Raw genomic sequence first — 121,683 nt, forward strand, 5'->3', positions numbered from 1 at the left:
AAAGCATACTGTAAATTCATTTGTATAGGAATTTCATGTCCTTCATGTTAAAGGTAGTTTATAATTCAAATTACAAAAATAGAGTTGAAAGTTTCAATTTTTTTTTATTACGATTAAAGACAGAAATATTAAAAATTTTAGTATTTATAGAGTAACTTATATCTATGGTCAATATGACGGAACTATAAATAACTGAAATACTAGGTTCAACTTGTAAAAACAACAGCAAGAACTCATCATGATTATCTTGTACCAAGTCATCAATGTAACAGTTGTTAACATTCTCTTTCTTGAGATTTTGAGGTGAGCATTTGATTTTTCTTTTCTTGAATTTACATAGGATTTTATATGCTTTCTTATACTTTTTTCATATTTCATTAGATTATGTTATAGACTAAGTAAAGCATAATGTTAACAATTTATGGTATCAATCATTGACATCATTTGTAAAAGTTTGCCAAAAAGTTTGAACAACTTTGAATTAATTGTTATAGTAAACTTTTTGTGTTTCGAGGTATCAGCATTGTCTCATTTATCCAGAACATTGTTTTTTTCCAACAAAATGTTCTCTTAAAATAACATCAAAAGTTTCGTATACCACATGTACTTCTAAATATTTTCTTTAATTATTGATGTTTTGTTAAACTGAAATATGTCAATTGAAATTGGTTTCCAATTGCTGCTAAAGAAAATTAACTACATTTGGGTGTTGACTAAGTTATCTTCAAAAATATATATCTTTATGTGATAAACAGATTTATCCAATTTTGTCTAAGGCTTGGTCCATTTCTCTGTGTGTTGCATTTTAATGTTGTGTTGTTGTTCTCCTCTTGTGTTTAATGTGTTTCCCTAGGTTTTAGTTTGTTACCCCGATTTTGTTTTTTATCCATGGATTTACGAGTTTGGAACAGCGGTATACTACTGTTACCTTTGTTTACGTTTTATAATATGAAATGGCTATATTAACATAATTCATTTTTGTTTAAACTGAAAAAAACACTTTCCAATATCAGCCCTCTTTTGAAATGCATAGAAACGAACTTGCAAAAAGAGTTATTTCTCTTCAAAGTATGGTTTTTAAATTTAAAAAAAAATCGTTACTTTTTCAAATTGATCTAATAAAAGGTATAAATAATTTTATTTCAGGCGCAAACCCAAAAAAAGAACCAAGAAAAGTTAAAGGTAATACCACATCGATCTTTGAAACGTTTATTATCTTTATCAAATGTTTCATTTTATGCATTTCACTGACAAAGTATAATTTAATATCTATTTTTCATTAATTTGCATGAAAAGTTTGGGATGTATTTGAAGACGACTATGCAAATTTGAATGAACTTGAGTGAACTTCGAGCTTGTTTATCAGATCAGTGTTTGCATGAACAATTTTCTTATACAATGTAGACCACACACAATTTGATTAACAAAATATCAAAGAACTCATGTTCATCAATTGGATGGGAAAAATTATCAAATTGGATTGAAAAAAAGCTTTTTCAGTGCAACACAGTTACAAAGGGGTTCAAATATGACTCCGTTTCCATGTTTCTTCATTGACATTGAATTCTATTCAAAGAAGATCCTACATATTTGCTTATTAAACAAAACAATATTTGGTACGAGTTTAACTGATAAGCTTCTGTAAATTAATGTGCTTTTAGTGAATTAGAAGGTCAACATATTTTAATATCAAAACACAATACAAACTTTTAAGACATATTACAACCAAAGACACAAAATGAAAATCGAACAAGGAATCAAAGTTTTGTTGGGCAGAAATACAATATTAACTACTTTATTTGTCTACTGTATAATTTTTTAAATGTCCATACTTTGGTGTCAGTACTCGAGAATACTGGGTAGTGGGTTGATGCTTTGAAATAGCTATTTCAATCGCACAATCACTGCCGGTTTTAAGACAACATATGACGAAACATCATGGATTTATTCATTTCTGTCTTTTTGATTTTGCGTTTCAATTCATATAAATAAGCAATATGCATATATTTTAAAAAGCAATAATTCATGTGTACATTGCTGTTTTTTATCGTTCCAGTTAATACATCTATACTTAGACCGTCAGTCTTATATCCTGTACATGGAATGCTAGTTAAATGCGGGTTTTAATAGTATATGTTGATAAGCCGTAAATAAAAAAGAAAAATAGGATTTTGACTTTGATAAACTTAGCACACCTATGATCGTTAGCTATATTCTTTACAAAAAAATGTTATGAACATGATGAAGGTGAGCACAATTCTCTGGTCAAATGGAAGTAAATAATTGGAAAAATTTCAGACGTGTTAGGCATTTCTTTTCAACAAACATGTGATGTGTGACTTTACTTCACTTAAAAGGTTTCTTGTGTAATTCAGTTGAAACATTATGGTATTTATTAGCAGCTTTAAGTGTAGACATCTACCACACCTCGTTTTACTACTGTTGCTTTAAAAGTAAATTCTGTACCCTAAAATATGGACATGATCGATTTTGTGTTTTTTTTTAGTTTGCTCCAAACATCGGCCTTTTGATATCAGATACACAGATGCAACAAAACCCTGACCTGGAAGATTAATTTCTTTTGGTCTATGCGTATTAAAACCATCAACAAAATTTATCTATAATATGAACTATTTTATAAGTTTAGTTGTGATTTACTCGTTTTTGATACGATAATAAGACTATCATTATTGATTTTCAGGTAGGCCAATATAATGAATTACTCTTTTTATTTAAATCCAACATATCTTTCAGAAAAAAGTAAAACTGCCTGTTATAAAAAGAGGATGATTTTGAGGTGTAGAGGCAGAAGGCGTATTAAAATCTTGAGTGCATTTTATGGTCGAGCTGACAAAGATACATGCAATGACGGAAGTGCTCAAACAACAGGTTGTTCCAAAAAAGACGCCGAGGCAATTGTCCAGAAGAAGTGTGATGGGAGGAAACGATGTAGACTACAAGCAAACAAAGCATTTTTTGGTGATCCATGTCCAAATACATCTAAGTATCTTGCGGTCGAATATACATGTGGTAAGTATTTTGTTAAGTTCTTGTAGATATTATTACAGAAATATATTAAAATAATGTATTTATATTAATGTATTTTGATAATATGACTATCTATAAGTCTGTCTTATAAATCTTTCTTAAGCATTTGGTTTTGTCAGATGTAATGGTCTTTTCAATTTTTAATTTATTTTTTTTAAGTTCTGTATTTTGTTTATCCCTCTTTAAAGAACTTTCCTTTCTTTGGAAAAATATGATTGAATTTACACATTGGAAATGGTAATGGTTTCATTCCTGTGAATGATATGTTTGGTACTTTATTGTAAACACTCCACAGAGGCAACCGTTTTCTTCCTTGTGGAAGTTTATTTATTGAACTTAGGTGATGTGTTTGACTCTTTTCTAATACTTTTTTAATTAAGATAAAAATATACAAATAACACAGCATCCATTGTTTAACTATTTTAGATAAATGACATTCTGCCAACTGAGCTCCCAATAAATGATTATTTTCCTATGCTTTTTAAAACCGATTTTTTTCGTAGTCATGATTTTGTAAGCATTGATATATTTTAGTTGGAGAGAACGGGAAAGATCGAAAGAGAAGATTAAGTGGTTCAGGTAAGAAATATAAATTGCTAGAAATTATAAAAAATATGCCTGGATTAATTTGTTTTTTATTTCAATTAGCGAATGACCCGTCTTCAAATACCCGGATATTGCTACCTTCTACCCTAGAGACTATATAGGACTTCATATGCTTTATCCATATAAGGTGCATTCAAATATGTAATCCACTAACGATATTTTCTATAAAAAGGATCTTTAATCATAGTAAAGCCATAACTTGGCTATCCCGTTACTGACCTAAATATGCAACTGACTCATGTTAACGTTATTCGAACGTCAACGTAATGATCACGACATTGAGCCAAACTCGATTTGTTCTGGTTTCTCTACTTCAGCATTAAATTGATATAAGAAAATGTAATATAAATACCAATGGGACAGGTTCCAACATAGAAAGACACACTATTAAATATCAATTGAAATGACTTACTCAAACAAAGACATATTTACACAAGTTAACATACACTAAACGAAAACAAATTTGATCTATGACACATTCGAAATACAAAAATCATTAAAAATAAGGGCTGAATTAATAAAGGCAACAGTAGAATGCCGCTGTGAGATCTTAAAACATGTAAGCGGTCAACTATAATGGGGTTACCTTAAACAGAATACCGCCAAAGAGAATAAATTTTACAGATAAATTAAAATAATTTTGTTGCAAGGTATACATTATAAATAATGTTGGTGTGCATAGTACGAGAACAGAAATAAATATGTTTAAACACTTATCAAACCTGATATTTATATAAAAAAAAAATTAAAAAAGAAAATGTTGCCGTTTTGGATAAAGAATGGAGATAAATTCGTTATCGTCTGCTTCAAGGTGTACTTGGGTACTTAGGATTGTTGAAAGATACATACAGAATGATATAACTTATAATGTTATTATCCTAGATATTCTCTATCATATTGTTACAAGTAAATAAAATGTTTAACATCAAAAAATAAACAATAATGAAAAAATTTGTCATGACTTTGAAATTTGGCTATATATTTTTTGTTTTGAATTTTCTTCAGAGTTTGGTATTTTTTTTTCCTTTTCTTATGCTCATATATAAAGTTATGCATATTTTTTTTTAATATATTCTGTTTGTTTCATCCTTTTATCCCTCATCAGAACCGCTCACACCTACCAAATTGACATATAAACACCTAAATATATGAAGAGCTATTTAATTGTTACAATAGGATATTATAGCAAAGCCAAGTCCGTCTTTGTTCAGCTTGGAATGAGGATGTTCCTAAATGATTTCTATAGTTAGCGACGATAACTGAAGATATATCACATAACTCAAGTGCTAAATAATAAGCTGAATACACCAAATGTGAGATTTTCAACAACAACTACCTTTTTTTTATGATATCATTGACACTGTCAGATGTTTTACAGAGGAATAAATACCTGAAATATATCTGATATAACATCAATATCTTACATTTTCAAGATAGAGTTGTTCCACTTTCATACAAATAACTGTACTATTATTATCGACAGAAGATGCGATATGCCTGTTCCAAGTCGAGAATATGACCGTTGCTTTCCGTTCGTTTGATGTGTTTGAGCTTTCGGTTTTGTCATTTTAGAAAGGACTTTCTATTTTGATATTCCCATGGAGATCAGTATGTTTGTTGTTTTACCTTTTTGTTCCCTAATTGTATTGATTGTCCTTTTTTTACGCTGTTAGTCCTTTAGTCCTATCTTAGGGTCTTTGTATTCTGGCTTGCTCGTTATGCCCGTATCTGTAGTTACATTATAGACTTAATAAATTCAGTTTTGATTCAGAAATTAAGAACGATTTCGAGCTTGTCAACTTTAATTTGAACAAAACATCTGTCATTTCCTTAAGACTAACCTGTAGTTGTCTTGTCTTGTTAGCTGTGTGTGTCATTCAATTAATTGGGACTTTGATAAGATTAGATTGTATGTCAGGTAATAGCAACTAGACGGTATGCTAGAATTTTTATTGTGTTTCACAATTCTATTGTAGGTTGTCGATGTACTGGATCTGGTGATGTCCATTATTACGATTTCATTAACATCAAATCGGATATCCAAGGAATATGTAAATACACGTTTTCTAGGTCCACGGAGGAATTTCCATACGAAAAGTGTAAATGGAACGTTGAAGTCAAAAATGAACGAAGAGGAACAAAAACCTCGGTTTCCTACACAAAAATGGCGGATGTTACAATATGTGGTGAAAAAATTAGAATCATGAAAGATGGTGTCTTCATGGTTGGTATTTATTATCAATAACTTCTTTTGGCTTTGGTATATTCTTTACCTAAATGTACAAGAAGATTTCGTTTGTAGTTTAGTAGTTTAGTCTAGATTCCATCCTATTGTATAAAAATTATATTTTTGTATATCGAATCAGTAACTAAATCGGTCACCATTGTTTAACTATCCTTTTAAAGCAGTACAGGCCTAGAACATACACAACTTATCTGGTTAAGTGAATTATTTATTGACTTGCAAGTCAATAATACACAAGCGACTTACTTTTTCAAGTCAATAATACACAAGCGAAGTACTTGAGCTTATTTTTTTTCTTCGTCAATCGCTAAATATTGCTACTTTTGTAGTCATTTATCAACTACTAAATCAAGTGATAACTCTTAAAAAAAAGTCAAAGTATTTTACCCCCTAAACAGTTTTCATTGGTACATCAAATAGCAACTTATTTTACACAGTGATAATTACATTATATAAATTCATAGAAATCCGGAACTCTGATTTGAAGAAAACTATTTTGATGCGTCTTAACATTAAATTGTTTTGTCTTTATTAAATTTAATATGCATGACTGCACGTAATATCATTCACCAAAATTCATGTAGGATATTCAAACTTGTGTCAAAACGTGAATAAAGAAAATGTTTATCTTACGATGCCTTTAAAGGAGTCCTTTCCAAAATAAAAAATCTTTATAAATGATATGTAAATCAGGGTTTAAGAGTACAATCAGGCTAAACTTTAATGGCGTTTCTAAGATAAATTGTATAGACTGAGGGATCAAAGGAAACCGTGCATAAAAACCAGTAACCAATCAAAAGCGAAAGTTCTATTCAATACTTATGTTGGCAGGAGTGCAATAATTGAATTTTAAAAGTTTCAATATTAACTTTGATAATACATTGTGCTATAGTTTTTAAATTTCCAAAGTTTTAACTGATGATGTTATGCATCGTATGTGGCTGTGCTCCCTATTACAAACATCATTAAGAAAGAGAGAGAATTTCTTGGTGATATTTATAATACCCGAAAGCAAACAGAAACTATCTCGTTTCTCTTGTCTATTCATATTTTGTGTTTAAAAATCATTGTTTTACGTTAGTAGGTGTTCTTTAATTAATTGTTTTACAATATAGATGAAATGTCTCTTTAGGTTTTAATAGATTTTTTTTTTTTACAAATTCAATCTATTTAGGTAAATAACTTGGAAGTTTCATCATTAGCATACAACATCGAAAATTGTGGAATAAACATTCGAAAAGAAACTAGAGAACTAGAAATACATTCAGAAGAATGTGACATACGTGTTTTATGGGATGGGAAGTCAAGAATAGAACTAGATGTCCCTAAGAACTACTCACAGTACGCAGAAGGCATATGTGGTGATTGTACAGACGGTAACCGGTTTATGCTAAGAAACGGAACTGACATTTCAACTGTACCTAAAAGACAAAGAGATGTTCTATGGGGACAAGAATGGGAAGTGATTGATGATTCCGGAGAAGAACTTGAAGAGTAAGCAAATGTTGTGCTATTTTTGTAGGATATTCATATTTTGTAAAGCTTGTGTTTCCTGTAAGAGAATGAAATATTCCTCAACTGACAAGTGATTATAGTTCCTTAGTTTTCTTGGTAGTGTTATGTCTGAAATACCATAAGCACATTTCCTTCTTTAAAAGTGCTAACTTTTAATTGATATCAATAACGTTTTACTTTGAGAAGTCGAAGAATGTGCCTACACTTTCCAACATTTAAAATACTAAGAGTTGAACAATCGATTGAATGAACTAAATTTAACAACTGATGATGGGCTCATATATATTTACTTTATCTAAATGACATGCGAAAAATGAAAGTTATAAGATTGAAAAATTAATTTGCTCTGTGAGAATCTTGCATTGAAAAATAAGATATTGTCTTCAGACCACCATTTTAATATCACGTAAAAACTAGTTCAGAAAGTTATGAACTGCAAAAATGATCAACAGGACAAATTCTTGTCGAAATTGTTGGATTTCCCCTATTGGAGCTATTGATTTTAAAGAACGATTTTTATCTATTTTATAGTGCTTTTCATCTTGGTAAAAAAACACATGAAATATAAAAAAATTATCACTAAGACAAGATCTACAAATAAATTGACTGTTCAAAATCGTCAGTTGACTCCTTACTGCCATTCTTGCTCCTTGAATGACAATTTTCGCCATTTATAATTTTGCGTTTTTGCCTGTCATCTTGAAAATTATAAAAGATGGATGGACAATGTATATAGAAAAATGAGCGACCCGGACTTTCTATAGTTGAGAGCTTCTAGTTAAAGTATTCGGGTCTGTGATTCATGATAAACCTCACTGTATATATCTGATAAGTTGGAAACAAAGTACAATGCAAGAAGGGAACAAAGAAACTTGCGAAGAAAATTAATACGTAACAAAAACTTGGCTCTTCTTTTGGAAGAGAGTTTTCCGTGTGAAACTGAATTATTCGAATCTTAGGAATGGACAATAATTGATGTTACTATTATATATGAAGTGAGTTCCTTATTTTGTATTCATTAGTATAATTATTATTTGTTTAATAATTTTTAAAGGAAACATCTTGTCAATTTATCAAAAATTATTATAAATGTCTTTTTCTTATTTATTGAACTTAGAATAGATATGTAGTAGGATAAGATAGTCTTCAATTTATAAATGACTTTTTGGTTGTTAAAGTATTGTCATTTCAAGCATTATGAGAGTTTTAAGGCAATCTTTCTATGTAAACTTCTATGTTATTTCGTCTCTGTTATAGAGTTTTTACATTGACAATTATACCACGTGTTCTATTTCTATACTTTTAAGATGTCCTGTATCACTGCCTGTCAAAGAATGTACTGAAGAACAGAACAAAATTTTAGCAAGTGATACATATTGTGGAAAAATAAATCCAGATCGACAAGAAGGGGTGACACCATTTGCTGATTGTTTAAAAAGCGATGCAAAAATGGCAAAGGAGATGTTTGATGCTTGCATTGTAGATGTTTGCATGAACTTAGGAGGTCCATATGAAAAGGAGGCACTTTGTCTTGCCATAGATGCAGTGGCACAGAATTGTAGGAAAAATGACTTTGAATATGATGAGTGGCGAAAACCAGACTTTTGTCGTAAGTTCTACTATAATTTCAATAATAAAATCCTTTAAAAATACAGTGTAAATGTTGACAAAAGTTTCTACGTATAAGATATACAAAATGGCTAGGTTATTTGGTTGTATATTTGGATCTGTCAACGATTTGTCAAAATAAAGATAAAGATAATTAAAGCACTCACACTACAATTGTTGACTTCTTTTCTCCAAATGTGATCTACCATATAAGACTAATCACTGGGTCTGTACTAATATGAGCAAAACACGTCCAGACGAGTTCCAAGTGTGCAGCAGGATATGAATATTCACAAAACCAAACAGAAGGATTGAAGAACTTTTTGAGATAATGCCGTTTTCCTGTTTATTTTTTTCTTAATAAAATATTCAATGCATAATAACCATTTATCATTGATATATCTATTTTATATGATTAAATATTTGTAGCAATGACGTGTGATGAACATTCAACATATAAGTTCAGCTCAAAGTGTCCAGCAACATGTGAAAACAAAAACCCAACTGATGAAGATTGTGATTTACCAGCTGTTGAAGGCTGCGTATGTGACGAAGGTTATTATCTAGATGACAAGAAATGTGTCCTCGAAAGTCAGTGTGGATGTATTGCTGATGATAATGAGTACTATAAGGTAGTTATATATGGTTATCTGACGAACATCTCATATTCACCAGACGGTAACGTTTTATATGAGTGTAAACAATGAAAATAACTTATTATAAATTTCATTCGTCCCAAGCACTTTTCGGCATTCCCATTTATCAATAACGCTATTTGCCGAACATGTGAATGTCAAAAATGTTTACGAACCGAAACAGTTGAAAAGCTATATGTTCAACTTTGCCTGAGGATGTTGAAACCTAAGCATATGTCAGAATTAGGGAACAAATCTAGAACGTATTTTTTCCCTCGAATACACCATCTATTTATCTGTAAAACATTCTCGTTTATTTCATAATATGCCGAATCGTAAGAAATTTGTTTTTATATATATTAAACGAGCCCTTTTAACGAATAAGTATTTGACCAAGATAAGCATCCCACTACTTTATAATTTACATAAATATGCAATATGGAGGTGATCATAATTATGTATTTCAGAAGTGAAAGCCTATCATGATATGGTAATGTAAAATCATACATTTATGATATGGTAATGTAAAATCATACATTTATCCGATGCAATCAGTCGGAAACCCGGTTGAAATAGAACAAAAGAATCGAAGCTCTTTGTTAGAGAAGGCTATAAATGCTTACTTTAATGTTTACTATTGTGACAAAAAATTTAAAAGTTGATAGAAACAAATGAAATTACAATTTTCTTCTCAATTACGAAGTGTTTTATTTTAAAAACACCATTTGCATAAGTTTTCAATTTATCTAGTACATAGTTGAGCAAAACAATTAGATATCAAGTCGTCGACATGGGTATCTTTCAAGTTGGATGTAGAAAATGCATAACCTCCGATTTTTTTCTTCAAATTTACCACTGACGGAAAACATATCAATCTATTAGTTCAGTAATTTTCGTGTCTGCCCTTCCATTATGTGACTCAAGAAAAAAATCCAAAAAAATGGGTAACAATTGTATCGAAAAGAGAGAATCGAGTGCAGCTTTTTATGTTAGGGCGTGTTTGAGTTGAATATTTTGTCTTGATATCGTACAAAGCAAGAATATTTCATACATCGTTTCGCTTCAGATTCTATCATTTTTATATATCAAAGCTACAGGTTGACTTTATAACATAAAAAAATCACAGTACTATAAGATGAAATATATGGGTCAAGTGAAATACCTATCTAATGAATCACAAAAACAGAGTAGGTGTGATCGAATAGCTATTTTTTTTTACTGAAAGTACTTGACGACAGTCTTTCAAGTTGTATGATGAAAATGCATATCATCGAAAAATTGTATTTTTTTGTGTGTGATAACCAGGGTTTATAGTCGTCAACCACTAAAAAAATCTAGTGTGCCCTTCCACGAAATATTTAATTCGAATTTTTTTTAAATGTTTATGAATTTTCGAAAACTCCACCTGACAACCGATCAGACAATAGTTTAAAGTTGAATCAATGCAGACAAGATCATTAACTGATGCTCATTAGCTAGTTGATACATTTGTCTTTTAAAATGCAACTGACATATAAGGATCGTAATGGTGCAATGTGGATAAATTTATCGGTTTCAGAGAGCAAAATTGTCAGCGCGTCATCCCTACAATGGCTTTCATTTCTACAATTGTGAAAATGAACTGGCGTAATTGGGAGCTAATTTTGACGAATTAGAATCCTGACTGCAATGCCTATCTTATTTGATAATTGTAATTGTATTCCAAACTATATAAATTATCATGTTTACGTAATGAAATTATATCAGTATTGAGCGTTAACAATTGAAAATTCCTCCAGATATTCATTTGTATTGTTACAATAGCTACAATATTATGTGTATAATCTCTACCGCAATAGAAACATATGTTTACATAGATGTGCTTAGCTGCTTTTATTTTATTTGCATATGATATATGAAAAATTTCTTTCAAACTGAAACGGCATCTTAAACATGTGTAAATCAAGAACACAACTGTTATTAACATAGCTATTAGTTTTAATTTGTTTGAAATGCCGTGAGGATCCTTGCATTTATTAAACTTTGAATGATAATATCAAATGAAATGTCAGTTCTCATCATAAAAAGAATTTAGTATTTTCTAAAATGTTAGTTTTGAAAGTTCAACCTAATCATCAAGAATATAAAATTTCACGATTGAAATATTTTTGATAAAAAAATGATATCAGAATCAACTTGATCATACTAATGATTGAACTTTAAATAATAAAATTGTTAACGTAGATTAATTCTATAAGATGGAGAGATGACGGGAAGCAGGTCTACAGAATTAATATTTAAAAATGTTACTGTGTCAAGTACTAAGGCTCGGTCCAGTTTTCCGCCCGCAGCTTGTTTTCCAATTTTGTCTTCATCTCTAAATGGTGATTCAAACATTCTGAATAAAGAGGGTTGATGCTATCTTAAAATAATTTTTCGTTTATAATTTTTTTCTATTTTTGGTACTGTAGATTGGTGCTATAAGACGTGAAAACGACTGCACACTTGAAGAGCAATGTATGCCAGGTGGTGAGATGAAAGAAAATTGGAAAAATGAAGGGTGTCATAAAAATGGATGGTGTGTTGTCAAAAAGGGCAATTATGAATGTGAATGCAAAGCTAATTATCGTGGAGATGGTCGGGAAAAGTGTGATGGTAAATATCATTTAGATGATGCTTATATGTTTTATTTTTTCCTTTTTATTACAAGATTGATCGTTTATATAAATATACAGTGTTAATTTCCATTGTTTAACGCGAGCGTACAATTTAGATGAATAAATTGAATGAAAACTACGGTTCCTTATTTGTGCATTGTGATTAAAAAATCGTATGCATAATTACTTTCATTTGTTTCCAACTCTGTCGTGTATTGTTCTGGTCGTACTATTGCAAATATTCAATTTCATACTGCATCATGTGTTTCTATCAGTTTACCATAGTACTATCACATGTATAGGTTAGAAATTAATGGTTAGCCCTAGTTTGAAGTGTTTTGATGTCTAATTTTACCGTTTTAATTTATTGACAAAACTGCAAGACCCGATTTTCAATTAACAGTGATAAGATAATCGTTGCAAAGAATCATCTGCATAAACTTTTGTGAAAGACGGTTTTAACTTTGTAGTGTTGCGTTTTTATGTTCTATGCTGAAGGCATTTGTAGTGACCTGCAATAAAAGTACCGTTGAATTGAGTTTAGTTATGTATAAAATTGAGAATGGAAATGGAAAATGTGTGAAAGAGACAACAATCCGACCATAGAGCAGACAACAGCAAAAGGTCACCAAAAGGTCTTCAATGCACCCGGAGGCGTCCTTCAGCTGGCATCTAAACAAATATATATACTAGTATGTCTTCTGTTTCTGTCCCAGAACCATGTTTTCTGTATTTGGCATTCTGTATTTGGCATGTGTAGTGCATCATGACATAAGCCATTGTTACGTGTACCATGATGAACATTCGTGCAGGGTTGCTTTGTGTATTTTTGACACGGAACTTTTGATCAGACTGACTTTTTGACTCTTGACCTACGCACTTTGGATGTGTCATCATGATACAGTGTGTTCCTTGGTATATTACCCTGAACTAAAAGTATAATTTTAAATTGACCTTGCTTCTGAATATTTGGCATGAAGATGTATTGTCATAAGATGGTGAGTTGTGGCACGAGAAACTACATATGAGCTTAACATTTGCCCTTAATGTACAACTTGTATATTTTGTTTGAATTATATGGAGAATTGTCTGATTACACTCAAACCACATCTTATCTATATTAGATATGTAGATATATTTGTTAGTTTTGTGTACCACGATGACCCTTTCCTCAAAATCTGCTTTGTGTTGGGTTTTTTTTTGTCATGGAACCCTTGACCAGTCTATGACTTTTTGACTCTTGACCTATATGCATATTGGGTGTGCCTTTAGGTATGATTACCTTGGCAAAGTCAGGAGTCTCTGGTTTTTGTAAGTCTTGTATGTTTTTAATTGCAAGTTCAATTTTATGTTTTGAACTAGTACACATTTTGTTAAGGGGCCATCTGAAGTCCAACGCCGGGCGAGGAATTGTCTCGTTTTAATGAAGACCCATTGTATTTTATTGGTGGCCTTCGACTGCTTTTTGCTGATTTGTCATGATACTGTTTCTTTTACACATTCCACATTTCCATTCTCAATTTTTGAATTGAAAAATGTTTTGATCAAATGAAAACTAAATCCTTTTATTGCCGTGAAAAATTAGAGAGAACATTTACTGCTTCAGTAGCACCATGTCTTGCCAGTTGGGATAGATAATTCAAAATGTTTCAATCATTTTACCTTGGATTTCATTTCATGGACATGCAGATATGGATAGTCTGTTTTTACATCTTAAAAAATCACACAGAAGGTATACGCATATATCAATAAACTGAACTCAGTGCAAAGAACTTTTAAAGTACTCTTAGACATAGAGCTCAATTTAATGAAATACTTCGTTATGCTGGCCTCTGTCTGTTACCAAACTGCACCGCTATCATGAAAAAAATACGCAAGTTAATTCTATTAGAAGTAGAATTCAAAGGAAGTAAATAAACTGACTGAAATAAATGTACAATATATCTATGAGCCACATATGCCCCTGCTTGTGACAAAACAATCACAAGTAAACTTCCACATATAGATGCAGGATTCACGTAATTTTGACTGTTTTATGAATATAAGCATTGTGTATAAGTTTCAATACATTTGGTTGAGGCAAACTAAAGTTTAAGAACAGAAAGAACAGATTTAGCATTTTTCCTATCTTCAGGCATGTGTTGATATTTGTATCATTGGTACTCGTACAACACCTTCTTATATCTAATAACTCATGAACACCACCCAATTTAGAACTTGATAGATCTGTGTTATGGGTAATAACCATTACGTATAAGGTTTATAACATTTGATTCAGTCAAACTTATTAAAGAGAACGAAAACAAAAAAAATCAGCATTTTCTATGTTTATAAACGAACATGATAACTCATGAACGGTAACAGTAAAGCTACCAAATTGGGGAGATTGTGGAGACCCCGCTAACATGTTCAACCCCGCCCTATTCAGTATGCATGTGCCTGTTGCAAGTCAGAAGCCTATAATTCAGTGGTTCTCGTTTGTTCATGTGTTACATATTTGTTTTTCGTTCATTTTTTATACATAAATTTGTCCGTTTCTTTTCTCGTTTGAATTTTGTTTTATCGCGTTTTTCTATGTTGTGATGTTATACTATTGTTTCAGAAAAAATGAGAAAGTTTGGTACCATTAAAACGTTTAATCCTGCTGCAAATGTTTGCACCTGTCCTAAGTCAGGAATCTGATGTACAGTAGTTGTCGTTTGTTTATGTAATTTATACGTGTTTCTCGTTTCTCTTTTTTTATATAGATTAGACCGTTGTTTTTCCTGTTTGAATGGTTTTACACTTGTAATTTTTGGGCCCTTTATATCTTGTTGTTCGGTGTGAGCCAAAGCTCATTGTTGAAGGCCGTACATTGACTTATAATAATTTACTTTTATAAATTGCTATTTGGACGGAGAGTTGTCTCATTGACACTCATACAACATCTTCCTATATCTATTTGCTCACTGTTAAAGGTCGTATGGTGACATTTAGTTGTTAATTTCTGTGTCAGCTGGTCTCGTGTGGAGAGTTCTTCTTCGGAACTCATGCCACATCAGCTGGAGGGTGGGGATTTCGCTAGCATGTTTAACCCGCCTCATTCTGTATGTATGTTCCTGTCCCAAGTCAGGAGACTGTAATTCATTAATTGTCGTTTGTTTATGTGTTACATATTTGTTTTTGTTAATTTTTGGTACATAAATTAGTCTGTTTCTTTTCTCGTTTGAATTGTTTTACATTGTCATTTCGATGCCTTTTATAGCTGACTATCCGGTATGGACTTTGCTCATTGTTGAAGGCCGTAGGGTAACGTATAGCTGTTAATTTCTGTGTCATCTAGTCTTTTGTGGAGAGTTCTCACTGGCGCTCATGTCACATTTTCCTTTTTATTTTGTGTAAACGTTTTGTAGTATTTGGTTAAGGCAACTAAAGTTAAGAGAACGGAACCCTTTTTTTGGACGTTCGGGACGGATTGACCTTCACTATGCCCCTTTACTATGGCACCAACACAGAAGTTCTGACTATTGTGCTGGTGATACTCATCCCACTAGCACTGTCATTAACACATACACAATTGTATTATAAAAATATTCAATCTTAATTTTGATTTGATTATTTTGGGCCTAATGATTATATGCATGCCGATCACAAGGAGTATCAAATTTGACAAGTTCATTGTACATATACACATTTGTAATATTTGATAACTTATTTTTCATTTAAATAAAGCTAAAAAACTTAAATTGATCATCATTTTCTATATATCTTTTAGCATTCCGTTGTGAACAAAACGATTTGTTACATATACTTCACACGTATTTCTATCAAATCTGACATTATTACAAAACCTATTAAATAAAATTCAGTCGAACTTGAAAATAAATGTGCAATCAAATATATATATGCAAGTCGTCAGCTGGTCAATTAAGTGGCTAGATGCAGATATCGTTGACCAACTGACCGACAGGTCCTAAATATGTTGCTTTAAAAATTCTAGAAATAATAACGGAAATAAGGAATGAGTAAATGAAAATAAATTAAAACAGAACGACTGAATAAAATAAATTGATGTTCGATATCATGTATATTTCGTTTTATTTTTAAAATCTATACGACGCTTTATTTTTATCTAGTTTCCTAATCAAAATTATTAGAATGAGAAGATAAATACCTTACAGCTTCTTTTACCGTCGATCCTGAAATGTTCAATGTTATAAAACAATTTTAGCGTCTTTGACCTACTTTATCTTTTTATTCGGATACTTGTGGTTATCTTCTCCAAGTTCAACGGGAACATTAGAATAATCTAGAATAGAACCCAGATGGAACCAAGAAGTCGGGTTGCTATAACCAAACAACCCGGATGTTGAACCAGTTACCATAGTTTTGAACCAAAAAACCCGGATAGAACCAAGGTTCAGAACAAAACAACCCAGATGGAACCAAGGTTTAGAACCAGAGTGCCCGGATAAAACCTTATTGCATTCGGAATTCTCATGACTTTTTATACCTTCAACGTATTTTCCAAATCATTTATTTATTTAGTATATTTATACATAATTATATATAATAATTTAATTTATGAAAGTGAATATGAGAAGAACATGCATATCTGATCTTCTTATTTTGACACTACATCAGATACCTAATGTTTAAAACCAACTAATTATTCTAAAGAAAAAATGTATTGAAATTTAATATCATTACAAAATTTAAAATACACTATTCTTTTAGGAGTCGCTTTAAAAACAAATTTAGTCTGCAAATACGAGGATCTTTTTCAGAAAACGCTAAAGTTTTAACATGTTTCGGCAAACAGGTTGCAACTCCTTGTAGTTGTGAAAATTATAAACTACCTTTTTGATGTGCTTCTTTGAAAGAACGCAGCAGTAAAGATTAGTTGTCATCTGAAAACAAAAGTATAAAAACAATAAGTTAAATCCACAAAACGAGTGGATTTTTCATCCTTGTTTCACTTTTTTTTGAATTTCTGAACTTGCTACTTCTGTGATACCTGATCCTTTTAAAGAAAAATGTCATGTGCATATTATTTATAAATGTTTTCTGGATGAACTAATATAATAATTTTTTGGGGTTTTTTTTTTTTTTGTGCACAAAAGCAAGTTTGATCATTGTTGATTTCCTCTCAATCTAATATAAAATGTTTGTATAACTTTCTGGTAAAATGACTTATCTATGTTATATTTGTAATTCTAATCGGATTTTGTCAAATGTATTAACATTTTTTCTATTATATTCATGTGTTATGGTAAAGAAAATTAATCACCGCCTTCATTTATAAGACTTGATTTTGTTCAACGTAATCTGTACGATGCTTTACGTTTGAAGTTAGAGTCAAAACAAACCGGATATAGCTTTTTAATATAGTTAATTGCTACCTAAATTTTCTATTGATAAGTATTGCAATGTGCATTGTTATTAAATGTAATATCAGTATTAAGTTCAAATATAATCTTAAATCAATCCTAATTCTATCTTATTTTTGAGATATAGTTTTAGTCATTCAAATATGACGTCATTTTTATGCCCCACCTACGATAGTAGAAGGGCATTATGTTTTCTGGTCTGTGCGTCCGTTCGTCTGTTCGTTCGTCCGTTCGTTCGTCCGTTCGTTCGTCCGTCCGTTCGTTCGTCCGTCCGTTCGTTCGTCCGTCTGTCCCGCTTCAGGTTAAAGTTTTTGGTCAAGGTAGTTTTTGATGAAGTTGAAGTCCAATCGACTTCAAACTTTGTAAAACTGTTCCCTATGATATGATCTTTTTAATTTTAATGCCAAATTAGATGGTTTACCCCAATTTCACGGTCTACTGAACATAGAAAATGATAGTGCGAGTGGGGCATTCGTGTACTGGGGACACATTCTTGTTTGTGCTGTTTCAGAATTTCAAATGTGACGTAATTTTGTGTCTTTTCACCACTTCGTATACGTATGTGACGTCACTTTTTTTCACTCTTTGCGTTGAGGCCTTGACTAAATTGGAGGTGTCTATTTTTTGTGTTCGTCTATGTAATGTATCCGGGTTTTGTTTTCTGTAATTAGCTAATACTTCAGTTTTATTATGTATATCTTTTATAGATCACCCCTAGTTTTTTGGTGGGGTCATGTTGTTTATTCTTTAGTTTTCTATATTGTGTCGTGTGTGCTGTTGTTTGTTTGTCTTTTTCATTTTTAGCCATGGCGTTGTCAGTTTGTTTAAGATTTATGAGTTTGACTGTCCCTTTGGTATCTTTTGTCCCTCTTTTATATTCATTTGATACAATTAACTGTTTCAAATAGCATAAATTGTTCTAAATAATAAGGATGTTCTTATCCTAAGCAGAAAATCCTAGCCGTATTTGGCACAACCGTTTTGAACTTTTGATCGTTGGTGCTGTACAACTTTGTACTTGTTTTGACTTTCGAACTTTTATATCTGGGCGTCACTTTTGAGTCTTGTGTGGCCAAGGCGCGTTTCTGGCGTATTGAATTTTAAACCTGATGCCTTTTGTTAGCTATTATTTATTTGTTTCTTTGTCTAATATGTTTTCCTATTAATTTGTATTGTAGTCCTGTAACATTATGGTGTCATTTAAATATTATATTTAACATTGCCATTAAAGTGCGAGATTTGGCATGCCACAAAACCAGGTTCAACCCACCATTTTGTTTCTTAAAAAATGTCCTGTACCAAGTCAGGAATATTGCCATTGTTATACTATAGTCCGTTTATGTGTGTGTTACATTTTAACGTTGTGTTTCCGTTGTGTCGTTCGTTTTCTCTTATATTTGAGTGTGAATTCACATTACTATAAGACGTGTCACGGTACCTTTCTATCCCAAATTCATGTATTTGGTTTTGATGTTATGTTTGTTATTCTCATCGGATTTTGTCTAATGCTTAGTCCGTTTTTGTGTGTGTTACATTTTAATGTTGTTGTTCTCCTCTTATATTTAATGCGTTTCCCACAGTTTTAGTTTGTTACCCCGATTGTTTTTTTGTACATGAATTGACGAGTTTTGAACAGCGGTATACTACTGTTGCCTTTAGTTACCCGTACCAAAGTTTCAGGAATGTAGCAGTTGTTTTCAAGCAGTCCGTTTCTTTGTATGTTGTATGTTGGCGTTTGATTTTGTTGCAGTTCGGTGTTTCTGTTTCTCTGTTGTTTTCCTCTTAAAGTTGATGTGTTTCCTTTGGTTTTAATTGTGTAGCCCGGATTTGTTTTGTCTTAACCGATTAATGATTATTAAACAGCTTTATACGACTTTTGCCTTTATCATAATGCCTGGAAACTAAGTGTCCGTTATTGACAGCAGTAGTTTTGTCTAAAAATTAACTAAAGAATTTAACTAGCCTAAATAGTCATTGTTTAATAAATTTTTTCATCGACTTCTGTCATTAATAGTTGATTGATGAAATTTTAGATTATGGATTATTTTTGGAAACCAAAAAGGCGTTAATGTCAAAGTTTCATGTTTGACTTGCTAAAATAGTTTGAAACTTAATAATAACGTGTTCTTACATTTTATAGAAATCCCAGCTGCGTGTGTAAAGAATGAGAAAGTTAATCCTAGATCAAGGCGCTGTAAACGTCATAGAAAGAACAAAAGGGTTTTAGTATGTACAATTAAGAGTGCTGAAAAAATTATGAATGTTGAAGTAATTTCATCTGTAAAAAGTAGAAAGAAAAAGGCAAATAAAAGAAACAAGAAAGGAAAAGGAAAGAAAAACAAAAAAGAAAGTAAAAAAAGCAAAAGAGCAAAGCAGAGAAGAAGAAGAAGAAATCGCCGTAACAAATGTAGAGTTGTCGGCAAATTAAGAAGCAACAAGTTTTTAACCAGAGGAAACTGTAGAAGAGCAATATTTCAAGTCTCATATTTATCAAGAGGTAGGAATTAATAATCGTGTTTACCATCGTAAATACATATAAGAAGTTGATTGCAACAATTATACAGGGTATCCTTGTCAAACGGAGATAAACTAATCTACTTTTTGTATAAGGATTTTTTTTCATTTTCGAAAGAAATATTTCATTGGATTTTACATCTGCAGCTACACGTTTTCTCTTTGCTAAGCACAATGCGATTTTGTATTCGTTTTGAAAACTCATGGCAACGCTTTGCAATATTTTTAAATTGAACACACTTTAGTCAAAATTATGACTTGTCTGTTGTATCATTACCGTTTTTAGTTTTAAGTACAAAGTAATAATGTATGCAATGTGTTCTTTTACTTTCTTGTACTGATAGTTTACTTGTACATACTCTTCTTATCATTATAAACATATATATTTCTTGTAGCCGGAAACTGTGAAAATGATTGCGGGGAAAATGCCGTTCTCAGAAAAGGAAAATGTAGATGTCCAAAAGGCTATACAGGAGATCCAAAGAAAAAATGCTCAAGTACGTAAATTTATAACAGTTTTATCCTTTTACATAAACATTCCGGAAACAGTTACGATGTATAATTTATGAGACACATACACATACGTTTTGCACATTTGAGGCATGGTATGCAATGTAATTATATTCTGATGTCAGTATCATGAATCAATGAACAACAATTGTGTAAAAATACATAACACACATACAAAACAACTGACTTAAAAATGAAACAAATATACAAATAAAATATTTTGTGGTTGATAGTATTCATGGTATTGTACATGTAATGCGATATACACTTTTACGTTGACATACGTTGAAAACAAAGGTAAAATAAATGAAAAAGACCCCTTTAAAAACTTAATGTGTCCAACTAATACCATTTTGAAATTACAGGTTTTTATAAAACTGAAAGCAAACAGATGATGACGAAACATCAAGTATTTGTTTGTTCCACTTATATTTATCGGTTTAGTTCTTGAAGATTTGATACAGCCACGTTAATTACAGCACATGAAGACATGATTTCGTTAGTCAATATCTACTAAGCTATTTACCTCCCCATTAAGGTAGCACACTACAAAGATTTTTTTTACTTCCAATCACTAACCTTTAAAATGCTGTATCTTTCTTATGAATGCATAACAAATAATAAAAGAGGTATATATAGATAAATAAAAGATTAATCTTTTATATGAATGCAATATTTCTATTATGCAATCATCATGTAATCAATTATTATGTAATTAGTGGCAAAATCTCGGTCAGTTCACTTGAATGAATTTAGCTCTATCATCTCTTTAACTATACAGAAAATTTTAACAGGAACTTTATATTCCACAAATATTCACTCTATAAGTGTTTTGTTATACCGAAAAAATCAACTGACACAAGGTAAGATAAGGACTGAACGACACAGCTGACCGACATTCATTTTTAGCTCACCTGGCCCGAAGGGCCAAGTGAGCTTTTCCCATCACTTTGCGTCCGGCGTCCGTCGTCCGTCGTCCGTCGTCGTCCGTCGTCGTCCGTCGTCGTCGTCCGTCGTCGTTAACTTTTACAAAAATCTTCTCCTCTGAAACTACTGGGCCAAATTAAACCAAACTTGGCCACAATCATCATTGGGGTATCTAGTTTAAAAAATGTGTGGCGTGACCCGGCCAACCAACCAAGATGGCCGCCATGGCTAAAAATAGAACATAGGGGTAAAATGGAGTTTTTGGCTTATAACTCAAAAACCAAAGCATTTAGAGCAAATCTGACATGGGGTAAAATTGTTTATCAGGTCAAGATCTATCTGCCCTGAAATTTTCAGATGAATCGGACAACCCCTTGTTGGGTTGCTGCCCCTGAATTGATAATTTTAAGGAAATTTTGCTGTTTTTGGTTATTATCTTGAATATTATTATAGATAGAGATAAACTGTAAACAGCAATAATGTTCAGCAAAGTAAGATTTACAAATAAGTCAACGTGACCAAAATGGTCAGTTGACCCCTTTAGGAGTTATTGCCCTTTTTAGTCCATTTTTAACCATTTTTCGTAAATCTTAGTTATCTTTTACAAAAATCTTCTCCTCTGAAACTACTGGGACAAATTAATCCAAACTTGGCCACAATCATCATTGGGGTATCTAGTTTAAAAAATGTGTGGCGTGATCCGGCCAACCAACCAAGATGGCCGCCATGGCTAAAAATAGAACATAGGGGTAAAATGGAGTTTTTGGCTTATAACTCAAAAATCAAAGCATTTAGAGCAAATCCGACGCGGTAAAATTGTTAATCAGGTCAAGATCTATCTGCCCTGAAATTTTCAGATGAATCGAACAACCCGTTGTTGGGTTGCTGCCCCTGAATTGATAATTTTAAGGAAATTTTGCTGTTTTTGGTTATTATCTTGAATATTATTATAGATAGAGATAAACTGTAAACAGAAATAATGTTCAGTAAAGTAAGATCTACAAATAAGTCAACATGACCAAAATGGTCAGTTGACCACTTTAGGAGTTATTGCCCTTTATAGTCAAGTTTTAACCATTTTTCGTAAATCTTAGTAATCTTTTAGAAAAATCTTCTTCTCTGAAACTACTGGGCCAAATTTAACCAAACTTGGCCATAATCATCATTGGGGTATGTAGTTTAAAAAATGTGTCCGGTGACCCTGCCAACCAACCGAGATGGCCGCCATGACTAAAAATAGAACATAGGGGTAAAATGCAGTTTTTGGCTTATAACTCAAAAACCAAAGCATTTAGAGCAAATCTGACAGGAAGTAAAATTGTTGATCAGGTCACGATCTATCTGCCCTGGAATTTTCAGATGAATCGGATAATTGGTTGTTAGGTTGCTGCCCCTGAATTGGTAATTTTGAGGAAATTTTGCTGTTTTTTTTGTTATCTTGAATATTATTATAGATAGAGATAAACTGTAAACAGCAATAATGTACAGCAAAGTAAGAACTAAAAATAAGTCACTATGACCAAAATAGTCAATTGACCCCCTAAGGAGTTATTGCCCTTCATAGTCAATTTTTAACAATTTTCTTAAAATTTGAAGATTTTCAATAACATTTTCCACAGAAAGTACTGTTATAGATAGAGATAATTGTAAGCAGCAAGAATGTTTAGTAAAGTAAGATCTACAAACACATCACCATCACCAAAACACAATTTTGTCATGAATCCATCTGTGTCCATTGTTTAATATTCACATAGACCAAGGTGAGCGACACAGGCTCTTTAGAGCCTCTAGTTACATTTGTAACAGACCGAGGACACAATTATTTGCAATCATCCCTATATTTGGGTGGGGGGGGGGGGGGGGGGGGGGGGGGGGTAGGACAACTATCGAGACTCCGGAATCGGGTGTTTTTAAGCTCGGGATTTCGCGATTGATCCTTTCGGGATCCGGGAATTCTTTTTAATAATTTCGGGATGTCGGAATCTAAATTTCTTTATATTCGGGACCTCTGGATTTCATGTTCTTAAGACCGGGATTTCGGGATCAGGACCCCACCGACCCCCCCCCCCCCCCCCTAAATATTCCAATAACAAGCGGGCAGCTTTAAAGCTACTAGTATATAACTTTTCAAATATATGTGTATGTTAGAACGCCTCTGAAATCGATGTAAATCATTGAGATAAATTCCATAGTCTTAGCTGTACTTAGCAAAATTTTCCATGATTGTTTGTTCTCACTGAACTTCATCAGCGTTCTTTATTTGGTCTTTTAATTTTTAAGTTAAGCGTCACTGATGCGACTTTTGTAGGCGCTACTTACGTACAAAATTATATTCCGGTATAGCTGATTTTATTTACCAAAAGGCTATGTTTTCGTTCGACCTTTTTTCAGAAATGTGTAGATGTGTATCCGCTGGAGATCCTCATATACGAACAACAGATGGAGCCATGCTTCATGTGATGGGTGTTTGTAAATATATTTTGTCTGAACTGAAAGATACCAAAGATCCTTGTGCCTACACTGTTGAAACAACAACAGAAAAACGTAATTCAAGACCTGTCTCTTATAACAAGAGGGTAGATTTTACAATTGGAAATGTTGTTTATAGTATTTTGAAAGGAAGTGACGTTATGGTAAGTCAACTAAAATCATTACTCAGGTGAAATTAGCATGGCAGAAAGGTAATGCAAATATAGTGTGTATAGGTTATTGTATATTTTAGTCGAAACCAAAAAAAAATGAATGTGTCAAAAGTCTGTCACAATGTACATGCATCCAAATATTTTCAGATTCCATCGCAAATGAGTTCTAAATGGAATTATATGTTTCTTAGATGACAACGGATATGTTTCACTTGTTGATAATACGTTGCCATTGTACTTTCTCGAATATGACCTACCTAATAATACTTATAACCATATTGTAATTAATTAAGATCAGTAACATGACGAATTTCATATGTGAATTAGATTAGTTTATCCTTCTGGAGCACACGGGCACAACTCCGTTGTTGTTTTAGGTTTTTTCTTTGTTATGTTCATGACGCTCCGTCTCCTTAAGTTTTTCTATTGTGTTTTAAAAACTGTTGTTTTTATTTGGTCGGTATTACTTTTGTTTTGCAATGTAATTACTAGTCAATTTTCGGTTTATGCGTTTAAATGTTCCATTGGTATCCCAATCTATTTTGAGAAACTTTCCACTCCAATCTTGAATAATATTTTCCGTCTTTGTAAAGGATATATGTTTTATTTGTTATAGGCTTTGAACTATTTACCAGTAACTGCGAGTAGTCTCAGATATTAACTTTGTGTTCTTTTGTTATTTTTGTTAGATATGTTTAAATGTCGTTGACGTATGGTCTGTGTTTGTGTAAGATGTTTTTCAGTTTTGTTTCGATCTGTTGAGTGTTATCTTATTAACTGTTGTTTAAAGGTAGTTAGTACTGTGTCCTCTAACACCCCTCTGCCATATAAAGGGAGAGCGGAGCGACCACAAACAAACATAACCCTGCTATATGTGTAATGTGCATGTCGCAAGTAAAGAATTTGTAGTTTAGTGGTTGTCATTTGTTTATGTATGTCAGATGATTTTCGTTAAGTGTTTGATGATATTTAAAGTCGTGCGTTTCCTCAATTGAATTATTGCATTTTTTCATGTCTGTCTGTTTTATAGCAGTCTATACGATATTGCTTTTCCTCATTCATGAAGACAATACAGTTACTTATAATTGCCTACTATCACTTCATTTGAACTACAAGTACACACCCGTGATATCGCGGGTCCGTGACTGACTTAAAGTATATAACTATGCCTAAGCCTTATTTTAGTAATTGGTATTGTCATTTGATAAAGTCATGTCGATTATAAGATACACAGTTTTTTTATTTGCTTTCAAATCTTTCTGTTTGAACCCGTCGACCTGGAACTTATCAATTATTGGTAATATTAATTATTTGGAAAACAAAAGGTCCTGGCTATCCAGGAATGGAGTATTTTTTAATCAACAGCATTGTCCTATATTAGTTATCTTAGAAAGTCTTGCTAATTGCTGAATAAAACTACAATAGTAGTGTCTGCCCTTTGATTATGACCCGTGTATATAGCAAAATCCTAAATACACCGTTTGGTGGTGCGCCTGTCAAATGCGGAACGTACAGATAAGGTAATAGCTAACAGGTGAATATACTATTGGTATCGATATCGGATTCGACCCGGAACTTGTTAATAATTGGCAATATTAATTATGTGGAAAACAAAAGGGTCTGGAGTGGTGTAATTTTTAATCTACACCATTGGCCTATATTAGTTCTATATAGAGTTGAATTCTTTGATTTGTCGTTTTTACCCGATGACGGCTGACAAATTGGACTTCGTAATTTTAGTATTATAGATACTAGTAGTAGATATTTGTCTCATTAGCAAGTATACCACATCTCAATTTTTACGTATCTTGCAAACGCGTCGTTTTTAAAATAGGGAGATGGGACATGTACCCTTTTACGGGTATTTCGGATAATGTAAAACACAAAATGTTGAAACAAAATTACAAATAACTTTCACAGAAATAAAACAATAACAAAAATATGTCTTGATTTAACAGATTGATGGACAACTTGTTCCTGTGCCACAAAATCTTGATGCGGAGAATATAGTCATTACAAGGGAAGAAAGATCTATTGTGATACGTCATACAAAATGTGAAATTGATGTTAGTTATGATGGTAGACATAAAGTAATGGTTCAAGCTCCATTTAGTACATACAGTGGTCGTGTTAGTGGAATGTGTGGAAATTGCAACAGAGATAAAGAGGATGACTATCTTGACGGTGATGGAAATCTTGCTAAACCTCGTGCACTGCACTATCGATTAGGGCAAAAATGGAAATCTCCAGGTGAAAGGTAAGTTTTTCACATATTTCAAAAATTAGAGAAATGAAAAACTAGTACTTCAAATGACAATGAAGCTTTCACGCAACGAAATGTAAAAAATGTGTTCTATAGGCAACATTAGTTTACCGATGTTCATATCTTATATCTTCACTTATACACGTCTGCTTTAGTTCTAACACCAACCATCATACTGTACAGTTCGGATCAACATCTGGTAAAAAAACAATATCCCAATAAAAAATGAAAGAATAAGAACTCCTATGATCAGTTTCAGGTGTTGACTAGACATGTAAAGTTTTATATTTGTTTCCTCTTTTCATACATTTTTGTTCCATCAAAAACGGTACATCACATTTACAACTGATCTTTACATGGCAAAATCAATCGCAATGTGTTAAAAAGACTTGTATGAGTGTTTGTTGATCCAAGGAAGGTAAAGGTGAAAAGATGTTTCAGTTTAAAAAAAACTATTTAGTTTCGATGATTAAAAAAAACGTACGGACCCTTTTAACTTCCTAGAATTAAACAGAAACAAAACAGAAAAAGAGATCGAAAAATGTTAAGAAATCATCTAAGGTTTATATATTTTCAGTTCCTGAATTTCAAAAAATATTTTGAAAAAAGCAGCCATGAATCTTTTTAAAAACCTTCTTCCGAAATTTTTCATTTGCATGTCAATTCTTAATAACAGGATAAGGTAAAGGGATTTTCCAATTGCAATTCTATCCAAGTACTCCATATCTTGATTTTTTTTTGTGTACGCACTCATTTAGCTTCTTGCTCAATAAACACTCTAAACATTATATTCAAGAACTTCTAGTATAATAATAATATGCGAGACAATACAATTTAGTTAGTATGACATTTTTACAAAAAATGGACTAGCTTCACAACATCTACAAAGTAGTCAACATATAAAATGTGTAGGTTAAAAACTGAGTTCACGCCTCATCCCATTCTTTATGTGTTTTGTTTTCTGAAACTGTACATTATAGACTAAAAAGATTAGCAAATAAGCATCCAAACTGCATTGTTAGAAGGGTAAAAAAGCCATGGTAGTAACAGAAAATTTCTCTTTTATTTACAAACAAGAATGTGTCAATAGACCATGAATGACAAACTTGCACTATCATTAGATATAGGAAGATGTTGTGTGAGTGCCAATGCGACAACTGTCTATGTTCAATGAAATTGGAGTTCAAACTCAAATACGCTAAAAAAAATGCGTTTTTATTTAATTTTATACCAATGAAGGTCAATTGGTGATGGTTGTTTTTTGAATTTGTAAGACCTTTTTTTGGAATATTTTAACATCAATTACTCAAATAAATAACTAAGACACTGCTAGTTTTAATTTGTTTCGCATTGCAATGGATATTGATTTATATAAATAAATCAAGGAAAAATATTCAAAAGTATTCATTAAACAAAATATAAGTGAAAACTATGTTTTTTAAGTTGTCAAGATGAACAACCCCTGGCTACGTGTTCTGACAAAGCAACAAAAGAAGCTGGAAAAATGAATAAATGTGGACTGCTCAATTCTAAAAATGGTCTATTCAAAGAAGCTTTTGTCGAAGGTTTTGACCTGTCGGAATATTATGCAAGCTGTGTATTTGATGTCTGTGAAAATCTCAACTTAAATTTACACTGTCAAATGCTTGAGTATGCTGTAAAAACTGCTAGCCAGTCTGAAATAAGAATTGATCTGACGGAGTGGAGAATTGTTACAAATTGTCGTAAGTTTGATTTTAACTGCATTATTCTTAACTTTGTTTTATGGACATTTTTGTCTTGAATTTCTGTAAATTCTGATCTATATTTCTGGATGGCTATTAAACACTCATTGTCATATCTAGCAAAGTTAATTTAAAAAATAACTTCCAAGAAACATCCTTTATGAGAATATTACATAAAAGGAAAATAAAAAAAATATAAACTCCAAGGCAAACAGAAAATCTATGCAATACTTATTATAACAAATTATTCAATACGGTGAGTAACGGTTTTTTTGTCAATTTGTTCCTGTAGTATATACTTTCATTGAGGTTTTAAATTTAAGTATTTGTTTTGAGCATTCTTTATGGAGGTAAACACAAATATTGTATGCCTAATATTTTATAAAGTGTTTATTTGTTATTGACTGTTTATTCTGGTCTTTTTTATTGAAAAAAATAAGTATTTTTTCTAGAACAAACAGTATATTACTTCAAACAGGGCATTTTTTATTACTGATTCTTTTAGAGAATAATTTTTAACATAATATGATTTATTCTTAAAAACTGCTGAATGATGATGGTCAACTGTGTGCACAACCGTTTTAAGGGAAGTAGTTTTATTTGATAAATATGATAATATACAAAATGGGTAGACTTGTTAGTGATACAAGTTAAGTGAATCTCTATAGAATATTTATTGCAAAGAAAGTGGCTAGAATACATGAAAGTAAAACTGAGCAAAAGCTTGATAAATCAATCCTCAAACAGATAAGGTTTTAAATATTGTTGTTATGCATAGCTTATAATGCACAGAAATGTAGGATGTCACTTTTATACGGGATGTTAATTTCACTAGTAAAACGCTTTAATAAATATAGTTATAGAAAAATAATATTTTGTTAAATGTCAAACTCTAAAACTCGGCGCCAAACGTATATATGATATTATAGAATAAAATAGCACTTACATTTTGTCTAAATGTTTTTTTTTAGCTCTTACATGTGATAAAAAAAAGTATGATATCTGATCGATTAGAAAGAAACAATACACTTAACAACTATAAACGTTTTAGAATAAATGCATGAACTCCAATATAATCGTAAAGCAAGTCATATAACCGTACATGCCTTTATGAATCGTGCAATTGTACAGAATGTGAATTTCCATAGAACGTTTGATCCGATATATTTTTATAAAGATGAATTATTACAAATCGTATTAAAAAAAAATGAAAACAAAAATTGTAGATTGATTTATCAAGATTATTATTCAATGTCTTTTTCAGCTTTGAAATGTGATAAAACATTTGTGGAATCTGACAAAGTTACCTGTATTCCGAATTGTATGGATACTGAGGCAGATAAAAGTTCCGAATGTGCCACAGCTCCGTACAGAGGGTGCACATGCGAGTCTGGAAAAGTTGAAAAAGATAACATCTGTGTAGATATAGCTGAATGTAGGGCTTGTTCCTTGGATATAGACACACGCAATTATAATGTGTTTGTAAGTGTTAAATCAGTCTAAATGTAAAATATAAACAAAAATAAAAGACAAAAGTCATATATGCTTCCTTCATATTCCGTGTCGTCAACGGTGTTTTCTCTTCAAAGGGTTTCTCATCCTTCATTCAACCGACCAGCCTTCAAAACCAACCAATCGATAGGTATCAAATGCTCTGGTTTGGTTATCAAACCAACAATACTAATCACAAACTTATCTCGTATCATCCAGTTAAAGATCTCCAAAATCATTGAAAGATTAAGATCTCTGAATTTACAGCTTTTACATTAATGTTAGCAAGACAAATCTTTGTTTGGCTTGATTGCTTTGTTGGCATGGCAAACATTGATACAAACAAAGCTAGCAAGCCAGAATTGTCTTGCTAGAATTAATGTAACAGCTGCAAAAAAACAAACAGTGATACCTCTCAAGATAAAGAATATTGAGCATGATTAATTAAATGTAAATCACTGCATTGCTACTTCGTTGTTACAGGTTGGTGATACATATCCATATCAATCCGAATGTGGTAATTTTAAGCAATGTGTTGATAAAGATGGCAAACAAGCTCTTATCGAAAAAACTGATGCTAAATGCACTGGGGAAAAGCAAGAGTGTAGAATTGAAGGCGGAACTAGGAAATGCATGTGTGTTGAAGGATTTGAACAAGATATTGATGATTCTTCCAAATGTATAGGTACGTTTTAAAAGTTGTGTAATTTAGACCACTTTTTCATCTGACGTTTTGTGCGTTCCTAATATTAGAAAACTTGTTTTTTAAACTTATCTACAACAAAACGACAAGTTAAAATATAGTTTAATATTAATGTCGGTAGTGCTATCATCTGTAAAGATACATTTTCTCCTTATAAAGCTTAGTAGAGCATTAAAATCGAACACAACCAAGTAGTAATTGTTTCTTAAAACAGACTAATTTAGAAATCAGATAAAAATAATCTCCTTATTTTTGTAGGCAATGCGATACATCTCATCTCATATTTTTATGCTCCTGCGACATAATGTGGAGGCATATCACTTTTCCCCTGTTGTCTGTCTGTCAGTTCGGGTTTTTTTTGTCCATTCGTCCGTCCGTTCATTCGTTAGTCCAAAAAGTATATATATAAGACAGTCATGAAAACCGTAAGTTGGTTGCCTTCATTTGCAATATAATTAGTCAGCATTCTACTAAAGATTAATGTCTCGTATGCCAAAAATTTGAGTTTTTAGTATTGTCAAATTTGTAATATCTTTAAGAAAAGGTTGTAGCCGCAAGTATTGAGTTAAAGTAGAAACCTTTTGGCTAGATTTTCAGTCTGCAAACATCAGAATAAAACATAGATCATCATACTGAGTGTAAAATTTATAAATTCCTATGGTCAGACGGGTTATCATTTGTGTCTTACAGACAGCATAACAATTTCAAGTTGTATGCATGCCAACAACACTGTTTGTAAGCAGAAAAAGGGAGTCATTGTCAATATTTAGTTCTTTTTTTTCTAAAATAGAATGAAATTCAAAACAGTGTGGCTGTGGCCGTTGATTGACACATTAAATTCTTCCATTGACTGGGACACTTTAGGTGAACGTTTGTATGTAACGACCACTGCTCACTATGTACTTTTTAAAGACACTTAAACTATGGGGTCACCAAAGGTTCTCAACACCTTAATAAAGTAATTCGAAAAATTAATCAGAAATAACACGAGGTTTTGATTTATATCAATTATATAAATCAAAACATAAAGGTTATTCCTGCTTAAATTTTCAAATTATTTTATAATTAAAGGCGTTAAGAAACCTTTAGTGACCCCACAGTTTAAATGTCTATCGTAGGTACGTCGTGAACAGTGGTCGATACAGACAAATGTTCGCATAAATTGTCCCAGTCAATGGATGAATTTAATGTGTCAATCAATGGCCACAGCCACACTGTTTTGAATTTCATTCTTAAGAGTCCATTCGCTGAACTAATACACATTTAGTTTAAGGGCAAAATGAGGCACGCCTCTGGGTGTTTAATTTTCTCGTTGAAGACCCATTGGTTGCATAGGACTGTTAATTACTATTTGGTCGGGATGTCATCTTTTCACACATTTTATTTGCAATTCTCAGTTTTATTTTAGTCTATCATATTATTTGCAAATTTGTCTAAAAATTTGCAGAATTAATCGAAGAACAAGACTGATTGTGTACTGCTATTTTACCATTAAAGATAATTTATCTAAACGCACTCAAGAACATCTGTATCGTTTTAAAAGACCAAATAAATTCAAAAGTATCATTTACCAACACCTTAAGAAGCACAACCATCCTTTTAAATATTTAGCAGTTCAACCTTTAGAAGTAGTAAATAAGCAGCCTGGTGAATCGCATTCAAAGTTTGTACGATCACGGAAAATAATTGAATTAAATTGGATTAAAAAATTACAGACAGTTTACCCTCTCGGTCTAAATGATAATATCATGGGAATTGGTAATATATCTAGAACCAATTCCGTTAACATTTTGGATATAGTTTCTAAAACTGTTCGTAAAAAACGTTCTAACGGTCGTAGAACAAATCGCAATCAAAGAAAATTTCGGGCCAATCATACCAATATTTCGGACCTAATTTCTATTTCAAAAAACAACGGCAGACATTATCTGTTAACAAAACTCTGTTCGTTACCGGTTAATAAGTTCAATAAAATTTTGGAGGATTGCAACACAATTTCATATAGCAGTCCTAAGTATGAAATTGTTCAAATTATTATGGCATATTGTAATTCTAAATTATTTCCCAAAATTGATCGCCCTGAAGATCATAAAAAACATTTTATTAAAATTAAGTATGTCAATAAAGGCTTTGATTTTGTAAATATTGCCGGTATATTTAACGACCATTCTGTTAAAAAACAAATTCCTGGATATTTTGACAATACTGAGCTACCTCTTATTTGTTATATTTACAAGAAATCTACCCGGAAATTTGTGTTTAATTATAGTCAATTGTGTAAAGATGTTAATATCAGTGAAAATACACCTACTTCATGTAATTGCAGTAATTCCGAATATATTTATGGACCCATTTCCCATGTTATAACAGGAGATCTTAACATCGTTCAAGACCGAGAGTTAAAATCATTCCTCAGTAAAGGACCTAAATATCGTCCCCCGTCAATTATTGATTGGAATGAGTGTCGTAATATCATCCACGACTCACTCCATACTTACTGTATGAAATGGATAAAACGGGAAAAAGCTGACAAAAAATCTTTGGACTCTTTTTTTAATTCAGTAATGAAGATAGTTGATATACGTATTCAACATTTTAAAGAACATTTTACTATAAACAATAACAACAATAAACCTATTTCTCGTATCAAACATAAACTAAAAGAACTAGCCAAGGAATTTGTTTTTGTCCCGGCAGATAAAGCTGCTAATAATATTATTATTGTTTGACGTAAATTTTACATTGAGGTTCTGAAAAAGGAAATCACCAATTCACAAACATTCCAACTTACTCCATTTTCAGAAAACGAAATCTGTAACAAACATAAACTTTTAGGCACCGCTTTACAAGCAGAGCCAAATACAATGAAAGTCCCAACTATGTATTGGCTTCCGAAGCTACACAAAACCCCTTACAAATATAGATTTAGTTCGTCTTCAAGCCATTGTTCAACTACTAAATTGTCTATTCTTCTTACCAGCACACTTGGTACAATTAAAAACCTGATAATAAATTGTTCAAATAAGGCCTTCGAAAATAGTGGAATAAATTACTTTTGGAGTGTCAAGAACTCGTTGGAAGTACTTGATAAATTGCATGCTTATATTGGTGATTTTGAATCTGTTCAAAGTTTTGATTTTTTTACCCTGTATACCACATTGCCTCACATTCTCATTAAGAAAAAATTCACACACCTAATTAAATGGGCATTCAAAAAATCAGAATGTGAATATATATGTTCAAATTCTTTTAGGTCATTTTTTAGTAGCAATAAACAAAAAAACTATGTTAATTGGACATGCTTTGATACTATATATGCCCTTGAATTTTTACTAGATAACATTTTTGTTCGCTTTGGGGATTCCGTATATCGTCAGATTATCGGAATTCCAATGGGGACTAACTGTGCACCACTTATTGCGGACCTGTTTTTGTATTGTTATGAGTTACAATTTATGACAAAAATAAGCAAAGACCCATCGAAACAACATCTGATAAACAAATTTAATAATACTTTTAGATATTTGGATGATACGTTCAGGTATTTCACATCCAATTTTTTATGGTAATATTCTTTATAAAGCACAAAGGTGTCAGTATTCACCTCAGAAACTTACAAAACCTTTGAATAGACTTATTAAGAAGGGATATAATTACGATACTGTTGTCAAGTCATTAAAGATTGCATATTTTGGCGTTAATATTGAGTCACTGATAAGGTCTTTGCATCGGAACTAAACACAATTATTCTAAAAACAGTTGTTGGCATGACACGGGTTATGTTCTTCTCATATATGTTATGATGGTATGATACTAAACCCCTAACGGGAAGGATTGTGCCTGATGTTCATATGATGAAATCATAATCTTTCAGTCAGTTTAGTTGAAGTCTGGAGCTGGCATGACAGTAAACTGCTAGTAGTCTGTTGTTATTTATGTATTATTGTCATTTTGTTTATTTTCTTTGGTTACATCTTCTGACATCAGACTCGGATTTCTCTTGAACTGAATTTTAATGTGCGTATTGTTATGCGTTTACTTTACTACATTGGTTAGACGTATAGGGGGAGGGTTGAGATCTCACAAACATGTTTAACCCCGCCGCATTTTTGCGCCTGTCCCAAGTCAGGAGCCTCTGGCCTTTGTTAGTCTTGTATTATTTTAATTTTAGTTTCTTGTGTACAATTTGGAAATTAGTATGGCGTTCATTATCACTGGACTAGTATATATTTGTTTAGGGGCCAGCTGAAGGACGTCTCCGGGTGCGGGAATTTCTCGCTACATTGAAGACCTGTCGGTGACCCTCTGCTGTTGTTTTTTATTTGGGCGGGTTGTTGTTTCTTTGACACATTCCCCATTTCCATTCTCAATTTTATTACAATAAATCTGCCTTATTATTCTTGCATCGATGCTGCATTTGTGTTTTGCGTTCCATATTTTAAAGAATATTTAATTTATTCTGAGACTTTTTAACAAAATACAAATTATGTATCTGGTATCTTTGTTTTTTTATAAACAATTTTGTTTTAATATGAAAACTGATTTTATGAAGAAAAAATATCTTTCTTCCAATTGACAGTAAATTGCATAATTAATTGTTTTTGTCTCGTTATAATTTACCTAACGCTTTATAACTATTTCAACTTTTACAGAAAAACCTAAGCAAGAGGAGGAATTTACACTGCCAAATGAAGAGGAACCCAGTATGTATATATTTCTGTACATGCTAAGTATGAATCAACTATATAAAACACTTGTGTATACGAAATATTTGACTTGATCTGAATTTAAGACTCCGTATTTTTCAAATGATCTTTGTATTAGATCTAGATGGTATATATGGTGTAGAAGTACACTGCTTCTCTCATTACCTCGTGTTTTAGTTGCGACTTTGATGTTTCTCTTTTTTGCGAATAGCGTTTATTGAACATTAGTAAACAATACTCGCCTTTATTTACAGCTGTTTCTGCATCTTGCAAAAAAGACATAATTGTTGAATGCACAGCTAAGACGAGAAAATGGAAGTCTTGTAAAGTCGTAGCATCAGATCTTCAGAGAGTTACAGACATTGAGCCTTTAGAGAGTTCATGTAATAATAAAGAATACAAATTAAGAAAAAAGAAGAATGCCGTTATAGTTAAAAATAAATGTTCTGGAAAATTCAAAGTCACGTATAGTATTAAAGGTAAATATTAGTTTTAAGATTATGTTTATGCATGTATCAAATCTAGACACTTATGAACCACAAATTCAAATTTCTTATTATTTGGGTTTTGTTTAATCAAGCAACCTCCTGTTCCGATTGAAGTATATTCGAAGCTGATACAAAAAAAAACTTGATTAGGTTGAGTTTTTAAACTCGCATTACATGTTTATTTAAGTAACAAAGTAAACTTTTCGATTTGTTCTTTCACGTTTGTTTTCATTAAAATGAAAGCAATCTTACATTCTCAGTGAAGTTTTATCTAGGAGGATTTGATTTGAGACACAGATAGAGACCTTTTTAAAATACAGAAAAAGACTGATATTTATACATGTCATATATATTCACATAGTTTAGAACATTTTATCACTGCAGCCATGAACTATCTGTCTGTGGATATCTATAATACTAAAATAACGGGGTCCAATTTGTCAGCCGTCATGGGGTAAAAACGACAAATCAAATAATTCAACTTTATATATAGCTAATATAGGACAATGGTGTAAAAATTACACCACTTCAGACCCTTTTGTTTTCCACATAATTAATATTGCCAATAATTAACAAGTTCCGGGTCAAATCCGATACCAATACCAATAGTATATTTATCCTGTTACCTATTTCTTTATCTGTACGTTCCGCATCTGTCAGGAGCACCACCAAACGGTGTATTTAGGATTTTGATATTATCACTGGTGCGTTCTAGTATTTCTCTATAATAATAGATTTTATTTCACATGTATGGGGTACAATTAAAAAAAAACGTCATTGAATTCAAATCTGTTCAACTCAAAAAGAGGGACGAAAGATACCAGAGGAAGAATAAATCGAAAATAAACTGACAACGCCATGGCTGAAAACGAAAAAGAAAAACAGACAAATAATAGCACACAAGAAACAAAATAGAAAACTAATCTTCAGCAACAAGAACCCCACCAAAAATTGGGGGTGATCTCAGGTGCTCTGGAAAGGTAAGAAAATCCTGCTCCACATGTGGCACCCGTCATGTTGCTTATGTGATAACAAATCCGGTAAATAGTCTAATTCGGTAGGTCACATTCATGAAAGGGAAGGGGATTGTAGTTACGACGTAAGGAACATATCCGATATCATTTGTAAAACATCATTTTGTACACTATACGCCCGCAATGCTTCTATTCTGTTCTGGAAAATTTAAAGTCATATATCGTGTTAAAGGTAACTATTAGTTATGAGATGATATAAATGTTGCTTGATTTTAAAAAATAACCGGTAATTCAAATCTGTTTAACTAAAATATAGATTGTTTAGTTTAAAGTCTTAGATTGTTTAGTTTAAAGTCTTTAAATGTCAATAGTAAGTTGCTTGATATAAAAACAAATCACATGAACTATAAAAACCTTAAGCTTAATGTTTTCAAACTACATATCTTACAAGTTCATTATCACTCTGTATAACGAATCTCTTTTTCCGACTATCTTAACATGTTGGATTGAGACTAATAAGAACTTCTTCCATTGGTCTATTGAAAACAAAGGTCAACAACAAGAGCTTGTTAGCTTTTAATCATTTATTTTGTATTGATAAAGGAAAGCAGCTCTGCTGTTAAAATGTGTTAGCCAAGCTAAATCAGTATTTAATGTACACTGTCACCATATGTTCACTATTTACCGATGATATTTTTTAGAAATGTATGATATGTAGGATAATATTTGTTACACAGTGTGTCAGTGACCTTATAAGATATAAACGTTCACACAAGACTACTCTATAGCGTGTTAATCTTTCCGACTATCAATATTGGTGGATTTATTCGTTGTATATAATATATAAATATTTTTAAAATGTCGTTATATTGATCATTATACGTAAACGTATATATACCTTTACATAATGAATTTAAACTGATGGCACGATTATATAAGGCATCACGTCTCACATATTCAGAACATTCTTCCATTTTTCTTCGAATAATATCTACGTCTTAACATGTGTTTTATAAGTTAACATGTCTCTTATCAGTTAACATGTGTCTTATCGGTTAACTTTTGTCTTATCAATTATCATGTGTCTTATCTTTTTTTGTTTGCAGACTGTGAAGGTAAGCTATAAATTTAACACTTTTTGATTTTGTTCGAACTTAATAAGAGACCTTATAGAGAAGGAAGTAGTAATCAACATGTTGTCAATGGATTTTATAAGTCCTGCATTATAACATTATCAGTTTCGGATTTCATTTAGATTTTAGCAATTGTGCACTTTTTTGTCAGATAGGTGTATCTTTTTAAACAGGAAATATGTATGTAAATATGCCAGTTTCATAGTAATTACAATGCAATTTAAATTGCAAATAATATTTATACTCTATAGGTACATTACATGTATGTTCTATCACCAGACAATATTTCAGTTGGATAACAGCAATTTTGCGTAACTCTGACATTAATCTTCATTTCAAAATGAAATGTAACAAACGTGATGACACGACTTTCCACAATGAAGTGTTTTAGTAAATAAAAGAAAAAAACTTGATACAAATTGTGTTTCATGATCCTATCAAACAATGTAATTATAAGTATTGAATGCATCTTTTAGTCATTTATAGGGTTGTAAAAGCATTGACTAGGCACCCATTTTAGACAATGTACTTTGGTCAACGCTTTTACACTCCAAGCCAATCGACTTAAAGCATTTAATTCTTAAATAACACAATATGTTGCCTTAAATAGTTGTAAAGTTAACATTCCCATCCTGTTTTTTTTTTTTTATTGTGACCTACTTATCAAGTCTCATTCATTCATTTTTGCAACTAAACACACGGTTTTTTAAAATGTGCACTTTGTTGCGTACTACTAAAGCAGCTTGCACATAAAGATCACTGTAAATTAATTGCGAAAATATTTATTGGGTTTCCACGACATCGAGCTTAAAGAAAAAAATTCACATTTTTTGTAGCATTGATTATTTCTAAACTCCGAATAGTTTTTTGTCTGATGTTAACTTATAATTCAATTTTGAATGGAACGCGTCTTCTGATTGGCTGTCGTTATTTTGTTATCAGCCCATATACATAATTTAGTCATGTGACCGTGACGTCATCAACGTTTTTTCATGGTTTTCTACGGTTTAAAATGGAATTAAGAATTAAATTATAAGAAATGACTGTAATATTTTTTCTGTCTATTCGAAATAACATAAACAAAATGTGGTGCACATTGTTAAATAACCCGCTACGCGCGTTATTCAGTGTGCACCATATTTTTATGTTATTTCTTCATAGACAGAAAAAATATTACAGTCATTCCTTAAATAATTGTTGGGAGTCGTAGCTAACAATAATGTTGATGGTTACGTTCATTTTTGTCTCGTTATAAATTTGACCTACATGTACAGTAATATAAATATTTAAACATTTACAGAACCTGAACCTGAAATTGAACCTAAAACACCCACACCAAAAGAAGAGGAACAAAGTATGTATATATTTCTATCATATGCAGGGTTTAATATAATAGTATTGATAAGAGTTTTACTCGTTTTACTAAACCATTTGACATACTCATACAAATATGATTGGATAACTACCATGATAATAGACAAAACAATTTGTAAATTATAACTTTAATAGATGCAAGATGTTTTCATACATTGTGCTGAATGAGCTGTCATTTGATAATTTACAGCTCTTCCTGCATCATGCAAAAAAGACGTAACAGTTGACTGTACAGCTGAAACGAAAAAGTGGAAATCTTGTAAAGTTGAAGCATCAGATCTTAAGAGAGTTGTAAGAGTTAAGCTTTTGGAAGGTTCATGTAAAAAGAAAGATTACGGATTAAGATGGTGGAAGAATGACTTTATAGTTAGAAAAAAATGTTCTGGGAAATTTAAAGTCACATATCGTATTAAAGGTAATAGTAGTTATAAGATTATGTAATTGTTGCATGATTTGAAATTATATATCAACTATGAATCAGTCTTAAAATGCAGTTTTTAGCATACTGATCACAAACACACTTTCTGTGAATTGTATTTCACTTTCATTGCAATATCTGGTTATTAAAGTAATCGAATCTTCAATATTAGGAACCTACTTTTTAATAAAGGAAAGTAACACTGACACTAACCGTGTATCAAAATATAACACAACCGCTAACATAAGTTTAAATATACACTTTCTCCATATGTTCGCTTTAACACATGATATTCCTACAAATGTAAAGGAGGTAGAATAATATAAGTTACAGAATGCGCATGTGACCTAATTAGATATATACGGGATCACTAGCATAATGTATTACGAATTTATCTTCCTAACTATCTTATTTTGTGAATCAATGAAGATCCTAAAAGTTTAGAGGAATTCAATGGAATATGAATATACGTTTTTATATAAATGAGGCTTCGAAATTAATTTTCGAAAGATTCTCATTTGTTTATTTACTATATGAAAGGTGAAATTCCAGTATATGTAGAGGTATTGTCTTGTTAAACATGTGATTAAGGTAAAGGTCTACACATGTAGTTTTGTAATATTATGTTTGAATACTATACTAAAAATTAATTTGTAACATATCATTTTTGTTTTTAGACTGTAAAGGTAAGCTTTTTCAATATTTAATTTTTTAGAATTTTATTAGATATTTTATGTAGAAGAGCTTAGTTATCAAACTGTTATCAATTGAACAAATAAGTAACATTATCAGCTTTGCATCTTTTTCTTATTTTAGCTATTATGTAATTGTCCGCCATATAGGAGTTTCAACCCAAATGAAGTTGTATTGATTGAAACACGTTTGTCAAAAAAGTTATATTTTCTGTTACAATTACCCATCAAGAACTTAACTTAGTTGTAAGATGTTCCTCACTTTATGACAGGAATATCTTTTTAAACAGAAATATGTATGTTAATATTCCAGTTTTATTTTAAGTTAAAAGAAATTGTAAGCAGGCATGGGGTAATCGTAATCAGTAATCGTAATCAGCTGTAATCGATTATATTTTGCAGTGTAATCCTATGTAATCAGTAATCATGCCATTTCTGATTACAAGTAATCGTAATGTAATCAATTACATTGCAAAAAAGAGGTGTAATCATGATTACTTTTAGATAACTTTAAGATTACATTCATATGATTACTTGCTGATTACAAATCTTGTTTATATATGAAAAGAGTTTTTGATAGACAAGATGAAAATAAGAAAATGTAAAGCTTGAAAAAAATAATATTGTTGCTCTGATATCAACAATAGTTAATCCTTAAGTAAACATACATATCCTTCAGGTTACCGTCAGATTTCTCTTTTCAACAGGCAAAACATACTGTAAATTCATTTGTATAGGAATTTCATGTCCTTCATGTTAAAGCTAGTTTATAATTCAAATTACAAAAATAGAGTTGAAAGTTTCCATTTTTTTTTATAACGGTTAAAGACAGAAATATTTAGAAATTTTAGTATTTATAGAGTAACTTATATCTATGGTCAATATGACGGAACTATAAATAACTGAAATACTAGGTTCAACTTGTAAAAACAACAGCAAGAACTCATCATGATTCTCTTGTACCAAGTCATGAATGTAACAGTTGTTAACATTCTCTTTCTTGAGATTTTGAGGTGAGCATTTGATTTTTCTTTTCTTGAATTTACATAGGATTTTATATGCTTTCTTATACTTTTTTCATATTTCATTAGATTATGTTATAGACTAAGTAAAGCATAATGTTAACAATTTATGGTGTCAATCATTGACATCATTTGTAAAAGTTTGCCAAAAAGTTTGAACAACTTTGAATTAATTGTTATAGTAAACTTTTTGTGTTTCGAGGTATCAGCATTGTCTCATTTATCCAGAACATTGTTTTTTTCCAACAAAATGTTCTCTTAAAATAACATCAAAAGTTTCGTATACCACATGTACTTCTAAATATTTTCTTTAATTATTGATGTTTTGTTAAACTGAAATATGTCAATTGAAATTGGTTTCCAATTGCTGCTAAAGAAAATTAACTACATTTGGGTGTTGACTAAGTTATCTTCAAAAACATATATCTTTATGTGATAAACAGATTTATCCAATTTTGTCTAAGGCTTGGTCCATTTCTGTGTGTTGCATTTTAATGTTGTGTTGTTGTTCTCCTCTTGTGTTTAATGTGTTTCCCTAGGTTTTAGTTTGTTACCCCGATTTTGTTTTTTATCCATGGATTTACGAGTTTTGAACAGCGGTATACTACTGTTACCTTTATTTACGTTTTATAATATGAAATGGCTATATTAACATAATTCATTTTTGTTTCAACACTTTGTTTTAAACTGAAAAAAACACTTTCCAATATCAGCCCTCTTTTGAAATGCATAGAAACGAACTTGCAAAAAGAGTTATTTCTCTTCAACGTATGGTTTTTAAATTAAAAAAAAAATCGTTACTTTTTCAAATTGATCTAATGAAAGGTATAAATAATTTTATTTCAGGCGCAAACCCAGAAAAAGAACCAAGAAAAGTTAAAGGTAATACCACATCGATCTTTGAAACGTTTATTATCTTTATCAAATGTGTCATTTTATGCATTTCACTGACAAAGTATAATTTAATATCTATTTTTCATTAAGTTGCATGAAAGGTTTGGGATGTATTTGAAGACGACTATGCAAATTTGAATGAACTTGAGTGAACTTCGAGCTTGTTTATCAGATCAGTGTTTGCACTGCCGGTTTTAAGACAACATATGACGAAACATCATGGATTTATTCATTTCTGTCTTTTTGATTTTGCGTTTCAATTCATATAAATAAGCAATATGCATATATTTTAAAAAGCAATAATTCATGTGTACATTGCTGTTTTTTATCGTTCCAGTTAATACATCTATACTTAGACCGTCAGTCTTATATCCTGTACATGGAATGCTAGTTATAAGAGATAACACATGTTAAAAATAATATATATTTATTGGCGAAGTAAGATCACGGCTTCTGTCGGTTACCAACCCATGAACAAAGGGTCTTTGGGTAACCGTAAATTAAAATTATAAATCAAATCTTCAAAATATAATAGATAATTAAAATTGAAATAAAACTAAAATGTAATGAAATTATGAATTAATAGTGTGCTGAATTGAACCCTGGCAACAGATGTCCAAAATCAACATGAAAAACTACGTTTGAAGTGTAAATGAAGAAATGGATTAATGTTCTAAATTAAATAATAATAAATCAAGTTTATCGGTACTGGTGCAGCCTATAAAGTCCGCCGTTCATGACCTCTGGCAACAGACGGTCATAAAATCATCTTTGGTCAGTGCATTATTATTGTCAAACATTATCACTTCACCATATGGAGGTCGTAGTTCGGTTAATTGTGTTTACATAAACACAAACAAATCCAGAAGCCGTGACAGGTTTTCTTTAAAGTTGAAGTATATGTACAGACAACACACATAAATCTGTAAAATAAGAACAAAAACAGCAGTATCGAAAATAAAAGGGGAGAGGCTGGGTGGGTATCAAGTAATCATGTGTATAATAAATTAAATCAATAGTCTGACCTTAGATCAATATAAATCCTTGAAGATAGCGTTTGCAATATTTGTGATGAGAATGCAAGAGCAGTTAATTTATATGTAGTGTAATAAATTTAGACATGCGCGTCTGCTTTGACCTGCTAATGAACTATTGCTGGTCTTCCTCTGATAACGCGATTTAATGGTCGAGCCCTTTAAATCGAATTATAAGAGATAACACATGTTAAAAATAATATATATTTATTGGCGAAGTAAGATCACGGCTTCTGTCGGTTACCAACCCATGAACAAAGGGTCTTTGGGTAACCGTAAATTAAAATTATAAATCAAATCTTCAAAATATAATAGATAATTAAAATTGAAATAAAACTAAAATGTAATGAAATTATGAATTAATAGTGTGCTGAATTGAACCCTGGCAACAGATGTCCAAAATCAACATGAAAAACTACGTTTGAAGTGTAAATGAAGAAATGGATTAATGTTCTAAATTAAATAATAATAAATCAAGTTTATCGGTACTGGTGCAGCCTATAAAGTCCGCCACTAAACAAATTCGAAATTTTCTGTCATAACAGAATGTTTCGAAAATTGTTACCGCCAACCAGTACTATGAAGGTGATTTATTTGAAAATAAAAAACCTGTATGTTAAAGAATCTGACCGCCGTGACTACAAGCTAACAGATTCCCGAAGCCATGGACCTACTTCGCCGTTTTGTGGACAAATTGTATGTGAAAATTTTATAATGTCAAATAAACCTTGCTGTAACCTATACAAAAACAAATTATTTCCGATATCTGATAAATGAACACCGTCTAAAAATAAATCTGGGTTGTCTTCAGATATTTCTGGATATCTAATATAAGCACCGCCATGTTTGATGATATATGTAGCTACTAAACTATTTAATCTAACTCTAGTTCTGTTCAAAGATCTATGTACAATCTCATTCCTGTATTTCAATCTGGGTAAAATTTGAGACCAAACAAATTTTGACTTTGGTAGTAAGACCCGAAGGCAATCAATCACTTTTAAAATATCGTGTCCTAATACACATGACACTTTTTGTCCGATATCATTTCCACCACAGTGAAATACTAATACTTGCGGGGGTTCTTCAAGTGTAAGCAAATGTTTGACTTTGGGTATTATCTCACAAATCCTCATTCCACTTTTTCCTTGCCACCATATTGTAGATTTTATTCGTTCCAAACCTAAGTTTACACCATCGACAGACTTTCTAGCATGTACAAATGCATGTTTGATGATTGAAGAACCCACCAACCAAACACTCTTTTGTTGACCTGAAAGTCTTAAAGTGACGATCAGGCGAGTATTCAAATTTCAAATCAATTATGTACAATATATACAAACAAATAAATGATGACACATATTAAATTTGACTTGCTAACTTTAGCGTTGGTATTCTGATATATGTTTTATAAGCTTTTGATTCCCAATGACCAAAATCCTGAATTTCATCATCAGAAAACCCCATTTTCGAAGACTGAGATGCAGCTCCGATCCTAAAACTATGACTTTGAAAATTATCCGATGTAATATTCGCCACATTCAGAGCTTTCTTTAGAACAGCGTTAAACTGATAACGTGTAACATAGTTTCCACCGAAGTGTATGAATGCAGGACCAATGGTTTTGGGCCTGGCAATAAAATATTTCTTTAATAAATGAACAGGACATACATGAGAATTAATTGAAGGTATAATTATTAAACTACCTTTGCCTAACTGATCAGTTTTTGAAAATTTAAGGTTGATAGAAACGTTATTGTCTGAAAAACTAAAATCATCTAACGACAAAGTGTGAGAATGTGCCAGTGATTTATTGACTACTAATTCCCCTATCCTGAAAAAACCAAAATACGCCAAACTAAACAACCCCGAAAACAATAAGGTCTCATATTGTGAGAGACATACAGATGGTAAAAGTGAAATCAATTTATCTAAAATCTGTGGTGTAATTGGCAATCTTGAATCCACTCGTTTGTCAAGCCTTTCCATTCCAATTAACATTTTCTTAATTATAAAATTGTGAGTGTTATCAGTAATATTTAACATTTTACATTTAAAGGCTATACCAAAAATATAAGACTTGGCAGTAGACGGAGCATAACCTCGCACAGATAAATATGCTATAAAGTTACAGATAACATTAAGTGAGGGTGGCCAAACAATGGCATGTCCGTGTGAAGATCTAAATTGATCAAATGACCTGACAGCAGTTTCATAAGTGTCACTTGTGTTTGGTGAGATTGACGCCGTTAACAACTTGTTGGATTCAAATTTGAGATCACTTGAAGAAAAGACTGTGGGACCTTTTCTGGTTCTTGTAACGCCTCTGGTGACATGCGACGAAACCGTGGCCACTGTTGACGAGAAATTGCATCCGCAATACAGTTTTTGTTTGATGTAATATGCATTGCTTTAAACTGAATATTATAAACCATAGCTTGTAAGACTAAAGGACGAAGAATATGCATTACCCTTCTTGATTTAGACGTTTTAGAATTCAAGATATGAACAAGTGCTTTATTGTCAACGTGTAAGATAATTTTCTTATTCGCAAAGATCGCATACCACAAATGAAAGGCTAAAACAATAGGCAATAACTCTAAAAATGTAATGTCCTTTAATATATCGCAACCTAACCAATATGGCGGCCAAGGAAAGAAAGCCCAATTTGGATGTAAATACGAAGCACATCCACCAAACGCACTCCCAGCACTATCAGTAAATAACTCCATATCAACATTTGATATCCAATCGGAATCAGGAAAATAAAATTTGCCATTAAAACAATCTAAAAATAACGACCACAACCTTATGTCTTCCTTAATTGACGCAGTGAGCCTTATATGGTGCCGAGGATTTGATATTCCTGACATTGCATCATAAAAACGTCTGTTGAATGCCCTACCCGTAGGGATCACTCTCGAACAAAAATTCAAAATGCCTGTAAAAGACTGGAGAACACGTAATGTTGTTCTTTTTTTGCCTAACAAATTTGAAATTATTGTTTTCAATTTCAGCAATTTCTCTTTGGGAATTTTTACAGACATTTCAATTGTATTAATTTCAAGCCCCAAAAAAGTAAGAACATGAGTTGGACCGACGGTCTTGTCATGTGCCAAAGGAACTCCTAAACGATCACATAAACAATCAAATTCACTCATCAGGTTAAGGCAAGTTGAATCGGTCCCCGGGCCTGCAAACAAAAAATCATCTAAGTAGTGTATAACACTTTCCGATCCCGTTTTGTCCTTAAAGATACATTCTAGAAATGTTGAGAATTTCTCAAACGTTGCGCAAGACAGACTACAACCTTGAGGCAAACAGCGGTCCACGAAGTAAAAGTCCAAAAATTTGAAACCCAATAACTCGAAATCATCCGGGTTTACTGGTAAAAGCCTAAATGCCGAGCTGATATCTTTTTTTCCAATTAGGGCGAACTTTCCTTGGCTACCCACCATATCTAGTGCATGGTCAAATGGCGTATAAGTCACAGAACACAAGCCCTTATCAATATAATCATTTACGCTTAAACCGTGTGGGTATGATAAATGCTGTATAAGCCTCCAAGAACCATCCTTTTTAGGACATAAGCCAATCGGAGACAATCTTAGATTAAAAAGTGGTATATTGTTAAATGGACCAGCTATTCTTCCCAAATTAATTTCTTTCAATAATTTTTTTGCAACTTCAACTTCATTGCCAAAAACAGAAACTAGATTTCTACAATCAGTAGTCATCCTAGGTCCAGTATAATTTAGACGAAAACCTTCTAAAAATCCCAAATATAATTCTGAAGCAACTGTTTTATTACTATAATTTTCCAGAAACTTGCAAAGAACATCAAATTTAATTGGCGTATTAGCGATTGAATGAACCGTGGAAAGGTGGTCGCTGGAATCTGACAGCTGCCCTTGGATTAGCACTCGAGCCTCGTTGCGAACTGTTATTTGGTTGTCCAGCAGCGAATCTAGGACCACGCCTAAAATTAAAATTTGTCTGAGCACCATATCGTGTACAGTTTACCGATGGGTGAATACCTGAACAACGTAAACAACTATGTGAATAATGACAGTTAGGCCTAGTACATGATCCATTGTTATAATCATAACATTTATACGCATTAGTTACAGGGTTTGGATTAAGTTGTGTGCTATCATCATACATGAAGAGTAACCAAAGCTCTAAATCAACTGTTCCCCAGTTACAAGACGGCATTCTTATTTTTTTTAAACGGAATTGCTCGTCATACCTCTTCCAGCCTAAACCGGGAACCCTACTAGCTCCCAGTCGTATGTTACTCATGTATTTCAGAAGCCCTCTTGCCTCTCCCAAATGACTTGACAGGTAAATATCAATGAAAATCAGAAATGCATCAGTCCACTGACTAATACTATTAATCTTGACTGTTGATGTTTTTGGTTTAGATTGTAGAACACCATCTTTAATTATTAAAGTATTAGAATTATCATCAATAGGTACTGGGTTCGACAATAAACAACCCAGATCAATATATTCACCATTTAAGATTTTTTGTCTGATATTGCAAGAAACATTATTACCCAAATCATTGCTGATGCTAGCAATTTCATGTACAGAATTAACATTAGATTCAAAATTTTGAAATGTACCTTGTTCATTGATGGTTTGTGAATACGACTCTTCATTATTCGGTAAATCCACTGAACTGTTAAATGTGGTAGATGGTCCTGATGCATTAGATGTTGTAATTTGCGTCCGTGGCGGCACTACATCATGTTCTGTTTGAGACAGTGCAGCTGTCCTGTCATTATCAGTAACACGGGCTGTTCTCCTTCTTTTAACTCCTTTTCCCCTCGCGACAGTTTTTCCCCTAGGCATCGCTAACCTTCCAATAAATAAACACAGTGTAAAATAAAAAATAGTTACCAATCCTAAAATATATGTTTAACTAAATATAAAAGTAAACATGAAATAAACAACGCGATATCTGTGACGGAAAAGAATTGATGATAAATCAATTAATCAAATGTCAATTTAAAGCATTTACCAAATATTTCTTAACGGAAGCATAGTTAAGTATAATTCTCTTAAATAATTTGCGACATCAAATAGCAATTAGGTGTACCATGTATAATTGTATTGTCTAGCCATATTAGATGACTCCCGGCGTGCATCGAATATTAAATATAAATTACATACCTCATAGGAAGTTGCCAAAATAATCTGCATAACAAAATGCAATTAGCGTGGATAGCATCAACATTAGATGCCTCAATAAAAGACAAAGCAATAATGTGAATGAAACTAAAATTAAATTAAATTAAACATCATAATTCGTTATATAGAAATATAATAAACATAAACAAATAAAATCGATTGAATGTATTAAAATTAATATCAAGTAATCATGTGTATAATAAATTAAATCAATAGTCTGACCTTAGATCAATATAAATCCTTGAAGATAGCGTTTGCAATATTTGTGATGAGAATGCAAGAGCAGTTAATTTATATGTAGTGTAATAAATTTAGACATGCGCGTCTGCTTTGACCTGCTAATGAACTATTGCTGGTCTTCCTCTGATAACGCGATTTAATGGTCGAGCCCTTTAAATCGAATTAAATGCGGGTTTTAATAGTATATGTTGATAAGCCGTAAATAAAAAAGAAAAATAGGATTTTGACTTTGATAAACTTAGCACACCTATGATCGTTAGCTATATTCTTTACAAAAAAATGTTATGAACATGATGAAGGTGAGCACAATTCTCTGGTCAAATGGAAGTAAATAATTGGAAAAATTTCAGACGTGTTAGGCATTTCTTTTCAACAAACATGTGATGTGTGACTTTACTTCACTTAAAAGGTTTCTTGTGTATTTCAGTTGAAACATTATGGTATTTATTAGCAGCTTTAAGTGTAGACATCTACCACACCTCGTTTTACTACTGTTGCTTTTAAAGTAAATTCTGTACCCTAAAATATGGACATGATCGATTTTGTGTTTTTTTTAGTTTGCTCCAAACATCGGCCTTTTGAAATCAGATACACAGATGCAACAAAACCCTAACCTGGAAGATTAATTTCTTTTGGTCTATGCGTATTACAACCATCAACAAAATTTATCTATAATATGAACTATTTTATAAGTTTAGTTGTGATTTACTCGTTTTTGATACGATAATAAGACTATCATTATTGATTCAATATTTTCAGGTAGGCCAATATAATGAATTACTTTTTTTATTTAAATCCAACATATCTTTCAGAAAAAAGTAAAACTGCCTGTTATAAAAAGAGGATGATTTTGAGGTGTAGAGGCAGAAAGCGTATTAAAATCTTGAGTGCATTTTATGGTCGAGCTGACAAAGATACATGCAATGACGGAAGTGCTCAAACAACAGGTTGTTCCAAAAAAGACGCCGAGGCAATTGTCCAGAAGAAGTGTGATGGGAGGAAACGATGTAGACTACAAGCAAACAAAGCATTTTTTGGTGATCCATGTCCAAATACATCTAAGTATCTTGCGGTCGAATATACATGTGGTAAGTATTTTGTTAAGTTCTTGTAGATATTATTACAGAAATATATTAAAATAATGTATTTATATTAATGTATTTTGATAATATGACTATCTATAAGTCTGTCTTATAAATCTTTCTTAAGCATTTGGTTTTGTCAGATGTAATGGTCTTTTCAATTTTTAATTTTTTTTTTTAAGTTCTGTATTTTGTTTATCCCTCTTTAAAGAACTTTCCTTTCTTTGGAAAAATATGATTGAATTTACACATTGGAAATGGTAATGGTTTCATTCCTGTGAATGATATGTTTGGTACTTTATTGTAAACACTCCACAGAGGCAACCGTTTTCTTCCTTGTGGAAGTTTATTTATTGAACTTAGGTGATGTGTTTGACTCTTTTCTAATACTTTTTTAATTAAGATAAAAATATACAAATAACACAACATCCATTGTTTAACTATTTTAGATAAATGACATTCTGCCAACTGAGCTCCCAATAAATGATTATTTTCCTATGCTTTTTAAAACCGATTTTTTTCGTAGTCATGATTTTGTAAGCATTGATATATTTTAGTTGGAGAGAACGGGAAAGATCGAAAGAGAAGATTAAGTGGTTCAGGTAAGAAATATAAATTGCTAGAAATTATAAAAAATATGCCTGGATTAATTTGTTTTTTATTTCAATTAGCGAATGACCCGTCTTCAAATACCCGGATATTGCTACCTTCTACCGTAGAGACTATATAGGACTTCATATGCTTTATCCATATAAGGTGCATTCAAATATGTAATCCACTAACGATATTTTCTATAAAAAGGATCTTTAATCATAGTAAAGCCATAACTTGGCTATCCCGTTACTGACCTAAATATGCAACTGACTCATGTTAACGTTATTCGAACGTCAACGTAATGATCACGAAATTGAGCCAAACTCGATTTGTTCTGGTTTCTCTACTTCAGCATTAAATTGATATAAGAAAATGTGATATAAATACCAATGGGACAGGTTCCAACATAGAAAGACACACTATTAAATATCAATTGAAATGACTTACTCAAACAAAGACATATTTACACAAGTTAACATACACTAAACGAAAACAAATTTGATCTATGACACATTCGAAATACAAAAATCATTAAAAATAAGGGCTGAATTAATAAAGGCAACAGTAGAATGCCGCTTTGAGATCTTAAAACATGTAAGCAGTCAACTATAATGGGGTTACCTTAAACAAAATACCGCCAAAGAGAATAAAGTTTACAGATAAATTAAAATAATTTTGTTGCAAGGTATACATTATAAATATAGAGAATAAATAATATTGGTGTGCATAGTACGAGAACAGAAATAAATATGTTTAAACACTTATCAAACCTGATATTTATATATAAAAAAAATTAAAAAAGAAAATGTTGCCGTTTTGGATAAAGAATGGAGATAAATTCGTTATCGTCTGCTTCAAGGTGTACTTGGGTACTTAGGATTGTTGAAAGATACATACAGAATGATATAACTTATAATGTTATTATCCTAGATATTCTCTATCATATTGTTACAAGTAAATAAAATAAACAATAATGAAAAAATGTGTCATGACTTTGAAATTTGGCTATATATTTTTTGTTTTGAATTTTCTTCAGAGTTTGGTATTTTTTTTTCCTTTTCTTATGCTCATATATAAACTTATGCATATTTTCTTTAATATATTCTGTTTGTTTCATCCTTTTATCCCTCATCAGAACCGCTCACACCTACCAAATTGACATATAAACACCTTAATATATGAAGAGCTATTTATTTGTTACAATAGGATATTATAGCAAAGCCAAGTCCGTCTTTGTTCAGCTTGGAATGAGGATGTTCCTAAATGATTTCTATAGTTAGCGACGATAACTGAAGATATATCACATAACTCAAGTGCTAAATAATGAGCTGAATACACCAATTGTGAGATATTCAACAACAACTACCTTTTTTTATGATATCATTGACACTGTCAGATGTTTTACAGAGGAATAAATACCTGAAATATATCTGATATAACATCAATATCTTACATTTTCAAGATAGAGTTGTTCCACTTTCATACAAATAACTGTACTATTATTATCGACAGAAGATGCGATATGCCTGTTCGAAGTCGAGAATATGGCCGTTGCTTTCCGTTCGTTTGATGTGTTTGAGCATTTGGTTTTGTCATTTTAGAAAGGACTTTCTATTTTGATATTCCCATGGAGATCGGTATGTTTGTTGTTTTACCTTTTTGTTCCCTAATTGTATTGATTGTACTTTTTTTACGCTGTTAGTCTATTAGTCCTATCATAGGGTCTTTGTATTCTGGCTTGCTCGTTATGCCCGTATCTGTTGTTACATTATAGACTTAATAAATTCAGTTTTGATTCAGAAATTAAGAACGATTTCGAGCTTGTCAACTTTAATTTGAACAAAACATCTGTCATTTCCTTAAGACTAACCTGTAGTTGTCTTGTCTTGTTAGCTGTGTGTGTCTTTCAATTAATTGGGACTTTGATAAGATTAGATTGTATGTCAGGTAATAGCAACTAGACGGTATGCTAGAATTTTTATTGTGTTTCACAATTCTATTGCAGGTTGTCGATGTACTGGATCTGGTGATGTCCATTATTACGATTTCATTAACATCAAATCGGATATCCAAGGAATATGTAAATACACGTTTTCTAGGTCCACGGAGGAATTTCCATACGAAAAGTGTAAATGGAACGTTGAAGTCAAAAATGAACGAAGAGGAACAAAAACCTCGGTATCCTACACAAAAATGGCGGATGTTACAATATGTGGTGAAAAAATTAGAATCATGAAAGATGGTGTATTCATGGTTGGTATTTATTATCAATAACTTCTTTTGGCTTTGGTATATTCTTTACCTCAATGTACAAGAAGATTTCGTTTGTAGTTTAGTAGTTTAGTCTAGATTCCATCCTATTGTATAAAAATTATATTTTTGTATATCGAATCAGTAACTAAATCGGTCACCATTGTTTAACTATCCTTTTAAAGCAGTACAGGCCTAGAACATACACAACTTATCTGGTTTAGTGAATTATTTATTGACTTGCAAGTCAATAATACACAAGCGACTACTTTTCAAGTCAATAATACACAAGCGAAGTACTTGAGCTTATTATTTTTCTTCGTCAATCGCTAAATATTGCTACTTTTGTAGTCATTTATCAACTACTAAATCAAGTGATAACTCTTAAAAAAAGTCAAAGTATTTTACCCCCTAAACAGTTTTCATTGGTACATCAAATAGCAACTTATTTTACACAGTGATAATTACATTATATAAATTCATAGAAATCCGGAACTCTGATTTGAAGAAAACTATTTTGATGCGTCTTAACATTAAATTGTTTTGTCTTTATTAAATTTAATATGCATGACTGCACGTAATATCATTCACCAAAATTCATGTAGGATATTCAAACTTGTGTCAAAACGTGAATAAAGAAAATGTTTATCTTACGATGCCTTTAAAGGATTCGTTTCCAAAATAAAAAATCTTTATAAATGATATGTGAATCAGGGTTTAAGAGTACAATCAGGCTAAACTTTAATGGCGTTTCTAAGATAAATTGTATAGACTGAGGGATCAAAGGAAACCGTGCATAAAAACCAGTAACCAATCAAAAGCGAAAGTTCTATTCAATACTTATGTTGGCAGGAGTGCAATAATTGAATTTTAAAAGTTTCAATATTAACTTTGATAATACATTGTGCTATAGTTTTTAAATTTCCAAAGTTTTAACTGATGATGTTATGCATCGTATGTGGCTGTGCTCCCTATTACAAACATCATTAAGAAAGAGAGAGAATTTCTTGGTGATATTTATAATACCCGAGAGCAAACAGAAACTATCTCGTTTCTCTTGTCTATTCATATTTTGTGTTTAAAAATCATTGTTTTACGTTAGTAGGTGTTCTTTAATTAATTGTTTTACAATATAGATGAAATGTCTCTTTAGGTTTTAATAAAAAAAAAATTTTTTTTACAAATTCAATCTATTTAGGTAAATAACTTGGAAGTTTCATCATTAGCGTACAACATCGAAAATTGTGGAATAAACATTCGAAAAGAAACTAGAGAACTAGAAATACATTCAGAAGAATGTGACATACGTGTTTTATGGGATGGGAAGTCAAGAATAGAACTAGATGTCCCTAAGAACTACTCACAGTACGCAGAAGGCATATGTGGTGATTGTACAGACGGTAACCGGTTTATGCTAAGAAACGGAACTGACATTTCAACTGTACCTAAAAGACAAAGAGATGTTCTATGGGGACAAGAATGGGAAGTGATTGATGATTCCGGAGAAGAACTTGAAGAGTAAGCAAATGTTGTGCTATTTTTGTAGGATATTCATATTTTGTAAAGCTTGTGTTTCCTGTAAGAGAATGAAATATTCCTCAACTGACAAGTGATTATAGTTCCTTAGTTTTCTTGGTAGTGTTATGTCTGAAATACCATTTGTTATTAAAAGCACATTTCCTTCTTTAAAAGTGCTAACTTTTAATTGATATCAATACCGTTTTACTTTGAGAAGTCGAAGAATGTGCCTACACTTTCCAACATTTAATACTAAGAGTTGAACAATCGATTGAATGAACTAACAACTGATGATGGGCTCCTAAACATTTACTTTATCTAAATGACATGCGAAAAATGAAAGTTATAAGATTGAAAAATTAATTTGCTCCGTGAGAATCTTGCATTGAAAAATAAGATATTGTTTTCAGACCACCATTTTAATATCACGTAAAAACTAGTTCAGAAAGTTATGAACTGCAAAAATGATCAACAGGACAAATTCTGGTCGAAATTGTTGGACTTCCCCTATTGGAGCTATTGATTTTAATGAACGATTTTTATCTATTTTATAGTGCTTTTCATCTTGGTAAATAAACACATGAAATATAAAAAAATTATCACTAAGACAAGATCTACAAATAAATTGACTGTTCAAAATCGTCAGTTGACTCCTTATTGCCATTCTTGCTCCTTTAATGACAATTTTCGCCATTTATAATTTTGCGTTTTTGCCTGTCATCTTGAAAATTATAAAAGATGGATGGACAATGTATATAGAAAAATGAGCGTCCCGGACTTTCTATAGTTGAGAGCTTCTAGTTATAGTATTCGGGTCTGTGATTCATGATACACCTCACTGTATATATCTGATAAGTTGGAAACAAAGTACAATGCAAGAAGGGAACAAAGAAACTTGCGAAGAAAATTAATACGTAACAAATACTTGGCTCTTCTTTTGGAATAGAGTTTTCCGTGTGAAACTGAATTATTCGAATCATAGGAATTGACAATAATTGATGTTACTATTATATGTGAAGTGAGTTCCTTATTTTGTATTCATTAGTATAATTATAATTTGTTTAATAATTTTTAAAGGAACAATATTGTCAATTTATCAGGAACTATTGCAAATGTCTTTTTCTTATTTATTGAACTTAGAATAGATATGTAGTAGGATAAGATAGTCTTCAATTTATAAATGACTTTTTGGTGGTTAAAGTATTGTCATTTCAAGCATTATGAGAGTTTTAAGGCAATCTTTCTATGTAAATTCTATGTTATTTCGTCTCTGTTATAGAGTTTATACATTGACAATTATAACACGTGTTCTATCTCTATACTTTTAAGATGTCCTGTATCACTGCCTGTAAAAGAATGTACTGAAGAACAGAACAAATTGTTATCAAGTGATACATATTGTGGAAAAATAAATCCAGATCGACAAGAAGGAGTGACACCATTTGCTGATTGTTTAAAAAGCGATTCAAAAATGGCAAAGGAGCTGTTTGATGCTTGCATTGTAGATGTTTGCATGAACTTAGGAGGTCCATATGAAAAGGAGGCACTTTGTCTTGCCATAGATGCAGTGGCACAGAATTGTAGGAAAAATGACTTTGAATATGATGAGTGGCGAAAACCAGACTTTTGTCGTAAGTACTACTATAACTTCAATAATAAAATCCTTTAAAAATACAGTGTAAATGTTGACAAAAGTTTCTACGTATAAGATATACAAAATGGCTAGGTTATTTGGTTGTAAATTCTGATCTGTCAACGATTTGTCAAAATAAAGATAATGATAAAGCACTCACACTACAATTGTTGACTTCTTTTCTCCAAATGTGATCTACCATATAAGACTAATCACTGGGTCTGTACTAATATGAGCAAAACACGTCTAGACGAGTTCCAAGTGTGCAACAGGATATGAATATTCACAAAACCAAACAGAAGGATAGAAGAACTTTTTAAGATAATGCCGTTTACCTGTTTATTTTTTATGCCCCACCTACGATAGTAGAGGGGCATTATGTTTTCTGGTCTGTGCCTCCGTCCGTCTGTGCCTCCGTTCGTCCGTTCGTCCGTTCAGGTTAAAGTTTTTGGTCAAGGTTGTTTTTTGATGAAATTGAAGTCCAATCAACTTGAAACTTAGTACATATGTTCCCTATAGTATAATCTTCCTAATTTTAGTGCCAAATTAGATTATTACCCAATTTTTACAGTCCATGGAACATGGAAAAGGATAGTGCAAGTGGGGCATCCGTGTACTTTGGACACATTCTTGTTTCTTCATAAAATATTCAATGCATAATAACCATTTATCATTGATATATCTATTTCATATGATTAAATATTTTTAGCAATGACATGTGATGAACATTCAACATATAAGTTCAGCTCAAAGTGTCCAGCAACATGTGAAAACAAAAACCCAACTGATGAAGATTGTGATTTACCAGCTGTTGAAGGCTGCGTATGTGACGAAGGTTATTATCTAGATGACAAGAAATGTGTCCTGGAAAGTCAGTGTGGATGTATTGCTGATGATAATGAGTACTATAAGGTAGTTATATTCCTCTTTGACAATGCTTCAGTTTATTTTTCTTTTAAAAAGGATTATTCGATATCAGAATATATTGGTCTGTTTGTATGTGTATTATTTATTACCGTATATCAATTACCAGTTTAGTCCACTTAAGATCATACATATTACAGTTCAGAAATTGGGTCTGTATATAGTTGCGTCCATGCTTTTTTACCATTTGAGAAATCAAAAACAAAAATTGAAAAACACAAGACTTAGTGTTTTCATTTTTCGCTCAAAACCAAAACCGAACTGACGCAAATCTACACAACCAATTATATTGACATTGTTCAATTCGAATTTCTTCAGTCAATTGTCATATATATGTCAGTAGGCCACTCTTTTAAAATCTGTTATTTGATGGATCAATAGTAAGTAATGCATCTGTGGTAAAAAATCTTGGTGTTTATTTCGATAGAACATTAAGCATGGAAAAGCAGGTCAATGGCATCACGAAGTCGTGCTTCTTCCAAATAAGGAATATTGGTCGAATTCGGCAATATATCACTGAGGATGCCTGTAAAACTTTAGTCTGCTCGCTCGTCACGTCACGTCTAGACTACGGAAACGCTCTGCTTTATGGAGTAAATGCCAGCTTAGTCAATAAGTTACAGCGAGTACAGAATACGGCAGCCAGGCTCGTTAAACGTACAAAGAAACATAACCATATAACACCAGTTCTTGTGTCTCTTCATTGGATCCCGGTGCAGTACCGAATACAATATAAACTTATTTTGTATACTTTCAAAATCCTGCATGGCCTAGCGCCCGTCTATCTTAAGGAACTCATTAGCGCCTACCAACCATCAAGATCTCTTAGATCGGAAAATGCCATGCAGCTGATACAACCTCGCTTCGACAAAGCTACTGCGAGCCTCTGGAACAATCTTCCTAACCATCTAAGACATGAACACTCAATCGAACTTTTTAAGAAAAATTTGAAAACCCATTATTTTAGACTCGCTTTTAGTGATTACATGTAACTTTTTTATACTGACTTGACTTTTTAACTTTGTTCTTTTCGTTGTAGTATAATATGTCTTTTAACTATGATAATTAATTTTTTTTTAACTTTTCTGTGCATTGATTGTTTTAATGTTTAACACCTTTTTGGTTTGTTTTTTTTAACTGCATTGATTGTTTTATGTTAAGCGCTTAGAGTAATTTTTAATTAGATAATGCGCTATATAAATATTGTAAATAATAATAATAATAATAATAATAATAATTATTGTTTAGGCACACTACGTCATACTGATTGTGAACATACGACAAAAATGACGACATATTTCTCTTCTAAATCTCTCTTTTTCTAAATCAAAACATTCTAATATTGCAGAATTAATGTGTATGCAAATGTTGAAATATCAGCTGTAATTCACCATATCAAATCTCTTAATGTCTTTCGTTACAAAAAGTAAAATCACAAAAATACTGAATTCCGAGGAAGATACAAGCAACTATTTATTAATCTGTAAAATATTCTTGTTTATTTCATTATATGTCGGAAAGTAAGAATACTATTTGTATATAAGCACAATCTACAATAAGCCATTTAAGTTTCCTATGTAAATCTACAAAAGTATCCTATAGGTGTAATACCACATTGATTTTTCCCTATTAGTCTTTGTTAAATTGGCACTTTTAAAAAAATTGTACAGTATTTACCTTTATTTCAACCAAAGAAATACTTTGCATGTGTAAAGTTAAATCCTTTCCAGTGATACAGTGAAAATTTCACACTACATTTCATTGCATATAAGAAAGTACAACCGCCGGAAGTAAACAACCCAATTTTTACACTGTTATTTACTGGTTACCTGCTTTGGTAACTATGTTACCTTAACGTTCCAAAATATTTTATAAGACCATCAAATAAAAAAAGAATGATTATTTCAGACATCCAACATACATATTTACGACTCAGAAAAATTTAAGTGCATTGAAATGCAGGATTAGTTTTCTACAATTGTCAAATTCAAGGGAATATTTTTTTAGGCCTACTTTCGTATGCAACCGGATGTGACGTACCATGATCCGGTGGTATTACACCTAAAACTTTATTACTTTCTAACAATCTAAATAAGGTTTTTAGTTTTTATGATGCAATACTACCAAATCTTTCAGCGATTTAAACTGTTTTGGATTAAAATATCCACTTGAAAAAACACAATAGGGATTTGAAGATAAAACTTCTAAATTCAAAATCTACCTTGCAGTTTATGGATTTTCTATCTAAAACCAAAAAATTATTATAAAGACAAATTCACAAAAACACCCTAAATCTGAAGAATCTTTTTAGAACTTTAATTACTACAAAGTAAAATATAATGTGTTTAAACAAAAGCATGCTACTATTACAATATTTCTTGACTGCATTTTTGCTGTACAAAATCCGTTCCGGCTAAACACAAGCGGAAGATAAAAAAGTAATATTTAAATCTCCTATTAGTCGAAGAAAGTGCAAAATTGACAGTGGTATAAAAATTAAATAACACAAAAATACCGATTTTCGAGGAAATTTTTAAACGGTAAGTCAACTGGCAAATTTTGTTTTCTTTCAAACGTTTAAACCAATAAAACGAAAAAATAACAACTGACATAGTCATGACTTCGTACAGGCATTTTTATAGATTTCAATTAAAATTTCTAAGAAACAACCTGATGACACTTGAAATGAAACTTGTATTCGTAATTTGTATGCCCCACCTACGATAGTAGAGGGGCATTATGTGTTCAGGTCTGTACGTCCGTTCGTCTGTCAAAACGTGTGTCCGTCCGTCTGTCTGTTCGTTCGTCCTGCTTTAGGTAAAAGTTTTTGGTCAAAGTAGTTATTTGATGAAGTTGAAGTCCAATCAACTTTAAACTTAGTACACATGTTACCCATGATATGCTCTTTCTAATCAAATGCCAAATTAAAGTTTTGACACCAATTTCATGGTGCAATGAACATAGAGAATGATAGTGCAAAGTTCAGGTTAAAGTTTTTGGTCAAGGTAGTTTTTGATAAAGTTGAAGTCCAATCAACTTGAAACTTAGTACACATGTTCCCTATGATAAAATCTTTCTAATCAAATGCCAAATTAAAGTTTTGACCCCAATTGCCCGGTCCACTGAACATGGAAAATGACAGTGCGAGTGGGGCATCCATAGTACGGACACATTCTAGGTTTTACCATAGGTTAATGCTATAAGATGTTTTACTGTAGATTGGTGCTATTAGACGGAAAGACGACTGCACACTTGAGGAAGAGTGTACGGCTGGTGGAGATATGAAAACAGTTTGGAAAAATGATGGATGTCATGAGAATGGATGGTGTGTTGTCAAAAAGGGCAAATATGAATGTGAATGCAAACCTAATTATCTTGGAGATGGGCGTGAAAAGTGTGATGGTAAAGCTGTTTATATACTTCTAAGAATCTATTATTGTTACACTTAATACAAATCAGGATATAAAAACTAAGGGAATATCATGAACTCATATCAAGGAATAGAGGAAACAATTAACTTTGATTTTATTTAATTATTCATTGACAATGACAGTAAATCAAAAATGTATTTTTTTTTAATCTAACTATACATAACTTACAAGGCTAAACCCTAATGTGAAATTTACCTTCAAAGATAGTGTGGGTATTACAGTGGGGGTCATTTTAATAATTTATTCAGAAGCATTAAAAAGAATCAGGCTCTTAGTTTCACTAGCATTGAAAAAACCACAAATAAAAAATTATCTACTTTGATTTCATTTTATTTGGAAAACTGTGATACTAATCTTAACGTCATTAAACGTATATATTATAGTTAATAAATCTAGTTTGTATTTTTTTTAAAGATATTTTTTCTTTCTGAAAATTCAGTCATTTTCAATTATTTTGCTTATAGTCAAGCAAGTCTGTTCAGTTACTTTCCAGTAAATAAAATACATATGAATTACAACTGCTGAAATAGCCTCGTAGACACCAATCACACGATCATTTTATAGTAATCAATTCTGGGCAGATGTTATGTCTGACAATAAAATGGCATACAATTGAAAAATTCATCTACGAATTACTGCTAAATCTCTCTTTATTGATGTATTAAGGTAACACAATACCGAATGGCATATCTCCCGATTTCCAAACTGTTTGGCACACGTGTTCCTTGAATCGAGTTACATCGGAAAATGTAATAAAAAATGGGGGTCACCATTTTTGTTTTCTTGGTATTTTCATAGGAAAACGTCAATTTTGGCGACAAATTTACATAGGTATATAGGAGAAATGCCTATTTTGCAGCTTACATTTATAGATTTTTCAAAGGATGGCTATGTTCTTATATACGGAGAACAACAAAAAACTAACATTATATCCAGGATTGCAAGCTGAATTCATACACGTATAGAAAATCATATGTCACCATCCTTGTTTTTGAGATAAATGGCTTCAAAGTTGATTGATACTCTTAGAATTTGACCGAAAACGTGTGACGTTATTGAATACAGAATGTAACGTTATTCCTACTCAGATATATGGAAAACAAAATATGTGTCGGGATCTGAATGGTGTTTATTTTATTTTCATTTCCCATGTCGGTTTCGTAAATTTCCTAAGAATGCAATATAAAATTCTACTGACATAATTTATTTCGTCCTGCACATTGAAATTTCACTCACATGAATTATCATTAATCTCGTCTGATTTTCACACCAAACGAGCATATACTTGAAACTTGCTTGAACTGGTTGGTTTCACGTGAATCTTATGATAATAATTCATGAATAAAATTTTTAAAATAAGATTATTCAAATAATATCTTTATTCTAATTACAGCTCTTATTATGAATGATATTATATGAATATGGTTTTAGAAAATAGTCATTCCTTTAGACAAAAGCGAAAACAAATATGTAAAATAGAAATATCTCTTGACAGCTCAGAACTAATACATATTTTTATTTTCCATTTTAATAGAAATTCCAGCTTCTTGTATAAAGAATGAGAAAGTTATTGTAAAGTCAAGACGTTGTAAACGCCATAGAAAAAACAGAAGAATTATGGTATGCAAAATTCAGAGTGCTGAAAAAATTATAAATGTTAACTTGGATCCATCTTCCAATTTTAAAAGACCCAGAAAAAATAGAGGCAAGAAGAGGCAAGGAAAGAAGAAAGGAAGAAAGGAAAAAGCTCAAAAGAAACGTCAACAGAAGAAAAAGAGAAGAAATCGTCGTAACAAATGTAGATTCATCAGACAGAGAGGAAACAGGTTTTTGATTAGAGGAAACTGTAGAAGGGCAATATTTCAAGTCACATATTTATCAAAAGGTAAGTCTTAATGTCGAGAGTAAATTAAATCTAGATTTAGAATTCTTAAAAAAGTCGAAAAATAATATGAGACTTTTTTAAGAATTCTAAATCTAGATTTAATTTACTCTCGACAAAAAATCTTTCTTTTTTTATTATTTCGTTACTTAGGAAATTATTATACGATGAATGATAAAGCTTATCATAATTTGACTTTTTTCAACCAAAAATATTCATAGTAATGTGATTTTCTTTTTCAAATTTTTAATTCAAACAGAATGTAGTTATTTCTTTTACTTCTGCATATATCAATTTATATTGGTACAAAAAATAGCATACAGTAAAACTATACAATATACTAGATAACTGTCGACAGGGAATTATATCGTCACTTCCCTAATCAGTATATCGCATCAATTGTAATCTGTAATATATTCTTGGACCATTTCTACGAGGTTTTTTTTATATAAAAAAGAAGATACGATATAATTGCCGATGAGACAACTCTCCACAAAATACCAAATGTTACAGAAATAAACAGCTATATGTCTCTGTACGGTCTTCCAAAACCGAGAAAACTAACGGCTTAATTAACGTACAAAAAAATGAAAGAAAAACAAATATGTAACACAGTAACACTCGACAAACAAATGAATTGCAGGTTCCTGAATTTGGACCAGCATATATATACATACATAATGTGGCGGAGTTAAATGTTTATTTATTTTCTTCAAATGTTTTAATTATCGGCCATGTGATGTGTTTTTTTGAGTGATTTGCTATTGACTGATTCATGACGAACCTTTTTTGATATGACAATAAAAACTGAAATACTAGTTTTAATTATTCAGCTTCTCGTGTTTTTGTACATCTACGAACTTTGTATCGGCTTGAAGAATACGGAAAATATCAATCAAAGCATACTGTTTCCGATTGCCAGGTCGGCAGTACGCCTGTCAGAAAAGTATTATTATCATGCCAGTAAAAGGACATAATATTTGGTGGAAAGTTGTATGAGAATAAACACATTTAATTGAGATTATTTGGCTCTCTGCCACTTTAGTCATGCATGGTATATCCACTTTTGCTTAGTTTAAATGTTAAAGTTTTGATGAAGTCTGATTTAGTTGAAAACCAACTAGTTATTTCAATGATAATTGGTATGCAGTTGTATTTATATTTTCACGTTTCATTTGCATAGAGATAATTTGTCACAGTATCCTCGTCATAAATTATCGACTTTTGTATTGTTTACATGTTAAAATTTTGATTTGGTGTATTTAAGGTGAACCACTAAAGGTAGGTTAATACTATTTGGAATGCAGTTATCAAAAATATAGTCCCATCTCATTTACATGGCGATTGTGTGACTCCATCCAATCCGTCAAAGTATATTGACTTTGGCACTTCTACATAGTTTAAGTGATATAACGTCAGTGAAAAATGTACTCGTATTGCAATGTCAATGATACTTGGTATGCAGTTGTAAAAGTATTTATTCATTCCTTGTCTATTGAAATAGTACGTCTCTGTCCCACTCTATATTCTTTGATTTTTAGTTTACATGTTTAGTTAAGTCTTAATGGCTATGACTAGTCAATGTTATTTGATAAACAGTTATACTGCGTTGACATTTCCCATTTTCAGCGATGTTATTTAACTCTGTCGTGATGTTATTTTTTTGTTGGTTTTTTTTTTAATGTCCTTTATAGTTGACATTCGAAAGTATTTCTATTGGAAAATCAATATTTACATTGTACTATAAAACCTACAAAAACGGTTGATATACTTCTGTGTCAACAGTTTATAATTCTTTTCGGTGTACCTTGTACGTGTTTCGGAATCATTTAATACTAATTAGTTGTATTCATATATTCTTATTATGTTTCTAACCATTTAAAAGTAGTTATAATCTTTAAAGCATACTCATTACGTAAGGGTTGACATATTTCTGCAGTAAATGGGTGGTCGAAAATTTTTAAATATATACAATAAACTAAGTATATAATTCTTATAATAGATTATTTTCTTAACTTTTGTAACTTGGAAAAAGTAACATTGCAAAAATACTGTTACAGGTATTTTTCTATGTAGAAAATAGTGGGTTAAACCTGGTTTAAAACTAGATAAACCTCTAAAGAAAAAAAAGGAGAAGTTTTTAAAGTAATTGCATCGCAAACAAACAATACAAAATAAATATCTTTAGAAATAAACTAATCATAGATACCAGGATTAAAATTCAAACATGCTGATTTTTTTTAATTGTATATACTGAATGTCAGCTTGAACATAAACTAGTTGATGAATGCTATCAATGTTCTTACCTTTACTTCTGTGACAATTCTAACCTAAATCTATGTTTTATTTTTATTCAGGCAGAAACTGTGCAAATGATTGTGGTGAAAATGCCATTTTTAAAAATGGTAGATGTAAATGTCCAAGAGGTTACACTGGTGATCCAAGGAAAAAGTGTTCAGGTATACATGTATGCCTAAACTTGTTTGGTTATAAAGTTGTTTTTATATTTACAGCGGATTCCATTGAGTGTGTAGAGAAAGGTTATATCTTTGGTTAGCTTGCTTGTTAGCTGAACCGTGAAGTCATTATTTTGTCAGGTATACTTACCCTCCTTTCGATGTAGCATAGTCCAACAAACAGAACGATTGGTTTTCTGTCGGACTAGTCTATTTTTAAAGTAGGGTAGTTTACCCTACCTAACAATGACTTCATGGATCAGCTAACAAGCAAGCTAACCAGAGATATTACCTTTGGCTACACACTCAATGGAATCCGCTGTAACAACATTTTTATTCTTCTTTTAATAGTATAGCATTGTATTAACTTTTATATGAAAATTGGTTAGATAAAATAAATAAAAAACACACTTATGTTTTTGTTCAACCAAATGTCATTTGATGAAGTACATGTTGAACTATGAAAACTGCTCATTAATGATACCTTATCTTTAAGTACTCATTGAAGAGATAATTAGGGAGAGAGTCATTAAATAAAACGCATTACGTAGTAGATCAAACAAACATGAATCTTGGTTCTAAATTTCAGGGTGCTCTGAATTATAGACTCTAAGAAAAATTTGACATGAATTTCATACAAGGGCAATTTATATATAATATTTATATTTTTGGTAAACAAGAAATGGATAAATTTGATATTTTATCAAACAATTTAGCATCATCACATTTATCCTATTGCAAAGTTTCTTGGAAGCTTTGATTTGTAGTAATTGAGAAAAACAACTACGGAAGTTTGGTTGTAGAAACGAACGAAAATAAGAATAAAACAGAACTATTTTAAGCAAGTCATACTTGATAAATTTGTTCTTTATTCGACCCTAGATATCTCCGATAAAGTGACCGCTAAATAAGTTATTTAAAATTACTCATCCTTTGCAATGAACCTGCCAATTAGTTCTTGATTGTGTATAATGGTAATTACAATTTTAATTAATGTACTAGTACTTAAATAGTTTTATTTACATCATTTTTCAGAACTATGTACCTGTATATCATCTGGAGATCCTCACACCAGGACATATGACTCTGCCGTTGTTCATCACATGGGTGTATGTAAATATATTTTGTCAGCGCTGGAAGATACCACAAATCCATGTGCCTTCAGAGTTGAAACTACAACAGAAAAACGTAACGATAGACCTGTTGCATATAACAAGAGAGTAGATTTTACAATTGGGGATGGTGTATATAGCATTCTAAAGGGTGGTGAGGTTTTGGTACGTTTGATAACAATATTGTTTATAACTAATTTGATTTAGAGCATGAAGAAATGAATGATGACAAATAGCAATATACATTTAAAAATATTTTTATTAATGATTTCAAAAATGTATCAAGAAATATCAACTATATAAGTGCTTAAGTATTGACATGAATCGGAAAATGTGTTTTCCCTTAAAACTCCGTTGATAAATTAATAAATGTTAAACTAATGATACAACTCCCTCAGGCAAAGTTGACTTTGATAAGTTTGGTTATATCTTTATGTCTTATTTAGTCATAGCTTCTTGTGTTTTCATATCTTATACATTCATTGCCTTTGATTTTTGATTACGTTCTGAAAGAATTTAAATTAAGAAAAAGCGCTCCGACCGCACATATCAAATTAAGTGTTATTTCTTTTGATGAAAGAAATACCCCTTTCCTCATTATGCATAGTCAGCCATAAAAGGCCCCGAAATAAAAATGTAAAACAATTCAAACGAAAAAACTAACGCCATAATTTATGTACAAAATAATGAACGAAAAACAAATATGTAAACACAGCAACAAACGACAAACATTGAATTAATTTACAGGCACCTGACTTGAGACAGGAACTAACAGAATGTAGCCGAATTAAGTATGATATAGGTTGCTCAACCCTTCCCTTACCTGAGACAACGGTGTAACTGTACATCAGAACAAACGGACGAGGCAGGGTACTTGTACATTCAAACAACAAAAAGCCTCTTAGTATAGATCTGATAGTACTCGCGTTGCTTTCAGCCTGTTCAGATCCAATAAGAACTTATTAAAAACATCGTCAATCTAAGACTATATTATTAATCAGTACACATCCGACATTCATTAGATGTAATGTTAACACTTCAAAAACAGTGAAAAACAGTGAAAAAAGTAACATTGTGCAATGCAACGATATTTGTATCAACAGATTGTAGATCCAGAAATGTGCATATGTATATAAAAATAATAGTTAGTAAGCTATTACTTTATTGGTAATAAAATCAATGATAATACCAATAAAAAATAACTGAGTTGAACTAGAAGTAACCTTTTCGAAAAGGTTTACCAGGATCGTATTTTAATGTCCGGTCACGGTAAACAACATTCTCGAAAAAATTAAGGATGTACTATCCCGTTTGAAATAAGTTTTCTACAGGTACAACCAAACTTCAAAACCAAGTTCTTATATCTATGCAAGAATTTAGTAAAGGTTTTAAGAAATTTGTGGTGACAAAATACCGGACTTATTAGTTTACCGTAATGACGTTCATTAAAATCCAACACTCCAGGATAGACACAGGCATAGCAAAAGAAACACCGTAAGATTGTGCAAATGGAAAATCACTATAAAAATTGGAAATTTAGTCGTAAATTTTAGCGCTGAATTCCTGTGTTAAACTGAAATATCTAAATCTAGGAAAGGACGGTTAATACCTTTTAGAGTAAATTCCTTTAGATAAATTTCAGCAATATATTGAAGAAAACTCTTCTTGATTATTTAACGAAAAAATATCATCAAGATAATGGTAAGTGTTGTTGAATTTATCATTTATTGCAATTTAGACGTGTCTTTACTGGCTTTGGTCATAACTGGCTGTTTTAATTGTGTAATGTAATCCTGTATATTCCTTTCTGTATTTTTTGGTGTTTTTATTGTGTTGCTGTTATTATGTGTGATATAAATTAAAATAAACTTGTTTTTGGCAATAATAAAATTTCATTCAACAGATTAATGGAAGGTCAGTCAGTGGACCTCAAAACTTTGAAGAACAGAATATAGAAATAACAAGAGAAGCAAGATCTATTCATATTCGACACACAAAATGCGAAATTGATGTCAGTTTTGATGGTAGACATAAAGTGATGATTCAAGCTCCATTTAGTGCATACAGTGGTCAGTTCATTGGGCTGTGTGGTAACTGCAATAGAGATAAAAATGATGACTATTATGACCGTGATGGCAATCTTAACAAACCACGTAAACTTCACTATCGTATTGGAAAAAGTTGGGAGTCACCTGGACAAAGGTAGGCAATGTATATTTAACAAAATTATGACATTGGAAAAAGTTAATGAGGAATAATAACAATTTCGAACGTCATTTGATTGTTTTTTGTCTCGTTAGAAATCATACAACGTTTTCGTTTTTATACCCCCGCTTTAAAAAAGGGGGGGTATACTGTTTTACCTCTGTCTGTCCGTCCCTTCCGTCCATCAGTCCGTCAGTCCGTCAGTCCGTCCATCAGTCCGTCAGTCAGTCCGTCCCATGAAACTTTCGTCACATTTTTCTCAGGAACTACACATCCACCCTTTCTGTAATTTGGTATCAACATTTATATATGTCAGCCATACCGTGTGATGCGTTTTCAGATTCATCACTTGACAACTTCCTGTTTACCGAACACTTGTCTGATTTTACACATGATAGCCAAGTTGAAAATTTTCGTCACATTTTTCTCAGGAACTACAATACAAGGATTTCTGAAATTTGGTTTCAGGATTTATATAAGTCAGCTATACCGTGTGATGCGTTTTCAGATTCATCACTTGACAAATTCCTGTTTACCGAACACTTGTATGATTTTACACATGATAGCCAAGTTGAAAATTTTCGTCACATTTTTCTCAGGAACTACAATACAAGGATTTCTGAAATTTGGTTTCAGGATTTATATAAGTCAGCTATACCGTGTGATGCGTTTTCAGATTCATCACTCGACAACTTCCTGTTTACCGAACAGTTGTATGATTTTACACATGATAACCAAGTTAAAAATTTTCGTCACATTTTTCTCAGGAACTACAATACAAGGATTTCTGAAATTTGGTTTCAGGATTTTTATAAGTCAGCTATACCGTGTGATGCGTTTTCAGATTCATCACTCGACAACTTCCTGTTTACCGAACACTTGCATATTTTTTACACTATTAATATTATCCACTTGCGGCGGGGGTATCATCAGTGAGCAGTAGCTCGCAGTTTCACTTGTTTGTCTTGCTTTTTTTTATAAATTGATTTCGTCGATGTACACCTTGATTAAGGGAACAGAAAAGATTGAAATTACATCAGCAAAAGCACTAAATGAATCAATGCCAGAAAACCACACATATAATCAAATAAAAGCAAATATCTAAAGGTAAATCAAATTCTACAGCAATTTTCCAAACAAAACAAACATAATAAATTATAGTTGACGCTAATGGTGTGTCTTCTGAAGTTGTAATAGGGTAAATCTAAATACATGTTTGATTTGCCTGTTTGTGTTGCTATGTGTTAAAAAATAGAAAGCCTTTTTCAGAACATAAAAATAAAAGAGGCGAACTGATATTCCCTCTCATAAATCGGAAACCGACTAACAATGCTTTCCGAGAAATATTAGAGCAAAGTAAAAATAAACACTACACAAAACACAACATCGAAACCTCAAGGTGGAGCAACACAAACTCCATATCAAATGAAAGAATATCTCATTTATGGTGCCAAGTAGCTTGCTGTTTGGTGTTAGCAAAAGCTCTGTGTTGAAGACTGTACTTTAAATATAATGGTTTACTTTTCAAATTGGGACTTGGATTAAGAGTTGTCTCATTGGCACTAATACCATATCTACTTATAAATATATATTGTAACAACAAGCACATAATATTTTATAAAGCAAAGTGTGGCCCTTTATTTTGTCGCTGAATATAAATAAATAAATAAATAAATATGTCCTTAATTCCTTGTAAAACATACATTACTATGACACTATGAAATAATAATCTCCATAAATAATAGATTATGATCAATGTAAATTAGCGTCATATCTTAGTTAACATAGTAGAACATATGTGATTGAAAATCTTATGCATGTCAAGTTTCCATAGGAACCATTTTAGTCACACAACTGAGCGACTAAAACAAATGTTTCCATTGGTAAATTGATATATGTATAGTAAGAAACAGTTAACGACATTCAGTAAGAATAGGTACAAGTTTTGAGATATATATTGCAGTTGTCCAAGTGAAACTCCTCTTGTCGATTGTACTGACAAAGCGACAAGTGAAGCCAAGAAAACAAGCAGGTGTGGACTCCTTGATTCACAAAATGGCTTATTCAAAGATGCTTTCAAAGCGGGACTTGATCTGTCAGCATTTTATTCAAGCTGTATATTTGATGTTTGCGAAAATCCTGACACAGCTTTACACTGTCCAATATTGGAGGAAGCCGTTTTCTTTGGAAGCCAGAACGGAGTGAGAATTGATCTGTCGGAGTGGAGACTCGTTACTAATTGTCGTAAGTATGGCTTACCAGTCAATGTTATTTTAAAATGTGTTTTGTTTCCTTTATTCTTTTTTTGGTAACACTTTCAAACATTAAATATTTCAGATATTTTGAATTGTTGCATACGATTCCAAATTAAGTCAAAGAGAAAATGAGAAACCACCGGACTTTTAGCCATTCGAGATCGTTTTACTTAACCTAAATTGTTGTTAAGACACTTTATTAAACCTGACAACTCATTCAATCTGTCTCTTTATCTGAATTTCCAGCATTTAACTTTTTTTTATTAATTCTTTTGGTATATTCAAAATGCACTACTAAGATTTGGTTAACCTATTTATTTCATAAAATTTCCCGCGGAACAATAACTTTTTTGTAACTTTGTTTAATTAACTTTTTTCATTGTAGCTTTGAAATGTGCTGAAACATTTGTGGAATCTGACAGTGTAACCTGTATTTCAAGTTGTATGAATACACGAGCAGATGAGAGTTCTGACTGTACAACAGCTCCATATAAAGGTTGCACATGTGAATCTGGAAAAGTTGATAAAGATGACCGCTGTGTTCCTGAAAGTGAATGTGTTGGCACCTGTTTAGTGTCGGCGGATGATAAAACATTGATTCAAGTCGAGGTATGTATCTCAGTATATAAACAAAACGGTCAAAATTAACCCATACAAACAAAAACATGTATGTTTTTACAAAACTCTCTCGGTAACGAAAACATCATCTATGATTATTCCTTTGTAAATAATTCAAAGATGTTTGCTGTAGATTGTTTTTTTTTTAGCTCACCTGGCCGAAAGGGCCAAGTGAGCTTTTCCCATCACTTTGCGTCCGGCGTCCGTCGTCCGTCGTCGTCCATCGTCCGTCGTCGTTAACTTTTACAAAAATCTTCTCCTCTGCAACTACTGGGCCAAATTAAACCAAACTTGGTCACAATCATCATTGGGGTATATAGTTTTAAAAATGTGTCCTGTGACCCGGCCATCCAACCAAGATGGCCGCCATGGCTAAAAATAGAACATGGGGGTAAAATGCAGTTTTTAGCTTATAACTCAAAAACCAAAGCATTTAGAGCAAATCTGACAGGATAAAAGTGTTTAGCAGGTCAAGATATATCTGCCCTGAAATTATCAGATGAATCGAACAACCCGTTGTTGGGTTGCTGCCCCTCAATTGGTAATTTTAAGGAAATTTTACTGTTTTTGGTTATTATCTTGAATATTATTATAGATAGAGAAAAACTGTAAACAGCAATAATGTTCAGCAAAGTAAGATTTACAAATAAGTGACATGACCGAAATGGTCAGTTGACCCCTTTAGGAGTTATTGCCGTTTATAGTCAATTTTTAACCATTTTTTGTACATCTTAGTTATCTTTTACAAAAATCTTCCCCTCTGATACTGCTGTGCCAAATTAAACCAAACTTTGCCTAAATCATCTATTGGGTATCTAGTTTAAAAATTGTGTCCGATGACCCGGCCATCCAACCAAGATGGCCGCCATGGCTAAAAATAGAACATAGGGGTAAAATGCAGTTTTTGGCTTATAACTCAAAAACTAAAGCATTTAGATAAATTTTAAACAGCAATAATGTACAGCAAAGTAAGATTTACAAATAAGTAAACATAACTGAAATTGTCAATTGACCCCCTAAGGAGTTATTGTCCTTTATAGTCAATTTTTAACAATTTTTTATAAAATTTGTAAATTTTTACTCACATTTTCCACTGAAACTACTGGGCCAAGTTCATTATAGATAGAGATAACTGTAAGCAGCAAGAATGTTCAGTAAAGTAAGACGTACAAACACATCACCATCACCAAAACACAATGTTGTCATGAATCCATCTGCTTTCTTTGTTTCATATTCACATAGACCAAGGTGAGCGACACAGGCTCTTTAGAGCATCTAGTTTTAACTTGCCTCAAAAATTGAAGTGATGAAGTTGGTCCACTCACACCTAAAATTAGGACAATGTGTGTTAGCCAATTTCAACTTACTCAGTCACTCTTGGTTTTTTATTTGGTTTTGTTTTATCCGTCCATAAAGGTTTCTAAACTGCATGAATTATTTATACTATTTCACTCTTTGGTAAGTAACACAGATGAAAGATATACATTACCGATAGGGCAACACAAAATTATAAATATATATTTGTTATCAAATGGATCTTGTATTGTAGATAAAAACGAGAGCAATTGGAAATTAAAAGAAAACGTTTAACTTTTATAAAAGTATAGCACTAGAATATAACACTATAATAGTTGTATTCCTGACTTGGTACAGGCATCTTCTTCTGAAGAAAATTGTGGATTCAACTTAGTTGTATAGCTCGCTCAAACTCTTGCTTATTTGACACGAGAATAAAATTGCATTATATTGACAACAATGTTTAAACTAAACAAACAAACATATTAGATATAATTGTCAAATATTGAGAACATATTGTGTCGAAATTTAAAATAATCATTTCGTGTCTGACGAATGGTAGTTGTACATGACTGTCCTCCAAAATATCATTTATACAACAACAAAGTTAACAAAAGAGCAAATGATATTATTAGTTACATATTGTGTTAGTGACCTAATACGGTATATATGGGGTCAGTAAATTCCATATGGGGTGACAGCGAAGCTAGTGTGAAATTTACACTAGTGACCTATGAAAATGAATAAGTCTTCAATACTGTTAGCATTAAGAAACTACTTCTATTGATCCTACAAAAACAGATGCCAACAATAACAACTTGTTAGGTTTAATGTGTTTTATGAATTTATTTCAATCTTAATCATCAATTTCTTCGTCTATTGGAACCTTTAAGATTTTTCTCAGTAGCGGTTTGTTTTTATAAAGGGACGTAACACAACTACTAACCGTGTATGAAATAAGCCCTGCCTCCCTACTAACCTAATTTGAAATATACACGGTCTCCACGCGGGCGCTTTTAACCAATCATCTTCCTAGACATGTATAGGAGGTAAGATAATATTCAATGCATCGTTTTTTAAGTTTAATATACATGGCAATACTACTATCGAATTTTGAGAAATTTGTGATAAAACTTTCCTTATTCTAACAGGTGGGCAAAACATTCCCAACGAAATCTGAATGTGGCTCTTACTATAGCTGCGTAGATGTCGAAGGAAAACCTACTGTAAAAAGTATTGTGGATGCTAAATGCCCTGGATATAGTAAGGAGTGTAAAACCATTGATGGTTCAAGAGTTTGCGAGTGTTCAGATGGATATGAAAGCGATCCTGAATCTCTAGATTGTAAAGGTATGTTCTTAAATAAGAGTATTTTGTATTTGATTTCCACTTTATTTTCTTGCATTTAATGTCCTTTTGTATTTTTTGTTTCGTTTCGTTGCAACAGACTGTAACATGCAGTTATCATTTAAATTTTTTAAATTAATTTACCTTACATTTCCAAGGTCAATAATTTTATTAACACAATTGTTGGTTTGATGGTCTGTCAAGTTTAAAGGTTAGAGAGTTTTCATAATGGATGTTTTACAAGTTTGGTGTTGTCTTATGGTTACATTAGAGCCAATTACTTATCTTCTATAACGTACGACCAAATAAATCTATATAATTTATTAACATATTTTGTAAGATCGACACGTCAGGTGTCTCATGTAAAGCAGGATTTGTTTATCTTTCCAGAGCTCCCCATCACCCCTGATTTCTGTGGTGTTTGTGTCGTACAGTCCTCAATTTTCTTTGTTATCTTTTGATACATTATAAATATACAGAAACAAGTTAAACAAGTCCTACAGGTAGTAATAAATTACATGTTTAGTTGATCGAACACAACTGACTATAGAGTCGATTACCCTGATAATTACATTAAAACAAGATATGGTATGATTGCCATTAAGACAACTCTTCACAAGAAACCAAGTGACACAAAAAAAAGAACTATAGGTCATCGATGTTTGTCTATTCATTAACTTATATTTCTGTGATATTTTTCAGCAAATTTACTTCCATTAGAAGAAAAACCAAGAAGTATGTATTTTGATATAAATTGAAGTTACGCAATGTTATTATATGACCATTTATAAATATGATACTAAATAATACCTCCAAGAGAAAAAAGATTTTTTTAATTCAAAATTGATTTCAATTTCAAAGGATATAAACAGACAGAATTTGTTTCATATATAATTCCGGCTTAACTTAGTTTGTCATACAAAACGTACAAAAGTTCAATCTTTTAAATTATTAAGCACGAAATTCTATAATCTAGTTAATGTTTCAAATTTAAAACACGTCTTTAAAGTAAGCAACAACTAGATCTACAAAACCATAAATGGAAACAAGGGTTACATACAATAGCTAAATTACACGATCTTTTGTTTGGGACTAGGACATAATAAATGGAACGCTGATTAAGTTTGTGAATCCCCGAAACCTCTCTCTAACACAGAAGAGGGTGATACTGCACATGATAAGAAAAAAACTATAACACTTTGTTTAAGATTACAAAGGTTACAACGAAAGGCCAGAACATGAGCAAATGTTAAACAATTCAGACCAGAAAACTACAGGCCTTTTTCATAACAATACAATTTATGAAAAACATTTATGACAGACATTCAACAACCACATCCATGGATTTAAATGCTCCTAACTTGGACAGTCGCTTACTGTCATATTGTTGTATCATGAATTTATGTAAAGTCGTGGACACAATTGTTTCACAAACGATTAAGATTTAGCATATTGATTTAAAAAGACTACTTCATATCATATCTTATATTTTTTTCGTGTAAAAATCAGTTAACTAGAACCATCTTCATCGTACATCGTTCATACCTATTTTAAGATGGGCAGTAGAGATAACTAAATGAGCATACGTTTAAGCCTAAACTAGCAGTAAGATAAACAGATTCCGTTTACATAAAATTACATTTCGGGTGTTGTCAACCATTTTGCCTGTAAGATTATAACAACATAAATTCCTTTTATAAATATTTTCAGATCATTGATTTAGATAAAACAAAACAATAAGTGACCCTGCATTATTAAAGCGACAAAGACACAGACGTTTACCATAGAATTTTAATTTCATTTACTACTGATTTGTTTGTGGTTTGAATATTTGACTTTGAATATTTCTGTCAATTTTGATCACATCATTTCAAATCTTCAAAATTGATAAAGATAAGATGGACATGTGCCTGTTGTTCAAGACTATTTGTTGACTTTATGATGCCTCTTGGGTGCATGTGTCATTTGTATGCTGGCTCATCAATATTATATTTCTATTCATGATACTCGTTTTGTATTTCTCTTATTACCCGAATTTCATAACAAAATTTCATTTGTCAGTTGATGGTGGTTGGACAGATTATGGAGATTGGTCATCTTGCACAAAAAGTTGTGGAATTGGAGAAAAAGTAAGAACTAGAACCTGCACTAAACCAACTCCAGCTAATGGTGGGAAAAATTGTGAAGGGAAATCTCAAGAAACGACAACTTGTAATACAGCACCATGTCCAGGTTATACACCATTATTAAATATTTAGGCACTTCAATGATATCAAAATATATTATTTAAGTTTTGATTACTTGCAGAGATATCAGAGATGACTTACATTTAAAGGTTTGTTACGTGAACTCTTTCAAAGATATTTTCAATACCGTAAGCTTTGTCAAATACTTAGAGAAAATACACTGCATTTGGCATAGGTAATACATACGGAAGTAATTAGCTCATCTCTGCATACTGTGACTGATTAGCCTTTAACTAGTACTCTTCGTACGAGTTTTGAGGATAACAATTAATCAGCGTTTTTTCGGGTTCCCTATTAAGACCAATTATCGTCTGAAAGTTTCCATTTAGATTATAATCAATTCATGACATACTAGTAGGCAAAATAGCATTGTTCTAACTGTGCTATACTCTGCAAATGCATAGCTAAGTCATCTTACTTTCCAATTACAGCAAAGTTAATAAATTAACATATTTTTCGTACTTTGTCGTTTCAAATTATGAAATAAAAATTGCTTCTCATTTTTTCGAACACTTTATGATATTATGTCTACAATTGCAACCTTAAATCAGAGTCTCAAAGTCAAACAAAATTCAATATGTTATAGTTATTTCTTTAAATATCTAAAACAGCTGAAACCTGATTTAATTTATATTTGTTCTCAATGGAATGTATTTGTCTTTGTAAATAATTTCAAAGGATATAAACAGACAGAATTTGTTTCATATATAATTCCGGCTGAACTTAGTTTGTCATACAAAACGTACAAAAGTTCAATCTTTTAAATTGTTCAGCACGAAATTCTATAATCTAGTTAATGTTTCAAATTTAAAACACGTCTTTAAAGTAAGCAACAACTAGATCTACAAAACCATAAATGGAAACAAGGGTTACATACGATAGCTAAAATACACGATCTCTTTGTTTGGGACTAGGAAATAATAAATGGAACGCTGATTAAGTTTGTGAATCCCCTAAACCTCCCTCTAACACAAAAGAGGGTGATACAGCACATTATAAGAAAAAAAACTATAAAACTTTGTTTAAGATTACAATAGTTAAAAAACAGTTATAAGGTTTTAAAGAATCCTTTCTTGTTTTGTTAAGTTATTACCAATATTTCATTATGATTTGCTGGAGCAATTAATTCATCACGTTGGTAACAGAAATGTGAATAATCTGCATTCACTGAAAAGTTGCAAAAAAAATTCACATTGTTTGTAGTATATATTTGTCAAACTGAATATTATATTCCACTATTTATTAATATCCCTTTTTAAAACAGATGAATATCAATAAATGAAGAAAACAAGCATTTTCTATTAATAATTTTTATACCTTGTTTTCTTGTGTTATAATGATATTTTTACCTTTAGATACTGATATCAGATAACTATTTACCTGATTTTAAATGACGAAGGCTTGCGCCTTTAAAGTTACAACGAAAGGCCAGGACATGAGCAAATGTTAAACAATTCAGACCAAAAAACTACAGGCCTTTTTCATAATAATACAATTTAATGAAAACATTTATGACAAACATTCAACAACCACATCCATGGATTTAAATGCTTCTAACTTGGACAGTCGCTTACTGTCATATTGTTGTATCATGAATTTATGTAAAGTCGTAGACACAATTGTTTCACAAACGATTAAGATTTAGCATATTGATTTAAAAAGACTACTTCATATCATATCTTATATTTTTTTCGTGTACAATTCAGTTAACTAGAACCATCTTCATCGTACATCGTTCATACCTATTTTAAGATGGGCAGTAGAGATAACTAAATGAGCATACGTTTAAGCCTAAACTAGCAGTAAGATAAACAGATTCCGTTTACATAAAATTACATTTCGGGTGTTGTCAACCATTTTGCCTGAAAGATTATAACAACATAAATTCCTTTTATAAATATTTTCAGATCATTGATTTAGATAAAACAAAACAATAAGTGACCCTGCATTATTAAAGCGACAAAGACACAGACGTTTACCATAGAATTTTAATTTCATTTACTACTGATTTGTTTGTGGTTTGAATATTTGACTTTGAATATTTCTGTCAATTTTGATCACATCATTTCAAATCTTCAAAATTGATAAAGATAAGATGGACATGTGCCTGTTGTTCAAGACTATTTGTTGACTTTATGATGCCTCTTGGGTGCATGTGTCATTTGTATGCTGGCTCATCAATATTATATTTCCATTCATGATACTCGTTTTGTATTTCTCTTATTACCCGAATTTCATAACAAAATTTCATTTGTCAGTTGATGGTGGTTGGACAGATTATGGAGATTGGTCATCTTGCACAAAAAGTTGTGGAATTGGAGAAAAAGTAAGAACTAGAACCTGCACTAAACCAACTCCAGCTAATGGTGGGAAAAATTGTGAAGGGAAACCTCAAGAAAAGACAAATTGTAATACAGCACCATGTCCAGGTTATACACCATTATTAAATATTTAGGCACTTCAATGATATCAAAATATATTATTTAAGTTTTGATTACTTGCAGAGATATCAGAGATAACTTACATTTAAAGGTTTGTTACTTGAACTCTTTCAAAGATATTTTCAATACCGTAAGCTTCGTCAAATACGTAGAGAAAATACACTGCATTTGGCATAGGTAATGCATACGGAAGTAATTAGCTCATCTCTGCATACTGTGACTGATTAGCCTTTAACTAGTACTCTTCGTACGAGTTTTGAGGATAACAATTAATCAGCGTTTTTTCGGGTTCCCTATTAAGACCAATTATCGTCTGAAAGTTTCCATTTAGATTATAATCAATTCATGATATACTAGTAGGCAAAATAGCATTGTTCTAACTGTGCTATACTTTGCAAATGCATAGCTAAGTCATCTTACTTCCAAATTACAGCAAAGTTAATAAATTAACATATTATTCGTACTTTGTCGTTTCAAATTATGAAATAAAAATTGCTTCTCATTTTTTCGAACACTTTATGATATTATGTTTACAATTTCAACCTTAAATCAGAGTCTCAAAGTCAAACAAAAATCAATATGTTATAGTTATTTCTTTAAATATCTAAAACAGCTGAAACCTGATTTAATTTATATTTGTTCTCAATGGAATGTATTTGTCTTTGTAAATAATTTCAAAGGATATAAACAGACAGAATTTGTTTCATTTATAATTCCGGCTTAACTTAGTTTGTCATACAAAACGTACACAAGTTCAATCTTTTAAATTGTTCAGCACGAAATTCTATAATCTAGTTAATGTTTCAAATTTAAAACACGTCTTTAAAGTAAGCAACAACTAGATCTACAAAACCATAAATGGAAACAAGGGTTACATACAATAGCTAAATTACACGATCTTTTTTTTGGGACTAGGACATAATAAATGGAACGCTGATTAAGTTTGTGAATCCCCTAAACCTCCCTCTAACACAGAAGAGGGTGATACAGCACATTATAAGAAAAAAAACTATAAAACTTTGTTTAAGATTACAATAGTTAAAAAACAGTTATAAGGTTTTAAAGAATCCTTTCTTGTTTTGTTTAGTAATTACAAATTTTTCATTATGATTTGCTGGAGCAATTACTTCATCACGTTGGTAACAGAAATGTGAATAATCTGCATTCACTGAAAAGTTACAAAAAAAATTTCACATTGTTTGTAGTATATATTTGTCAAACTGAATATTATATTCCACTATTTATTAATATCACTTTTTAAAACAGATGAATATCAATAAATGAAGAAAACAAGAATTTTCTATTAATAATGTTTATACCATGTTTCTTGCGTTATAATGATTTATTTACCTTTAAATACTGATATCAGATAACTATTTACCTGACTTTGAATGACGAAAGCTTGCCATTAAAGGTTACAACGAAAGGCCAGGACATGAGCAAATGTTAAACAATTCAGACCAGAAAACTACAGGCCTTTTTCATAACAATACAATTTATGAAAAACATTTCTGACAGACATTCAACAACCACATCCATGGATTTAAATGCTCCTAACTTGGACAGTCGCTTACTGGCATATTGTTGTATCATGAATTTATGTAAAGTCGTCGACGCAATTGTTTCACAAACGATTAAGATTTAGCATATTGATTTAAAAAGACTACTTCATATCATATCTTATATTTTTGTCGTGTACAATTCAGTTAACTAGAACCATCTTCATCGTACATCGTTCATACCTATTTTAAGATGGGCAGTAGAGATAACTAAATGAGCATACGTTTAAGCCTAAACTAGCAGTAAGATAAACAGATTCCGTTTACATAAAATTACATTTCGGGTGTTGTCAACCATTTTGCCTGTAAGATTATAACAACATAAATTCCTTTTATAAATATTTTCAGATCATTGATTTAGATAAAACAAAACAATAAGTGACCCTGCATTATTAAAGCGACAAAGACACAGACGTTTACCATAGAATTTTAATTTCATTTACTACTGATTTGTTTGTGGTTTGAATATTTGACTTTGAATATTTCTGTCAATTTTGATCACATCATTTCAAATCTTCAAAATTGATAAAGATAAGATGGACATGTGCCTGTTGTTCAAGACTATTTGTTGACTTTAAGATGCCTCTTGGGTGCATGTGTCATTTGTATGCTGGCTCATCAATATTATATTTCCATTCATGATACTCGTTTTGTATTTCTCTTATTACCCGAATATCATAACAAAATTTCATTTGTCAGTTGATGGTGGTTGGACAGATTATGGAGATTGGTCATCTTGCACAAAAAGTTGTGGAATTGGAGAAAAAGTAAGAACTAGAACCTGCACTAAACCAACTCCAGCTAATGGTGGGAAAAATTGTAAAGGGAAACCTCAAGAAAAGACAACTTGTAATACAGCACCATGTCCAGGTTATACACCATTATTAAATATTTAGGCACTTCAATGATATCAAAATATATTATTTAAGTTTTGATTACTTGCAGAGATATCAGAGATGACTTACATTTAAAGGTTTGTTACTTGAACTCTTTCAAAGATATTTTCAATACCGTAAGCTTCGTCAAATACGTAGAGAAAATACACTGCATTTGGCATAGGTAATGCATACGGAAGTAATTAGCTCATCTCTGCATACTGTGACTGATTAGCCTTTAACTAGTACTCTTCGTACGAGTTTTGAGGATAACAATTAATCAGCGTTTTTTCGGGTTCCCTATTAAGACCAATTATCGTCTGAAAGTTTCCATTTAGATTATAATCAATTCATGACATACTAGTAGGCAAAATAGCATTGTTCTAACTGTGCTATACTTTGCAAATGCATAGCTAAGTCATCTTACTTCCAAATTACAGCAAAGTTAATAAATTAACATATTATTCGTACTTTGTCGTTTCAAATTATGAAATAAAAATTGCTTCTCATTTTTTCGAACACTTTATGATATTATGTTTACAATTTCAACCTTAAATCAGAGTCTCAAAGTCAAACAAAAATCAATTATTTCTTTAAATATCTAAAACAGCTGAAACCTGATTTAATTTATATTTGTTCTCAATGGAATGTATTTGTCTTTGTAAATAATTTCAAAGGATATAAACAGACAGAATTTGTTTCATTTATAATTCCGGCTTAACTTAGTTTGTCATACAAAACGTACACAAGTTCAATCTTTTAAATTGTTCAGCACGAAATTCTATAATCTAGTTAATGTTTCAAATTTAAAACACGTCTTTAAAGTAAGCAACAACTAGATCTACAAAACCATAAATGGCAACAAGGGTTACATACAATAGCTAAATTACACGATCTCTTTTTTTGGGACTAGGACATAATAAATGGAACGCTGATTAAGTTTGTGAATCCCCTAAACCTCCCTCTAACACAGAAGAGGGTGATACAGCACATTATAAGAAAAAAAACTATAAAACTTTGTTTAAGATTACAATAGTTAAAAAACAGTTATAAGGTTTTAAAGAATCCTTTCTTGTTTTGTTTAGTAATTACAAATTTTTCATTATGATTTGCTGGAGCAATTACTTCATCACGTTGGTAACAGAAATGTGAATAATCTGCATTCACTGAAAAGTTACAAAAAAAATTTCACATTGTTTGTAGTATATATTTGTCAAACTGAATATTATATTCCACTATTTATTAATATCCCTTTTTAAAACAGATGAATATCAATAAATGAAGAAAACAAGCATTTTCTATTAATAATTTTTATACCATGTTTCTTGCGTTATAATGATTTATTTACCTTTAAATACTGATATCAGATAACTATTTACCTGACTTTGAATGACGAAAGCTTGTGCCATTCAAGGTTACAACGAAAGGCCAGGACATGAGCAAATGTTAAACAATTCAGACCAGAAAACTACAGGCCTTTTTCATAACAATACAATTTATGAAAAACATTTCTGACAGACATTCAACAACCACATCCATGGATTTAAATGCTCCTAACTTGGACAGTCGCTTACTGGCATATTATTGTATCATGAATTTATGTAAAGTCGTGGACACAATTGTTTCACAAACGATTAAGATTTAGCATATTGATTTAAAAAGACTACTTCATATCATATCTTATATTTTTTTCGTGGACAATACAGTTAACTAGAACCATCTTCATCGTACATCGTTCATACCTATTTTAAGATGGGCAGTAGAGATAATTAAATGAGCATACGTTTAAGCCTAAACTAGCAGTAAGATAAACAGATTCCGTGTACATAAAATCACATTTCGTGTGTTGTCAACCATTTTGCCTGTAAGATTATAACAACATAAATTCTTTTTATAAATATTTTCAGATCATTGATTTAGATAAAACAAAACAATAAGTGACCCTGCATTATTAAAGCGACAAAGACACAGACGTTTACCATAGAATTTTAATTTCATTTACTACTGATTTGTTTGTGGTTTGAATATTTCTGTCAATTTTGATCACATCATTTCAAATCTTCAAAATTGATAAAGATAAGATGGGCATGTGCTTGTTGTTCAAGACTATTTGTTCACTGTAAGATGCCTCTTAGGTGTATGTGTCATTTGTATGCTGGCTCATCAATATTATATTTCCATTCATGATATTCGTTTTGTATTTCTCTTATTACCCGAATTTCATAACAAAATTTCATTTGTCAGTTGATGGTGGTTGGACAGATTATGGAGATTGGTCATCTTGCACAAAAAGTTGTGGAATTGGAGAAAAAGTAAGAACTAGAACCTGCACTAAACCAACTCCAGCTAATGGTGGGAAAAATTGTGAAGGGAAATCTCAAGAAAAGACAACTTGTAATACAGCACCGTGTCCAGGTTATACACCATTATTAAATATTTAGGCACTTCAATGATATCAAAATATATTATTTAAGTTTTGATTACTTGCAGAGATATCAGAGATGACTTACATTTAAAGGTTTGTTACATGAACTCTTTAAAAGATATTTTCAATACTGTAAGCTTCGCCACATACTTATAGGAAATACACTGCATTTGGCATAGGTAATACATACGGAAGTAAACAGCTCATCTCTGCATATTGTGGCTTATTAGCCTTAAGCTAGTACTCCTTGTACGATTCTTAGGGATAACAATTAAACAGCATTTTATTGGTTCCCTATTGAGACCAATAGTCGTCTGAGAGTTTCTGTATTGATAATAATCAACTCATGACATACTAGTAGGCAAAATCTTAGTGTTCTTACTGTGCTATACTCTGGATAATGCATAGCAAAGTCATCTTACTTCACAATTGCAAAAAAGATAATAAATTTACATATTTATCGTACTTTGTCAAGTTATAACCTTTCTCTAAAAGTTATTAGACAATGAAATAATCTATGAATAAAATGATAAAAAACAAGTCATTGTGTCACATGTTTGCTTGCTTTCTATGAATTAAATACATCTCAAATAATCCTTTCCTTTGCCTTGAACCATACACAGAACCTAAAAATTCACCACAAGAAACACAGCCTCCACCACTACCATCATCAACCGAACCTCAAGTACAGGCAACACCAGCACCCTACCCTCCAGAATTTCCATCAGAAGGTAATATAATAATTTGATGTTTTGAAGGTAAACGATTGACTCGTTTTATATTACCAGCTTAGACTGTTTCTATAACTTGGTATCCGACAGTCCAATAAAACTTAAGTTTATCCACTTAAAGTTGTGGTTCTGGAATGCGTGTAAGAACTAAAACTTACACTAATCATACTCCAGCTAGTGGTGGAAAAATAATGCGAAGGGAAATAAAAAGAAAGAACACCTTGCAATACAGCACCATGTCCAGGTTAATCACCTTTCTTTAAATTATTACTCCTTCTTAATCCTTTTTTACAGTTTTGATTGCTTGCAGATAAGGATAAAAATGTCTTACATGAAAATGTTTGTTTCTTTAACTTTTTTCAAAGATATTTTTAATACTGTAAGTTACTCCTCCATTTAGAAATTATGATGCATGTGTCACTTGTTATCACACAGTTAGAGAAAATATACTGCATACGGAAGTAATTAGCACATGTCTGCATACTGAGACTGATTAGCCTGTAACAAGTTATCCTTGTTGAATAAGGAACGTTACACTTCATCAGCGTTTTGGTGGGCTCCCTATTATCCAGCAGTCGTTTGAGAGGTTCAATTGATAATTTACTTATTACATAGGCAAAATCTCATTGTTCTAACTGTAATCTGGATAATGCAGGATTAAGTTACATAACTTGATCTGGTAATTTAAGCAAAGTTTATAAATTACCATCTTTTATACTTTGTTGTTTCAACTTATGAATAAGAAAGTGCTTCTCATTTCTTCGAACACTTTATGATATTATGTCTACAATGTAAATCAAGTTTGGTTTCATTTGGCCTAGTAGTTTCAGATGAGAAGATTTTTGTCAAAGTTAACGACGAAGGACGACGGACGACGGACGACGCACGACGGACGACGGACGCCAAGTGATGAGAAAAGCTCACTTGGCATTTTAGGCCAGGTGAGCTAAAAATATATATATTTTAAGATACTTTTACAAAATTACAAAATATTTCTCAAAAAATAATTTGTGCTTCTCTTTTAAAACAAAAAAGTTATGTCTTTCTTTCGATAGGGAAAATACGGCAACAAATCTGAAATTTTGAGCAAACATGCAAAATTTCGACCTCATTTATCTCAAAAAGTAGCACATGAAGGTATATTTTTTATTACATATTTGATTTAATCAGGTAAAAAATAGACTATAAGGAAATTTTTATCAAAATGTAAATACGGGATGAAAACTGTAACGTATGCCCTTAAATACCACAAGTCCTCATATACTACTGTAACAATTTAGATGAAAGTTTATGATATATTTTGTCATCCATATTGTAAGCTATGTAGGTTAGTTGTTTTTGTTCGCAGTAGAGAAGATAATACTAATAATACAGTTCAATCAGGTCATTATTTATGTTATACGTCCTAATGTTGACCTCATTTTTACAGATTTATATTTGAATTTGAATTAAAGGAATATGTTGTTTTCGATGTAAAGAGAGATTAAATGGTGCAGTCGACTTTTTCTTCCTTTTCTATATATAAAATAATTAGCAATGGTATGCATATGTGTCCAACGTCAAAACAACACGGAGTACAGTATTTTTATTATTTTACTGTCTGCTAGATCAATTTTATTAGGACAATAAACCATTAGTCATTTTATCTAAGGTTATAACATAGTATATGGCATGCATATTTTCAACGATGAAGGTCAGTTAATTCTGTTAGCCTTAAAGAAGATAATACAGTCCAATCCGTTCAATTTTCATGTTATACGACTTAATATTGACATCTTTAATACAGACTTATAGTTAAATTCATGTGTTATATGTATGTAAGTATCTTTATATCAGCGTAAAGAGAGATTCACTGTTTCACTGGATATTTTTGACATAAATTTGAAAATATTTGAAATATTTGAAAATAATTATCAAACAACTAAACAGAAATTGTTCGTCCAGTTCTCTGAAGTATTTGGATCTGACAGAAAGTTGACTAACTTTATGATTTATCTTTCGCATTTTGACGCATATTTTACTACTCTGTTTAACTGTCATGTTGTACGTTTATTTTTGGTATAAACTGAAAACGGTTTCAATCAACAGTTTTACATTTTAAAAAACTATTGATCCGTGAAGTCATAACTAATTGATTAAAATTGTCTTCAAACCACTGATGTATATTTATTTTGTCTGGCTTGTTTTGGAGTGAAAATGTTCCGTTTGTGTTTCTGAATATCAATTCTATACAGTTGGTTGCATCTAACCATTGCACAATGTTTTGTCATGTACTGTTTGCATCATTGTTATTTTTAATCTTTTCTTGAGTAAAATGTACGTCAAAATTTTACGTATTATCATTTTACCTTTATTTCTATTTCTTAACATAAATGTATATAAACTCATATTTTTGTAGAAATTACAGAAGAAGAAGAAGATCCATTTGGACCTAAGTTCCCATGGACACCGGGAAAAACCCCAGAGTCTAATGGTAATTATTTTATCACAATTTGAGGAGAAACAAATGACCGGAAGTAATTTGATAGGTAGTAAGAATATAAAATCCTCAATATTTAAGTGTATATTTCCCCAACCTCATTAAAAACCGATCTCTCATTGCTCCCGTTTTCTGATATGTCGCATGGGCGACATATCAGAAAACGGGAGCAATGAGAGATCGGTTTTTAATTAGATAGATATTTCCAGAGTGACCTCTGTCTTCAAGCCATTGTCTACATCACAACTAAAATTTTTTTTTTTGGCATTTACATTAGTTGGGGACTTTTAAAACGTAAACCATTGGAAGCAATATAGATAAAACAGTAGTACACCACTGCTCAAAAGTCATAAATCGGTTGAGAGAAAACGAATCCTGGTTACAAACTAAAACTGAGGGGAACGCGTAAACTGTTAGAGGAAAACAACGAAACCACAGAAACCCTGCAGTTAAATTTAAAATACGGGAGGTTATATATGCTCAAAAGGGACAAAAAAAGAACAGCCATATCCATCGAATGTACATTCTGTCTTGCAGGTGAAATATTTACTTTGTTACATGGATAAACTTTGACAAGATCAAGTTTGATATATTTCCAAAAGATATTTCAAAAGAATATGTTGATCATTTTAGTTTTCGTCAATTACTGATACCACATAGATATTTTACTACCTTTCATAACGAGTTGAAGTGATATTTGATGTAGTCTATACGATATTTACACTATGCAAATCCTAGCAATGTATATAAGTATGGTATACGTTTCGTGTTGTATATATTATATCATTTAATGATAGCACAATTGATTTGCAGATCTTCTGGTATGCACTCTTCTTGCCAAAAACCGTGCGAGTTTATTTGATGGATCTTATACAAACATTGGTGATCCTAATAAGGCATGTAGCTACAAGGCACCATTGACTAGCTATTTTGATTCTTATGAGGAATGCAGTTTTGATGTATCAGTTAGCATGGGAATTGCAACAAATGAGAAAATGAGATATTTGAAATACTCCACACCCGAAGAAGTTATTGTTAATATAAGAGGTTACAAAATTGTTATGGGACAGGATAACAGTGTAAAGGTAGGTTACAATTCACCGTTTCAGAATCTTATGCATTCTGGGTAGTGTTTTCAAAAGCGTACACTGAAACGTTATGATATTGGTTTAAAACGTTCAAAACAATGGAAATTTAACAAATGACGTAATTTTATTATAATTTTGGTGTACGAACAATGAGATTTTCCATAGTCCTTTAGATTCTGAAAAGCCGAAATATAAGCAGTAACGAACTTCACTGCATTTTTAATCTTATACTTTCCCTGGAAAGATTGGCAGTTCAGTTCATGACTGATGTTGCTCTAAATTTTCCCAAGAACTTTTCATAAAGTGATAATAGGGGCTTGAGGGGGGGGGTAAAAATATCCCAGTTTGTATTATTGAATGCATTAATGCACAGTAAAAGATTATAAAGCATCGCAATAGAATATTTTAGCACATCACTTATTTCTTAGTTTATTGTTGCAAAACAAATTATACAAAATAATATAAAATAAAGTTTGCTCATATAAGAAGTAAATCCCTAATTATTGTGTTCTAAAGAACAAATATAGATTATCTGAAAGATAAGAACTTGTGTAACAATTACGAGTAACGGGTTATTCTTACGCAAAATCAAATAATTAATTTTCTGAAATAATATGATTATTTAGTCCTTTAAAAAAGCAATGCAACTTATTATACAATCGCTGAATAAAGACAGCAAGTTAAGATAAGAAAGGGAAGAGCAAAACATTTTGATCCACCACATTCGGAGGTTAAAAGAACTTGATTATTTTCAAATTTAAAGGCAGTTGTTTCGGAGATATTTTTTCTTTTCTTTTGAATACCCATCCTCTTCTCTGAATTTCAATTGTTCATTTATTACTGATTAGTTTAAAGCAATAATCATAATATAGACAATTGACTGTAATAATTGGAGATTTTTTTGTATTAAATACAATGTCAGTCTCCCGTTAATTGGCGCCCAACATACCAAACAGCAATAAGATAGGACTAGAGGTCATTATTAACCAAGGTAACAAACACTTTGGAAAGGCTCGTGAACATGTTTCTATCATCTATAAACTGACAGGGTACAGCTCGCATATCGTATGCCATTACGAAACTTCTTATTTGCCTTTTATGAACTGGGTTTTCGTGCACTTAGAAAAAAGTAAAATCACAAAAATACTGAACTCCGAGGAAAATTCAATCGTAAAGTCCCTAATCACTAAAAAATAGATCATTGAAATTTTCTAACACATTTGTGATTTTAGCACTATTTCAAAAAAAAATTTGAACAAAATAACCTATTTGTTATTCAGGTGAATGGTGCGGACATCCAGCTACCATATAAAAATGATGGCAATTATCTTTTCATCACTTATATTGGAGGAAGATTACAGTTGTCGCATATATGTGGTTTGATTGTTTTGTTTAATAGACATGCTGTAGATGTTTTGGTCTCTAAAACATACGCTGAAACACTGGATGAATCACCTATTTGTGGAAATAGTAAAAAACAGACGGAATTTGTACCAGAAACCATTGAGTAAGGATTTTACAATAGTGTTTGTAGTTTAGAAGCAAAACTGGCAGATTTGTATTGGCTTTGGTTTTGACACGCCTAGAAAAATTAAAAGTAAATCCACAAAAATACCAAACTCCGAGGAAAATTCAAAATAGAAAGTCTCTTATCAATTGGAAAAATCTAAAGCTCAAAAACATCAAACAATGGATAACAACTGTCATATTCCTGACTTGATACAGGCATTTTTTGATATTCTATCATACAAAAAATATCCAACACGTCATTGACATATAACCGTAAAGATTTGTTACCCTAAAAAATTATCAAAAGACACTAAAACGATTTGTTTAATCCTGGTTTTGATGATACGTTTATTTAAATAAGCAGTCAAAAACTCATTATTAGAAATATAGATTGCTGTAGTTTAAAGATTGCATATAGCAACATCATCAAAGGAAATATAAGACATCACATGTTTTTAATTTCAGGAATTTTTGTTGTTGTTAAAACATATGGTTGAAGGAAAAACTATTATAATACTAGTAATATAGTTATAAATCGATTTGCTCGGAATCGGTTTCAGCCAGTGGTATAATTCTCAAACCATTTCCCCTATATTAGTTTTACAAAACCTTTTTAAATGTTCAACCAATCATTGTTAACGAAAAACGTTTAAAACACGCAATATTTCGCTAGACAAATTAAACTAACTTTATCAAGCGTGTATTTATCCAGGCGAAATCGGATGTAGATGATAAGAAAATCTTGCAGCTCAATGTACATGTTGCATATGAATTTAGTTGTCTTGTAAAAAAATCATAATTTGGATGAAGTTCAAGATTATTTATAAAATTGGTGTCCATAGGCCAATATTACAGAATTAAAAGGACGATGCTGTGTATTAAATTATTATTAAGCATGATATGATATATAAATATATATATTATATGTAGGCGTTCATTCATTTTCTGTGTTGAAACATATCCCATTTACTTAAAAGATAAACTATAGGTATCATTTTATGAATAGAACCAATTATGTTATAAACGTTTATAAATAATGTGCATTTTGTATTAAACACTGGCAAGAATGCAAGACTTTAAGGTCTCTGACGTGGAATTTGTGAGGGACTGGACTTTAAATATGTTTTGCGTTTGATAATTTTAAAATTCCAGTTATTTCATACTACCCAATTGGATTAAAACAATTACAAATAAGGTGTTTTTATAGATAAAATAACTATTGAATATATGTTAAATCTTGAACAACAATATAGATTGTGTCTTGCGAACTAAATTAAAATCCTCATTATAATTATAATTCTTGTCCCAGGAATAGATTACCTTAGCCGTATTTGGCTCAACTTTTTGGAATTTTGGATCACCAATGTTCTTCAACTTTGTACTTGTTTGGCTTTATACCTATTATGAGCGTCACTAATGAGTCTTATGTAAACGAAACGCGCGTCTGGCGTACTAAATTATAATCCTGGTAATTTTGATAATAATTATGTCTCCAGCTTTACTAAAGACATTACTGATTAGGGCAATGTTAAAAGTTACAGTCTAAGACGTATCCAAGAATCGTCATCTTGTATTCTTGTAATCTGTCGATACTTCAGAAAAAAACTTCCAGGTATTTAATTTCAAAAAATGAGGTGTCACAGTTCCGTGATGTTTTTTTTGTTTTTGTTTTAATAGATCGAGGAAATATTGATTATTAATCGAGTTTTCTTATCCATTTTCCTTGTGCTCGGTCTCTATGCGTCCTTTATGTTTTTATATAAATAATGTGTATTAGATTATGATAAACTAAACATCAAACTGTTTGTCTTTGAAAGCAGCATAACATTTCTAGTATTGATTACTAGCAAAATTAAGGCAAGTTAACAAAAGCAATCGTTTGTGAAAGAAAACAAATTAAAAACCTGTAGTTGTATATTTTACTTTACACAAACACATATAGGTCTGGTATTATCTGACATCAACATTGACTGCTGCATACATCAATTTTTTGTTATTATTTTATACATCTGCAAAGCGTCAAATACTTAATGGTGGTTTTCACAAAATTATTTAATAACGCAATTGTTTTGCCTCTTAACTATTTTTCACATAAAATATTGTAAGCAAGTGGTAACCATTGCCATTCCGATTTCTATATATCAGAGAAAAGAAAGTATCTTCAATAGAAGCCTCAGTCTTTAGTCTTCATCACAACCTTTTTTATGATACAGGTGCGTTGGTGTCGTCAACTGTAGACTCCCAGCCTTTATCAGATGTAAGGATTTCCCTACAAGAAATATAGGTCCGTTCACAAAATGTAGTCAGTATATAGAAGCAGACGCCAAAAATCATTGTGGAGATGTATCTTGTGGAATACCTAGTATTACGTGTGATTTAGCACGTTCTTATATGACACGTTGTGCGCTTCGCATGAAGGATAAACCCTTCAAATACTGGAGTACCACAGATTATACAGCTACTTGTCGTAAGTAAATTATATATCAACTTCGATATAGCCATTTATCGATCCATATGGGCATTATTTGGCTTGTTCAGCTCCTGTGTATATTTGCTTATAGGTACATTTATTGTTAACATAATTGAATTAATATGTTAATTTTGCCAATTATTATATACGTAACATTCCGCTTTAACTGTAATTTATTTCATATACTTTTGTAAATAATAACCCTTACTTGTACTTCAAAGATTGAATATGATTATATTGATAATACTTACTTTATAGCTAAGCCTACATGTGAAGCATCACAACAAAAGACGTTCAAAGACAGTACTACTGCTTGTCCTGCAACAATTAATGATCCAAATGGTCCGAAAATATGTGTGCTTCCTAATGTCAGTATGTGCGAATGTAATGATGGGTATGCATGGGAGAATAATGATTTTGATAATGGAAAATGTGTACTTACTGGTAAATATATTTATTATATCTTATAGTCACGATTCCTTGGGAATGGCATATTTTAACAATGTTGCATTGATATTTTTTAATCATCATCATTGATTTTTTCCCCTCAAAACAATCATCTGAAATGATTAAACAAAATGTCATATAAAAAAGAGTTCCATGAAAATTTAGCTACTAAGTATTTCTGATAATAGACTCAACCTTGATATTAGCATGCATTATCAATGATCTCTATTGCCCTTGTTCTTAAATTTAAATGTGTGTTCATTTCTTATTTGACCTTTTTTTCGGTGTTTATTTAGAAAACTGCATGTATAATATACAATGTAAAGTACAAATGAAAGGCAACCGATACCATAGCTATATTCAAGCTCATATAAAAGGTCGGATGAACCGAAGACCAGCAAACAAATAAAATTGCCGTTTAATCGTACCTTTCATATCTGCTTGAATATATGTTTTGTAACAAAACAATTTATTCCGAAAAGACACTGCTGCAATCGACAATCGACAGATGTTACAATTCTATGTGAATTTTCATCTTTTTTGCCTTTTTTGGCATGTGCCTGAAACTTCTAATAAACCAAACGTATAGCCTTCTCATATGTTTATTAAAAAGATATGCTACTTGAAATAAGCAACAGCTCAGTTTCAGCTTTGATGATTACAATATTCAATCCAATGACAAGGAGCTGTGGTTGTGAACAAATAATAAGTTTTTTAAACATGCACTTTGCTTTCTTCATTATTTCAAATTATTAGACAATGAAATAATCTATGAAGAAAATGAAGAAAAAAAGTCATTGTGTCACATGTTTGCTTGCTTTCCCTCAATTAAATACGTCTCAAATAATCCTTTACTTTTGCCTTGAACCATGCACAGAACCTGCATATTCACCAACAGAAACAGAACCTGCATATTCACCAACAGAAACACAGCCTCCAATACCACCATCACTCACACCTCAAGTACAGCCAACACCAGCACCGGAACCTCAAGTATTGCCTACACTAAGATCTTTCTTGCCAGGTATTTTAATCATACGATATAAGAAAGCGTAGAAAAAGGTTTTCTAATTATTATATTTTGAAAATAATGCAAAACAAAGACTAATCCAAGAATACAAATGTGCCGTTGCAAAAGGAACAATTTATTTTTACATAAGAGCATTCGGAAATCAAAGTTTTGTTTGGTCACGAGTATAATGTGCTGAACTCATTGTCCAATAAAATTGAGAATGAAAATGGGGAATGTGTCAAAGAGACAACAACCCGTCCAAAGAGCAAACAGCTGAAGGCCAGCAAAGTATATAAGTAAATAATGATTTAAGGTCATGTGAAAAAAACTTGGATTTTTGTGTACATTGTTGCCTTTTGTTTAATTGTCATAATAAAGGAAATTCAGGAACTAATTGATTGATCAGTAATAAATGAGTTTTAAAGAATAATTCAACAATTGAATAACGACAATAGAATAATCAGCAGTCAGTATTTGATTTAAAAGAATTTCAAGTTTGGAAATAAACGTATTCAAATACATTTACTGCATTGATTATTTAATAAAATTTACATATGATCAAATGTCTTAGAATGCTTCTTTTATTCAGATTGTAAAGTTATCATTATTTAACATATATTTTCAATGCATGGCAAATGTATTTAATATGTTGTTTTGGTTGATTAATCAATCTCAATGAATATAATTACAGTGGATGGTGGTTGGTCTGATTATACTCCATGGGGAGAATGTTCTCAATCTTGTGGGGGTGGAACGAAATCAAGAACTAGAACCTGTACTAATCCAGCTCCTTCTGCAGACGGTATGGATTGTATAGGTAGTGGAGAAGAGACTCAAAATTGTGGCACAAACAAATGTCCAGGTAAAACTATTCAAAAATGTCATTTGTTAAATTATTTGATACAGTATAGATATATAAAGATATGGAATAAATGCAAATGATATATCTTGTAACGTTCAACAAGAGACCAAATGATGTAGAAGTTACCAGTCATCCATAACGCTAATCAAGCTATACAAGGCCTCTACTTGACACATGAAAACAATTCAAACTACAAAACTATCAGCCTGACTTGTGTACAAAACAAAAAATAGATATGATAAACAGCAAAGAAACGGCTGGTGTATATAAAAATCACCTGACGTGTGTACAAAACTTTAAACAAAAAATAGATATGATAAACAACAAAGAAACGGTGTATATAGAAATCACATGAAAAGGCTTGACTCATCAAATTACATAAAACAAAAACAAATTTTCTTAATGAACAAATCTGAGATTACTCGATTGTCTTTAAAATTGACTCAAAGCCACTAACAAGTAGAGAAATGGCAAGTACTCAAGACTAGTTAATTGATTTATTTTTTTAAAATAAGAAGATGTGGTATGCTTGCGTATGAGACAACTCTGCATCCAAATTAAAATTTGTAAAAAAGAAGACAAATATAAGCCGTCAACACGGAGCCTTGGCTCACTCCAAACAACAAGCTATAAAGGGTCAAACAATTACTAGTGTAAAACAATTCAAGCAGAAAAACCAACAGTCTCATAAATATAAAAAAAGACAAAGATTTAGGAACCACATTATTATGTGCAGTTATTGGACTTTCTATTGATTCCCCACTCTAATATTAATCCATCAATATTATCGAATGTAACCATGAAGTGAATCAAAAGCGGATATCTGTTTAATGTTTAGCTATATTAAAATATATACTCCTATGGATGGATTTTTTTTGTAGTCTATGTTGTCGAAGTATAAGTCTTTAATTTACTTTAGGAAAACGTATTTGCGTGTTTCTCATCATTCGCTGTTTATATTTGTTTTATTTTTAGTCAAAATAGGTAAATCACAAGTGGTTGAGTAATGTATTGGAATAAGAAATATAACCAACAATGAACAACATATTCACTGCACTATTTTATTTAACCAATTGGCTTTTGATTTGATCAACCGTATTTTATTTGTCTTTTACTCAGATAATTAATTTGTCTTAAGCCATAGTGCCTAACAAGAGTTAGTAAGGTAGACGAAATTGACTTTAAAACGATCGTATTGAATTTTGAAGTAAAAAAATAGGCAGATTGGACATTGTTTAACTTCATTTACTGACTTCTTTTGGTTTGGATTATTTTTTTGTAAAGCTAAACAAAGATTTTACCTGGCGAGGCCATGCATAAAATGTAATTTGTTATTTCTCTTCGAAAATTGACGTGTTTAATGGAGAGAAAAAAATGTCTCTTTTTCTATGGTATAGGCCATTCAAAATTAATCCATCAACTCAATATATGGAACATTTTGTGGAAATATAACAAGTGGCAATTGTAAGCTTTCATACCTCTAGTTTCATGGATTAAAGTTAACATGGACTCGACCATTGTCCAAAGGAGAAGGTCCAGTAAGACCCCTTTTTGACCCCAAAATATAGCAGTTTTACAAAATTGTTAAAATGTAAACTTTTAGTTATTTATTGTACAGTAGAATGCTTCTGCTACATAAATATGGGCTGTTTTTGACAATACAATGCACATATATTGGGTATTAGCACCATTAAGTCAATGCTAAATTACTAAAATCTTCACAATTCTAGCATTTTAGTTAAATTTTAGACGGTTTTCGTGTGAAACGAAAGTGGCCGCATTCGTGTTCATCCTTAATATTAAAATGTAAGTTGTATTTTATGATTATACATTAAATATATAAAGATTGAGGATGAACACGGATGCGGCCACTTTCATTTTTGACAAAAACCATCTGAAAAGTGACATTTTTCGGCATATTTGGTAGATTTTTCATATTTGAGCTTGAATCAGGTCGTTTTTAATGACTAAATCAGTTAAAATCTTTCACATAAACTAATTGATTCAAATGAAATAGACACTTATGTGTTTAAAAAGTGGTCAAAATCTTTCGTCAGATGAACCTGAAATTTGAGGCCAAAATCGGTCCTTACCGGTACTACTCCTTTGAAGTTTATGTGCACATTCATGCATTTTCTAGTTTAATCAATGCACGTGTGTGAAAAACATTAAAAGTGTGAAGGTAAAATAATATTGATTATTCCAAAAATGACCGGTCTACATTAAATAAGTAAAAGGGGTAAACTGTGTAGAGAGAACAGGAATAATTACACAGTTATTAATAAAAAAAAATAGAATAATCAGCAATCATTATTTGATATAAATGAATTTCAAGTTTGGATATAAACATATTATTCGGATACATTTATTGCATTGATTTATTTAAATATTTTTTATGATCTGATAAAATGACTTTTATTTAGATTGTAAAGTAAACATTATTTAACATATTTCTATAGTGCATGGGAAATGATAATATTTAATATGTTTCTTTAGTTGCTTAATCAATCTCAATGAATATAATTACAGTGAACGGTGGTTGGTCTGATTATACTCCATGGGGAGAATGTTCTCAATCTTGTGGGGGTGGAACGAAATCAAGAACTAGAACCTGTACTAATCCAGCTCCTTCTGCAGACGGTATCGATTGTATAGGTAGTGATGAGGAGACTCAAGATTGTGGCACAAACAAATGTCCAGGTAAAACTATTCATAAATGTCATTTGTTAAATTATTTGATACAGTATAAATATATAAAGATATGGAATAAATGCAAATGATATACCTTGCAACGTTCAACAAGAGACCAAATGATGTAGAAGTTACCAGTCATCCATAACGCTAATCAAGCTATACAAGGCCTCTACTTGACACATGAAAACAATTCAACCTACAAAACTATCAGCCTGACTTGTGTACAAAACAAAAAATAGATATGATAAACAGCAAAGCAAAGAAACGGCTGGTATATATAAAAATCACATGAAAAGGCTTGACTCATCAGATTACATAAAACAAAAACAAATGAACAAAAATAAACTTTCTTAATGAACAAATCTGAGATTACTCGATTGTCTTTAAAATTGACTCAAAGCCAATAACAAGTAGGGAAATGACATGTTCTCAAGACTAGTTAATATAATTTTTTTTTAATAAGAAGATGTGGTATGCTTGCCTATGAGACAACTCTGCATCCAAGTCAAAATTTGTAAAAAGAAGGCAAATATAAGTCTTCAACACGGAGCCTTGGCTTACTCCAATCAATAAGCTTTAAAGGGTCAAACAATTACTAGTGTAAAACAATTCAAACAGAAAAACCAACGGTCAAATATATATAAAAGGACAAAGACTTAGGAATAACATTATTATGTGCAGTTATTGGACTTTCTATTGATTCCCCACTCTTATATTAATCCATCAATATACTCGAATTTAACCATGAAGTGGATCAAAAGCGGATATCTGTGTAATGTTTAGCTATGTTAAAATGTATACTCCTATGGAGGATTTTTTTTTGTAGTCTATGTTGTCGAAGTATAGGTCTTTAATTTTTTTTAAGGAAAACGTATTTGCGTTTTTCTCATCATTCACGGTTTATATTTGTTTTATTTTTTAGTCAAAATAGGTAAATCACAAGTGATTGAGTAATGTATTGAAATAAGAAATATAACCAACGATGAACAATATATTCACTGCATTATTTTTTTTTAACCAATTGGCTTTTGATTTGGCAACTGTATTTTATTTGTTTCTTACTCAGATAATTATTTTTTCATAAGCCATAGTGCCTAACAAGAGTTAGTAAGGTAGACGAAATTGACTTTAAACCGATCGTATTGAATTTTGAAGTAAAAAAATAGGCAGATCGGACATTTTTTATCTTCATTTACTAACTTCTTTTGGTTTGGATTATTTTTTTGTTAAGATAAAATATGATTTTACCTGGCGAGGCCATACATAAAATGTTTCTTTGTTATTTCTCTTCGAAAATTGACTTGTTTAATGAAAAAAAACGTCTTTTTTGTAAAAATGTCTCTTTTTTCTATGGTATAAGCCATTCAAAATTAATCCATCTACTCAATATATGGAACATTTTGTGGAAATATACATGTGGCAATTGTAAGCTTTCATTCCTCTAGTTTCATGGATTAAAGTTAACATGGACTCGACCATTGTCCAAATTTGAAGTTTCTGTACACATTCATGCATGTTCTAGTTTAATCAATGCACGTGTGTGAAAAACATTAAAAGTATGAAGGTAAAATAATATTGAATATTCCAAAAATGACCGGTCTACATCAAAATAAGTAAAAGGGGTAAACTGTGTAGAGAGAACAGGAATAATTACACAGTTATTAATAAAAAAAATATATAATAATCAGCAATCATTATTTGATATAAATGTATTTCAAGTTTGGATATAAACATATTATTCGGATACATTTATTGCATTGATTTATTTAAAGTTTTTTTATGATTTGATAAATATGACTTTTATTCAGATTGTAAAGTAACATTTTTAACATATTTCTATAATGCATGGGATGATAATATTTAATGTGTTGTCTTGGTTGGCTTGTCAAATTCAATGAATATAATTACAGTGGATGGAGGTTGGTCTGATTATACTCCATGGGGGAAATGTTCTAAATCTTGTGGGGGTGGAATGCAATCAAGAACTAGAACCTGTTCTAATCCTGCTCCATCTAATGATGGGAAGGTTTGTGAAGGTAGTACCGAGGATACTCAGGCTTGTGAGACAGTCAAATGTCCAGGTAAAAATTATTAAAAAACCCATATATCAAATTGTTGGTATAGTTTATAGATAAGAAGTTGTGAATTAAATGCCAATGAGACAAATTTTTACCATAAAACCACAGGCACTTGTCTCAGAAAAAAAAATCCTATATACCTTAATATAACTGTTATATTAAGGTATATAGGGGAAAAAAATTGGGATAGAAAAGTACCATGACACGTCTTATAATAATGTGAATTCACACTCAAATACAAGAGGAAACAAACGACAAAAAAGAAACACAACGTTGAAATGTAACACACACAGAAACGAACTATATTATTACAATGACCATATTCCTGACTTGGTACAGGAAATTTTTTAAAGAAAAAATGGTGGGTTGAACTTGGTTTTGTGGCATGTTAAATATAACATTAAAATGACAACACAACATTACAGGACTACAATACAAATACATAGGAGAACCCATTTGACAAAGAAACAAACGAATAGTAGCTAACAAAAGGCACCAGGTATAAAATTCAATACGCCGGAAGTGCGTTTTGTCCACACAAGACTTACTAGTGACGCCCAGATACAAAAATTTGAAAGCCAAAACAAGTACAAAGTTGAACAGCATCGATGATCAAAAGTTCAAAAAAGTTGTGCCAAAAACGGCCAGGGTTTTCTGTTAGGTACAAGAACATCCCTATTATTTAGAATAATTTATACTTTTGCAAACAGTAATTTTTATAAAATGACTATATAAAAGATATTCATGATAAAACTGAAGTATTAACTAATTACAGAAAACAACCAGATACATTACATTACCCGACAACATCCAACACAATCCAACACCAAAAATAGACCCACCCGAATTAGTCCAGGCCTCAACGCAGTGACGTCACATTTGAAATTGTAAAAAAGACAAAAAAAGTGACGTCACATTAGAATTTGTAAAACAGAACACCAAAAATGCAAAATGACGTCACATTTGAATGAATAAAACTATCTATCAAAAATAAGATAGAACTAGGATTGATTTAAGATTATATTTGTACTAAATTCTAATATTACATTTAATAACAATAAAATTGCAACATGAGCAATACAATTAACTATATTCTATGTCCGGTTAATTCAGAATCAAACTATCGTACAAATTACGTTGAACCAAATCAAATCTAATAAATAAAGGCGGTGATTAATTTTCTTTACCATAACACATGAAAATAACCGAAAAGATATATGTCTTTTATAAGTATTTGTTGAAAAGAAAAGAAATATTAGCACTATATTGCTTATTTAACAAATTTTTACGTTCTACTCCTTTTTTCAGTGTGTAAAATCAAAATAAACTGAATGATTCGTATTTTGTCCGAAAAATTGAAGAATAAAAATATGGAAATAATAATGAAAATTATATTTTCAAATGTTTATTTAATTTAATACTGAAATCAAGAACAATTTAAATGTTTAAAAAACTTCATTCCGCAATCGCAGTTGTAATGAGCGAGTGGAGAACTTTTATTAAATAAAGATCTCAAAACAAACAAAGAAGTAAAACAGCAAAAATGTCAAGGAAAATCAAAACGGCAAAATTTAAAAGCTCAAAAACATCAAACAAGTGGAAAAATATTGTCGTTTATTTATGACTTGGAACAGGCATTTCCTTATCTAGAAAATGGTGAATTAAACCTCGTGCTTACCTCTTACTTTTATGAGAGTCGCATAGAGTCCCAAAATTTGACAACAATTTTTCAATACGGTGGAATCGTCAAATATGAGATAATGCCATTGAAAGATGAAATTTTACACAGATATGTGTTGATGTTGTTTTATATATGTAAAAGCATGTGGATATCAAAATGATAATGATATATGTATTACAATATTAGATTTGACAAATCTGGATTGGAATATTGTTAATCACGAATCATAATTATCTCTTTATGGTCATTCTACATTTATTCATTTCTTTGTTAGTGTTGGATATATTTTTTCTTGCCTAATAAGGGAAGGAGATAATTTCAAGAGGTCATTTGAAAATCAGAAGTCCATTAAAACAGACAATATCGGGTAGAGTAATTTGTTTTGGTGAACTGTAGTCTTAGATACTAAGAGGGGGTACTTGTTCAATGTCTATATCTTATGTGTCACCATTTATCTAAGTTTGTTTTATGAGGTGAGAAGTTTCAAATATATCATATCGTCTCGTCTCGTTGCCTAATAGTTGATTTATTTCCCTCGATTTTGGTTTGTTTCTCTTTATCGGTTTATGACTATTGAACAATGGCATTCTACTGTTACCTTTATTCACCTTGAACTGCTTCCCTAAAATGGGTTTGTTTAAGAATTTTAAAATGACATTGAATGTAACAATACAGATACGGCCGGGTTATTGTCTCTTTGACACATTCCTCATTTCCATTCTCAATTTTAGACACTATTGTGTTGATAATGCCAATGACCATTATTGGTGAACTTTGAAAGAAGACTGTTTTATTATCCGGCACTTTGTTATACTAAAAATAACATCACTTTTCTCACCTGCTTTTGATTAACATGTACATACTTGTAAAAATAGATAGAAAGGTACGTCACTCGTTCATTGACAGTCCAAATGTCAGTCATAATTATATTTTTTATTATTATATTGCTATTAAAGTAGTATTTAATTTGCTCTATTTGACGTTTGTACAGGAGTTTGTAGTAAATCTAGTGAGTGTCATAAAGATGGTGCCTGTGATAATGGGAGATGTAAATGTAAAGAAAACTTTAAAGGAAATGGTTATAGTGATTGCAAACGTAAGTTCTACTTGGTCAATATATAATAAAACATACCTGTACAGTAAAAAATAGATTAGAATTTCTCTTTCCTTTATTATTTATGTTGTCTGATCTTATTAAGACATGTTATCTGAAATGAGTTTACACACATTTGATTACATTTCAGATTCCAAGAAGAAAGAGACATCTTAAGCGTTAGTTGTGGTGCATCGTTTGAGACATCTATAAAGAGAATAATATTTTTTCATCATAAAATGAAAAGTACTATTAGACTACTAGTATTACATGCTAGTGTTCATATCAGATGAAAACCGTAGTCAAGTTTTCAGTCCAATAGCTGAAGACTCGAGGTCCGAAGATACAACTGATATGATATATGTCATGTTAAAATCTCTTTGTCGTAAAATATCCCTCTGAAAAAATATCATCGTATTAAACATATTCTTCAAAACATGTCAAAATAAACAGAACAATATGTACAGCAAAATCCCAATAAGGACAATTGAGTATATCGAATTATATATAAGATAAATGTAACTGATGACACAATGTATAAGGTCGAACTTAAACATTTTTACACTCATTAATACAAAATTTAAAGACTATATGACAGTTGTTATTTAGTTACAATTTTTTAACTGGTCAATATAGTCGAGCGTTTGATTTTGTCAGTTTGTACGGACTTCCCATTTGGGTTTTACCTGACCGACCGTTTTTGGTATTTTATTATCCTTTTTTTTTATATTGTGTAACTTGAAAGGGCGAAATCAAAAGCCCAACCAAAACGATATTTGTTATACTTAGATAAACAAACAGTCAGATATGTAAATAACATTATTCATTAATTGTGTGTACTGTATAGATCGTTAATTACCCATGAATATCACATTTAAAATCCAAGTGTCCAAAACTAAAGACATTTTCAGAGTTCACAGTCTGATAAATCAAATAGTTGTATATTGCATAAAATTTATAATTGTGTTACAATGTGCTATGTGTCTGAAACTCTTTTCTGGTTTAACTTCATCAAAAACGCTTAAACCTTAGAATTTGGAAGCCATATATGTATGAATACGAAGAAACGTTCAGAGTGATATGGCAAAAAGGAACATTAAAAAACATGCCACATTTGTTCATTGTCAGCTTTACATGTGGTAGCTTCTACCTCAGTTTTTTAAATTTCTTTTAAAATCAATTTTAGAATCTTTTACTATTACGTAATGAATCATATCAGCACTGAATGTCAGCTGAGGATATCATCGCAGAATCCGTACACAAACAGGGCGTCAGACTGTAAAAAAAGTTGAATTTGACATTTATGATATTGACTGTACACGATCATTTGTACTTCAAAAGTAAATTTTGAGATCACACATCAGATATTTAGCTGATAAGATATTGTCATAGATAAACACATAATTATCAAAAAAAGATATATTTTATTTTTCTGGGGGACTCTTTTTACAATAAAACACTTAGATGTAGAGATTTATCAGACAAACTTGAAAGTTCTAATATGATTCGATGACATTCTACTATAACATTTTGAAGCCGTTTCACTGTTCATCCTTCAATTTTGTAAACACAGCCTCCCATGTGGCATGTACGCAATCATTTGATCGTTGTTTATTAATTGTTAATCAATATCTATCAAACATTAAATACAACAATTTAGGCGTTTTATTAAATAGATTGGTATGTAACACTAAATATATTTGGATGCGATATTCTTTTGTAGACATAAACATTTTTTCATTTGCATTTTTTTTTCTTCAGAAATCTGTTTTGACGATAAATGTGCCAGGTTTGCTTCATGTAAAAAGGGCAAGTGTCAGTGTAATAGAGGTTATGTAGGCAAAGGCCAAAGGAAATGTAAATGTAAGTACTTTTAAAATGCATTTTAAGTTTTAATACTCTAAACGAATAATGATGCCAAGCCCTTTAGCAATAAGTGTGTTTTTATGATCAAATAGAAACATTTAAGCCAATTGTATCAGGTTAAAAGCCGTTGAAACCTTTCGGAAATTTAAATTTTATTTATTTAAATTTGTTTTATAAAGGATGTTCTTGACAAAAAGTTAGATTTGCTTAATGTTTGACTACAATAACATAATGACACCTTGTGAATGTATTACCCTTTTACTATGTTTGTCGGAAAGCATAGTAGGTAGAACTGTTTGTAAATAACTAGTTTACCATTATGTACAATCGTTAAGGTCCTAGATGGCGGTACTATTTCAGGATATGTCATTTGCACCCAATATTGTTTTTCAAAGGTATCCACTTCACCGGAATTTATTCAGTCTACGGACTTTCTTTTTTGAATTTTCCTCGGTTTTTAGTATTTTTGAAAGATTTTACTTTTTACTAATCATTTCTTAATCATGTTTATCATTTTATTACAAAATTTTCAGTGAAATGTGGTAGAAGGAAATGTCATGCTGAAGCTAAATGCCAAAAGAAGAAGTGTGTTTGTAGCAGTAAATTTCCATATGGCAATGGAATCAACAGATGTTCAGGTAATTATCACATTACATAAATGAGAATAAACAAAAGTTTACCTGGTGGAACTTGTTACATATGTCTTCTACGATTCTGAAACAATTTGATAAATTATTTGTTTATTTCTCTTGCCCATTTTAACCGTTTTGAAGTCTAATAAAAAAAAACATGCAGTTAGTGTAGATGATTTCTAATCTGACTTATAGTTTTTACTTTTAGATACCAAAACTAAATAGTCAAGATAATAAAAATATAAAGCATAGAGGTGATCGGTTGTATCAGATGTCAATGATATGTCAATCTATAATATCAGTTTTAGCAAAACGTGCAAAAAGAAATGCATCAAAGTGGAAATCGAGATGTGGGTCAATGTCAATGAGAAAGCAACGCTTTGATATAAAATACAAAATACATTAAGAGAGAAAAAGAGAAATAGATACGGTATTCAACAACGGTACATGTCTATACAGTATGATCAGCTCATATTCGACCTCTGTCTGGAAAGATTAAACCAAATTGCATCAGAATAATATCAATAGCAAGTCCACGTAATGACTTCACAATGAGATCTATTAGAAGACAACAACTGATGAAGATCACAACATGCGACACATTCATAAACATGTCATCTACTCTCATGTGTGTGTGTTATCCTTATGTATATGTGCTATCCGTATGTATGTATGTTATTTCTTATGTCTTTGTGTCAACAACTCGTTGAATAGTATTCTGTTCTTCGATATATTTCAGAAACATGCAAAGGAAAGATATGTGTTAAAGATGCTATCTGTCCTAGAAATAAATGTGTTTGCAGGAGAGGATACTATGGAATTAGAGATAAGAAAGGAGATATTACTGAATGCAGAAGTATGACATTCTATAATTTGTGTCCGGCAGTTGTTAACTAACTTATTGATCGTTTTCATGTATAATTGGGTGGTGAAGAAAGTACTTTGATATTCAAAAATATTTGAATGTTTGACATTATTTTCATTGTCACGTAACCGCTTAATTATTCAACTCCAAATATCTGAATATGCATTAACATTAATAGCACATGATATTTACGAATCTTTAGTAACACGCTTATTTTATTCTATATCAATCTTGTCACCTAAATAATTTTCTCTGTCTAGTTTGAACTAATGTCTAGAGTTTATTCACTTGTTACATTTTCGACTTGTTTATTAGAAGTACATACACCAATTTAAGCTAGTATAACAACATTTTTGACGTGATCCAGTGATAATTGATTCCCGCTTCCAAGGATTTAATTTCATGCAATTGTTCATGCTCAAATGATCTGTACAATCTATACTATGTGTTCGTTTGTTTTTGTTACACTTCCTGTTCCTGTTATTCCTTTATTGTTCTCGTATTGTTGTTGTGCTTCCCTCAGTTTTAGCTTGTAATCCAGACATGTTTTCTTTCAATCCATTTATGATCAGCGGTATACTACTATTATCTATATTTAAAAGATTGTACAGAATCAGACCAAGACGTTTTGGTAGCAAGAAATTCCAAAAAATCACAACAGCAGAAACGGTTTAGATTATCTCTTATTTGCTAAAGTTTTAAATCCATACTAATGTCAAATTTTATAAGGGAGATCTCTGTCAACTTAACTTTAAAGCTTAGTTTTAATTTGTATGTACAACATACTATATCCTTCATTTCATTAATCCACGAAATTTTTATACCATACCAATTGAAGAATTCATCGGTACGTTAACAACTACAATACATGCAACAACAGTAGTATACCGTCGTTCTAAATTAAAAAATTGATTGAGAGAAAACAAATCCAGGTTACAAACAAACACTGAGGTAATCTCATCAACTATAAGAGGAAAACAACGAAACAACAGAAACACTGAAGTGCAACAAAAAATCATAACGAAAATGAAACAAACAGAATCGAACTCTAAGATAACAAAAATACAGGACTATTTATTACACACATCTTTTTTACAGAGTTATGTAGGAGGAAGAGATGTGACCGTGATGCAACATGTAAAGGCAGGGGGAGGAATAGAGATTGTGTATGTAATGCTGGCTTTATTGGAAATGGCAAGAAATGTGAAGGTTCGTATTTTCTTCATCATATACCTTAATTTTATAGGGTTCTCCAGATTCTTCTCCGAAAATATCAGATAATTTAACATGAATTCGTCAACCATTAAAAGACGCTTTTAAACTTATCAGCAGTCAATTGTCCTGTAATTAAACATGTGAACTGTGAATCATTTGTACAGTTACTTTCTAAAATTTACCATCAACGCTCACACTTTTCCATTTTACAAATCACTCAGATATAATATTACACAACCATCGACAAGATTATCAACATGGAAGATGTGCATGATTGTGCCTCGGGTTCAAACTATCTTTATTTAGATTTGGAATTTCTCCCCAAAGTAGTATTTGCAAATCTATGGACAAAAATATATATAAAAGAGCATCTGTTAACAGCATGAATAATAAACGAAGAAGACAAGATAGTGTACAATAACCAGACCTGCAAAGAATTTCAATCCAGAAAACAAAACATTGTGTCTTGTACCAAGTCAGGAATATGACAGTTGTTTTCCATTCATTATATATTTGAGCTTTTGATTTTGCCATTTCAAAAGGGACTTTCCGTTTAAAATTTTCCTTGGAGTTCGATATTTTTATTATTTTACTTTTTGCTTCAAATTATGAATAAGCGAATTTTTGTAATCCAAAATGTACCAGTCGCAACATATATCAAATAATCACCTCTACTTTTGAAGTTTTATTTCTAAACTGATATGAGCGTCACTGATGAGTCTTATGTAGACGAAACACGCGTCTGGCGTACTAAATTATAATCCCGGTACCTTTGATAACTACTTACTTCAAGGGTCCATGATAATCAATCGACATGTGTTAGTATTTTATTATTAAACAAATTAAATTTACTAACATGGTAGATGGTGCCTTCATTTGAGTATAGAATTTCAAAAAACTCTTCCAACGCATCAAATTTATAAAGTGTGATTTTTTAATGGCATTTCGTCTCAATAAAATATAGGTGAGTGTTTGTCACAAGAATTTATGAAGTTGTCTCTCAGGGAAAGTGTGTACACAACTCAGAAGGAAACTTAATGAAATCTTACTCTCCCTCATTGATCTTATATTTTGGGGGGAGCCAATGCAGTTGTATATACCTACTTTCTTATTTCAGAAAAATGCACATGTGCAGCTTTTGGAGATCCAACCATTCTTAGATTTAGCAATTCTGCTCTTCCTTTTGCTGGAGAGTGTAAATACACTTTGTCAAAATTACTGATGCCTAGGAACCGATGCATGTTTAATGTTGAAGTAAATTATGAGAAAGGAAATAAAAAATCTGATAGTGCATCTAGTGTGAGCTTTGTTACGCTTAACATGTATGGAATATCTGTGCAGCTTGGACCAAAATTGGAAGTCAGGGTACGTAAAATTTACATGAGAATACTTCTTCGCTTGTTAATACAAAATGGAATGGTATTTCATAGACTTGACTGAAATATTCATTCCAGGCACTTGTCACTTAAAGAACACTGGACTTCACTTTACCTCTGAAATTAAATATAGAATATGGTCTCATTGAAGTTTAAATGTTAATTAGGACGCTATAATATGTAATTGTTTTTTCATATTGGTATAACAAAAGACTCGTTTGCACTTTGTCAAAACAGGAATATTTATGTCTACTCTGATCTTTTACTTGAAAATATGTAAATCAGGTTTTGTGTGGAAAATTGATGAAACTTGAATAGTTGCATGTGTACCTGCATTCAGAGAAAATGTCAATTTTTAGCGATAGAAACCACTACATAACAGAGTTCGATAGAAACCTCTACATGACAAAATTTAATCTACTACCTAACTGTTAAATACATTTAGAAAAAGCTTTTTCTTTAAAGCTGTTTATTCAATTTAAGTATCAAATCATATTGGACATTCAATATACCTAGAACTAGTAGTAAATAAGAAGCAACAAAAGTTTACCTTAGTTCAAATCTCGTAAACCCATTTATGATAATTATGAAATCATGATACATGCATACATCAATAATAATGTCACAAAAGTGGATGGGCTATAAACCTCTTTTACTTTGAATTGATTATGTGGTTTAAATTTGTAATCTTTTTGTTTGTGTTCATCGTTTAATATCTCTTCTTTTTAACTTTGGTTTTCCAGGTAGTTTTATGTGGTCTGTATTTTCCATTAGGTGCATTGAAATATTGCAACATAAAATGTTAATTCATTCAAATGTCATGGCTTATAAATTTAATATTATACAACAATTATCAATACTTATTAAAGGAATTGTGTTTTATTAGTCAGAAAAAAAGTTTTAGGTTGTAATTGTCATTCGTTCATTTAAACTGAACAACTGATACAAAAATTATTACAAAATAGAGGTTGTGATTAAAAATAATAATCTGTTTCAAAAGCATTATTATAAGTTTAATAATGACAATTATTCATTTTGTTATAAAAAGACATATATGCATCTTTTTTTTTAATTTGAGGTTTCATATGACTTTAATGTAACTTCTTTTTTGTATTGACTATATTTCCTTTAAACATTTAGTGACTATTAAATTAATGCTTTCTGTTCCAACAAAAGTATAGCTTACTTAGTTTTATTTCTACACTGTTTTCTTAAATAATTCTGAGTACTAAATATAGACTTAAATATCAATGATATCTAATAGTTGTGTACGGCATGTCTCCTATCCTTATTATCTAGGCAGTATTTCATATATATATTTTGGTATTTTCACTCAACAAGTAAAGGAATTTCAATTTTGTTTTAAAACAGTTTAATAACCATTTAAAACGATATCAAATATAGAAAAATTAAGGATAAAATATGACATTTACTGATTTTTTTCATTATTCAAGAAATATAACGCTGTCTATCATGGCATGTCTGGTTATAAGGCGTATTGGCTTTTCAAAATTTAAATAGGAAATCTAAAAATAGTACAATGTGATGGAAGATCCTTCTAACGGAGCTTTCCTCCTAAAATTAATTCTCATCGTAACATATCTATGAAAGTTAACTCATCTAAGGAGATAAGTTGAAATCTTTTAAGATGTTCACATTAGATGAATGAATACATACTTCGACTTGGAAAAGTTTTGACTTTATCGTATTCTGAAAGTCTATCATAAGCACAGTAATTAATGGGATGAAACGTATAATATGCCAGAGAATGTTTCATTACGTTTATTCATAAATATTTTTTTAATGCAGATAGACCGTGAATTAGTTTCACTTCCATACCGCACGAAAAAAAGAACTTTATTTATTCGATACATGGGCTTAAATGTTCTTGTTGAAACAAAATGCTCTGTTGAATTACAATGGAGTGAAGCAGGAATGGTTATCTTATCTGTACCTAAAAGATTTGGTGAGCGAGTGGAAGGTCTTTGTGGACAATGCAATGGAAACAAAAACGAATGGTTACTTAAAGACAAGACCGACGTTTCCAAAGATAATTTGAAGTTTTCAAAGATTGGGGATAGTTTTGCCGTAGCATCAGCATCAGCATCAGAAAGGTAAATTGGATTGCGATTTGTTCTTGTATTAAGGAATTGTGTTTCATACACCTGATGATTTATGATTGCATAACTGTTAGGTATAGTAGAAAGTATTGCTAAACTTGCTGAAGATTCAAATGATAACCACATTAATAAAAGAGTTGCGAGGTAAACGTCAATAAGATAATACAATATGATTTCTCGTGTTTTATGGTCATAGTCAGCAAACTTTGTTCTATCATAGCGATACAATTGTTAATCAAACAAAGGGATATTCACAAGTCAACACTTAGTCTATAAAAAGTTATGGTGACTTGAATTTAACTTTGTTTATCAAGCCATAACTCCGTAAGTATTTCACCTCTTGAACATAATAAGTTTACTGTAGTAACCGCTTCCTTAAAATGTATACATATTAATATACCGATTGTTCTTGTTCTAAGATATAGAAATTATACTTTTTATTAGAATTTAATCAAAGTTCAGCTTGTTTTATCCAAACGTTCCTGTTAATTAAACAAAGCAAATTTAAATACAATGTACCTTCAGTTGTATACCACATTATATGTCTTTATCCATTTTTATAGCACTTATAGATAACTGTATTTATAAAATGTTTCCGTTCTTAATATTCAATATATGGGTTTAAGAAAAGGCTTAGTTGTACAATTATCTTTTATATATTCATGTATTTATCTTTTTTCACACGTCCAGAAGATACTGATTGTAACAGATGAATTTAATGCTAGAATATTCTCCACGTTTTTATGACAGTAATTTATTACCTTTTTAATTTCAGTTGCAAAACAAGTGAAACCCCAACATGTAAAGTAAGAGCCCGTGTATTGAAGAGGACATGTGGATTTTTCAAAAAACGATCATTCAAGAAATGTAAAGCAGCAAACAAAGAACTTTTTGAAATCCTCATGGCAGCATGTCGTCGTGATTATTGTGCAAACTACAAAGATAAGCCTGTGATGAAGGAAGTTAGCTGTAGAAGTGAAAATGCACTCTACACCATGTGTCATTTCTATGGATTTGGTGGAATAAGATGGAGAAGTGGAAAGTGCAGTGAGTATCTCGAGTAAATTATGTGCTTTATTTTGTTTAACTATAGCATGCTTTATCTAAAACTGAGAAGATGTGGTACGATTGCTAGTGAGACAAATATCCACCAGAGACCAAATGGCGTAGACGTAATCAACTAAAGGTCACCGTTCGACTTTCAACCAAATCAAACCAAATATCAAGCTATATAATGATTTTTGCAAATTTTACATATTATATCAGTGCGCTATATTATAAACAAGGCCTAATTAACTATGTCAATAGATTGGTTGACACCAAGGAATCATAATGATAATTTGCATTAAGCCGTTAGTATCGTTTATGTCTGCATACACCTTATCGCTATTCCCGGCTGACCCGTCCGCTTGAACTTTTGACGTCAACAACAATCACTTTTCCATTATGGCGTCAGACATTTTGTTTTATGACGTCAAAATTTTACGGGAACCTGTGTGATTTCCAGCAATGGCGGACAAATAGCGATAAGGTGTATTGTCAAATTTTCAGATTATTACAATCTTATTAAAATAATACAATATGATTGAAATCAGATTGGATAGACCTGCTACAAATTTAAATTGAGCAAACCTATTTTTGTGAACATTCAGTATTCCTTAGTTGTTTTTGCTATCCAAGACCTTTTTAACAGAATTCTTTATTATCATCTATCTAATTGATAGGTGTGGATTCACCTTTATCAGGAACGCTCAGTTCTGAACGCCCATGATGTATAAAAACCGAAACAGATTAAGATCTATATATTAGAATACCTTAGCTAGATTTGGCAAAACTTTTAGGACTTTTGGTCCTCAATACTCTTCAACTTCGTACTTTATTTGGCCTTTTTAACTTTTTTGGATTCGAGCGTCACTGATGGGTCTTTTGTAGACGAAACGCGCGTCTGGCGTATGTTCAAAATTTAGTCCTGGTATCTATGATGAGTTTATTTGACAAATACCCAAAATATAGTTCTGTGGATTCTTTTTTTTTTCGTCGGTGGATTGAGGAAAACTTTTTGTAACATTCATGTTAAGTTATTGCAGAACGTGGAATTCAAAAGTACTTGTTTATTGTTAGACAGTATGTTCTGTATTATTTAGACTACATGCGTCCTTGCAACTAGCATCTGTATTTGATTGACAGATACCTTATATTGATATGATTTTAAGTAGTCCGGTCTTATAGATATGTCAGGACACAGGACCTGCAAAATGTGTACAGATCATTCGTCAGGTTTAGCTGAATTTGAACAAAAAGAAAAGTGTAGAACTAAATATATGTTTAAAACCTTCAGATGTGTATATATTCCATAGGTATACTGTTTTAGACAGAACAAATGTGTGCCATTCTTTTACATCTAGTTTTAAGATATAATGTTATTCAAAGTAACCTTAGCACCTGTGCAATTTCATATATGAAATATCTTAATTCAGAGAAGAAGAAATGTGACAGGAAAACGGAGAGATGGGCTGTGAGAGCAACTGCCTGTCCAAATAACTGTGTACAACGAAGTATAGCCAGGAAATGTTTCCGCCCTAGGATTGAAGACTGTGTTTGCAGAAATGGACATATTCGTAGTGGAAATAAATGCGTTAAGCTTTTGAGAAAGAAAAAGAGATTTTCAAATTGTGGATGCGTTAAGAATGGACTATATATCAAGGTAAGAAATTTCTTTAAGATTGAAAATGGGTTATTGTTAATAGAACACATTGTGTCCATTTTCTACAAAAACAATGAGTATCATATACCGTTAGAATTCATCAGAATGAAAGAACGTAGCTGTTCTCTTGAAGTTAACACTTTCATTTTTGTTTGTTTTGTTCACGCATCGTTGTCAATATAATGGAATCTGATGCGACTGTCGTACAAGTCAGAGTTATAGCTAGTTGTAAAACTAGGTTCAACCCACCATTTCTATGTAAGAAAATGTCTGTACCAAGCCGGGAATATGACAGTTTTTATCAATTCGTTTGATGTGTTTGAGTTTTTGATTTTGCCATTTGATTAGGGAAGTTCTGTTTGAATTTTCCTCAGAGTTCAAAACAATGAGTATCATATACCGTTAGGATTTATAACAAATGTATATAATAGAACAATATCATTATTTTCATATCAGTATCAAAGTACATGTATAGCTAAATTGAATCTGATGTATTTTGTGTTTTTTTGTTTTGTTCAGAGTGGTGGAACTTTGCGATCAAAGGATTGTAAAACCGAATTCACATGTAAACCTGGCAACAAGAAAGGAACACTTAAAAAAACCAAGAAGAATGTTAAGTGTCACAGAGATGGGTATTGTGGTATACGTGCTGGAGAAAGATCATGTGTCTGTCTGCCTAGTTTCTTAGGAAATGGAATAGATTCTTGCACTCGTAAGTACTGTGACGTGTTAACTCTATTCCTAGGATTTTTGTACTTGTTGGTAATAATATATGATGTTGACTCTCAAACTGAAAGATGATTTTATCCGAAAAAGGAAAAAATACATGTGGCTTAATGATATTAAGATTACAAAAAGGCACGACCTCTCATTTCACAAGGTATTCACCATGAATTGGTTGACAATTAAAGTGTCCCAATCCTCTGGTGACATGTAAACTCTATATCAGATATCAGACATATAACCATTACTGTATTTATAATTTCTATTTTTGTTTGCACTATGTTCACTTACCTAGGGGATTGACTTGTAAACTCTGACATAAATCCCAAGTGAATATATAATAATACTTGTATACCTATATTGCATTACTGAACTGTGTTCCTGGCTATGTTTCTTACTTCTAAAAGTGATTTGTAAACTCAAGTATCCCTGGCTTGGTCACTTAATTCTAGAGTTGACTTGTTAACTCTATGATAGATCACAAGACCATCCATTACCGGTTTGACTAAGTTCCCTACTTTATCACTTAATCTTAGATATGAATTTTTAACTCTGTTGTAGATCCCAATCATATATTTGATAATAGCTGTATACCTATCAGAGATCAAATTTCAAAATGACCCATTTGAATGATATAAATGAATAAAGGTTATAACGAGCACTTTTTGAGATAGGATTTTATTTGATATGTTATCAAAAAATAAATTCAAACTGTATCTTCATTTGATAAATCACAAGATTCCAGACATAAATACATGAAGATTTGGTCACTGGTTATGGGTCAGTTCACATTACAATCATTAATTTCTAAATTATTCTAACTTCAATCGAATAAAAGTTTTACTGTACCTTTTTCTGTTTAATTGTCTATTATAAATTGGCTAGATGTATTTAGGAGGGTTTATATCACAACACAACCTGTTAAACCCCGCTCATTTTTGTGCCTGTTCCAAGTTAGGAGCCTCATGCATTTGTTAGTTTTGTATGAGGTTTTTATAATTTTGGTTCATTTATGTTTCGGCGTTTAGTGTGACGCCCATTTTCGCTGAACTCGTTCACATTCCTTGGCTTTATCACTTCCTCCTAGAATTTACTTGTAAACTCTGTCATAGATCCCATGCATATATTTGTTAATACATGATTAACTTTTTTTTATTATTTTTATTACTGGACTATGTTTCTGGCCTTTACCTTTTATTACTTACTAGATGTGAGATACAATGCATATATTCATAAATGGACCACCTATCTTTTTTAACTGAGTTGACTCTGTCACTGACTCTATAATGTCCTTCTACATATTATCTAAACTCTATCATAGATCTAAAGCATATCCATTAATGTATTTAACTACCGTAAATCTGTTTCTAAATTTTGCGTTTTATCTGTGCACGATTTGAACACTGTGTCACTGATCCTAAGTATATATTCGATTATGTATATATAATGTTTTACTGGTTTGACTATTTTTGTGGCTGTGTCCATTTTTTCTGAAATAAACTTGTAAACACTGTCATAGATCGCATGCAAATATCAATCAAGTTACTTATGGTTTATATACTGAGTTGACTATGTTACTTACTTGTGGTCATTTAATCTTTAATATTGAATCACTAAAAAGATATACTATTTCCTTGTAAAAGCAGGAGCATACCGGTTTAGTATTCCAAAAAGTATTTCTACTGTCATATATTCTGAATTTTGCTTGCAATTTTAATTTCATATATCTGTCATGGATTCTAACATGATCACTGCGTACTTAAAAGATAAAACATTTACATTTTAGTTGAAGGGACAATAAAATCAAAGTGTTTTTCTCTGTTTCAAAAGAAAAAGGATGTATTTATCAATTATACCTACGAAATATTTAAAAATCTAACACACACACCATGTACTTATAGTTGAATATTGACCATATATACATAATGTCACATTTGTTTTCTTTTCTACTTTCACTTTTACATGTTTCTCTTTGTTTTATAATTGTAGCTGCAAGTAACTGTGACATGAAGGACGATACAGAAGATTGTGTTAATACAATCCGAATGAAAGGGGAATGTTTCTACGGATCTAAACACAACAACGAGTGTAAATATCATGTTACGATGGGTAAAAACAACTTCAATGAGGATATCACTATTGCGTCCTTCAAAACAGAAAAGGGACTATTGAAGAGGCAGTTGAAACCAGGGCAAAGATTCAATAACTGTGCAAAGGTGTCATTGAATAAAGATGGATATGTCACTATTGTAGAGAAGATATGCGAGTGCCCTAAAGATCATCCGTTGAATATTAAGAAATCAAGTAGTAAGAAGTCGAAAAGTAAGAAGTAGAGCAGTAAGAAGCGTAGTTAATTGTGTTTTTCTTTGATTAAAATTGCAGATTATAGAATAAAATGTGTTATGTCTAAACAGATATAGGAAGATGTGGTGTGAGTGCCAATGAGACAACTCTCCATCCAAATAACCATTTTAAAAAAAGTAAACCATTATAGGTCAATGTACGGCCTTCAACACGGAGCCTTAGCTCACACCGAACAACAAGCTATAAAGGGCCCCTAAAGCATGTAAGTAAGGCTTGCCCTCCTTAGTCAATCATAAAAGATTGATGGTCAGACTTAATACTTTTAATCTCTTATAAAAATTTCATTTTAACTTATGACAGCATGAATACTTTGCATTTCCTACTCTATTTAATTTTTTTCCTTGATGTCGTTGCTCTGTCTCATTTTTCTGCAATTGATATTCTCAGTGTTAAACTCGTTCAAAATACTTATGAATATTGGTTTTATATAAAAATGAGGAGACGTGGTATGATTGCCACTGAGACAACCAACTATCCACCAAAATTCAAATAAAATCGATGTAAGCAATCATATGCACCCGTGTGGCCTTCGGCTGTGAGGAAACCCATATTGTATAGTCGGTTATAAAGGGCCCAGACATGAAATAGATGAATAAAAGCAACAGTTCGAAATTCATGAATCGATTGAGAAAAAACAAATCCGGGCTACAAACTAAAACTGAGAGAAACTAAATAAGACGAGCACAACGACACAACAGAAACATAAACAGAAACACTAAAGAAACACACACAGAAACGAACTATAATATAACAATGGCCATGTTCCTGACTTGGTACAGGACATTTTAAGAAGAAATTGTGGGTTGAACCTGGTTTTGTAGCTTGACAATCCTCCTGCTTTTATGGCAATGTAAAATATAACATTACAATGACAACATTACACGACAGGACTAAGAAACACACAAATAATAGCTATCAAAAGGTACCAGGCTTATAATTTTATATCCCAGACACACGTTTCGTCTACATAAGACTCATCAGTGACGCTCAGATAAAAAAAAGTTCGAAGAGCATTGAGGACCACAAATATTCCAAAAAGTTGTGCCAAATACGGCTAAGGTTATCTTCCTGGGATAAGAAAATCCTTAGTATTTAGAATAATTCATACTTTTGCAAACAGTAAATTTATAAATGATTATATAATAGATATACATGTTAACACCGAGGTGGTGACTAACTTCAGAATAAAAACGAATACGTAAAACAACCTAAATCAGCACATAAAAACACAGCCGAACAACGTATTATTTGTTAGCCAAATATATTGACGCACAAAAGTGACGTCACATTAAATAGTTCAATTAAGAAAAGAAACAGTCTTATTTATAAGATTACAATGTACAACTAAAAATATGAGTGACAAGAACCAATGTCAACCACTGAACTACAAACTACTGACTAGGGCCAGGCCCACACCATAATGTTTCGGTTTTTAACATGTGTGTGAGCGCTCAAACCTCCACTAATCTAACGAAAACACAGACCGGACGTGGCAGAGTATTTACACATCCCTTACTACAAACAGACGCAAAGTACAGATCTGAGAGTACTCGTAGTTGCTAACAGTCTGTTCATGGTCACTAATAAAACAAATCATGTATTTGAAAAGACTAAAACATGACTTAATTGTATGTTAATCTTGAACCATAATTCATATCACAATATTAAGATGGGTGAAGAGTACTTGAAAACGGTTTAAACCCACCACGCGTCAATTTGTCTCCACAGTTGGTCAACTTAAGTTATATCTTAGTCAGCAAATATTACTATGAAGATCGTTTAAAAATATTTTTCTCCTAAGATATGTACAAATGACGTGGATGTAAGACAAAATGTGAAACAATACAAACTAGAAAACCAACTGCCTAAAGAGTAATGGAAAATAACTAAAAAAACAACCGCTAAACCACATACTCCTGACTTAGGACAGACATATACGGGGACAGCGTTAAAAAATGTTTGGGAGAGCTCAATCGTCCACTTAAACTTAGAATTGCAAGTAGTGTAACAGCATCACATAAGAACAAACTACACAAATCTATCGGAAACAGTCTGCTATATCGGCAAGAAGCATGAAAAATAAGTAACATAAATGAAGAAAAAAACATGAAGTGCCGATCTATGCGTACTGGCAGTTAATGAAATTAGTTAAAAGATTCATAAGACATTTTTCCACTAGTTTGGACGGCAACTAAGAAATGAAAATTCAGATTACATGAATCGAGAAAGTGGAAACAATTATGAACCACATCAACACAAGACAACCGCTGAACAACAGGGTCCTGACTTAGCCGATTGCAAACAAATGCAGTGGCTTTACACGTTTAAACAGGTGCCAACCTTCACCCTAACCTGCACTACTGGTTCAACATCACCACATAAATAAACACACTATACAATATCAATTGAAATGGTTTAACTCAATCAAAAAGCATTAACAAACAAAAACAAACATACATAAAACGAATACATTTGATATATGACACAATGTAAATACTATATTTATCAAAAAGGGGAGATGTAAAACAATATCAGAAAGACAGCTATAACCTTGGACAAAATGGCGTTAAATAAAATAACTTACATAAATAAAATATAATAATTTTGTTGTAACATGTTTAACCTCGCCAGATTTTGTATGTGCCTGTCCCATGTGAGGAGCATGTAATTCAGTGGTGTTCGTTTGTTGCTACATGTATAATAAATTAGTACTTTTTTCTTTGTTGTTACACAAATCAGACCGTTAGTTTTCTTGTTGTTTTACATTTGTCATTTCGAGACCTTCTATAGCTGACTATCCTGTATGGTTTTTTCATTTAGTATCTGATTGAGATTTGTCTCAATGGCAATCAACCACATCTTCTCATCTTTATATCCACATCTTCCAGATTGTTATCACTTCAGTATGTTTTCTGTTCAATCACTGGTTCGTGTATGCGGTTGAAGTCGGGGGTCCAACTGCTTGAAGTGCTGGGTTACTGGGAGACATAGCTTCTTTGTTATATCATTTCTATGCCTATTGAGCATTTGTAAAATCACTGACTCGACTCACCAACATATTGAAGTCACCAGAGCGCACATTGTAGAATTAAAATAAGATTTTAACTTTTGCAGGTTACATTGACCAATATTGGAGTTTTTCTAAGTATTCTTACAAATGAATGATACAGTTTTAATATTTGCTAAGTTTTTCACCTCAAAAGCTGTATCTCTAGTAGCAATACTGCGTTAAGACACTGCAGCTCACAACAGCAGATGCCTTAGACCTATTGGTTGCTCGTGAATAACACTGAAGTCAAGGAGTTTACAAGTCATTTATTTTCCTTGTATTTCTGCGTTGGAACATATTTGCTAGACGCTGTAAGCTTGCTCGTACAGGATACATTTAGTATAGTCATAAGGGTTGCGGCCTTTGAATTTACCATATAAGTATGGATATCATATCTGTTAGACACATGGATGTATTAAGGACGGTAAATGTAATACTGGACAGCTCTTCAAAAAGACAAAACAATAAATGAAACGTCATTTTCATTTTTGTAGTTAATATTCAGACCTCCACTGCGGTAAATTCGGTACTGTTCAGATCATTTGCTTGTAGTTTTAATAGGATCTGTTCAGTCTGTGTTTAACTGTACAGGCCAACAATACAATGAGTTGTCTGAACAGTTCTGAATTTACTGCAGTCAACTTATCTGAAAAATAATATTGTTCAGACTTTGCAGGTGATGTCTAGATTAAAATAACCATTTCAGACTTAAATTCGTTTCCTAGTTTATATTATTGGCATTCTATTTAGTGAATTTAGTCATGGCATTATCATTTATTTTTTAGGAGGATTTTGAAAAATAAATAACTCGGCCTTGATAATCACAAAAATAAATGGTTTGTTTTGTGGTAGTTTGAAAATAAATTACCTGACTTGCAATGTATTGAAAATAAATAACTCAGCAGGTCTAATCAAAAGTATGCGATTGCACCAGATTCTTCAAAAATTCATCTTTTTTCCAAAAAAAAATCGCGAAACAATTCCCAAATCTTTTAATAATAAAAGTATAAATATTATAGATATACCTGAAATATCTGAAATTGGTATCATTTAACTTGAGATATATTTACTCAGGAAAACTTACCTCACTTTTATTACAGGGCCAAAACTACATTAATTTGAGGCAAATGCCTAGTGTAGGAAATTTCAAAACCAAACGCTTGTCTCCATATTAAATTTTGTTCACGGCGAGTGCCTTGCAAGAACCAAGTTCTGTTCTCCCTCAGACATAGCCCCTGATTTTTCGAAATCAATGTTTCTTATTTATTTGTCTTTTGTTCATTGATTGCCCTTCTGCATTCTGTTAGTGTTGCATTCCTCTTGTAATTTAGTAATTTTGTTCTTAACTTGATCATTAGTTAAAAAATAAAACAGAAGCCACAGACTTAACTATGTAAATTACATTTTTGCTTTATAATGCATATTGGTCTTTTGATGTTGTCCCTAGAAACTTAATTTTTACACTGAATCTATACATTTTGCTTTGAGACCAAAATATTTTCAAAAAATTATTAAAACAGAACTTGCATTTTAAGATTAAGAAAGGGTCTGCGGAACACCCAGAAAGCATGATTTTGCATTATTTATTCTATAGCTTCTTATTTTCGATCTATGTGTTTGATGATGTCCCTCTAGTATCTTACAACCCTCTTTTATATAATAAACTGTTATCACAGAGTTATTTCGTGTATTTTTATGCCCCACCTACGATAGTAGAGGGGCATTATGTTTTCTGGTCTGTGCCTCCGTTCGTCCGTTCGTTCGTCCGTCTGTGCGTCCGTTCGCTTCAGGTTAAAGTTTTTGGTCAAGGTAGTTTTTGAAGAAGTTGAAGTCCAATCAACTTGAAACTTAGTACACATGTTCCCCATGATATGATCTTTCTAATTTTAATGCCAAATTATAGTTTTGACCCCAATTTCATGGTCCACTGAGCATAGAAAATAATAGTGTGAAGTTCAGGTTAAAGATTTTGGTCAAGGTAATTTTTGATGAAGTTAAAATTACATCAACTTGAAACTTAGTACACATGTTCCCTATGATATGATCTTTCTAATTTTAATTCTAAATTAAAGTTTTGACCCCAATTTCACGGTCCACTGAACATAGAAAATGATAGTGCGAGTGGGGCATTCGTGTACTATGGACACATTCTTGTTGTTATTTCGATTATGCAGTTGTTGAAATTAAAATAGCAACACTTTAACATGTAAGTTTTGCAAATATTCAAATTAAATGAACCATGACTAAAGGTACATGGCCAAACAATCTCCATGGAAATGAGATATACCAATGCTAATACAACTGCATACCAAATACCTTTGACTTATAAAAAAAAAACAGTTTCCTTTTAATAAACCTAAAAACTAATACATCATGTACATATAAACTAAGCTAAATTTCAGAGACAATAAATTATAACTGAGGGGACGGGGTCAAATTATCTCCATGGTAATGAGATGTGCTAATGCCAATACAACTGCATACCAAATATGATTGACCTACCACTAGTGGTTCCCCATAACCGACCTAGTCACAAACTAATACATGACAACTAAACAAAAATTTCACTCAATAGACAATGACTGGGGGGGGGCTGAATAATCTCCATGGACATGAGATTTGCAAATGCTAATACAACTGCATATACCAAATTTCATTGACATACTACTAGTGGTTCCACACAAACTGAACTAATCAACAAACTTATACATGAAAACTTAAGAAAAAGTTCCAAAGTCAATAGACAATGACCGAGGGGGTCGGGCTGAATAATCTCCATGGAAATGAGATGTGCTGATGCTAAAACAACAGCATACAAAATGCCATTGACTTATCATAAGTTGTTCCATTAAACAAACCTATCCTCAAGAATTAACTTGTAAACTATCTAAAAGTTTCAAAGGAAATGAGTCATGATGAGTGGGTGAGGTCATAAAAAGCGGCAGAGTGAAACAAGTGAAACTGTGAGCTACTGCTCACTGGTGATACCACCGCCGCAAGTGAATAATGTCAATGGTGTAAAAATATGTAAGTGTTTGGTAAACAGGATGTTGTCAAGTGATGAATCTGAAATCGCATCACACGGTATAGCTGACTTATATAAACCCTGAAACCAAATTTCATAAATCCTGGCATTGCAGTTCCTTAGAAAAATGCGACGAAAATTTTCAATTTGGCCATTATGTGTAAAATGATACAAGTGTTCGGTAAACAGGAAGTTGTCGAGTGATGAATCTGAAAATGCATCACACGACATAGCTGACTTATATAAACCCTGAAACCAAAATTTCAGAAATCCTGGCATTGTAGTTCCTGAAAAAAATGCGACGAAAATATTCATGGGACGGACAGACAGACAGAGATAAAACAGTATACACCCCCCCTTTTTTCAAAGCGGAGGTTTAATAATCCCTATGGACATGAGATTTGCAAATGCTTATAAAACTGCATACCAAATAACATTGACCAACCACTTATGGTTCCCCTTAAACTGACTTAATCACACAAACTAATACATGTAAACAAAGCAAAACTTCCAAAGTCAAAACACCATGACTGTGGGGACAGGACCAAATAATCTAAATGGAAATGAGATATGCCAATATTTATACAACTGCATACTTAATATCATTAACCTACAGCAACCACTAGTGGTTCCTCATATACTGACCTAATCACATTATAATCCATGTAAACTTTCAAGTCAAGTCAATAGACAATGACTGAGGGTGTTGGGCTAAATAATCACCATGGATATGAGATTTGAAATTTCTTACACAATTGCATACCAAATATCATTGACATACCATTAGTGGTTTCCCATAAACCGACCTAATCACAAACTAATACATTGTCTACATGCCTTTTTA

At 31.6% G+C, this 121,683-nt stretch overlaps 3 protein-coding genes across 3 annotated transcripts; 2 read left to right on the forward strand and 1 right to left on the reverse strand.

Annotated features, from left to right (window-relative positions):
* Positions 1 to 1,150: 1,150 nt before the first annotated feature.
* LOC139515414 (zonadhesin-like) lies at positions 1,151 to 35,632 on the forward strand. The gene is made up of 17 exons (XM_071304985.1): positions 1,151 to 1,182; positions 2,755 to 3,030; positions 3,583 to 3,627; positions 5,631 to 5,878; positions 7,074 to 7,393; positions 8,722 to 9,023; positions 9,452 to 9,654; positions 12,108 to 12,291; positions 19,803 to 20,159; positions 20,572 to 20,673; positions 24,005 to 24,246; positions 26,214 to 26,512; positions 27,962 to 28,242; positions 29,507 to 29,724; positions 30,217 to 30,418; positions 35,089 to 35,139; positions 35,397 to 35,632. Exons 2-17 carry the CDS (start codon positions 2,787 to 2,789, stop codon positions 35,630 to 35,632), a joined length of 3,534 nt encoding a protein of 1,177 aa, XP_071161086.1. The 5' UTR covers positions 1,151 to 1,182; positions 2,755 to 2,786.
* Positions 35,633 to 42,091: 6,459 nt separating this feature from the next.
* Positions 42,092 to 114,797, forward strand: LOC139517392 (IgGFc-binding protein-like). The gene is made up of 41 exons (XM_071308375.1): positions 42,092 to 42,125; positions 49,420 to 49,695; positions 50,247 to 50,291; positions 52,289 to 52,536; positions 53,732 to 54,051; positions 55,381 to 55,682; positions 56,394 to 56,596; positions 59,827 to 60,010; positions 61,574 to 61,924; positions 64,279 to 64,380; positions 65,413 to 65,654; positions 67,393 to 67,691; positions 69,658 to 69,938; positions 70,335 to 70,558; positions 73,015 to 73,213; positions 73,913 to 73,945; positions 75,272 to 75,442; positions 77,715 to 77,885; positions 80,156 to 80,326; positions 82,576 to 82,746; positions 83,380 to 83,487; positions 85,886 to 85,960; positions 86,780 to 87,051; positions 88,335 to 88,561; positions 90,777 to 91,030; positions 91,292 to 91,477; positions 92,358 to 92,504; positions 93,184 to 93,354; positions 95,884 to 96,054; positions 97,959 to 98,129; positions 100,799 to 100,903; positions 102,662 to 102,763; positions 103,300 to 103,404; positions 104,138 to 104,254; positions 105,362 to 105,472; positions 106,596 to 106,843; positions 108,664 to 108,968; positions 109,750 to 110,021; positions 111,452 to 111,678; positions 112,198 to 112,390; positions 114,391 to 114,797. The coding sequence occupies exons 2-41, from the start codon at positions 49,452 to 49,454 to the stop codon at positions 114,732 to 114,734; spliced, it is 7,872 nt and encodes a 2,623-aa protein (XP_071164476.1). The 5' UTR covers positions 42,092 to 42,125; positions 49,420 to 49,451; the 3' UTR covers positions 114,735 to 114,797.
* On the reverse strand, positions 42,548 to 48,769 carry LOC139517349 (uncharacterized). Its single transcript, XM_071308292.1, has 2 exons — positions 48,590 to 48,769; positions 42,548 to 48,035 (listed from the first exon to the last, which is right to left on the reverse strand). Exon 2 carries the CDS (start codon positions 48,026 to 48,028, stop codon positions 47,030 to 47,032), a length of 999 nt encoding a protein of 332 aa, XP_071164393.1. The 5' UTR covers positions 48,029 to 48,035; positions 48,590 to 48,769; the 3' UTR covers positions 42,548 to 47,029.
* Positions 114,798 to 121,683: the final 6,886 nt, after the last annotated feature.

The sequence above is a fragment of the Mytilus edulis genome, chromosome 3 (genome assembly GCF_963676685.1).
Source record: "Mytilus edulis chromosome 3, xbMytEdul2.2, whole genome shotgun sequence".
Lineage (NCBI taxonomy): Eukaryota > Metazoa > Mollusca > Bivalvia > Mytilida > Mytilidae > Mytilus > Mytilus edulis.

Bases quoted from the DNA above. Each gene is read 5' to 3' on its own strand.
- LOC139515414 (XM_071304985.1), top strand. From the start codon at position 2,787: ATGATTTTGAGGTGTAGAGGCAGAAGGCGTATTAAAATCTTGAGTGCA. The intron at 3,628-5,630 runs GTAAGAAATATA...ATTCTATTGTAG, and splicing joins GAGAAGATTAAGTGGTTCAG to GTTGTCGATGTACTGGATCT. The intron at 30,419-35,088 runs GTACGTTTTAAA...CAACTTTTACAG, and splicing joins TGATTCTTCCAAATGTATAG to AAAAACCTAAGCAAGAGGAG.
- LOC139517349 (XM_071308292.1), bottom strand. From the start codon at position 48,028: ATGCCTAGGGGAAAAACTGTCGCGAGGGGAAAAGGAGTTAAAAGAAGG.
- LOC139517392 (XM_071308375.1), top strand. From the start codon at position 49,452: ATGATTTTGAGGTGTAGAGGCAGAAAGCGTATTAAAATCTTGAGTGCA. The intron at 80,327-82,575 runs GTTATACACCAT...TTCATTTGTCAG, and splicing joins TAATACAGCACCATGTCCAG to TTGATGGTGGTTGGACAGAT. The intron at 91,031-91,291 runs GTAAGTAAATTA...CTTACTTTATAG, and splicing joins AGATTATACAGCTACTTGTC to CTAAGCCTACATGTGAAGCA.